The sequence below is a fragment of the Dipodomys spectabilis genome, unplaced genomic scaffold, assembly GCF_019054845.1.
Source record: "Dipodomys spectabilis isolate Male_0828 unplaced genomic scaffold, ASM1905484v1 ptg000174l, whole genome shotgun sequence".
NCBI classification, from domain to species: domain Eukaryota; kingdom Metazoa; phylum Chordata; class Mammalia; order Rodentia; family Heteromyidae; genus Dipodomys; species Dipodomys spectabilis.
In genome coordinates, this window is record NW_024870851.1 from 2609627 (window position 1) to 2753805 (window position 144179).

Sequence of the window (144179 nt, forward strand, 5' to 3'; positions counted from 1 at the left end):
TGTATCTTTTTATTTTTCAGATAATGGGTAGGAGAATCTTTAATAATGATTATTTAGGATTTATGTTGATTGGAGAAATTGACAGATGTGGGTTTGAATTGTCACTTATTAAAGTGACATGACCTCACTGAACCTGTTTCCTCATCTGTAAAATGAAATATATCGCTAATATTTATATCATAGGTTTCTGAGGATTAAATAAAATTAAAGATATTAACTACTTGGTCAATGGTAAAAGCTTAAAAAAAAAGTCACCTCTATCTTTAGTAGATTTAAAAAGATAGAGCTTCTTTCTTTTTTTTTTTTTTTGGGGTCTGGTCGTGGGGCCTGAACTCTGGGCCTGGGTGCTGTCCCTCAGCTCTTCAGCTCAAGGCTAGCAAAGATAGAGCTTCTGAAGTATGTTTTTGAGAAAATAGAGAAGATATAAAATATGAAGTGTAAGTATACCTCAAATTAAATGCTGAAATATGACAGTGATTATGTAACTACAAGGAACAAATTAAGATTCTTGAAACCAATGTGAACATGGTTAGAGATCTAGGCAAATGAAAGTAGGAAACCTGTAGCCTGGTGATTCTATCCTGTAATCCTAGATAGAGCAACAGAATTTCAAGCTAGCCTGGGCAGCAAAGTTTGTGAGACTCTTATCTCTAATAAAACTACCAAAAAGCCAGAAGTGGAGCTGTGGCTCAAGTGGTCGAGTGCCAGCCTCAAACAAAAAGCTCAAGGCCCTGAGTTCAAACCTAAGGATTGGTACAAAAGGAAAAATAAAGTAGTAGACCCATCCTAGCAACAAAAGTTATGTTCATGAGATACTGAATTAGGTTGAGCTATGCAAAACTGCCACCTTTTCGGCTACAAAGAAAGTTAATTTTAGCAACTTTATATGGTCAATTTAGATGTTCAAAACTGAAGAAATACAGAAGTAGAAACTGTACTGTGCCCTGAAGGGAATTGTCCCAGCTGTGGTCCAGTAAATCTGGATGGCCTGGTTTTTAATACACAGTGGGTAGGTAGGTCTTTTCAGATACAGATCAAGCAGGGTTAGTGAAATCATCTCTTTGTAAAGGAGAAAGCAGTTAAAGACTCCAAGTCAATGGGTGCTTAGATACCTTTGGAAACCTCCATTTTGTGACACTGAGGAATGAACCCAGGGCATCACACTTGGGAGAGCAGTGCTCTACCATCTGAGCTACACCTTAAGGTCACCTTTAGGGACCTTCCACTTTCATTACATTCCAAAGAATAAAAACAAACGAACAAACTTACATTAACACTTTAAGTAAGGAAGGTGATGATGATAAGGTAAAAAAATAAAGTGACACCCATATCTCTCTATGTGAGATTTCTCAAATCATCTTGGGAAGAGCATATAAATAATATCCAGCACTGTGCTTAAGTGATGTTGATTTCCTATTAGATATTGTATTAGGTCCTATTGAAAGGCAGCCTTTTACTAAGAAAATCTCTTTCAACAAAGTATACTTTTTTTTTTTTTGCTGGTCGTGGGGCCCAAACTCTTGGCCTGGGAGCTGTCCCTCAGCTCTTCAGCTCAAGGCTAGTGCTCGACCACTTTGAGCCACAGCACCACTTCCAGCCTTTTCTGCTTATGTGGTGCTGAGGAAATGAACCCAGGGCCTCATGCATGCAAGGCAAGCACTCTACCACTGAGCCACCTTCCAAGCCCACTTTGTTTCTTTTTAATATATGTGTACACAGTTTAGCAGTGCAATGATCAAACCTGGGCCCTGTGCATGTTAGACAGACACTCTATCTTGAGCTACATGCCCAGCTATACTTCAAGATCTGACTCCAATAGGTTTAGAAAACCTTCTTTCAAGAATCTATTTTCATATTCAGCCATCTTTAGATATTCCAAAGCAATTTTCTTTCTAGTGTGGTCTGAGGTTTTCGGAATCTGACTGTAGTGAGAGGTGCTTTCGCGATATATATATATGTATATATACACACACACACACACATATGTATATATATTATCGTCTATCTATCTAATCTTTTTTGGGAGGAGGGGGCAGTTTTGGGGCTTAAACTTAGGGCCTGGGCACTGCTCCTGAGCTGTTTTTGCTCAAGGTTAGCACGATAGCTCTTGAGCCACGGTGTCACTTCCAACTTTTTCTGTTTATGTGGTAGTGAGGAATTGAACTCATGGCTTCATGCATGCTAGGCAAGCACTCCACCTCTAAGCCACATTTCCAGCCCTCTATCTATATCTTAAGAGCCTTGCATCCAAAGCCCAATGGTTAATTCAGGGATGTTATTTTCTTTTGCTTTTGTATATCACAATGGTCTACAGACCAAAAAAGATGAAAGTAATTTCTTCCTGTCATTGGCAATTAGCATCAAAAAGAGATGAACTTAATTCCTATGACCAAGTTATTTGCTCACTATGGTGACTGGAATGACCCTTTGCAAAATGGACATGCAATATCCCTACTCTTGGAAAAACACATGAAAATTCCTGACATATCTCTTTCAAGGAATGAGCTACCCTCTGTCCAACATTAACCAGGCCAGAACAGAGTGACCATAGCAATATTAACTCCCTTTCTGTGGGCCCATTTACTTACATCTCTGTCCTGCCCTTTAATCCAGTCATTCTCTTTTCTACCCACCAGCTTAATCTATGACTTTCATTTTCCTTTAAACACTCAAGTGTAAAATGGTACTATTCAACTTTCAAAGTAAGTCTTCTAGTTAAATGAGGCCAATTTCTATTAAAAGTTAAGTTTTATTCTTGGACTTAGAATTTCCAGTCTTGTTTTGCATGTTGGTTGTATTTTTCTTTTTTTGCTTATGTGGTGCTGAGTAATCGAACCCAGAGCCTCAGGCATGCAAGGCAAGTGCTCTACCACTGAGCCACCTTCCCAGCCCATGGTTGTTATTTTTTTTTAGGTCAGTTCCATGGTCATTTATTAGGTAACCATACCTTCTCATCCACTGAGCCTAGGTGACAAATTTAAATGTTTTGGAACTGAGAAGCAAACTTTGCCTCTTAAGAATTTTTTACTTAGTACACACAAAGATCTAAAACCTCCTCCCACAGCCCAACTTCACTTATTACACAAAATAAAATCATCATAATAATGGAACACTAATTCTTGCTTGAGTCAAATTTCTAATGAAAGGGATATGAAAGGGACTGTTTCCACTGCTTAAATCTAACCTGTTTCTTGGCAATCTTATCTAAGGGTAATAGGCAGAGATGTCTCTTCTACTTGGCTGAACACAAAACCTGTGCATTTCCTCCCAGGATCACAGCAAGATTAGCAAGGATGCCAAAGAAGGAAAGAATGTTAAACCTAGTAAACGTTAAAAATAGCTAAAACTGTTCCAAAGGAGGGATACTTCAATGAGATTCACCATCTTAAAAAAATGTTGGCAATTGCTGATGGGCTTTTCCTGGGGATACTTATAATTCTCAAGATTAAGCAGCAAGGAATAATATGTGTGCAACAATATGAGTATGATTGATTAAAAAATGGATTCTGCCTCATTGGACGTATACACGCTACATAGAAAGTCTGCTTTAAATCTGCCCGGGCCAGAATGACAGCTCTCCTACCGGGTGTGAAGGGATTTGAGGTTTCTCCCTGGCTCTAAGTGCCAGCCTCCAGGGCACTCCGAAGTGTGTGCGGTGGGGGTAGGAAAGCTGGGGGGGGGATGGGAAAGAGATGGCTCCGACAGTGAATCAGAGCCGAACGTGTGAGAAAATCCTCCTCCGGCCTGGAAGGGGGTGTCTCCCCCCAATACCAGCGCCCTCCCTCCGGGCTCGTGGGGCGGGTCTGCTTCGCTCAGTAGCAGCGGCGGCAGCCCCGGGGCGGAGCGGCGGCGGCCTCCGGGCAGCACCGGGAAGTCGCAGCTCCGGGAGCGCGAGGCCCTGGGGACATTCTGCCGAGATGGAGGGGACGACGAGTGCGGCCCAAGCCACCGGGGAAGGATTTCCTCCCCAGATCAGCTCCCCGACAGCCTGGAGCGGCCTGCTCCGAAAACCAGGCAGGTGGAAGAGGCCTGCGCCCAGGCCTGGCCGCGGCAGCCGGCGACCGAGGCGGGCCCAGCGGGGTAACGCGCGAGCCGTAGCCGCTGACCGAGAACGTACTCCGCCTCGGCCGCTTATTGTTTCTCTCCTTCCACCCAGGGGGCAAACAGGAAGCGCGCTGCCTAGCGGATCGACGGACAAGCGTCCGGACCAATGAGCGCAACCGATGGAGAGCGTGGAAGCAAATAAGAGCGGAGAAGAGGGGCGGGACTTCCGGGCGGGCTGTCACCCTCTTCCCCCCTTTTGGGCTGGAGGCTCCACCTTTTGTGTTTCCCGCACAGTCAATCAAAATAGGAAAAAAAAAAAATCCCCGGACCGCTCCGGCCGTGTCCGCCGCCGCTTCCCGCATCCTCTCCCGTCGCTGCCGCCTTCGCTCCTCACCATGTGTAAGGCGGCGGGGAGCCCCGCCTGAGGTGCCCTAAACACACTATGACCGGTACGTAAAGCCGAGAGAGAGCAACCCTTGCTGCCTCCGCCGCCGACCACAGCCTGCTCGGGGCCGCCGCCGCTTCCTCCCGGCCCCAATGTGCGACCGAGTGTCCGAGAGGCAGAAAGCCGCACTCCCCTCCGCCTCCTTGCCCTCCCCGCCAGCCACGGCCCAGCCCTCAAGCCCGGCAGCGCTGTCCGCCCGCCAGGTGCGGGGCGGGCGGCGCGGTCCGCCGGGAGCGTGTCCCCCTGTGTGCGGGCGCGGGCGGCGGGCGGGCGTGTGTGAGTGACTGACGGTGCGAGAGGAGCGAGCGCCGCGGAGGGAAAGGGGAGGAGAGGAGCGGCGAGGAGAGGGGGCAGGGGCAGCGCGGGGAGGAGGGAGGAGGAGGAGGAGGGTTACAGCCGCGGCGGGCGGGGGCAGCAGCAGGAGGGGAGGAGGGAGCCGCCGCGCCGCCGCCGCCGCCGCCGGGGGCGGGAGGGGGAGGGAAGGGGCCTCGGCCCGGCGCGGAGGAATCGCGCCGCGGCCCGCGGGCCCCCCTCCCTCGCGCGCGCCCGCCTTCCTCCCAACCCCCTCCTCCCCCCCCCCCCCCCGCTGTGCCCGCAGCTCCCGAAAAGCCCGTGAAACAAGAGGAAATGGCTGCCTTGGACGTGGACAGCGGCAGCAGCGGCGGCGGCGGCGGCGGCCACGGCGAGTATCTGCAGCAGCAGCAGCAGCAGCAGCAGCAGCAGCAGCAGCAGCAGCAGCAACACGGAAACGGCGCGGCGGCGGCGGCGGCGGCCCAGGTGAGGAGCGGCGGAGCGCGGCCCGGCTCCCCCCTCGCGCCGCTTTCTCCTCCCCTCGCTTCTCCCCTCCCTCCTCCCCTCCTCCCCCTCCCTGCGCCTCCCTCCCCTCCCCCGCCCCGGGAGCTGCCCGCCCGAGGCGCCAACGCTCCGACCCCGCCCGCGCTCCCCCGCCCGCCGCCTTTTTGTGCGTGTGTGAGTGTGCGAGTGTGCGCGCCCTCCCGGGGTGGGTTCCGGGCGGAGGGGACCCGGCGCGCTTCTCGCCGCCGCCGCGGGCCGGGTGCGTGCGAGCCAGCGGGCGGGCCACCGGGCACCGGGGAGCGCGGGCCGAGAAGGTGCCGGAGCGGAGCGCGGGCGGGCTCGCCGGGGCGCCGCGGGCCAGGGAGGCGAGGCGAGGCGCGGCGAGGCCAGGCTCGGGCCGCACTTCCTGTGCGAGCGCGCCGGGCCCTAACCGCCACCCCCTCCCTGTCTCCCTCTCTGAACCCGCCCCTCGGGGGTAGGACACTCAGCCGTCACCGCTCGCTCTGCTGGCCGCTACCTGCAGCAAGATAGGGCCGCCATCGCCGGGCGACGACGACGAGGAGGCGGCCGCCGCCGCCGCCGCCGGGGCCCCCGCCGCTGCCGCCGCTGCCGCCGCCGGAGCGGTAAGTCCCGCGCGCGGCCTGCCCGCCTTCCCGCCCGCCCGCCATCCCGGGCCTGCGCTGCCCGCCCAAATGGGCGCCCGCGCGCGCCGCCGCCGCCACACGCGCCCTGCCTTCCCTGCCCTTGCCCGGCCCTGTTTGGATCCCGAGCCAAGCCCGGGCTTTCTCAGAATTGTCACGGTGGCCCTCGTTCCAAATTCCGGACAAAATGAAGTCTGGGAGGGAGGGGGCGAGCTCTCCAAAATGGATGTTTGAGCAATCGCTGAGCTGGGCTCCAGGACTCCTTCTTGGAGCCCTGCTGCTCAAGCACAACCTGCCGGCCACGGGCTGTAGCAGCCACGGAGCCAGGGCCTGCAGTTTCTGGAAGTTGCTAGATCGGAGTTTAGTCGGAGATCCTTAAGAAAAGGGTTTATTCTCTGGACTAGTCTTTTGTATGCGGGATTTCACTTTTTTACTGACCGTTCAAAATTGTTGAATTTCACTGTGCACACCACTGCAAATTTGCACCAGATTTCCTAAGTAAGATGAGACCTATAGAGACTATTAATGATAATACTTCAGCTTTTGAAAATGAATATTAGCATTGCAGACAAAGTACAAGAATTTTATTTACATGCATGTTAACGCTTTCAATACTTAAAATAGAGATAGGTCGTCAAAACTTATTTTTACTGTGACTGTTACTCTGTTAAGTATGGTGGGGTTCTTTTTGAACTGTTTCCATGGTGTAAGTGTAGGACGGGGAGGAGTGGCAAAGTTATAACAATACAAAATTAGTAAGATTATAGGTTTAATTGTGGATTTTACTTTGGGTCGTTTCTGCAGCTTTAGCAGTGTTAATCTATTAAAGTTGAAAACCTCAGTCAGACTTCTTGAGGTGTATTATAGGAATTGGTCTATGTAGTGATGTTTTGAATAGGCACTATAGTTGGTTTATAATTGATACAGATTTAATATTTGGTATAGTAGCAAATACTTTGATTAAACTACATTATTGGTAAATACACTTATAGTTGTAATTTCACACTATACTATGGATGATGTGAGTAGTTTCGATATCTGCCGTTGTAAACAGATTAAAATATAAAGCATAACATTGTTGAGAAGTATCATATTTTTAATCTAGAAATTAGTAAACCCCTCTGGTAAACTCTATTCCCCAAGTTTCAAAATAAATGTTTTGGTTATCTTAAATCATTGCACAAGTAAAGTTGAAAAACATTTCTTCTACCTTTATTTTTTACATTTCAAACAAAAAAATTTTGTAGCTCTTAATTTACTAGGTTTAGGTGTCAGCTTACAGATGGGGGAGGGGAGAAGTGAAGAAGGAACTTAAAGTTGAAAATGTTATGCATGTTAAGTCTCACTGCCAGGAGTAGAAATACTCTTCTCTTCAATTTTAGCCAACTATATTTGTAGCCAGATATATTTGTATAGCATTGTTTAAGTCTTTTCCTGAAGTATCAAATCCCTATTGGGAATACCTTTCTAACCAGATAAACATGAACTATAATCAATCTAGGAAATTGAGATTTATCAGACACCTTATAATTTGCCAATCAAAATAAATTTAAAATAAAGTTTTGCTACCAAAACTATAAAGTGTATATTTGAAATTCTTGTACCTGTGTATAGATATTCTCACTGTGAGTAAAGGTGGTAGGAGTAGTTTGTATGTTTCCCTGAACTCTGATGGGAAAAAGTTGTTTTCTGATTCACAAGTGAATTTCAAGACTTTTTTCATTGCATCTCCAAGTATAATGAGGCAAGTTTATTTTTTCCATTTAAAAACGGACTTAGAGAATACTTCATTACTCAAATCACTGGGAATCATGAGAGGGACATGAGGGTTTTTTGGTAATTGTGTTTTTAAAAATTATATTGTGGAATAATTTTAGGTCTACAGGGAAGTTGGAAACACAGTCGAATTACCTCACGCCCTTCATCCAGCTTCCCCAATGTTAACTAACATATTAGTGTTTGTCCAAACGAGGAAATTAACATTGATCAGCTATTACTAACTACAGAGTTTATTTGGAGTTTCCTAGTTGTTCCATTAATGTCCATTTTCTGTTTTCAAATTGAATTCAGGATACCTCATTGTATAAAGTGTATGTTTAAAATACACACATGCAGTTCAAATTTATGCTAGTTTAGTTTGGTATTTCAAGAGTAAGGAGGTCTTAAGCCAATCAGTGACATCGAAGATGGAGTTTAAATAATTTGAATATTGAATTTGTTATCGAAGTATCCCAACTAAGGGTATTTGTTTACCCTTAGTATAGTGCTTAAGAGGTCTAATCACAAAATGAACTTACCTACAATGTCCTGCAATACAGACTCCCAAAGATGATGTTACAGCAAGGTTTCTTAATACTTTATTACTAAAAGCTGTGTTTTGTGATAAACCAAGAAATAGAGAGTAGCAGCTCTTAAGTTGTCCAAATGTGAACTTATGGGTTAATTTCATTTGTATTTGAGTGAAATAAACTGAGCAAGAAAATATGAGAAGTATTGCTTAATGTTTGTTATAAATCTAGTGTTCACCAATTTAACAAGTAAATATGAACTAAAAAGTGAATATAATCCTATTTTTTTTTTAAAGACGTTTTTACAGTTACTTAAAATAAGACCTATGGGATTAGGATGTGGCTCAGTGGTTGAGTTGCTTGCCTTAGCATTCACAAGGCCCTGGGTTCCATCTCTAGTCTTGCCAAACAAAATAAAATAACAAAAAAGCCTACAGTCATTGTAACCAACTTATTGAAGTCTGTTTGAGTTCTTCCAATGTTTCTTGAAGATTTTACTTGAGTATTTGCTTAAGAATGGTTTTTAGTTCGAGTCTACTTTAGCTTCATACTTGTTTTTAGTTTCAGTTACATTCTTCCTTTGCATGTTTCTGTCTTTATAAAATCTATCTGTGGGGGCTGAAATTTATCTTTCCAAAATGCTATACAACTATTATGAATCTTCCCTTACTCTTCCCCCCCCCCCTCCCCTTTTCCATATGTACTAAGAAGATAGACTTTTTTTGGTCTGTTGTTGGGCTTGAACTGTGGGCCTGGGCACTGTCCCTAAGCTCTTCAGCTCAAGGCTAGCACTCTACTACTTGAGCCATAGTACCACTTCCAGTTTTCTAGTGGTTTATTGGAGATAAGAGTCTCATGGATTTTCTTGCCTGGGCTGGCTTTGAACTGTGATCCTCAGAGCTCATCCTCCTGAGTAAGTAGGATCACAGACGTGAGCCACTGGTGCCCGGCTACACTTTCTTTTTTTTTTTTTCAACCCCACACCCATCATTTTCACAACCAGTTGCATTGGATACTGCTCTTCTATATAATGAATTGTTATAGCAGCATCACTGGGTACTATCAACCACCCAGGGCTAATGTAGGTTCTGGTTCTTTGTACTTTGTTGGTTATGTTTTCAGAGAATTAGCATGCCTTGTTACAACTTTTTACAACAACATCAGCTTTCATGATAGCTGCTCTGATATTTACCCAATAAGAATGTGAGAGTTACTGAAAAATGCTTTTGCTTTTTGTTTTGTTTTGTTTATAAACTTTTATAGAAGGTTGTCTTGCTCTTAAGCCAATATATATATTTAAGTTTTTACCTGGATTGTGTGTTTTTAATGTCTCTTTTTATTTATGGTGTTTCCAAGTCAACTGTTTCATAACTTTGTCAGGTAATTTCCTATAATTATCCCTTTCTTTGGTATGTAGTGTACTTTGTTCCATTGGTATAAGGCTGAGAAAATTTTTATTACAAATGAGTGTGCTTAGACAGTTTTATAGTTTTGAAATATCTGGGGCTTATTCTTTATGGAATTATGGATGCAAATGGGTTTAATTTTTTTTATTTTGTTGTTAGGAGGCTCTAATAACCCCAAGGCAGTTTTATTGTATTTATTTCTATCCGCCATCTCTATTTTCTTTGTAATTTTAAAATGGCATATCTTCATTTAGTGTATATTGATTTTATGCTAGGCACAGTGTTTAGTAATTATAATGCAATCTTGGGGTTATGTAGTGCTTCATTACTTTTCTTTTTTGGAGGCAGTGTCATGTTCTGTAGCCTGGGATAGCTTAGAACCTGAGATTATCCTGCTTCAGCCTTCTAAGTGCTAAGATTACAGCTGTGTACCATTAAACCTGATATTAGGTGTGTTTTTTTTTTTTTGTAAGCCCTCCATCTTATATTTATTCACAGAAATTGAGAATACATAATTTTATCTTAGATTTATTTCTTTTTATTTAATGGCTGAAATGCTGGGAAAATGATACAACGGTTTAGATCTGAAGAGGGATGACTTGGGCAATATTTTACTGACACTTGTCAGTTAAATAGTTTATTTTTGAGCAGTTTATTGAGTAGACAGGTTCACTCATGACTAAATATCTACTTTATTACTGTTTTGTCAAAAAAATTCTTAGCTGACATAAGTTTAATTTTGTTCTTTAAAGGAAGAGAAGGAAAATGTAAGCATTGTCAAATTTATGTAGAAGATAATTGTATTTTTTCTATTAAAAGTTTTAAAATTTATTTTATTTTTTTAGTAAGTTTTTTTTTTATTGTGAAAATACTGTACAGAGGGGTTACAATTACATGGGCAAGGTAATGAGTACATTTCTTATCAAGCATTGTTGCCTCCTCCTTTGTTTTTCCCCTGCCATCCCTTCCCTCCCACCTCCATGAATACACTCCACGGCCTCCCCCCCAAAAAAATGTCTTAAAATTTAAAGCAGGCTAGAAAATATTTTGATAGTTGGTCTTGTTGAACTATACTTAACATAAGGATTGTATTTACATAAAGTATACTTTAAATCTTTTGTTTACTTAAAATGCCAAAAGAATGAAATAAAGTTTCCTTAAATTTTGTGAAATTAAAGACTTCCTGTTGTAATTTTAATACCAAACTGAAGTGGAATAATGACAAGTGACTTTAATGTCTGATGTTCCATTCTAAAATGTAAGATGAGTAAGTTTTAAGTGTTTGGATTTTAGTTTAGGTCTAGAGATTGATATAGGGTCCTGTTTCTCTTCTTTCAGTCTCTTACCTTCTTTTTTTTTTTCAGTCTTCACTGGGCCTTAGTTTATCTTTATAAAATACAGATGTGATGTGATTGCACCATTCACTTTTTTATAGCTTTCGTTCACTGTCTACAGGATAAAGTCTAAACAATTTAGTGGGATCTCCAAAGCCATTTACAAGTCTCGATAAAAATGTCTGGTGCTGTTCTCCATTACTTTTGTCTATGATATGAGCCTTTTCTGGATCTAATTGAACTTCAAACTGCATGTTCTAGGATTTTCTGTCACTATATTGTTTCTGTGCTTTTGTTAATACCTCTGTTTCTAATTGACCACAGTAAAGTATTTTATATTTTATTACTTCCAATATCTTTTTTATTTATTTTTTATTGTGAAAATACTGTACAGAGGGGTTACAATTACATGGGCAAGATAGTGAGTATATTTCTTATCAAGCATTGTAGCCTCCTCCTTTGTTTCTCCTTCCCATCTTCCCCCCCCACTCAATCCTCCCCGTCCCCCCCCACCAAAGTTGTAATGTTCGTTTTCGACATAACGACTTGTACATCTACTTCCAGTATCTTTTATGTCAAATTCCCCTCTCTCTTTCCAGTCTTCTATGTTCTCACATAGTGTTTTGATCATACAGCTAGAATATGCTACTTTTTACATTGCACTAGTATGTATGCTGTGTCTGCTTGGATAGAGTCTGGACTATTCAAGAATAGAGATTGTATTGTTTACTCATACTAATTTAGCCTTGACAAAGATAGTCAGTCTTTATCGAGTCAAGGATGAACTATGGTTCCTCTTCTCAACTACAAACTTCTCAATTACATGAAAATTAGGTAACGAATCTTTTAAGTGGTTTCATGAAAATTAGAGAGTTGTTAAAGAAATATAAGATCTTTTAGTTTAATATTTGCATTGCATTTTGTGGAGAGGTTAGGAAAATAGTACTTGTTTTAACAACTTTTATGGCCATAGACTCCTGGGAATAGGATGAAACCTTAGAATGTCTGTCTTCCTCAAATGGTAATTTCTCAAAAAAGCTAATATGCTATTTTAGAGGATGTAAAGATCCCATAAGCCTTTCTATAAAATCCTTGGTTGACATTGTTGGGTTAGATGTGCTTATATGTTTTCTTTTCTTTTTTTTTTTTTTTTTATTCTTTTTTTGTGCTTGTATGTTTTCTTTGTCTAGTGGGGTTACAGAAAATCACATACAGAACAGAAATCAGTTAATCAGATAGGGTCTCTTCCTGGGGTCTTTACCTCTAGTGTTAGTAAGAGACAAAAATAATAATTGTATTAGGATGACTTAGGTTTTTGTTTCCTGTGTGTTTTTATGTATTCCTGAGGGCCCTAAGAGAGAAAACACACACACACACACACACACACACACACACACACACACACACACACACGCACACACACACACACACACACACACACACACACACATACGCGCGCGCATACACGTACACACACTTTCAAACTCAGGGCCTGGGTATTGTCCCTGGACTTTTCTCCTCAAGGCACTAGCACTTGAGCTTCTGGCTTTTTTTGGTGGTTAATTGGAGTTAAGAGTCTCATGGACTTTCTTTCACAGTCTAGCTTTGAACCATGGTCCAGATCTCAGCCTCCTGAGTAGCTAGGATTACGAGTGTGAGCCACTGGTGCCTAGCAGCAGTCTTTTTGTTTTATTTTTGTTGCTGGTCCTGGTACTTGAACTAATGACCTGGGCATTGGCTTGAGGTTGTTTTGCTCTAGGGTAGTGTTCTACTACTTGAGCCACAGCTTCTACTTCTGGCTTTTTGGAAGTTAATTGGAGATAAGAGTTTTACAGACTTTCTGCCCAGGCTAACTTTGAATAGTGATCCTCAGATCTCAGCTTCCTCAGTAGCTGGGATTACAGGCAGGAGCCATGGTGCCAGTCTTATTAGTCTAAGTATTAAATCTTGTCTTGGCCATGTTATAACTATATGACTTTATCCCTCAATTTTCTTGTCTGTGAAAAAGGGGTGATAGTAACACCTGCCATATAGAGTTAATCTCTTAAGCCCTTTATCATGGTATTTAGCATGTAAAAGAACAACTTAAATGTTAGGCATTGCAATTATTCCTTAAAACTATTAATTTAATGTTGACTTGCAGGATTTATTTTCTGCTTTCCTGCATTGGCATTTTCCCAATCTTTTTTTTTTTGTTGGTCGTTGGGCTTGAACTCTGGGCCTGGGCGCTGTCCCTCAGCTCTTCAGCTCAAGATGAGCGCTGTACCACTTGAGCTACAGCACCACTTGCGGTTTTCTAGTGGTGTATTGGAGATAGGAGTCTCACGGTCTTTCCTGCCCTGGCTGGCTTTAAACCGTGATCCTCAGATCTCAGCCTCCTGAGTAGCTAGGATTACAGGCGTGAGCCACTGGTGCCTGGCTCATTTTCCCAGTCTTGTTTAGTCTGTAAACTATGGGATGACACCTAAGATTCTATCAGGTTACAGAATGCAAAAACATTTATGCCTAGCATTCTACTGCCATAAAATTCCTCAAGCTTTTAGAGACTAGGAAAAAAAAAATTTAAATGGAGCTCCTTTTTTTGTTTTTTTTTTTTGGGTCCGGTCATGGGGCCTGAAGTCTGGGCCTGGGCGCTGTCCCTCAGCTCTTCAGCTCAAGGCTAGCGCTCTACCACTTGAGCCACAGCACTACTTCTGGTTTTTTTCTTTTTGCTTACGTGGTGCTGAGGAATCGAACCCAGGGCCTCAGGCATGCAAGGCAAGCACTCTACCACTGAGCCACCTTCCCAGCCTAATGGAGCTCCTTTGTGTGATCATAGGACATAACCTTTTCTTACTAAGTTGTTTTTAAGGTTTCTGTCTCTTTGTAATAGTTGAGAAAAGTAAAAAGGGTGATGGCTTGCTAGTGGAATAGTTTGTACATTAATATACCATAAAAGGATAATTGAAGATTTATAGCAATAATATACAAGTCTTCCTTTCCTAACTCAGCAATAATATTACAGATCCTACTTTCCTAACTCCTAACACTATGCTAATGTTTCTTTTTTGTACAGAAATACAGTGTACCTAATTTAGTCATAGTTTTAGTGGGTTGTATACTTCTTGAACTCTCCAATAGTTGAGATATGTTTGATTTGAGCTGTTTGTAATTTTGTGTGGACACCTCCACCTTAAAAAAAACTGTACAGCAATAGCTGGCTGCGGATGGCGCACTTCTGTAATCCTAGCTACTCAGGAGGCTGAGATCTGAGGATCGAGGTTCAAAGCCAGCCCGGGCAGGAAACTCCATGAGACTTTTATTTCCAATAAACCACTAGAAAACCGGAAGTGGCACTGTGGCCCAAGTGATAGCGTTCACCTTGAGCTGAAGAGCACAGGGACAGCGCCACATCCAGAGTTAAGCCCCACGACCGACAAAACAACAACAACAACAAAAAAAAACTATACAGCAATAGAAAATATAGGTGGGTCAGAAGATAAGTTTGTGTAGCTAGACACAGTACACACTTATAGTGCCAGCTACTTGGGAGGCTAGGCAGGAGAATCTTTTCTGTGCATGAATTCAAGACCAGTCTGGGCAACAGTGATACTCTGTCAAACACTCCCCTCCCCCAATATTTTACAGTATTCCGATTAAGACAGTCCCTTCTCCTGTTTAAATAGAAAAGGCTGTCTTGGCAAAAAAAATTAACAACTGGAAGTGATAATTCTTACAGGTTGTATAGGTTTTCTTTTGTATTTGAACCCTATTATATTAAGATGATTTTCATTTGCAGTTAGCAAGGTTTATTATAGTTGAGTTTGAGGATTGTTTTAAATATGCCACAAACATCACATTTTTGTTTTCTTTATCCAGACAGGTGACTTGGCTTCTGCACAGTTAGGAGGAGCACCAAACCGATGGGAAGTTTTGTCAACCACACCTTCAGCTATAAAAGATGAAGCTGGTAATCTAGTACAGATTCCAAGTACTGCTACTTCAAGTGGGCAATATGTTCTTCCCCTTCAGAATTTGCAGAATCAACAGATATTTTCAGTCGCACCAGGATCAGATTCATCAAATGGTACAGTGTCCAATGTTCAATATCAAGTAATACCACAGATTCCGTCAACAGACGGTCAGCAGGTTCAGATTGGTTTCACAGGCGCTTCAGATAATGGAGGTATAAATCAAGAAAATAGTCAAATTCAGATCATTCCTGGCTCTAATCAAACCTTACTTGCCTCTGGAACACCTCCTGCTAATATTCAGAATCTCATACCACAAACTGGTCAAGTCCAGGTTCAGGGAGTTGCAATTGGTGGTTCATCTTTTCCTGGCCAAACCCAAGTAGTTGCTAATGTGCCTCTTGGTCTGCCAGGAAATATTACCTTTGTACCAATCAATAGTGTTGATCTAGATTCTTTGGGACTCTCTGGCAGTTCTCAGACAATGACTGCAGGCATTAATGCCGATGGACATTTGATAAACACAGGACAAGCTATGGATAGTTCAGACAATTCAGAAAGGACTGGTGAGCGAGTTTCTCCTGATATTAATGAAACTAATACTGATACAGATTTATTTGTGCCAACATCTTCTTCATCACAGTTGCCTGTTACAATAGATAGTACAGGTATATTACAACAAAACACAAATAGCTTGACTACTTCTAGTGGGCAAGTCCATTCTTCAGATCTTCAGGGAAATTATATCCAATCGCCTGTTTCTGAAGAGACACAGGCCCAGAATATTCAGGTTTCTACAGCACAGCCTGTTGTACAACATTTACAACTTCAAGAGTCTCAGCAGCCAACCAGTCAAGCCCAAATTGTGCAAGGTATTACACCACAGACAATCCATGGCGTGCAAGCCGGTGGTCAAAATATATCACAACAAGCTTTGCAAAATCTTCAGTTGCAGCTGAATCCTGGAACCTTTTTAATTCAGGCACAGACAGTGACCCCTTCTGGACAGATAACTTGGCAAACATTTCAAGTACAAGGGGTCCAGAACTTGCAGAATTTGCAAATACAGAACACTGCTGCCCAACAAATAACTTTGACGCCTGTTCAGACACTCACGCTTGGTCAAGTTGCAACAGGTGGATCCTTGACTTCAACTCCAGTTAGTCTAAGCACTGGTCAGTTGCCAAACCTACAGACAGTTACCGTAAACTCTATAGATTCTACTGGCATACAACTACATCCAGGAGAGAATGCTGACAGTCCTGCAGGTGAGTGTTAAGTGATGTCATGTCATAAAAATGTGATGAATAGAGAATTATTATCATTAAATAATTGTACAAAGGGGTTTCAGCTCAACTTGTCAATGTATGAGTACTATGAGTCTTAATATCACCAAATTGAGGTGTTTTTTTTTAAAGAATTAGTATCTGTCTAATTCAGGTGATACATAGTTACATGTTTATATAAAAGTAGACATCAGCTGTCTTCTAAGTTCTTTGAAATTTTGTAGTTTTTGAAGTTAAGAATTTATTTTTCTACCATGCCAGTTAGATTTCTTGTTTTTCCCTTACAGTAATTTTATTTTGACTGATTGATATTGTCAGGCAGTATAAAATTTTTATTTGTATAAAAAATAAGATGTCTTGGTTGGTTTTGCTATGATGATGTAAGTTAAACATTTTATGGTATTTGGTTTAGAAATCATGTTGGCATAGTGAAAATACAGCATTAGAAGTAAAGAGTAATTTTTTTTTTTTTTTTTTGTGGTGGTGGGGGCTAGGTTATTTCTCTCTTGCAAATTCACTTTCCTCATGAAATGAAGGTGTTGGACTAGGTAATTAGATGTAGAGTACCTTCTACTGAAGTTCTTTTATTTATTTTTTTTTGTGATAGTGGCTATTAAAACTTAGCTGTGCCAGAATGGTTATTATTAAGTATGGGTAGGTATTCAGAATCTAACTAGGTACTAGAGTCCCCTGCCTATAATCCAATAGGAGGCTAAGATCAGAGGGATTGCAGTTGCCCAGGCAGAAAAATTTGTTTGATACCTTTTTAACAGAGATCTGGATGTGATGTAGTTCACCTGTTATGTTGGCTACAGGGGGAATCCTAAAATAGGAGGATCACAGCCTAGGCAAAAGCCCAAGCAGGAAGTGAGACTGTTTTGTAAATAATCAGTGCTGAAAGGGTTGAAGGTGGGGCTCTGCTTTGGTGTGGCGGTTCAGCAAGCTTGAGGCCCTGGATTTAAATTCTACTTTGTATTTGTATTTCTGTGGAGATTGTACAATTACTATTAGGTAACAAAGTTGGACTGATTGAAATTACTCCCATTACCACTTAAAGATTATTTAATTTCACCCTCTGAATCTATCCTTTCTCTTCCTCTTCCTTGTCCTCTTCTTCCCTTTTCTCTCTTTCTATGATTCTCTAAGAAATTTTTTGTTAAAATGCTTTGATTGCATTTGAGTTTTGTGAAGCTGTGGTTTCAAATAGCAGTTCTCAAAGTGATTTGTGGATCTCTGGGGATCCTTGAGACCCTTCAAAGGTCCTTTGTGTCAAACTGCTATTCCTAAAAGTACTAAGAATTTTATTTGCTTTTTTCACTGTATTTACACTTTGAGTGATGGTGGATTACACCTCTAACTGTATTAGTAGTTGCTGTACTCTTTGTGACTGTACACCTAACAGTTAAATTCCAATTTCACTAAAAAAATGACCTGATGAACCAGTAAAATTAATTTTTACCAAATCTTAGGGTAGCATATCTTTTAAAAAATAAGAGTTATTAGGGTATAATCCACATACTATAAAAATCACACTTTAAAGTATACAACATAGTAGTTTTTAAATATAGTCATAGATTAGTAGAGTCATATTCATTATTTAATTTTAGAGTACTTTTATGCCCTCAAAAGCAAGCAACCCATACCAATTAGCAGGCATTCTTTTTTGTTGGTCGTGGGGTTGAACTCTAGACCTGGGTCTGTCCCTGAGCTCTTCTACCGCTTGAACCACAGTGCCACTTCCGGTTTTCTGGTGTTTAATTGGAGATAGGAGTCTCATTGACTTTCCTGCCCTGGCTGGTTTTGAACCTCAATCCTTAGATCTCAGCCTCCTGAGTAACTAGAATCACAGGTGCGAGCCGCCAGCAGTCATTCTTTATTCCCTCTTCCCCTTAGATCTTGACAACCAAAATCTACTTTTTTTTTTTGGGTCCAGTTGTGGGGCCTGAACTCTGGGCCTGGGCACTGTCCCTCAGCTCTTCAGCTCTAGGCTAGTGCTCTACCACTTGAGCCATAGTGCCACTTCCGGCTTTTTTCGTTTTGATTATGTGGTGCTGAGGAATCGAACCCAGGGCCTCATGCATGCAAGGCAAGCGCTCTACCACTGAGCCACCTTCCCAGCCCCACCAAAATCTACTTTGTACCTTTGGGTTTGCCTTTATTTCATATTAGTGGGATTCTACAATGCATGGCTTTTTGTTCCAGGCTAGATTTTTTTTTTTTTTTTTTAACATTTTCAAGATTCATCCATGTTGTAGGACCTTTTATGTCATTTATTTTTCTGACTATTATATTCCATTGTATAGGGATATGCTGCTTTTCTGTTGGTAGACATTAAGTTCTTTGCACTTTTCAGCTTTTATAAATAATACTTTTATGAACATTTATGTATAGTTAATTTGTTTTTGAGACATTTTCTTTTGAGTATATTCAGAGAGATGGAATGCTGGGATTTGTAGTTATTCTCTGTTTAACTTTTTGAGGAATTACCAAACTTTTTCCAGGGAGACAGATACCATTTTTGTTTTATCAGCAGTGTTAAGGATTGTGGTTCCCTGAATCACCACATATGTGTATTTTAACCATCTTTTTTGTTTTGACTATCTTAGTTGGGTATGAAATGATATCCATTTCCACTGTATATCTTTATAATTTTCTTTGTGACAAAATGGGAAATAGGATTAACAAAGAATTTCTGCTGCATACCAAAATAAGATAACCAGCTTTAGAAAAAGTGCTTTTTTTCCCCAGTTGCAGGAGTTACAAACTGAATTCTACTGTCATTTTTATAAAACATTGTCCCCCCCTTTGTCAGAACCACTGCCAAACTCTATGGTTTTTGATACCTCGTGCATTAATTACGTGATAGCTATTTTTGCAAAAAAAGGATGTGAGCTTGTCACTTGAACTTGACGGGCAACTATCTTGTCATTGATATATTTGGGCTTTCCATTGAAAAGTGAGAGTTTTGGATAGCTCTGAGATTGATAGCTTCTTAATAAATTTTTCTGATGAGATGGAGGGTAATATTAACATATAGGATTTTTTGCTATTATTATGAAATATGCCAGTACTTGGAAGATCTATATGAAAGCTCTTATGAACCAGGAGTTTTCAAATAATAACTCATTTTTGTTTTTTTGTCTTTTTTTTGTTGTTGTTGTAGTACTTGAACTCTGGGCCTGGGCACTGTCCCTGTGCTCTTCAGCTCAAGCTAGAGCTCTACCACTTGAGCCACAGTACCACTTCTGATTTTCTGGAAGTTAATTGGAGATAAGAGTTCTTGCCCAGGCTGGCTTTGAATCATGATCCTCAGATCTAAGTCTGCTGAGTAGCTAGGATTACAGGTGTGAGCCACCAGTGCCAGGCAACTCATTGTTTTATAGAATCATACATGAGTAAATTATTCAAAGCTCAAGATAGACCCCAATAGTATGGAAAGAATTTTATGATTTCACATTTAAACTGACTTTTTAAGAAATTGACTTAAAAGGCTATTATTCCTTCCTGTTCCAGCCACATATCTCCACAAGATTAGATAATATTAATGTGTTTGCGGCTATTCCACGAATTGAATGGTCAGACAGATCTGGGACTTTACCTTCATTTTACCCAGGCATTACCTTGATTTGTAAAAACATAAAGCATTTGTTCTTTTAATTAAGCTGTATTAGTTTTGGTCAGTAGTTTTCATAAAATGTTAATATATAATGTAATGGATTTATTATTTGGTGCTGGAGATTAAATCTAGGTCTTTACATATACTAGGCAAGTACTTTACTGGATTTATTTTTAAGTGAGTTTGAACACTGAGAATTTCTGTTTTTTCTTATAGGTGAAATACATATCTTTATATGTGTATCCTACATGACCAAAACTTTGGGGAACCCTCAGTTATACTCAAAATTTAGAGAATCCAGGATTGGGTGTGGCTTAATGCTTATTAGCATGTTAGAGAATTTTCAAGTTCATTTTCAAAGCACACATAGAGTAGATAATTCTTAATAGAAGAATGAAACAGTCTGAAACATTTAAAAATAGTTATTAGAAATCAGCGTTTGATGATTATGTTGTTGGGTATGGTAATGTTAGACAAACATTTGGAAGATTTACTTTGAATTTGTTGCTTATGAAATTAGGTTGGTATATAAAGCACTAAGTGCATATGTAGAGTTAATTTACTTTCAGATGTTAACAAAATGGAAATACTGTATGAATTAAATATAAAATGGACTTTTTTTCTTGTGCTAGAACTGGGATTTGAATTTAGGAGCTCAAACTCCCTTGCCTTTTTTGCTCATAGCAAATAACTCTGCTTGAGCTACCACCCCCATTTTGGCTTTTGTTGGTTAATTGATGGTAAAAATCTCTTGAATTTATCTGGAAGGCTAGCTTCAAGCCATGATTCTCTGATTTGCCCTGAATAGTTAGAAGTAGAGCTATTTGGCCTACCAGGGCTGGGCCAAGTTTTTTGGTGCTAGTCCTGGGACTTGAGCTCTGGGCCTAGCCTCTGTCTCTGAGCTTTTGTGTTCAAGGCTGGCACTCTACAATGTGAGCCATAGTTCTGCTTCTCTCTTTTTGGTGGTTGATTGAAGATAAAGAATCTTGTTTTAGCTGGGTGCCTGTGGCTCACGCCTGTAATCCTAGCTACTCAGGAGGCTGACATCTAGGATCACAGTTCAAAGCCAGCCCTGGGCAGGAAAGGCAATGAGACTCTTATCTCCAATAAAAACACTAGAAAACCGGAAGTGGTGCTGTGGCTCAAGCAGTGGAGTGCTCGCCTTGAGCTGAAGAGCGCTAGGACAGCACCCAAGCCCAGAGTTCAAGCCCCATGACCGACAAAAAAAAAAAAAAAAAAAAAAAATCTCGTTTTAAACTGTAATCCTCAGATCTCAGCCTCCTGAATAGCTAGGATTGCAGGTGTGAGCCACTGGTGCCTAATCAAAATGTAATTTTTAAGGTGTTAATTTAGTTTATGGAACAGTAGTCTGAAAGGGTAACATGAAACACAAGAAGGCCAATACATTTGAATTTTGTTCCAATTTTATAGGAATGATGAAAGAATTTGGAAAAGTAACGTTGAAATCAAATGATAGAGCTTGTGCTTAGTTTACACCAGGCCCTCCTATGTTCAATCTCTAGCACCAAAATTTTTTTTAAGATGTCTTTTTTTAGAATTAAAAAAAAATCTCAGGTGGACCCATTGCAACAATGAGATGTATAAGACGTTATGTCGAAAAACGAACTTTACAACTTTGGTGGTGTGGGGAGGTGGGAAGGGATGGGAAGGGGAAACAAAGGAGGAGGCAACAATGCTTGATAAGAAATGTACTCATTACTTTGCCCATGTAATCGTAACCCCTCTGTACAGTATTTTCACAATATAAAAAAAATTTATATGGAATTAAAATTTCTCTGTGTGTATTCTTTTTAGCTTTTATTGAATTGGAATATAATATAATATAAAAACAGTTTAGGTTGGTCAGAAGATAAAATAAGCACTGTCTCTACCTTTAGATAGTTTATTAGTTTGGCTTAAGAGTACTATCTCCTGGAGGCTTATTTTCCTTTTTGCTTCCTTCTCTATTTTCTACCCTTTAAATATTGTCAGTATCCTAGGATTCAACCACCAAGATTTTCTTCAGTTTTGAAGGTTTTAAAATTTCAGTTTTCTGGGGGTTACAAATGGGGCTGAAGTGATAGAGGGCTTGCCTAACAAGCAGAAGACTAACTTCAAGTCCTGTCATGCATAAATAGATAATTTAGTTCCTGAGTTTTACAAATCTGCAATGTATTTTTGTTATAGTTTCCAACTTGGTGAGAAAAAAGTGTTTAAACTTACTAGCTTTTATCTCCTAGACACTAAGAAAGAGTTGTTTGAGTCCACAGATTATGAAATATTTTTACTATCTGGAGTTCCAAGTCTGATCTATTTCTATTGTTTTGACTGGTTTTAGTTATGATGTCCCATGTTCTCATATGCCTAGTTAACTTTGCTTCCATGCTAGACACTATTTAAAAAGTATTGAAACAATTTCAAACTCAGTACTATTTTTCCCAACCCTTTTCTTTTCGATTCCTTCTCTATACTAAATAAATCAGAAATCATCGTATTTCAAAGTTCTAGAGGGAGTTTCTTTCTAAATTAAATTGGGAGGAGTGTGAACACTGTAGACTTAAGTTCCTATGAGACTCTTTACCATGCAACAAAAGATTAAAAAGTTATGGGTTGGCCAGGTGCTGATGGTTTATGTCTGTAATTCTAACTACTTGGGAGGCTGAGACAGAATTGTAGTTTCAGACAGTCTGGGAAGCCAAGTTTTCAAGACCCCTTCAATCCATATTTGGGTATTTACCTGTCATCTGAAACTGTATAACACAGTGCCATGCCAGCATAAGCTAAAAAGTCCAAGAAATTTCAACTCTATGGAAGGGAAGTTGTATACTGTGGGTCAGGCCTGTGATCCTAGCTCCAACAGTCCAAAGCAGGTGGACTACAGCTCAGGTGGGCACATAGGTGGAATGTAAGATGACCCTGTCCTACATAGCAATCTGAGCTAGTTGTTTAATGATTGCCAACACCTTTGAATACATTTGGGTAAACAAGTATAGAGCACTGAATCTTAGTGAGGATTTTAGTTGGCTTAAGAAGAGGAGAAAGTTTTTTGGTTTTTGTCAGTCATGGAGCTTGAACTGAACTCTGGGCCTGGGCACTGTCCCTGAGCTCTTTAGCTCAAGGCCAGCACTCTACCACTTGAGCCACAGCACCACTTCCGGGTCTCATTGCCTTTACTGCCTGGGCTGGCTTTGAACTGTGATTCTCAGCTATCAGTCTTCTGAGTGAGATAGGATTACAGGTGTGAGCCAGTGGTGCCCAGCCCTTTATTTGCTTTTTCTTTTTCTTTTTTTTCTTATGTGGTTCTGAGTAATCGAACCCAGGGCCTCATGCATGCAAGGCAAGCACTCTACCCCTGAGCCACCTTCCCAGCCCCTTTTATTTGCTTTTTAAAGCATATTTATATGTGGAGGAAAGAAGGAAAAATAAAAGGATGAAATTCCATGAAAACATAGTTTGAATAAAAATTGTGATTGGGGAGGGGCCAGTACTGGGGTCCAGACCTAGAATCTGCTTCATATTTTTGGTTCTCTTTCTAGGTATACTTAAGTTGGATAGAACTATGTAGTTTGCTTTTGCCACAATGACAGCTTTATTACCATTGGTTTGTAAGTGAGGAAAGCATGGAATATTTTTTAGCCTTTGTGATTTCAGGGGTTATGGTAACTGTTGCTGTTAAGCATTTTATCTGTGGTTAGGCTGAACAAATATAGGTTTTAAATAAAAAGAAACCAAGTTTTAATATTTTATATAAAAATAGAATGTAAATTAGCTGTTTAGTAATTTCATATCAATTACAGGTTAAATGAACTGTAATAAATTAAGTTCACTGTTATTTTTACCTTTTATTTGGTTTCTAGGAAATGTGAAATTATGACTTGTATATATTTAAAAAAATATTAGGAAAATACTGTACAGAGGGTTACAGTTACATGAGCAAGGTAATAAGTACATTTCTTTTTTTTGTTTTGCTGGTCCTGGGGCTTGGACTCAGGACCTGGGCGCTGTCCCTGAGCTTCTTCTACTCAAGGCTAGCGCTCTACCACTTGAGCCACAGCGCCACTTCTGGCTTTTTCTGCTTATGTGGTGCTGAGGAATTGAACCCAGGGCCTCATGCATGCTAGGAGAGCACTCTACCACTAGGCCGTATTCTCAGCCCATGAGTACATTTCTTATCAAGCATTGTTGCTCCTCCTTTGTTTTCCCCTACCATCCCTTCCTTCTCACCTCAACTACACATTCCTCCCCCCATGACTAAATTGTAAAGTTCGTTTTTTGAACAGAAGTGTCTTATACATCTCGTTATTACAATGGGTTAGCCTGTATCCCTATTTAAACATTTTGCTTTTTCCCTTTTCCTCCCCAAATTATACTGACATCAAATACAGTAAAACCAGGGATTATACCATGGGGAAAGAACATACAAAGCAACAAAAAAAAATCACATGGTAACTTATAAATACATTAGAAACAATAGCAAGAAAGATACTTGTGTTCCTATCTTGGGGTTCATTTTGCTTAACTTCATCTTATCTGGTCATATGTACATAGCTTTTGACCTTTTCTGCTTGTCTTTGACTTATACTAGATATTGCAAATAAGGAAAACCATGGAACCTATGATTCTTTGGGCCTGGCTTACTTCACTTAATATAATTTTTTCCAAGTCTTTCCATTTCCTAACAAATGGGGCAATGTCATTCTTTCTGATGGAGGCATAGAATTCGTGTGTGTGTGTGTGTGTGTGTGTGTGTGTGTGTGTGTGTGTGTGTGTGTGTGTGTGTGTGTGTGTGTGTGTGTGTGTGTGTGTGTGTGTGTGTGTGTATGTGATCTGTTCATCTACTGAGGGGCATCTGGGTTGGTTCCATATCTTAGCTATGGTAAATAATGTTGCAGTAAACACAGTTGTGCTAGTAGCTTTAGTACGGTCTTGTTTGTGATCATTTGGGTAAATGCCCAAAAGTGGGATTGCTGGGTCATAGGGGAGCTCTATGTGGAGTCTTTTCAGGAACCTCCATACTGCTTTCCAAAGTGGTTGAACAAGTTTACACTCCCACCAACAATGCAGTAGGGTTCCCTTCTGTCCATATCCCCTCTAGCATCTGTTGTTATTCTTGATTATAGCCATTCTAACTAGGGTGAGGTGGAATCTCAATGTTGTTTTGATTTGTATTTCTTTTATGGCTAGAGAGGTCGAGCATTTCTTCATATGTCTATTGACCATCCTTCTTTCCTCTTCAGAGAAGTTTCTCTTTAAATCTTTAGCCCACTCATTTATGGGGCAGTTGTTTCTTTTGAGGATTTGTTGTTGGGGGATTTAATTTTTTGAGTTCCAAGTATATTTTATTTTATATATATATATATATATATATACATATATATATATATTTATTTTTTTGGTCAGTTGTGGGGCTTGAACTCTGGGCTTGGGTGTTGTCCCTGCACTCTTCAGTTCAAGGTGAGCGCTCTACCATTTGAGCTACAGCGCCGCTTCTGGTTTTCTAGTGGTTTATTGAAGATAGGAATCTCACAGTCTTTCCTGCCCGGGCTGGCTTTGAACCGAGATCCTCAGATCTCGCCTCCTGAGTAGCTAGGATTACAGGAGTAAGCCACTGGTGCCCGGCTTCCAAGTGTATTTTAGATATGAAACCCTTATCCTTTGTATGGGTAGTGAAGATCTTCTCCCAGTCTGTGAGCTTGCTATTGATTTTGCTTTGCCATACAGAAGCTCTGAAGTTTCATGCAATCACATCTGTCTAATCTTTCTTTGATTTGTTGTGTTTCTGGGTCACTATTAAGAAAATTTTGGGGGCTGGGAAGGTGGCTCAGTGGTAGAGCACTTGCCTTGCATGCCTGAGGCCCTGGGTTTGATTCCTCAGCACCACATAAGCAAAAAAGAAAAAAGCCGGAAGTGGTGCTATGGCTCAAGTGGTAGAGTGCTAGCCTTGAGCTGAAGAGCTGAGGGACAGCACCCAGGCCCAGAGTTCAGGCCCCATGACCGGATCCAAAAAGAAAAAAAAGAAAATTTTGGGGTGCTGGGAAGGTGGCTCAGTGGTAGAGTGCATGTCTTGCATGCATGAGGCCCTGGGTTCGATTCCTCAGCACCACATAAGCAAAAAGAAAAAAAGCCAGAAGTAGTGCTGTGGCTCAAGTGGTAGAGCGCTAGCCTTGAGCTGAAGAGCTGAGGGACAGTGCCCAGGCTCAGAGGTCAGGCCCCACAACCGGACCCCAAAAAAAAAGAAAAAGAAAAAAAAATTTGGCCTGTGCCAAGGAGACCTAGGGTTTCTTCTATGCCTTCCTGTAATGTTTTCAGGGTGTTTGCTTTGACTTCAAGGTCCATTTGGAGTTGATTCTGGTGCAGGGTGCTATATAAGGATCTAGCTTTAGTTTTCTACAGGTGATTAACCAATTTTGCCAGTACCATTTGCTGAAGAGGCTATCTTTCTTCCATTCTATTGTTTTAACTCCCTTACCGAAGATTAGGTGGCAGTAGGTCTGTGGGTTCATTTTTGGGTTTTCAGTTCTTTTTTTTTTTTCTGGTCGTGGGGCTTGAACTCTGGGCCTGGACACTGTCCCTCAGCTCTTCAGCTCAAGGCTAGTGCTCTACCACTTGAGCCTCAGTCCCACTTCTGGCTTTTTCTGCTTATGTGGTACTGAGGAATCGCGAACCCAGGGCCTCATGCATGCAAGGCAAGCACTCTACCACTGAGCCACCTTCTCAGACCCTGGGTTTTCAATTCTATTCCATTGGTCCTGAGGTCTCTTCTTGTGCCAGTACCAAGCTGTTTTGATTGCTATGTCTTTGTAGTAGAGTTTGAAATTTGGTATTGATACTCCTCCAGCATTATTCTTTCTGTTAAGCATAATTTTTGCTATGAATTTTTGGATTGCCTCTTCTATTTCCTTGAAGAATGAGGTTGGAATATTGATAGGTATCACATTGAATTTGTAGATAGACTTAGGAAGTATTGCCATTTTCACGAAGTTGATCCTTCCAATCCAGGAGCATGGGAGGTTTTCCCACTGTCTTAAATTCTGCTTTGATTTTCTTTTTCAGGTTTTTAAAGTTTTCATCGTAGAGGTCCTTCATTTCTTTAGTTAAGTTAATTCCTAGGTATTTTATTTTTTGTGGGGCTATTACAAAAGGAGTTGCTTTCCTGATTTCAGCCGTGCTCTTCTCATTGTTGGCGTATAGAAAAGCCATTGATTTTTGAGGGTTAATTTCATACCCTGCTACTTTGCCAAAGTTTTGAGTCAGCTCAAGTAATTTGGGAATGGAGTCTGTGGGATTCTTTAAATACAAGATCATGTCATCTGCAAAGAGGGAGAGTTTTACTTCATCTTTCCCTATTTGTATCCCCTTTATGTTTGCATCTTTTCTTATTGCTGTAGCTAGGCATTCTAACACTAAATTGAAGAGAAGTGGAGAGTGGACATCCTTGTCTTGTTTGACTTGTATTAGCACCTGTAATTTATCCTATTCTAACTAAAACAAAAATTTATAGTAGGAATATATCTTGTGACATAAAACCTTTAACTATAACACTGGCTCAAGAATCAGGCAGTACAGAAACTGTTATTAGAGGGCAGGAAGATAGGCTTCAGAGAAGCATTTGGTAAAAATTGCAAAAACTTAGAAGGCAAGTACTTTACTGTAGCTTTATGGAATTGGATTGGAAAACAAATTGTATTTTAGCTGTTGTAGGCTCTAATCAATAAGGAGATATTATACAAAAAGATGAGCTAGAAACTAATTGGCTGGTTCACATGTAGGAATGAGAAGTTTTAGAATCAGATATTTGGGAATTTATAGGATTAGAAGGAACTACTTCTCAGCTAGTTACTAAGACATGAAATCGAGAAGGCATTTTAGCAAATAATTTTTTTTTTTTTTGTCAGTCGTGGGGCTTGAACTCTGGGCCTGGGCGCTGTCCCTCAGCTCTTCAGCTCAAGGCGAGCGCTCTACCACTTGAGCTACAGCGCCACTTCTGGTTTTCTGGTGGTTTATTGGAGATAGGAGTCTCATGGTTTTTCTTGCCCGGGCTGACTTTGAACCGCGATCCTCAGATCTCAGCCTCCTGAGTAGCTAGGATTACAGGCGTGAGCCACCAGCGCCCGGCTTTAGCAAATAATTAAAAGTCAAGGTTTTGGCAAGAGTCCATTATTACCACTCTCGGTTATTAAGACTTAGGAAAAATTTAAGGCCACTCAGAGTAAAGGAATAGTTAGTGTCTTTAGTTGGGGTAGGAAAAGAGACTGAAAGCATCCATTGGCTGTCAAAACTAGATAAACACAAGTAGAGAAAAATAGTCTGGGGGCGTGAAGATAGAAAAATAAGAGGAGGGGTAACAAGTTTGACAAGAAATGTATTTATTATCTTATGTAACTGCAACCCCTCTGTGCATCACTTTGACAATAAAAAAAAGAAATGTGGTAAACATGCAGGGGGTTCTAGATATTGGCATTTAGAACTGACTAAAACAGATAAGATGTCCTAAGTTTTTAATACTTGTACAGCCATAGAAACCACAAATATATATGAAAGTTTGAAAGAAAAAGTGTATTTTTGAGAGTTAATGATCTAGCTTCTACTCGCAGGCTGAGAATTCTGCTCCGCTGTAGAGGCACTATGTGATGCGTACTTCATTAGTGGAGGAAGAGGATAATAGGTAAGAAAAACCTGGAGGAGGCACAGAGAAACAGTGTACCAAAGAATCAGTTTTAACTGTTTCTCTGTGTATGGGATTTGGGAGTCATGAGTCTTCCTAAACACTTGATAGAATTGCCTTTTCCAGTAATCCTTAAAGTTGGGCATAGCATAGCAAATCTTTTTGTGAGCTTTAAATCTGATTGATAGGTTAAGTGTAGGTTGTGATTTACCACATACCCTTTTTACCTTTCATGTAATCTTGGAAAGGTTCTCATGTGTTGCCTCAGTACCTGAGGGGCTGCTAGGACTAGATCTTCTGCCAACCAGAATTGTAAAATTAATGGGAAATAGACTTGTATTGAGCAATAGAGAAATAGAGATTTGTGTGTTTGGTGCTGGGGATTGAACTCAGGGCCTTGACTCTGTCCCTGAGCTTTTTTGCTCAAGGCTAGCACTACCACTTGAGCCGCTTCCAGCCTTTTTGGTAGTTAATTGGAGGTAAAAGTTTCATAGACTTTCCTGCCCAGAGTGGTTTCCAACTGAGATCCTCAGATTTTAGCCCTCCGAGTAGCTCGGATAACAAGGGTGAGTCCTTGGTGCCCAGCTTGAAATTATTTCCCCCCAAACTGTTGGTTGATATATTAGGATATAATTTTGGGTTCTGAATAAATGTGTAGATATTTGGGGGCGAAGGAGAAATGGACAAGATGCAGCCTTTTGGCTTATATCTTTTTTTTTTTTTTTTTTTTTGTCGGTCATGGGGCTTGAACTCTGGGCCTGGGCGCTGTCCCTCAGCTCTTCAGCTCAAGGCGAGCGCTCTACCACTTGAGCTACAGCGCTACTTCCGGTTTTCTAGTGGTTTTATTGGAGATAGGAAGCTCACGGTCTTTTCTGCCCGGGCTGGCTTTGAACCTCGATTCTCAGATCTCAGCCTCCTGAGTAGCTAGGATTACAGGTGTGAGCCACCGGCGCCCGGCTGGCTTATATCTTTTAATAGCCAGCTCACAGGTTGACTGAATGTCCATTTATATAGATAATATAGCAAAGAGATGTCTTTGATAAAAGACAAAGGGGAGGAAAATAGTGAAGCAGCTAGGTGCCATTTGTTCGTGCCTATAATCCTAGTTACTTAGGAGGCTGAGATGTGAGGATATTGATTGGAAGCCAAGCAAAAAGCTTGAATTAGAGGCAGAGCTCAAGTGGTCAAACACCAACTCTGGGCGGAAAGGTCAAATATGCAACATTGTGTTTAAGCCTTTGCGACTGCATACTTCACCTTCCCTCCCAAAATAGGGATGTATTAGAAGAAATAATTCAGAGTGATACTAGATAATGTTTAATGGATTATTTAAAGCATTTTCTATTTCTGGTTAAATGGCACAAATTAAGCTTGTTTTCAGTCTACAGCAACTGTTGGAAATAATCCCTATGGGGAAAAAATAACACTCCTTTCTAACCCAGGTTTGAGAAAAGGGAATCTTTGTCTAATAGCACAATATACTTTTTTTTTTTTTTTAATGATAGGAGGGGAGAACCCATACACGGTGATTTCTTTTAAGTTGTAGCAGTAGCAACCACACAGTTTTTGTCTATTGCTACAGTAGAACCCTTTCCTCAGATGAAGACTAAGGGTAGATTTTCAGTGTATTAAACTAATTTCAGTTGGCTTCCCTTATTTTTATGAGAACTTGGACCTGATGTATTCTTGTTCTCTGATGGTATTATTACATGAAATCTCCTTTAACAGTTTGAAAGTCTGTGTGCTGGAGCTAATGTTAGTCACTCTGACCATCTTCATTTTAAGGGCATTCAGTTTCTTGGACCTAGTCAATCCACTGTTTATATATGATTTTAACAATGCTGGTTGATTTCTAAGTGTAAAACTGATTTGGAATATGTAGATTAAAAGGAGTAATATGACCAGGTATTGTGACCTGGAAACTGGAATTAGAGTTCAGACAAAGCAGAAAATCAAGTAATTAAAATAAATTAGAAAGTATTGGATCAATGTTCCATGGCTTTGTCTAATCCTTGTATGTTACTTTTAATAATAAATGGGGCTTACTAGACAAAGATTAAAAATAATCTGAGCCTGTCCTGGCAACCTGACTCATGCCTATAATCTCAGGTCATAATCCCGGGCAAAAATTAGTGAGACCCCATCTTAACCAGCTCGCTGGACATTGTGGTACACTTCAGTCAACCTAGCTACATAAGAGATGTTAAATAGGAAGATCGAGGACCAAGGCTAGCATAGGCAAAAACTTGAGACTATTGGAAAAATAACAAAAGCCAAAAGAGCTGAGGATGTTCAGCTCTAAAAAGTCTTAACTAAAAAACCTGGAACCTTTTTTTGTTGTTGTTCTGTTTTTTGAGAGATGATTTCAGATCCAGGTTGGCCTTGAACTTTATTAGATTGATCCTTCTACCTTAGACTGCTGAGTGCTGGGATTGTGGCTGGCTATGCGTTGCCATTCCCTACTAAAATATGCTATTTTTTGGAATATTTTAAGGGAGGGTTACCATCTGATAGAGTAGAGTAGAATATTGTTATCTTAACTTATCTAGTAGTTCAGAGTAAATAAGATGAAGCTAATGTTTCATTATCCATAGTGTATTAGGTGGAGACTACATAGTCTTTTTTTGTACATATTTGTGATAAGACTGCAAAATAAGATTTCTAGGGCATTTTAGAAAACTAGTTATTTCAAGGTATGTGTCTAAGTTTGTGTTCATATACTGAAAAGGTTGTATTGTTTAGACTTATTAGGAAGAATATTTCTGATAATTTTGTCTCCACATTAATAGAAAAAAAGGAGATTAATAAAGGATTAGTAATAATCCAGGAAAGGAAGCTGTCATAGATGAGTAATAATTTTGTCTAAGGAGATGGTGTTTTGGGAAAAGGTTATTTAATGTTAAAGCAGAGAGAGAGAGTATGTGTGTGTGTGTGTGTGTGTCAGAGAGATAGTAAAGAAATAAAAATAACTGCGTAACTATGCATAACTGCAAAAGTAGTAAGGAAAAAGAAATAATAAGGAAATAAATTTTAGTTTAAAGCTTGTTCCCTAAAGTATTAGCTTTTTTCTCTTTTTAGCATCAAGTGATGTTGTATTTTTAGGAACCCTTATCTATAATTTAGAAGTATTTCCCTAAAAGTTGGGAAAAATATTTCTTGGTGGCCCTGAAATGCCCAAAGGAATCTAAATAGATATGAAAATCTAATTAAGCAATTTGTGAGATTTTATAGGATTACCTTGTAATTCTATTTAGGTGTTTATGACAGGTGAAATGTACTAAAGAAAGGTAAATAAGATAAACTTTCAGAATCAAGTAAAGTGATTTAATTTGCTTAAAAATTTGAAGGCAGAGAATATGAAAGACTTTGATAAGAACAAAGTCTTAATGATATATTATTGATAAAGGAGAATATCTTATCAACAATGCTGTTATTCATATTTATCCAGTATTAGCTATTTAAATTAAGTATGCTTATTCTAGATTTCATAAGTCAGTTAAGAGTTTACCTAAAATACTCTGTTAACTCTGGATCATTTGTAGCTAATTTTGGAAAGAGGTTTTTAGGATATTGTCTTTTCTTTTTTTGTTTTTTTGGGGTCCGGTCGTGGGGCCTGAAGTCTGGGCCTGGGTGCTGCTCTCAGCTCTTCAGCCCAAGGCTAGCACTCTAACACTTGAGCCACAGCACCACTTCCGGCCTTTTCTTTTTGCTTATGTGGTGCTGAGGAATCGAACCCAGGGCCTCAGGCATGTAAGGCATGCGCTCTGCCACTGAGCTACCTTCCCAGCCCCGTCTTCCGGCTTTTTTCCCCCCTCCTTAGGTGGTGCTGAGGAATCAAACCCAGGGCCTCAGGCATGCAAGGCAAGCGCTCTTCTGGTAACATTTTTAATAGAAATCAAGCCACATCTGAGTTATTAGTTCTTAATATTGAAAATATCACGTGTATTCTTTTGTATGTGTGTATTATCACTTAAATTTTATTTTCCTTTAATTTTAGCTTTCAGGTGTGCAGGAATTTTTTTCTTGTGGAATTAGTGTTTCAATCTGCACTTGGTAAGCTTCTATTAATAGATTTTTTAGGGGGGGGGGCTTGAACTCAGCCTGGGCACTGTCCTTGAGCCTTTTGGGCTCAAGGCTAGTGCTCTACTACTTGAGCCACAGCACCACTTCCATCTTTTTCTGAGTTTATTGGAGACAAGAGTCTCGTGGACTTTCCTGCCAGGACTGGCTTTAAACCCTGATCCTCAGGTCTCAGCCTCCTGAGTAGCTAGGATTACAGGTGTGAGCCACTGGTACTGGCTGTTTTTTAGATCTTAATGATAGAAAACAGACATAATGGGCTGGGAAGGTGCTAGAGCGCTTGCATTGCATGCATGAAGCCCTGGGTTCGATTCCTCAGCACCCTATAAACAGAAAAAGCCAGAAGTGGTAGAGCACTAGTCTTGAGCTGAAGAGCTGAGGGACAGCACCCACACCCAGAGTTCAGGCCCCACAACCAGAAAAAAAGAAAGGAAAATAGATATAATACAATAAGACAATACTTGTGTTTTATAAGTTGTGTTTTGGGGGGGTCAGGGGGAAGCAGTTTGGGGCTTTATAAGGTTTTAAAATGTGGTATGCAGTTATTTTTTACTTTATTTTTTTGGGTCCGGTCGTGGGGCCTGAACTCTGGGCCTGGGCACTGTCCCTCACCTCTTCAGCTCAAGGCTAGCGCTCTACCACTTGAGCCACAGCGCCACTTCCGGGTTTTTCTCTTTGCTTATGTGGTGCTGAGGAATTGAACCCAGGGCCTCATGCATTCAAGGCAAGCACTCTACCACTGAGCTATCTTCCCAGCCCTTATTTTTTTACTTTCTATTTCTTTCTTTCTTTTTTTTTTACTTTGAAATAATTTTACCTCAAAGGTGAAATCAGATTTTAAACTACTTTATTAGCATATACAAATAGCATAAAAAACATACCCCTCCTACAATTTTGTAGATGTGTACAGTATATTTTGAACAAGTTCAGTCTATTATATTCCTTTAACCCTTTTGGTGGGTTTCATAATGTTGTCTTCATAAGTGTATATGTAACATATGTAATACTCGCCCATTCCCTGCTCTACTGATCTCTATCCCCACAAAGCCTATCCTTTTCTTCCTCCTTTTGTCTATATTCCACAGGAGTGAAAATATGTAATACTTGGCATCTTGAGTTTAGTTTATTTTGCTTAACATGATAATCACCAGTTCCATATATTTTCCTACATGTGACATAGTTTCATTCTCCTTTGTGGCTGAATAATATTTCATGGTATTACATATACTATATTTTTATCAGTTGTTGGGCACCTCTGCTGATTGTATAGTTTGGCTATTGTGAATAGACCTTGAATAAACATGAGTATGCACATCTCTGTTTTGTATACTGATTTGATTTCCTTTCAATGGCTGTATGCCCAAGAGTGGTATATCTGAGTGATGAGGTGAGTTTATTTTTAGTTGTTCTCCCTCCCCACCCCCAATATCAGAGTTTGAATTCAGAGTCTTGAGCTTCCTTTGTGCTCTACCATTTGAGCCATGACTCTAGCCCTGCTTTTTGGTGAGCTGGACTCAAACTGTGATCCTCTTGGCTCTCAGTCTCCTGAGTTAGCATTGTAGAGATGAACTGGCATACTTTTACTTTCCTGATAAACCACCATATTGATTTCCATAAGGGTTGTACTAGTTTTCATTCCTGCTAACAGTGTGTGAGAGGGCCTTTCCCATGGCCTCCTTGCTAGCATTTGTTCTATGATTGTCATTTTGACTGGTGTAAGGTAGAACGTCAGTGTGTCTATTGATTTGTACTTCCTTTACGGCCAAGATGTTAAATATTTCCTTATGTATTTATTAGCCATTGTGCTACAGATAACTGTACAGTTCATTTGCCCATTTATTACTTGGATTATCCTTCTGCTAGTTAACTTTTTGATTTCTTTGTATATTTGGAAATTAATAGTTTATCTGTTTAGTAGATTGGGGAAAAGTGTCTCCTATTCTGTGGACTGTCTCTTTATTCTGGAAATTTTGTAGAAACTTTGATTGGATGCAGTTCCATTTGTCAATTCTATTTCCTGGGCAGTGGAGTCCTATTCAAAATGATTGCCTATGCCTATATATGAACCAGTGTTTTCTGTAGTTTCAAATCTTATGTTAAGATCTTTGATCTATTCTGAACTTGACTAACTTCACTCATCTCCAGTTAGCTAACCAGTTTATTTGTTAAAGATGTGAGAAAAACACTTTACTATCAAAGTAGATTCTTCCTTTATGTCAGTCTTGTAAGAATTGTCTGAAAAGTTCCTGCCTTGGCATTACATTTTAAAGTCCTTTTCTCTAAGAATCCCGTTAAAAGCTCTTTGACTTTTAGTTATATCCTGTTAATATAGCCACATCCTTTTGTGGACTGTCAACCTGAACTCAGCCAATCTGAGCAGAGGGGCAGGGCCTGCTGGATTAGGGATAAAAAGGAAGCAAACAGTTTGCATACTCTATGTGCTTGCTTGCCAGATTTTTGGCTGATGGCACACTCTTCTGCAGAAGTAAACTTTGCCTTGTTAGTGTCTTTGTTCAGAGCCATTTCTAACAAAGAGGCTCTCTTCTCCAACACATGTTTTCGGCTCCTTTGTCAAACATGAGATGTGGGTTTATTTACAGGTCTTCTATTATGTTCCATTGGGTTTTGTGTCTTTTGTGCCAGTATCAAGCTGTATTTGTTACTGTGGCTCTGAATTTTAGGATTGATTCTTTTCTATGATGAATAACATTGGAGTTTTGGTTGGAGTTGCGTTGAATTTTTTTTTCAGGAATATAGCCATTTTCACAATATTCTGCCAACCTATGAACTTGAGAAGTCCTGCCATCTTCTGGTGTCTTCAGTTTCTTTCTTCAGGTCAGGAATTTATTATTTTTATTTAAGTTTATTTAATTAAGTTTCTTCCTATATGTATTTTTGAGGCTACTATGAATAGAATTGTTTTCTTGATTTCTTTCCTAGCTACTGATTTTTTTGGGGTGGGTTATGGGGGATTGAACTCAGGGACCAGGCACTTTGAGCCACAGGTGCATTTTTTTTGTTTTCTGGTGGTTAATTGGAGATGAGTCTTACAGATTTCCTGCCTGGGCTAGCTTTTGAACCCTGATTTTCAGATCTCAGCCTCCTGAGTATATAGGATTGCAGGTGTGAGTCACTAGCATCCAGCTTCTGGTTTTTGTTTTTGTTAGTCTTTTAGCCTCCTGTTAAATGTAGAAGTTTTTTTTTAAAATTTTAATTACTTGTTTTATGTGTGTGTGTGTGTGTGTAAAAGTTTTAGGGCTTAAGTATAGGCGTGTATCATATGTAAGTAGGGATAATTTGACTTTTTCCTTCTTTTGGAGACCTTTTGTTTTGCCTCATTTCTGTGGCTACAAGTTTCAGTACTGTATTGCTTAAGGGGGCGAAGAGTAGATAACCTTGTCTCTTGTTCTTGACTTTAGAGGAAATAATTGCAGTTTTTCCACTCTTAATATGATGTTGTTTTTATGTTTGTCATATATAGCTTTTGTTATGAAGTTCCCTCTTCCAAGTTTCTTCAGAGCTTTTTTTTTTTTTTTTTGAATTGCAGATAGTTTATTGGCAAGTAAATGGTTTCAGCTGCAGTATAAATTCACTTGAACAGGAGACAATAATCAAGTTAAAAGAATCTGTCAGTATTTGGGCTGTCATATAGAAATCAAAAATCACTCTGGCCAGATCTTAAAGAAAATTTGTCCTCTTATTAGTCCACATGGAATGGGTCCATAGTACCTGGAATCTGTAGAATTCTGTAGATTGTCTCCTTCTAGCCAAACATGACCCATTGGCACCTAGCAAGCATGGGGTCCTGAGTTCAAACCCTAGTAATAACTATGGTTTTTAAAGAAATCTGATAGACTAGTGGTGAGACCAATTACTTGTTTACAAATATTTGACTTTGAATCACTTGGACTTTTTGCGCTCACAATGTCACCTCTTTGGATACCATAAAAATGCCAACTAAGATTTTCTGCAAAGACAATATCTGAATTATGAATTGTAGGCTTCATTAATAGTCCAGAACACATTACAACACCACCAACGAATTCAAAAGCACAATGGGCTATACAGCCATACTGAATAGTATAGCCAGCAGGTCGAAAGGTTAGTTCTCGAAGCATAGTTCTATGTTGAGTCTGCTACCATTGGCCATAGGTATGCTCTACAAATGCAGATGATCCATAGTTTTAGGATATCTGAGCCCCTCAGCAGTTCTCCGGGTTTACGTCCTTCAGAGCTTTTAAATGGTTTATATTCTCTTGAATCAGTTTTTGTAGGTCAGATCAGTAAGAAATGTGTCTCTTTCTTCCAGATTCTTCAGTTTATTCATGCACAAATTTTCTAAGTATTCTCTAATTAGCTTCTGAATTATATTGTTATATCTTGTGATGATTCCTTTTTTACCTGCAACATAATTAATTGAGACTTTTTCTTTTGGTCAGTTTGACTATGAGTTTATTGACTAAGGATTATTATTATTTTTATTTTTGGTCGGTTGTGGGGCTTGAATTCTGGGCTTGGGCGCTGTCCCTGCGCTCTTCAGCTCAAGGTCAGTGCTCTACCACTTGAGCCACAGCACCACTTCTGGTTTTCTAGTGGTTTATTGGAGATAAGAGTCTCATGGAGTTTCCTGCCTGGGCTGACTTTGAACCGTGATCCTCAGATCTTAGCCTTCTGAGTAGCTAGGATTACAGGCGTGAGCCACCAGTGCCCGGCTGACTAAGGATTATTTTACCTTTATAAAGCACCAACTTATTTCATCGATTCATTATATTGTTTTAATCTCCATTTTCTTAATTTCTGTCTTGTTTTTTCCTCTAGGGGCTAAAGGTCCATCCTTTATATGAGAGTTCTCTTTTTTGATACAGCTATAAACATCTTAGCAATGGCGTTGCTATATCCTAGCAGTTGTATTTTTATTATAAAGATTCTATGATACCCCATCTCCCAACCCTAGTATGTGTTTCTTCAATAGCCTACTATCATTCAAACAGTATATTTTTTTAGTTTCTAGGTACTTGAATGTTTTTTCTAGCTTCTTTCTTGATTTCTGATTTATTCCATTGTGATCTGGTAAAATATGGGAAGAAGTTTCAATTTTATTTTTACTAAGACTTGGTTTATATCCTAAAATGCGATTATCCTGGACAAAGTTCCATGGGCTTCTGAAAAGAGTGTATATCGTGCAGCTGCTGGATGAAATATTCAGTAGGTGTTTGTTAGGCCATAGTATCAATTTTGAAGGTTTTTTTTTTTTTTTTGGGTGGATTGTTTCATTTGATATTATGGTCTCCCACTGTTACTGTGTTGTGCAAGTCTGTATGCTTGTAAGTCCAATAGTAATGAAAGTAAGTGTGCCAACATTTTATGTGTATGTGTTAACAGTTGTTTTCCTTCTTTTGATGGATTATTCGATTTATTATGAGTAGTGTGGTTTTGAAGTTTGTTTTGTCAGATACGAGTGTAGCTACTCTTTTTTTTTTCAAACTCTTTATTGTGATTAAGTGATTACATAGTTTCCAAATTTCATAGTATTGTGGAACAGTGATGCTTAGTTAAAGTCACAAACACATTCTAACTTTCATGGGGCAAATTGTCTCTATAATATTTATGAGTTATATGAACTTTGCAATACAGTTATTTCTTCCACATTGGGTGATGTGTACATTTCTTTTGTTTTGCATAGCATCAGCTGTTCCCTCCCTCCCATTGCTGCCATTGAGTTGCTTAGTTCATTTTGATCAATGTCCAGTCCAGTCCAGTCCAGCTGATGGGTCCCGCTGTTTTATGTTTTTCCCTGATTCCCTCTGGTTCTGTGTCTTTGTCCTGGTTTCCCTCCAGTTTGCACATATATATCATATATGTGGTCAGCAGCATGGGGTTATTTAGTAGTGATTCAACCAGATGAGTGGAAGTCCTTTATTTTTTTTTGTTTTTTTGTCTCCTCCCCCCCCCCCCCCCCCCCCCCCATCATGGGTTCTGAACTCTGGGCCTGGGCACTGTCCCTTAGCTCTTTAACTGAAGGCTAGTGCTCTACCACTTGAGCCTCAGCTCCACTTTGGCTTTTTCTGCATATGTGGTGCTGAGGAATCGAACCCAGGGCCTCATGCATGCAAGCCCTTAAAAGTCTTGTTAATTTTGCCAGGCGCTGGTGGCTCACGCCTGTAATCCTAGCTACTCAGGAGGCTGAGATCTGAGGATCGCGGTTCAAAGCCAGCCCGGGCAGGAGAGACCGTGAGACTCCTATCTCCAATAAACCACCAGAAAACCAGAAGTGGCGCTGTAGCTCAAGTGGTAGAGCGCTCGCCTTGAGCTGAAGAGCTGAGGGACAGCGCCCAGGCCCAGAGTTCAAGCCCCACGACCGACCAAAAAAAAAAAAAAAGTCTTGTTAATTTTGTCATATCACCTTACATTTTGGATTTAACATCCACTTATCAGGGAGATCATGTGCCATTTGTCTCTTTGCTCTTGGCTTACCTCACTCAACATGATTTCTTCTAGCTCCATTTCCCTGTAAATGCCATTATTTTGTCCTTTCTAATGGCTGCATACTATTCCATTGTATATAGATACCACAATTTTTGGATTCATTCATCTGTGGTGGGACATCTGGGTTTTTTTTCCATATCCTGGCTATTATGAACAGTGTGAGTGTAGCTACTCTTGAGGCTTCTCTATAGCCTGCTCTTAAGATGCCTTTATTTGGAAAATCTTTTGTATCTTATTGCCCTTTCCTTACCTTATGTCTTTTACCCTAAGATGAGCATTATCTTGTCATTGTCAGTGAGATGTTTACTTGTAGGGAACAAATAGTCAGGTCTTGTTTTTTAACCCAACACTGCTGTTCTTGTCTTTGTTTGGTGCCAGTCTTGTGGTTTGAACTAAGCCTGGGCACTGTCTGAGCCTTTTTGCTCAGGGCAAATGTACTACCATTTGAACCAGACTACTACTCCTGACTTTTTCAGTGGTTAATTGGAGATCAGAGTCTCATAGACTTTGCTTCCTCAGGCTGGCTTTGAATTTGAACCTTAATTTTCAGACCTCAGCCTCTCAGGATTACAGGCATAAGCCACTAGCATCTGACCTGTTCTTGTCTTTTGATTGGAGAATTGAGGCCATTTAAAATTTGTTATTAATCTTGAGTGGCATATTTCTGTTACTTTGTGTGATGTCTGCTTTTTTCCCTAACCCTATTTGCTAATCTAGTCACCTAATGGCATTTATTATTTTCTGGTTCTGTTTCTTCCTCTTCTGTGTGTAGAATTTCGTTATGTTCTGCAGTGCTAGTTAAGACAGTTATGAATTTCTTTTTAGTTTTGGTTTGTCTTGGAAGGATTTTATTCTCCTTCAAATTATGAAGGATAGTTTTTCTAAATATATATATCTAGCTTGATAGTTGTGTAAGGGCTTGGATTATGTCCTTAATTCTTACCTTGCATCTATCTAGTCTGTGCTAAGAAATGTTACTTCAGTAGGCTTGCTTTTTGTATGTGACTTCTCACTTCTGCTTTGTAGCTTTCAATATTTGTATTATGTATGTATATTTAATACTTTAACTATAATATGTGTAGGGATTTTTAAAAATCTTTCCTGTTTGTGGGTTTTTCTTTTTCTTCTTTTTTCTTTTTCTTTCTTTTTTTGGTTGGTTGTGGGGCTAGAAGTCTGGGCCTTTCTGTCAAGGCTAGCATTCTTAACACTTGAGCCAGTGTCATTTCTGGTTTTCTGGTGATTAATTGGAGATAGTCTCACAGTTTTTCCTGCCCCTGCGATTCAGATCTCAGCTTCACGAGCAGCTAGGATTATAGGTGTTCGGCCCTGGCTTTCAGCTCCTGTTTGTGTTTTGTAAGCCTCCTTTACCCTAGTAACCCAATCTCAAGATGGGGATGATTTTTTTTTTTGCCCTTATTTTGTTAAGTACATTTTCTTTCTTTTCTTTTCTTTTCTTTTCTTTTCTTTTCTTTTCTTTTCTTTTCTTTTCTTTTCTTTTCCTCCCTCCCTCCCTCCCTCCCTCCCTCCCTCCCTCCCTCCCTCCCTCCCTCCCTCCCTCCCTCCCTCCCCCTCTCTCCCTCCCTTCCTCTCTCCCTCCTTTCCTCCCTTCCTTCCTTCCTTTCCTTTCTTTCTTTTTTTTTGGGTCTGGTCGTGGGGCTTGAACTCTGGGCCTGGGCGCTGTCCTTCAGCTCTTCAGCTCAAAGCGAGCGCTCTACCACTTGAGCTACAGCGCCACTTCCGGTTTTCTGGTGGTTTATTGGAGATAGGAGTCTCACGGTCTCTCCTGCCCTGGCTGGCTTTGAACCGCGATCCTCAGATCTCAGCCTCCTGAGTAGCTAGGATTACAGGTGCGAGCCACCAGCGCCTGGCTTTTTCTTTTTTCTTATGTGGTGCTGAGGAATCGAACCCAGGGCCTCAGGCATGCAAGGCAAGCACTCTACCACTGAGCTACCTTCCCAGCCCCTGTTAAGTATATTTTCCATGCCTTTAAGCTTGTATATCTTCTCCTAATATCCATGATTTATGTATTTTTGTTTTTGTTTTTTGGTCAGATGTGGGCCTTGACCTCTGGGCTTAGTCGCTGTCCCTGTACTCTTCAGCCCAAGGCGAATGCTCTACTGCTTGAACCACAGCACCATTTCTGGTTTTCTAGTGTTTTTATTGGAGATAAGAGTCTGATGGACTTTTCCTGCCTGGGCTGGCTTTGAACCGTGATCCTCAGATCTCAGCCTCCTAAGTAGCTAGGATTACAGGCATGAGCCACCACCGCCTGGCTGGGTTTGGTGTTTTGATGTTGCAAAAGGAGAGGAGAGGATTATTATTAGCTTTTTTTTTCTTTGATTGAATTCCTCTACTTTTATCTTTGATCCATGATATCATATTATTATTATTATTTTTTTTTTTTTGGTCGGTCATGGGGCTTGAACTGTTGGCCTTGGTGCTGTCCCTGAGCTCTTCAGCGCTACTTCCAGCTTTATCTGTTTATGTGTTGCTGAGGAATTGAACCCAGGGCCTCATGCATGCAAGGCAAGCACTCTACCGCTGATCCACCTTCCCAGCCCTCATATTATTTCTTTTTTAAATACAAATGTTTATTTTGGAATGCTTTTATATTTACAGAAAAGTTATAAAAGGAATCCTCTATATTCCTTATTCAACTTCCCTGATGCTATCATTGTGTTACAATCATACTACATTTGTGTGATGCTATATTATCCACTTGTTCCATTCTTTTGGTAAGGCTGAGTTTTTACTTTGGTAATTGAGCCTTTCAGTTCTGAGGTTTCTGCTTGGATTCTTTCCTGTCCGCCCCCCCCAAGGATTTCTAGATTTATTTATTTATTTATTTTTGGTCAGTTATGGGGATTGAACTCTGAGCCTGGGCGCTGTCCCTCAGCTCTTCAGCTCAAGGCGAGTGCTCTACCACTTGAGCTATAGCACCACTTCCGGTTTTTTGGTGGTTTATTGGAGATAGGAGTCTCACCGTCTTTCCTGCCGGGGCTGGCTTTGAACTGCCATCCTCAGATCTCAGCCTCCTGAGTAGCTAGGATTACAGGTGTGAGCCACCGGCACCCGGCGATTTCTAGATTTTTATTTAGTTCTTCTTACATATCCTGCATTGTCTTCCTATAGCATTTAGGTGTTTATTTATATTTTCTCTGAATTCATTCACATGCTTATAAACATCCTCTAATTTTATTGATCATTCTTACATCATTGTTCTTTTGAGTTCATGGTTCAAAGTTTCATGTGCTTCACTATTGTTCAAATTCTTTGTTTAAGTGAAATCACCGAATTTTGGAGGAAATATGTTACCTGTTTTCATACATCTTATGTTTGTACATTGAGATTTATGTGTATGAAGCCCATATTATTGGTTGGGAGTTTTAATCACCTGTAGTCTTTCAGTTGAAATAGTTCCAGTGTTCTAGCAGGAAAGTTTAGTGACTGGGCTAAGGTTATTTCTAGCTACTGGACTAAGGAGTATGGCTCAGTAGATAAGCATTTGCCCAGGGGGCAGGACAGTAGGCCTGATCCTTATATCACAGTTGAAATTGAGGTAAACTTGACATTCTTTTTTAGAAAGTAGATTGTCTGCTTCTGTACTGCTTGCCATTAAGGTGTTGGCTGCAGAGAGTTTTACAGTTTGTGAGCTTGCCTGGCAGGTTCCCACTTGCTCATAGTTTTCTCCCTGCACCCCCTTTCTGCCCTCAGGAGAAACAAATGTCCAAGGCTAACCCCTAAATACATCAGCATGGTGGGGGGAACTGAGCACTGAATTCTGTACAGACTGGGGGATGTCTGAAGGATTGTGTTCATTCTGCCTACTTGTCTCAATGCTTACAAACCCCATGTAGCATTTCACTTCTGTTTTTCCAGGAAGAGGTAATAGAAGTGTCATGATTCAGGTCTGGACTCAGTCCTGGCTTTCAGCAAATACGTGCTACAATGTTGTTTCCAGGCATGGGTCCCAGTATGTTTAGGGCCTGTTCTTCACCTCTTTGTGTGGGGAGGAGACTGTGGGTATCACTTCAGGCAATGGGGAGACTGGTTCTAGAGACCAGATTTTAAGCCAGCCACAGGCTTGATACTTTGTTTCCATTCTAGAATCAGATATTTATTCACTGTTGACCACGGAGCATCCTTGTTGTACCCTATGCTGCTGGTGAAATTCCTGTAGCTTGAAATTGTCTGTGGGATCAGGTCAGCCTTTCCCTTTCCTTTCACACTGAATCTAGCAGATGTCCTAAGACTACTTGAGCCATGAGGGTTCCTTGTTTTCATGCCCATATTAGTATCTCCATTCTAAACTAATAGGCACACTCAAGATGATACCTTGGCATTACCTTCTGAGACTAGGAAAGTGGCAGAATATCCTTATGCACTGAGGTTACTTAAGCCTTCCACATTGAAGCACTGGATTTAAGGCTTTTGAGAGGCATGAGATTATCTTGCATTTTTAGCCAGCAGTCTGTCACCCAAGCTGTCTGTTTTGCCTTGTGATGATGTCTTCAGCATTCCTGGGGATGGGTTTGGAACTGTTTGCTGACCTTGGTTTTTTGGTGGGTTTCTGTTGTACTACTGTATTTATTGTGATTCCTGATGCTCTTTCTCTTCTCAGAGCGTAGTCTCTCCTGCGTTACCTGACTTTATTCATGGAGTCAAAAAAGTGAATGCTTTTGATCTACCATCTTGCCCTGCCTCTTCCCAAAAGTCAGATTTAAATAAGCGTATTCATTTTTTAATACTACTAGTATGCATAATACGGACTGCTACTCAATATAAAGGTTAGTTTACAATGTTTCTGATAGTCTTTATATGTGAAATCTACTTTTGTGGGCTAACTTAGGAAATTTGTGCGAGTTTATTATGCTTGCTTTGTTGGTCAATTTTTGCTCCCTGTAAACACTTTATTTTGGAGATTTTTGGGTTAGAGGTTTCAGTCCTGTGACCACAGTCCTGTTGTTTGCACATCAAGTACATAGTAGAACGTAACATCATGGACTGGAACGTGAAAAGAGAGAGAAAGAAGTGTCTGCGTGCCCCACAGTGTTTTTTCAGAGGAGTGCCTCAGTGACCTAAAAATGTCCAACTTAGATCCCACTAAAGGGTTTGCCTACCTCCCAATAGTGTCACCCAAGGGAGAAACTTTAATCACTTTGCCTTTTGGGGGGCATTTAAGGCCCAAACTATGTACCACAGCAAAACTCTTGGAACCAAGCTGATTATTCACAAGAGTGAGATTGCCTTCTTACATTCAATTTTAATGAAGTATGGTTTCAAAAAATAAGCTGGAGCCAGGCAACAGTGGCTCACGCCTATAATCCTAGTTACTCAGGAGGCTGACATACGATGATCAATGATCGCAGTTCAAAGCCAGCCTGGGCAGGAAAGTCCCTGAGACTCTTTCCTCCAATAAACCACTCAGAAAACCGGAAGTGGCGCTGTGGCTCAAGTGGTAGAGTTCTAGCCTTGAGCTGAAGAGCCGAGGGACAGCACCCAGGCCCAGAGTTCAAGCCCCATGACTGACCAAAGAAAAAAATAAATAAACTGGGCACCAGTGGTACATGGCTGTATTTGTAGCTACTTAGTGAGGATCACCATTTGAAGCCAGCCTGGCCAAAGAAAGTAAGATTCTTACCTCCAATTAACCACCACAAAGCTTATTTTCAGCTCCTATTTTGAGCTGTGGCTTAAGTGGTAGTACTAGCCTTCAGCAAAAAACTCAGGGATAGCATCCAGACCCTAAGTTCAAGCCCCAGGACTGGCGCAAATAAATATTAAAAATAAATGTGAAAATATTCCTGAACATGCATTCATTACACAGCTCAGTTAACATGGAGAAGTTCTCAATCCTGTGATAATTGTCAGTTGTGTTTTTAAGTCATTGTGTGATCTGCTGACTGTTTCCCTACTCTTTTTTTTCTATTTTAAAAGTTACTTTTATCATAAAGGTGATGTTCAGAGGAGTTAGTTATGTAAGTCAGTTGATGAGTACATTTCTTTTTGGACAGTGTTCCCCCTTCCCTTGCTCCCAGTTTTTCCCTCTCCACCTACAGATTGTATAGTTTATTTTCAACATGGTGTCTACTGAGTACCACTGAATAAACAAGACAGAAAGGAAAATAAAAACAACGATGAAAAATTCTTGTTTTCATCTCTTGGAGTTCATTTCAATCAATATTGTTTTATGTGCTCAGAAACACATAGGCATTTACCTTTGTGCTTGTTCTTTTTTTTTTTTTTTTTTTTTTTGGGTCCGGTCGTGGGACCTGAACTCTGGGCCTGGGCGCTGTCCCTCAGCTCTTCAGCTCAAGGCCAGCGCTCTACCACTTGAGCCACAGTGCCACTTCCAGCTTTTTTGTTTTTTCTTATGTGGTGCTGAGGAATTGAACCCAGGGCCTCAGGCATGCAAGGCAAGCGCTCTACCACTGAGCCATCTTCCCAGCCCCATGTGCTTGTTCTTAATGTTGTAAATCTTCCTCTCCAAAAGCAAATGATGCCCCAAAAGTAGTGTAAAAGTGAATGTACTTGAGTGATGAAGTGAAAATTTGTGATTTGTTGAAATGCATGTCTTTTGCAAAAGTTGGTGTTACATGAAAACTGTGCAGCCCTGAACCCTATGAATCCTGGTTTTCCCTAGGTGCTTCCCTCAAGAATCATTACCTGTGGATATCAAAAATCTACTGTTACTTGTCTTTTCAGTCTCTTGAATCTCTCTAGATAGTTTTCTCCTGATTTCATAGAAATAGCTCTTACCTGGTTAAGATTGCCATTAATTACCACATTGTTACATCCAAGGGTCATTTCTTATTCCTCATTTTATTTACCAAGTATTTGACATGTTTATATTCTAGAAGTGATACTCCTTCATTTGCTTTTGTACACCACTTTTCTCCCTCACTAGCTATTATTAATTTTCTTGTTAACTTTGAAATGCCCCAGAGTTTCCTTGTGTTTCATGTGCATTTCAGTACCAACTAGATATGTTGATGACAGTCAAATTTATTAGTACTCCAGTCTTCAGCTTTGACTGTAGACCCATGAACTACATCAGCATCTTTGTATATTTAACAGGCATTCCAAAAAAAGTGCTGTTTGGCATCCCTGCCCCAAATCATTTGCTTCTGCCTTCAAAATATTTTCTGACTGGTTCTACAACTTTTCATTAGTACCCTAGTTTAAGCCACTATTATTTTTTAGTAGCCTTTTAATTTACTATGTTGTTCTTTCTTTTGCTTCCTCCCAACAGACTGTACAGCATCCATGGTGATCCTGGATTTATTTTAATAAAATGCAACACAGATTATATTATTCCTCAGTGCATCCTCTCCTGGTTTCCTACAGAATAAAATAAAGTTTTTAGCTAGGTTCTGGTAGCTCATGCCTATAATCCTAGCTACTCCAGAGGTTGAGATCTGAGGATCATGGTTTCAAACCAGGCCAGGCAGGAAAAAAGTCCATGAGATGCTCATTTCCAATTAACTACCAAAAAACCAGAAGTGTAGCTGCAGCTCAAGTTGTAGTGTGCTAACCTTGAGCAAAAAAGCCCTGGGACTGGCACAAAATCATTATCATCATCATCATCATCATCATCATCCTTGGAATAGACTTAAGTAACAGTACATAATGACTGATTATATCATGCATGATCCTTTCCCTGCCCTGGCCCCCATTAAAAAATTTGTTTTAAAATTGTACAGAGGAATTACTGTTATAATAAGTTAGGTAATTTATTTCTATTTGGGCAGTGTCACCCCTTCCTTCACTTTCTCCCAGTTCCCCCCTCCTGTTCCCACCCACAAGTAATTTTAGTTTAGTTTACTGCATTTGTTCACTCTTTCTCTCTCCATTTCTGAGCCCCTTTTCCCCGCAAAAGGCAGAAAACATAAACAAGACAAAAAAAAATTGAAGAAACAAAACAAAAACCTTGTTTCCATTTCCTGGAATTTATTTCGATAAATATTATTTTAAATGTTCAGAGGCATTGTGCCCCTAAGAATCTCCTCCTTTAGTCTCACTGTTTGAATGCCTAGAGTCCTGATATCATGTAGTTTAGATCTGGCCTCCACGTATGAGAGAAAACATGCACCGTTTGTCTCTTTCAGCTTCATTTACCTCACTTAACATGATTTCACAACAGATGGCATAATATTTCTAGTGACTGTAAAATTCCATTGTGTGTAAGTACCACTCATTATTGTAGGGCACCTGGGCTGTTTTCATAACTTGGCTATTGTGGGTAGGGCAGCAGTGAACATGGATGTTCAATTGTCTTTATGGTATCCTTGCTTGTGATGGTCTGGGTAGATGCCCAAAAGTGCTATGACTAGGTTCTGGGGAAGATGTTTAGGGTGGTTGAACTAGTTTCCATTTCCACTAGCAACAGTACAGTAGGGTTCCTTTTCCCCCCAGATCCCCAACAGCATTGGTTGTTCTAATTCTTGATGTTGGCCAATATAACTGACTGGGGTGAGATGGCATCTCAAAGTTGTTTTGATTTACATTTCCATTATGGCCACAGATGTTATTTCCTCATGTGTTTCTTGCCATTCTCGCCTCTTCTGAGTCATAAGTCTTTCCATAGCTCCTTTGCCCATTCAGTAATTGGTTTATTAGTTTTGAGAGAAATTAATTTCTTTAGCTCCTTGTATGTTTTGAATATTAGGCCTTTGTTGGGTGTATTACTGGTAAAGATCTTCTCCCAGTCTGTTTGCTGTCTAGCTTACGTAATTACGTTTTTTGTTTTGTAGAAACTTTATTTTGATGTAATCCCATTTGTCAAGTTTTTCTCCTATCTACTATGTTCCTAGGACTCTTCAAAAAGTTTCTGCCTAAGTCTGCAAGTTCTGATGTTTTTTCTACCCTTTGGCAGTAATTTCAAAGTTTTAGGTCTGAAGTAGAGGTTTTTGATCACTTTGAGTTGATACTTGTGCATGGTGACAAACAGGGAACAACTTTCTGGTTTTCTGCATATGAATACCAAGTTTTCCCAGCACCAGTTATTGAAGAGTCTATCTTTTTCCGCCATCATATATTTTGCTCCTTTATCAAATATCAGATAACAAAATATATGATTTTATTTCTGGGACTAAAAAGACCCAGAAATTCCATTGATCTTTAGGTCTATTTTTACCATGCTGTGTTTGTTACTGTAGCTCTTATAGTAGTGCTTGAGGTCTGGGATTATGATAACCACCAGCATTGCTTTTTTTGGCTAGAATTGCTTTAGCTATTTGAGGTCTTTTGTCATTCCATATGAAGTTTTGGATTGTTTTCTCTCTAAAGAATGTCATTGGAGCCGGACGCCGGTGGCTCACACCTGTAATCCTAGTTACTCAGGAGGCTGAGATCTGAGGATTGAGGTTCAGAGCCAGCCTGGGTAGGAAAGTCCGTGAAAACAGGAAGTGGCGCTGTGGCTCAAGTTACTGGTAGAGTGCTTGCCTTGAGCTTAAGAGCCCAGGCCCAGAGTTCAAGCCCCACGACCAACCAAAAAGAAAATGTCATTGGGATTTTGATGGGGAATGCATTAAATTTGTAGGTCACTTTTGGCAGTATGGCCATTTTCAAAATATTTTACCTATCCATGAACGTGGAACGTCTTAACATTTCTTGATGTCATACTCAATTTCTTCAGATTTTTGTAGTTTTTACTATAAAGGTCTTTTGCTTCCTTGGTTTGGTTTTTGTTGTTGTTGAGGCTATTGCAAATGGAATTGTTTTCCTGATTTCCCTCTCTCTCTACTTGTACATTGTTGGTATACAAAAGGCTATTGATTTTTGTGGGTTAATTTTGTATCCTACTGCTTTGCCAAAATTATTGATCAGGTCCAGGGTTTTGGGGATAGAGGTTTTTTTTTGGGTCCTTTAGACATAAGATTATGTTGTCTGCAAATGTGAATCCCTTTTATGTCTTTTTTCTTGCCTTATTGCTCTGCCTAGGACTTCCAAAATTATATTGAAAAATTTTCACGGTTTAGTATGATGTTCCTAGCCTGCACTCCACCCCCTTTTTTGTGTGTGTCTTTGATCTTAATACTCTTCTTTTTTTTACAGTCATTCTACTCTTGTTACCCAGGCCTCCTTACTTTTTCCCTGAACATGACAAGCATGCATCCAGCTTGTTTTTCCTTTCTGTTTTGACCATATTTTCTCCTTTAGGTTAAATGTCACCACATTGGCAAAAACTATCTCTGCATACTCTAGAAAAAATAGTAACAAGTTCTTTTATTCCCCAAACACTTCAAATGCTGTGTAATTACTTGTCTCCTCCCAATTAAAAAGTAAGCCAAATAAAGGCATGACCTTTACTCTTTAACTGCTTTCTTTGTAGAGTTTAGGATAATGACTGACACATGACACCTACTTACATGTTTGTTTAGAATATAAAATTATATTCTAAACTTTGAATTACAGACTTTCTGACTAGATTTATGTTTTTGGTGTCTTGTCCCTGTATAAAAAGGAACTACAGATGAAGTCATAATAAAATAAATTGGCCATAACAATTTGTGAGTTATCTGTAGAGTATCTGAAGATTATTTAGAATAACTTCTCCTTACACTGAAGCATAATATTCAGGAAATGAATGCAGCATGTGTATAGCAGAAAAACAAAACTACTTTCCAAATCAAGAAGTATTCCCAGGAACCCAGAACTCTTTCTGTACCTTAGCATTACCCTTCTCAGAGTTAGGTCTTCAGTACTCTTCTGTCAACATAGAGTGGTCCTCTAGTTCCTCCATTTAAACACTTAATTTAATAGAATGGAATGGAAGGTAGAGCAATGCCTCATTTATCCCCTCCTACATGCATAGCCTCCCCTATTATCATATCAATTTGTTACACTTGATGAACCTATACTGACACATCATTATCTTCCAAAGCTCATACTCTTAAGGTTCCCTCTTGGTGATCCCCTCCCTCCTTTTCCTTCCTTCCCTTCTTCCTTCTGCCTTCCCTCCCTCACTCCCTCTTGGCCGAACAAGGGGAGTTGAACTTAGGGATTCTACTGCTTATTTCATGCCTCTCTAGTCCATCTATTGAATAATGTCACCATCCTTCTGCCTAGGCAAGAATCCCATGTCGTTCCCCCCCCCCCCCCCCCCCCCCATGTAGTTATTCTGATAAAAACCAAAGGTAATTTTAAAATGTTTGAGAAAATTTGGGCTTATTTTTTATGCTTTTTGAAGAGTCTATTTATTTGGGCAGCCAACCTGCACTGCTGTCTCCTAGTTATGCTTTCCATGGGGTTGGAATGATAGGTAGTTAACACTATGTTAGGCCTTTTATTTGTTGAGATGGGGGAAGGGGGCATCTCGTGAATATCTTTTGCCTAGGCTGGCATGGAACTGTTATCCTTCCACTCTCTACCTCTAATAGCTAGGATCACAAGTGTTAGCCACTTGGCAATTTATATCTTCTAGTTTTATTTATTGTAAATTGTGGCGTTATTAAGTGCACTTTATTTTTCATAGTGCTGGGGATTGAATCCAGGGTCTCACATACCTTCTACCACCGAACTATACCTCAGGAATGTATATTAGGTTCCATAAAGAAAAAATTGCAGGAATTGGTGTTTTACCATAAAGGGTTATATTCAGTGTTCTAAATTGTTTTTTTTTTTTTTTTTAAGGTTTCTAGGGTGAGAAAACCCTCAGTTGATTGGTTCTTAGTTTCATTTAGGAAATGATGTAGTATTGATTTGTAAATAAAAATGTTTGTGGAGAAATTGGTATAACTTGCTATATTCATACTTGCCATATCTATATTCATTTTTTAATTTCTGAGTCTGGTTTACAATAAAACTCAAATTATTAAGTGTCTTACATGTCTATGTATCCTTTAGTAATGTGGCCATTATAAATATTTTAATAAAAATTGACAAAGCTTCCATTTGTAACAGTTTTAAGTTACTTCCCTTTTCCTTTAGTTTCCTTTAGTACAACAGATAGAATAGATGTAATTGTGAGAGACTAAAGGCCTTAGAGTTTCGTCCAGTCTGAATTGGTTATTGTACTTGAGTAATTGAACATCTATTATTGAAGTTTCACTTACTGAGTCCTTTAAAATGTAAGCTTTCTTGCTTAGCCAAAAGAGGGTTTAATTCCTTCTTTTGCTTAATCTTTTATTTAGAATAAAACCTAAATATTGTTTTCGGAAGGAGTGAAACCATAATGATATGCCCTACAATAGGTGATAGTATGACTTTTTTACATAATAAGAACTTGAGATTCAGATTTATGTTATCTCTCAGAACCATTGGGCTGCTTCTCATCTGTTTTGTTCTGTTTTTTTTTTTCTTTAGACATAAGGATCAAGGAAGAAGAACCTGATCCTGAAGAGTGGCAGCTCAGTGGTGATTCTACATTGAATACCAATGATCTTACACACTTAAGAGTACAAGTGGTAGATGAAGAAGGGGACCAACAACATCAAGAAGGAAAAAGACTTCGGAGGGTAGCTTGTACCTGTCCCAACTGTAAAGAAGGTGGTGGGAGGTATGTACACATAAACCATACTTTTAATTTTTTTTGAAGAGGTAATATTCTAATGGTTTAAAGTACTGCATGGCACGTTACTAATTATGGGAAATTATTACATGATCCCTTTGTATGTGTGTATGAGTGTGGCAGAAGTTAGAAGACAAAATATTTGCAATTCTATTTTCTGATCTAAATGCCTTTTAAAACTAAAATTGGGTGTTTTATTTAAAAAAAAAACAAAATCATAAAACATATGGAATTATACAGGCCCACTTCAAAAATCAGCCTGTTTTGCAAATTAGCAATGGGTTTTGTCTAAATAGAGATAAAAACTTTGACTTGAGAATAGCAGTTACTTAAAAGTATAGTTTATGGGAGAAATGGGAGGAAATCTTTAAGGATAGAGCAAAAAAAATTGGCATTATAGTATTGCAACTTGTTTTTGAAAGTAAGTACAGAGAAATAATGTGACAGGAATAAATTAAAAATGATCAGTAAGTATGTTAAATGTGGACAAATTAAGCTTACAAGACTCTCCTGAGATTATATATTTTTTTTTTAAACTTCAAAATCTATCCCAGTGTTGATGAGAAAGAACTCAAATAATTTTGCATAGTAATGTTGGCAATGAGAAGTGACAAAAAATTATTAGGCAACTGTTGATAAAACTTGAATGGCAGCAGTGTTAATATCAGGCAAGGTAGGTCTATAGTGAAAAGCATCAAATGAACAAATAGGAAAATATTGTTGACAATACGAAATTTCCATCAAGACAGTTTAATAGTTATATAACTCACCTTTCTGAAACACCTTTGAATAAAATGAGAACTCTAAAGCCAGATTAACCAAATCTCTGGTCACAGTGGAAGGCATTCTCATACACTAAATATGATAAAAAATATAAGCATTATATGCAAATATACAGTTGATAAGCATGATTATCTTACTGCTTTTAAGTTTGTCTTATTCACTGATTTTCACATTGGCTAGACAATTTGCAGTAATAGCTAATAACTGTTAACATTAAGAATTTCCTGTTTGCACAGTAACACCTAGACACATAGATTGAATCACTTAGAAGAGCATACACTACTGAGATTTGGATTCAATTATGGAAGAGTTTTAACCAGAAATACTGTACTAATTGCCAGTAAACCTGCTTTTGCCATCTATCTGATCCTTAAGATTATTTGTAATTATTATCATCAGCTGTTTAAATTTGGAACTTGACTAGGCAGCAACTCTTCTGAAACTTATTCTCATTTTAGAGGAGTTGTTAAGATAAATTAGTTATGTAGGTCAAATCTAATTGAAAGCCAGAGACTGGCCTTTGTTTTACTTCTTGTTTAAAATAAAAACATTAATATTTGTTTGAAATCTAATACCTCTAGAAATACAGTGATTATAGAAGAATGACTTTTAAACACACCAAATTCCTACCCCACCTCATGGTCACTACTATAACATTTTTATATGTATCTTTCCAGGCATTACATGTATTTTAAAGTAGAAGAGTCATCTTATTGTCACTGTGAACATTTCTTTCCTTGGTTTGAAAATTTATGTGATCATATTTCCAAGTCTAGTCTGTCATTTCTTTTGGCAGTGTAATTTTTATTGTGTATGGAGACGTAATTATCTCTTTGGTGGAGACTTACTAGAATTATTGTATATCCTTGCACATTTGTCTGCTTATCTCGTCAGTATCATTTGGCAGACATGGAGTTGCTAAGGATTTGTCTGCAGAAAGGTTATATTGCTTTCTGTTCTCACCAACAGTGTATCAGAGTATCTGCTTTCCCATATGCTGATCATCTATGGATTTTCATCATTTTTTCTTTTAACATTTTAAGTTTGATAGGCAAAAAAGGTGTGAGGAGGTCATAACTCAATGTTTTGTTTAGTGTATGGTTATTTTTACACTGTCCCTGTGTGTTTAAGAGTGGCATGTTACCACTTTATTCGAGCCACAGCTCCTCTTCTGGTTTTGAGGGTTAATTGGAGATAAGAGTCTTACAGACTTTGCTGCCTGGGCTAGCTTTGAACTGCAATCCTCAGATCTCAGCCCCCTGAGTAGCTAGATTACAGGGGTCAGCCACCAGCACCCTACTGTTTAGTGTATTTTAAAATTACTTGGTAAGGTTCAACGTAATTTTGGTATACTGTTTTATCATTTAAATTTTTATTTATTTGTCTTTTGTGAATATGTTAATTTCTTTGTTAATGTCTTATGTGCAGATTTTTTCCCAGTTTTATATTGTCTTCAAGTTTATGTCAGTGATAAGAAAAAATGTGTTTTTATATCAGTAAAAGAATTCTATCACTTCAGAGTTTACAAACATTTTTAACATAACATTTTCAAGTTGGTCAATTTTCCTTTTATTGTATGCCTTATTACCATACTATTAAAAGTAATTTCTCTTGGGAACATACCTCAGTGATAGATTTGAGTCTCAGAAAGGAAAACCTAAAAACAAACATTAGATTCCCTGGGTATGTTGGCACAGATGTGTTAATTTTAACACTTGAGAGGTAGAGGCAGTAGGATCTTGAGTTCAAGACCCATCTAAGTCACAGAAGGATCTATGTTTTAAAAAAAATTATCTCTATCCTAAGAATTAGAAAAAATATCGTTTTTTCTTTCGAACTTTCTTTTAAAAATAGCTTATTCTAATAAAGTTAGAATAAAAATATTCTATGTAATAAAGGAAATAAGTTTTGGGGGCATGGTAATGGGATTTGAAGTCTGAGTCTGCTTGGTACACAAGTATTCTTCTACTTGTGCCATGTCTCCAACCCTTTTAGCTTTCATTAATTTTTTTTAATACCTTATCTTTTTTGCCTGGGCCAGCCTGAACTATAAGCCTCCTTTTTATACTTTCTAGGTGTCTGGGATGACAGACAAATGCCATTGTTGGTTGACAAAAGGTCTCTCAGATTTTTTTCCCCCAGACTGGCTTAAAACCATGATCCTCCTAATCTCAGCCTTCCAGGTAGCTAGCATTACAGGTGTCAGTCACCTTGCCTGGGTAAAAGTAAGGATCTTAATAAAATATAATATTGTTTCTTAGAGCTCATTTGAGCAGCTGGTTTGTACAGGAGGGAAGGGACACTGATATAAATCACAGTTTTTGCAACTAATTTAGAAGCATTGACATATATAGGAAATCATACTATTAAAAGTACTATTTAATGGTATTAGGCAAAGATGGAGAGAGATGACATTTAGATTTTTAAAAAATATAATCTTGGCCTGCTTACTTTTGGCCTTTTTACTTTAACCACGTTCTTAACACACATAGGAATGATACCATTTTCAGGGAACTAATTTTATTCATGTCTATAATACTCTTTCTGCCTTTTAGGGAAGATGTTAAAGAAAATATTAACTGTGTTCATTTAAGTCAGTATTTACTGAGGAGAAACAACCTTCAGACTATACTGTAGCAGTAGAAATGATAGAAAGTAAAATAAATCTAAAGGCATTAGCTTTTGTAGGGCTTATGTGGATTAATCCATATTTTGTAAACTACTATGTAAAATCTGTTTTGTCAGAATTTTATTTTATATCTTGCTCCTTCCATTTTAAGCAAGAGTCTGGATTTGATTATCTTTTCTTCTCTACCCAGAATTTAGTTTTATTTATTCTTTGTCACTTATTTTGTCATTCCTAAATTATTGGGACCCGGTTAGGAACTCAGAAATAGAAAGTTAAAATGATTAGTTTTTTTTTTTTTTTTTTTTTTTAGTTTATATAATAGGCATTAGTGGTGTGATTATTTGTTAAATCAAGAAGAAAACATGATTAAATCTTTTGCCTGAAGTTTTTTGAGAAATTGACTTCAATTCTTAGCATGTCTAGATCTTATCTTGAATTGGATTTCCTTTTTAAGTAGGTTTTCTTTATATAGTATTTGTGTACAACCCTATTTTTTTCTTTGATGTACATCCCATTTTCAATGAATATTTCTCACTGCTATTACCTTCCTTTTTGTTTACATGATTAAATTGAAAATACCTTTCTCTAGAAGTTTCTTGGTCCTTTGAGGACACAGGTTTGTGATCTGTTGCTGTTAATTTGTTATAGTCTTATACTTGAGCTAATTTTTGCTAGGGTTTGTTGTGCAAGAGCACTTTTGAGGTTAAGAAAGCATATTGATTCACCTGTTGGTGGTAACCTTAGAGGTGAGGCAAGAAGTTATTGAGCCTATGAGTGAACTGAATTGGGTTTCTTGTGAAATTGCTATGGTGAACGCAATATGTAAAATTGATTTGTACACTTGTAGCCACAAATATTGCTCTTTTCTTGAGACTACTCAAGACTAAAGCAAAGTTTTAGAAGCTAAATTAAGTGAAAACAAGACTTTGGCATTACATGTGCGCCAGAAATACCTGTTTTACTCACCTTAGCTCTTTGAAGAGACTTATGGAAATTGGGGGTGGACTGGAGCAGAAATTAGTGAATTGTGTTAGATTATGACATCCTTGCCCTTGAGACAACAGCATGACTCCTCCTTGTCTTTACTTATGCTATTCCTCTGCCTGGAATGCCTTCCCTCCTTTCTATCTAAATTCTACCCACCTCCTCCACGAAGCCTTCTCTAACTACTGGAGTCCACATTGATGTCTCCCTGTTCAGAACACCTATGGCATCTAACAGCCAGCACTGCACCGTTTAGCACTGTTTGTCCTATGGCAATTTCACATGCTACTGAGTGTGAGTACATTGAAATATAATGTGGGGGAATATGCATTTTTTTGAGTAAAATTTGGAAAACAGGTGTATTATATACAGAAAGATTTAGAAGCTGTGGAAGGTTTATAGGCTCCATCTTGACTGAGAGATTGGGGGTGGAAGGCATTTGGGGCGGGGGTTAGATGTAAGAAACACTGTAAATTTATGCAATGTGATTTTGTAGTTGTGTTCAAAATGCCATGTTTTTAGAAACCTTTAAGTAACCTAATTTTTATTTTTTAAAGAAGCAGTGCTTTTTTGGGAAAAAAATATAGAAGCTGACTGAAAAATAGTGTTTTTTTTTAAAGTATATAATTTTCAAATATCACCTTGGGAATAAAAAACATTTTCTTCTTGCTTAGGCTAAGATGCCTCTGTTCACCCATCTAAGCATGTCTCAAATTCTCTGTATCAAATACTTAAATGCAATGTCAAATTTTGCCATGTGGAAAAAATGGTATTTGTTATATCTGTTTGTGCAAAATTCTGGATATATTTGTAAGATTTTCAGGTGTATTTTAACTGTAAAGATAATATCAAAATCATTATGATTTATATTTGTTTGTGGAATGCTAAAGATTAAGACCATCTAATTAGATTGAAAAAATAAAAATCTTCCAAGTCAGTATATATTCAGTAGATAATTATTTAAATATTTGAGTGAATATGCTTCCATCATGTTAAAGTCTGTTTAAGCTGCTGGGCCTACCTTTTAATTGTACCTGCAGACAGCTATGTATATATATGTATACGTATATGAATATATGCATATATATATCCTCTTTGCGTTATAAATTTTACAATTATCTGACACGACTTTGAATAAAGACTTGTCCTACTATTAATTTAAGTTGAATTGGTTCTTTACATAGTATTTGTGAATGGTTCTGATGGAAAAGTAAATAACTTTTTGTTTCAAATGTCCTTTTAATTATATAATTCTTAAGCATATAAAGCTGGACAACAATCACTAATTCTGGGGTAAAATTAATTCTGGGGTAAAACTTACATGCTTGAAATAAATTTTCTTATAAATAGACTTAAAATGACCTTGATTTCTGATGGACGTCATGGTGATATCTTTTTTTGAATATATAAGCAATGTCCATTTGAATACTTTTATGTAAGTGTATATTCTTTGTGTGTTTTTTAGAGGTACCAATCTTGGGAAAAAGAAGCAACACATTTGTCACATACCAGGATGTGGTAAAGTGTATGGAAAAACCTCACATCTGAGAGCGCATCTGCGTTGGCATTCTGGAGAGCGCCCTTTTATATGCAACTGGATGTTCTGTGGTAAAAGATTTACTCGAAGTGATGAATTGCAGAGGCACCGAAGAACCCATACAGGTTACTAACACTTTTATGTTGATTTGTTTTCTTGTATTTATTTTTGGTGGGTTCTAGAGATTGAGTTTGGGGCCTTGTGTGTACATGTGTGTGGTCATTTGTGACTCTGTCCATCTGTTTATTTTGCTTACATTTTAAATTGCTTTTACTTTGATCCATCCTATTTTTTTCTACCATAACACAAAGCATAATCCTGATAAATTTTGGTATTTCATCTTTTCTACTTGTAGTATCTATAAAGGAAAGACATTTCATGGAAGCATTGTTGTTGTCAACATTACACTTTTCATTATTTTTACCCAGTGTTACATAACCAAACTGAATCTAACCTAATATAATTTGATGATAGTTTTCTCCTTTTAACATGTAAAATGAAGTGATCAAAGCGCTCATACGTTTATGTTCAACATGGAAAAAAAGCATGATGAAATAGAGAACAACATGGATTTTGAGGTCTCCCATATCTGTATTTCAGTTCAAGTTCTTAATTAGATTAACCAAATAAACTGTATCTGATACTGTTTCATGCCTCTTAGTTTGACTTTAAATATTGCACAACTATTTTGTAGAGTATGGAACAGTACTAGACACTCTACTAGTTTAGTTCTTTCCATTTCATCAGGTAGCTAGACAGATGAGATTAACTTCTTGGAAACTACAACCAACAATAAGAAACTGGATAATAAAAAGATATTGTGTTACAAATTATGTTGTACAAAATGTACTTTTATTTAGATCTAGGAGATAATATTGCTTGGAATAATAAGGCATCTTGGGTAGTGAACTGGAAGGTAAGGCCTTCTAACAGAATTCTCCTCAGTACAGTTTGATCAGTAGAGTATAAAAAAGAATAATATGCTGATCTCCTGTAATACTATCTACTCGGGGCTGAGATTAGAGATCACAATTTGAAGCCACCCTGGGCAGACAAAGAGATTCTTATCTAATTAATTAGCAAAAAGCCAGAAGTGGAGGCATAGTTCTAGTGGTAGAGTGTCAGCTGTGAGTGGAAAAGGCATGGAGTTCAAACCTAGGCCCAGGCTCTCCCTCTACTCCCCAAGGGAATATGTAAGAGGGAGGGGGGAGAGAGACTCCAGTCAGGTAAGTGTGAGTTACTCTATAAACCCAAATGAGTACTGGATTAAAGGAGGTGTCTGTAAACAGCATTTTTTAGGGCTTTCACACATTACATGCATACATCTTTATAAGTCTAGAATATAAGATTTCCCAATCTTATTTGATCATGGTCATTTTTTTTAAATTGAGCATTGTTTAAAACTGATGTTCCAAAAGAATGTTGGGAATGGTGGTATGTTGATAGAAATGGGAGACCATTTTGTGATGACAGTGACATGAACATAGCCCTGGTAAATAGGACTCAGGCATATTATGGAGATAATTTGTAAATTAGGCCCAGGAACCTCTAAGCTATTGGTAATCTGTAAGTTAGCCTTAGAGTCTCATATCATTTGGTACAAAGGTAAAATTCTGTAATGTAATAAAATTGTGTTTTAGAAAAATGATTCTGACATTGATTGATTGGCGATGGTAAAACTAGGATGTCAGTGGGTCAGGTAGGAGGGCTTACTCAAACCTTCCTAAAATAGAGTAAACTTCCTGAGGTAAAAAAATGTTCCTTAGGATTCTTGATAGTTCTCTGGATTTAAGTTGGCCTTTTGCCTTCACTTGAATAGTGCAATTGCATAGTAGGTCTTAGACATAGTAAGTTCAGTTTCCTTTCCTTTCCTTCCCTTCCCTTCCCTTCCCTTCCCTTCCCTTCCCTTCCCTTCCCTTTCCCTTTCCCTTTCCCTTTCCCTTTCCCTTTCCCTTTCCCTTTCCCTTTCCCTTTCCCTTTCCCTTTCCCTTTCCCTTTCCCTTTCCCTTTCCTTTTTTTTTTTGCCAGTCCTGGGTCTTGAACTCCAGGCCTGAGTACTATCTTTGAGCTTCTTTTGCTCAAGGCTAGTGCTCTACCACTTGAGCCACATGCCATTTGCAGCCTTTGTTGTTTATGTGGTACCGAGGAATCAAATCCAGGGCTTCATGCATTGTAGGCAAGCACTCTATACCATTAAGCCACATTCCCAGCCCTCAATCTCATTTTTAAAAATGTGAGATAGGCTGTGGCTCAGGAGGAAGAGCATTTGCCTACCAGAAAGGTTGGTACCATACTTGCAGTTTTTTAGACTGTGAATTCAGGTAGTAATGAAAGAATATCTATAGGTGAAAACAAAGACATATGCTCAGGAGGTTTAATAAGATTAGTTCCAAGAATAATGAAGATGACTTGGCATCTTGATTTCAACTAAATAACCAAGTCCAGTACTCATTTGGGTTATTAAAACATCAACATGCCTAAGTTTACATTGTTGGAACTAATCTTACAGAACCTCTGTAGTTTGTCTTTATTTCAATCTGTAATTACTCTGTCATTACTTGAATTTATATTTGAAGAGTTAAAAGTTTAGTATTATGAATATGACATATTTATATTGCTTAAAGAATGTACTTTAATTTAGACTTTAAAGAGGTGTTACAAACAGGGTGATGACGTCTTATGCCTATAATTCTAGCTACTCAGGAGACTGAGATCTGCGGATCATGGTTCAAAGCCAGCCTAGACAGAAATCTCTGTGAGACTCTTATCTCCAATTAGCCACCCCAAAAAGCTGAAAGTGGAGCTGTGACTCAAGTGCTAGAGCCCTAGCTTTGAGTGGAAAACCTAAGAGACAGTACCAGCACCCAGGCCCTGAGTTAAAACCCAGTAACTGAAGGGAAGGAGGGAGGGAGGCCAGGAGATAGAGACAGACAGACAAATGGATGTATGTTACAGATAGGTTTTAATCTCATATCTTTTTTTTAAGCAGATAAAACAAGTTTCTTTGAAAGTGAAATTGTTTGGAATGGGGCCTTCTTTGAGGGAGAAGTCTTTTCTGAGGGTAGTTTTTTTTTTTTTTTTTTAATAGTACAGGCTTCCTCCCATGTCTCCTTCCTTGAGTTTTGTGTGATTGCTTGATGGTTTGTGCTGCTCCACTCTAGATCTTCATTGGGCATTATGGGAAGAAGTGTTTGAGCAGGGGTCCAAACTGATACCCCCTCCCCCCGCTTCTCTCTGTCTCTGTTGGGGCTTGAATGCGGGTCTGGGCACTGTAACTGAGCTCTTGAGCTCAAGGCTATCACTTGAGCCACAGCACCCCTTCTGGTTTTCTGGTGGCTAATTGGAGATAAGAATCTCACAGACTTTCCTGCCCCAGCTGGCTTTGAACTTGATCCCCAGATCTCAGCTTCCTGAGTAGCTAGGATTACAGGTGTGAGCCACCGGCAACTGGCTCTGTTATCTTTTTTTTTTTTTTAAATATATTTTTATTGTGAAATTACTGTACAGAGGGGTTACAATTAAGTGGATAAGATAATGAGCACATTTCTTATCAAGCATTGTGGACTCCTGCTTTGTTTCCCCTTCCCGTCCCTTTGTATCCCCCCCCCCTCCCATCCCCCCCCACCAAAGTTGTAAAGTTCGTTTTTCAACATGACTTGTACATCTCATTGTTGCAATGGGTCCTCCTGTATCCCTGTTTTAACAATTTGTTTTTTCCCTTCCCCTCCACATATACCAACATCATATATAGTGAAAGCAGGGGTTGTACCATGGGGGAGGGACATACAAGGCAACAAAGAGATAATCTTATAAATATGTTAGAATCAATCACATGAAAGATCTCTCTCTCTCTCTCTCTTTTTTTTTTGTCAGTCGTGGGGCTTGAGTTCTAGGCCTGGGAGCTGTCCCTGAACAATTCAGCTCAAGGCTCATGCTCTACCACTTGAGCCATCAAGCCACTTCTAGTTTTCTGGTGCCTTTTTTTTTTTTTCATTGTGATTACGTGATTACATAATTTCCCAAATTTCACAGTATTGTGGAATAATGATGCTCATTTAAAGTCACAAGCTCATTCTAACTTTCCTAGAGCAAATTGTCTATAACATATAACGGTGTACACGTATACACCATACATGTGATCAGCAGCATGGGGATATTTAGTAATGGTTCGACCAGATGAGTGGAAGTTCTTTGTTTCTTAAGTCCTATTAATTTGGTCGTATCACCTAACATTTTGGATTTAACATCCACTTATCAGGGAGACCATGTACCGTTTGTCTCTTTGCTCTTGGCTTACCTCGCTCAACATGATTTCTTCTAGCTCCATCCATTTCCCTGCAAATGCCATTATTTTGTCCTTTCTAATGGCTGCATAATATTCCATTGTGTATAGATACCACAATTTTTGGATCCATTCATCTGTGGTGGGGCGGGCATCTGGGTTGTTTCCATATCCTAGCTATTGTGAACAGTGCTGCAATAAACATGGAGGTGCATGTGTCCTTGTATATTGGTTTTTGTTGTTCAGGGTAGATGCCTAGAAGTGGTATGACTGGGTTGTAAGGGAGGTCAATCTTTAGCTTTCTGAGGACCCTCCAGACTGCTTTCCAAAGTGGTTGTGTAAGTGTACATTCCTACCAGCAGTGTAATAGGGTTCCTCTTTCTCCACATCCCCTCCAGTATTTGTCGTTGCCTGATTTGTGGATGTGGGACATTCTGACTGGGGTAAGGTGGTATCTCAGGGTTGTCTTTATTTGTATTTCCTTCACCACCAGGGATGATGAACATTTCCTCATGTGTTTCTTGCCATTTTTATTTCTTCATCTGAGAAGTCCCTCTTTAGTTCCCTTGCCCATTTAGTAATTGGTTTGTTAGGTTTGGGAGGGATTAGTTTCTTGAGTTCCCTGTATATACTGGATGTTAACCCCTTGTCTGATATATTGCTGGTAAATATTTTTTCCCAATTAGTTGGTTGTCTTTCTAGCTTGGTTGCGATAGATTTAGCTGTGCAGAAGCTTTTTATTTTAAGGTAGTCCCATTTGTCGAGTCTCTCTCCAATTTGTTGTGACCCTGGGACTCTGTTCAGGAAGTTCCTTCCTGTGCCTATTTAACTGGTATCTTTTAATGGAAGTTTCAAACCAAACTTAGCATGAAATAGTAAAGTCTTATTTGGAAATTAGTATGTCATAGTATATATGTAAGGATTTTTTTTTTTCATCAAAAAGTAAAAATGAGATATTTTGAAGAAAACTATTTTGTTAGAGAAAACTTGAAGGGAGCAGCTAATGAAACATGCGGTTTGGGGGCTGGGAAGGTGGCTCAGTGGTAGAATGCTTGCCTTGCATGCCTGAGGCCCTGGGTTCGATTCCTCAGCACCACATAAGCAAAAAGAAAAAAGCCAGAAGTGGCGCTGTGGCTCAGGTGGTAGAGCACTAGCCTTGAGCTGAAGAGCTGAGGGACAGTGCCCAGGCCCAGAGTTCAGGCCCCACGACTGGACCCTCCCCCCCCCCAAAAAAAAATTAAAAAAAAAAAACATGCAGTTTTAATTGTAGGTCTCTGCTCCTCAGTTGTTAATGTTGGCTTGTTTTCTGTTTTTTAACAGGTGAGAAGAAATTTGTATGTCCAGAATGTTCAAAACGCTTTATGAGAAGTGACCACCTTGCCAAACATATTAAAACACATCAGAATAAAAAAGTTATTCATTCTAGCAGTACAGTGCTGGCATCTGTGGAAGCTGGAAGAGATGATACTTTGATTACTGCAGGAGGAACAACACTTATCCTTGCAAATATTCAACAAGGTTCTGTTTCAGGGATAGGAACTGTTAATACTTCTGCCACCAGCAATCAAGATATCCTTACCAACACTGAAATACCTTTACAACTTGTCACAGTTTCTGGAAATGAGACAATGGAGTAAATATTACACAAATACTTATTCATTGTGGTTATTTTTATACAGTAGTGAGAAGAATATTGTTCCTAAGTTCTTAGATATCTTTTTATTGATGTGCAAAAATTTTTGGATTGACAGTAACTTGGTTATACATGACACTGAAATGCCTTACTTTGTATGATATTCCATAGTATATTAAAAATGGTAAAATTGCATGGGTTTTGTAGGTACTTTTGGAATCTAGAAGAAATGAAATTTTACCAAGTTATATAAAGAGAAAATTGAATTTAACAATGCGAATGGTAGTCTAACCAAATGCATCAATCCTGTGTGGTTTAGTGTAAAAATGAGAACATGTTGGTATTTATCTATTGTAAGATAAAAAGTTGATGGGTGAAAGAAATCATGTTATGATAAAAAAATTTTGTAATTTTCTTGATGACTGGAATTTTTATTATGCATAACTGACAAATCAAGTTTCCAAGCAAATGTTACATAGTGTAGGCTTTACTTAGCTTATCAATTTGTCATTTTGAAGCTAATTATTTTAATTAGGTTAACTATGTACAATATTTTAAGCATTACTCTTGTAAGATTTTGAAAACTACATTTTAACATGGAACTCTAGGGATAGTCACCTTTTAAATCCTGTTGAAAAGCCATGTTTAAGATTTAATTTGCCAAAATAATGTCTTGTTTAATATTCTTTCAATAATGAAGTTGGGCAATATAACCAATGTTTAAAAAACTTTCAAATGTATAGGTTGAGGCATTTGGGTGGTAAGGAAATGTTAAGTGAATTATCCCTTTTCTTGAATATTGGAGGACCAAAAATGAGGTGTATTGCGTCTTAGCAGTGATTTTTTTTTTTTTTTTTTAAGTCCAATCTTGTTTCCAAAAACCATGTCTGCCAGGGCCTTAAAAGCCATCATGTAAATTACCAGTGAAGTATAACATATGCAACACATAACAAAATCACTTCCATAGTGACGATACTCCAAACATATGGATATTAGTCATAGAAAACTAGAGGTTTTATGATATTTTTTAAGCCTTTTTTTTGTCTAGGTAGTCAGTCTGCACTTAAATATCAACCATTTTCCTTTTTTTTTGCTTGTTCCCTTAAAATTTATATGTATCCAATACATTAATTGAGAAAGGTATGTTTTTTATTACGCTATATTTTCTTTTTATTTTTTAATTATTGTTTATATTTTCAATTAAAAGTGTACAAAATAAAGTTACATTGCTGGTCTTGTAAGAGCTATACAATTTTCCTAAATGTATACCTACCTATAACTGCAGCAGTTCACCTATTTCAGAAATTTGGAATTCTGTTCATTTGTTATCTTTAAGACCACCTCAAATTTAAAGGCTACCTTATTGTACGTTTAAAGTGTATTATAACAGTGTGGTAGTTAATAAAACACTATTTTTTTTTCTTTTGAGTTTGTTGTATTCCTATGTATTCACAGTATTTCAATGATACGGGCAAGAAAATCGGGTTTCTTTTTCTTAAAGCCTTTTCAGATTCTTGATTTCAGACACTAAAATTTTAAGCAAGTCTACTTAAAATGAGATATGTAGAGGTACTGGCAATTTTACTTTTCATTTAAAAATGAATTTATTCATAACAATTTTATCAATAGTATCTAGCAGACATCAATACTTTTTCTTTTAAAGTACCATAAAGCATTTTGATTGATCATAAACCTGAATTTATGTAAGTACTTCTAACAGTCTTAAAATAAGCTTTGATAAACATGGCAGGCAGGAATATATATGGTATTTGTCTAATGATAAAGGCAGTGTAAGAAGGAAAGAGAAAAATAGCAAGTTACTCTTTTTCCACACATGTAGTGGTGGTATATTGTCTGTTACTAGTCCCAGCGTAGTACATGTATATGTCCACTCCATGTGTTCCTATAGACAGGAAGTTTTCTAAGTGTAAGACTTAGGTTTGTTGTATGGAAGTGGATGCATTTCTTGGAATTAAAGAAATGGATTAATGGAATGTATGATTTTGAAGTTATCAGGATTAGGATTTGAATCTTAAAATTCCCTTAGGTAATTCTTAATTTTTTTTTTAAATTTAAGATTGCAGAAAGAGAATTGCATGAAGTTGTTCACTTGTAGCAGAAGATAATCCTTTTAGAGTAATAGATTGTTTTGAGTAATACTGAAAAGTTACACTGTTTATAGCATACTTTTGATCCCAGGAATTTATTATCGTAGTTTAGAGAATGCAATGAACTATATAGTCATGAAATTAACTTTTTAGATTTTGTGAATATATTAGAGAATAGAATATATTGTACTAGGAACATGTTAGTGAATGTTAGATCGCTTACTTAAGTTGAAGCATTAAACCTTAAGTCTAGGCTGTTTTAAATATTTCTATTTCTATGTTTTTAAAAGGTTGAATAATATTTGAATAATTACTCTGAAGTCAGTTTTTTCCTAGAAATGAAATCTGTGTAGGTGTATATGAATTAGTATTTTTCATTGTACACCATTTAATAGTTTTGTCTGTTTTTGTGATGGCTAGAGTTACTGCATTGCCAGTAATATTCATAAGCAGGTAATTACTGTTTCATCAAGTAGAGGCCATCCTCTATGCCTCAAGGAAAATGTCACTTAAGAAAAATTCATCTGAGGGCTGGGAAGGTGGCTCAGTGGTAGAGCACTTGCCTTGCATGCATGAGGCCCTGGGTTCGATTCCTCAGCACCACATAAGCAAAAAGAAAAAAGCCTGAAGTGGCACTATGGCTCAAGTGGTAGAGCGCTAGCCTTGAGCTGAAGAGCTGAGGGACAGCGCCCAGGCCCAGAGTTCAGGCCCCATGACCGGACCCTCCCCCCAAAAAAAAAGAAAAAAAGAAAAATTCATCTGAGCCAGGCAGATGGCTGGTCACTCACCTGTAATCCTAGCTTCTTTGGAGGCTGAGATCTGAGAATTGAGGGCTAGAGCCAGACTAGGCAGGAAAATCTGTGATACTCATCTCAACTTAGTCATCAGAAAATCAGAAGTGGCACTGTGGATCGAAGTGGTAGAGCTCTAGTCTTGAGCAAAAAGAGTTGAGGGGCAAGGCCCAGGTCCAGAGTTGAATACTCAAAGAACAGTTCGTCTTATGTAGATGTATACTTAATGATTTTAAAAAGTGATTAAGTTGCCAAAAAACACAAACTTTTTTAAAAAAAGATACATCTATTGCATAGTTGCCGTCTAAATAACTGACCTGGATGATAGTGAAAATACTTAATGCATTTTAAAATGCAGGTATGATAACAATGAATGACATACTGTGAAAATCCAATGTTGTTGGGAAAATGCTGGGAAGCACTTTGAAAGCCCAGGTATGTGGCACACACTTGCAATCTCAGCCATAGCTGAGCACTGAAATACATGGGTGGGTCCAGCTAGGTAGGAAGCAAAAAAGGGTTCCAGTCCAGCCTGGACCAAGCCAAAGACCAGAGAGACCTTATTCAAAAATAATGAAAATAAAAAGGACTGGGGGATGTGGTGAAGTGACACTTAAAAAAGTCCAAACATACCTAATCACATTTTTTCCTTCTGTAGAATTTGTGTGTGTGTGTGTGTGTGTGTGTGTGTGTGTGTGTGTGTGTGTCTTCAGTGTCTGATAAACCCACCTCTAACCTCACCATTCTGAGTACTAAGTCTTGTGTGTCTGAGCACAAAACAAATCAGTTTATTTGGAACAGAATTTGATGCTTTTAGTGAACTTTATTGTTGAAGATGATTCTTGCCTTGTTTATAAAAGTTTGCATGTAATCAAATATGTGATAAGTAATAATCACAGATACCAACTGCTGGAGAAAGAAGGGAAGAGTTCTGTGTGGGATGTCTGAGAAAATTAGGCATTAGAAATAGTATTGGTAGACAATAAGGGATTTGTGAGGGTTGTGTGGAAGAAGGTAATTTTATCAGATTCCTTGTCTTGGTGTCATGGGGCTTCACAGAAAAGCTCAGTTTCTTCAAGTCCAGAGTTTTTGAATATTGGGAATCTGAACTAAGGACTAAACATAGGAAACAATTACACTTCAGGAACTGTTGGCATCATAATGGCAGGGAGACTCAAAAGTGTCAAGGTAGTGACAAAACTCATTTTTGCTTGATGTTATACAATAGTCCCTCATGACACAAATGTATTTTAAAACACTTGTTTTGAGGTATTGGATATGATGCACAGGGCCTTGTGCATACTAGACAAGCACTGTACCATAGAGCTACATTGCTGGCCCTTAAAGCATAGTATTTAAAACTTCAAAGTGCTGGAGAAGAGATTCAAGCAGTAGATTAATGCTTACCAAGTACAATGCCCTGAGTTTAAACAGCATAAAAAAAATAAGCCCCCAAAACAACCTGCATTATATGCTGTAATTAACACTATATCATTTGTTATTACTTGTTTGAGATACGGTTTTGGTTTTTAAAATGGTGTTGAGATTTTTATACTCTTTCCAACCCAACTTTTCACTTCTAAATTCCATGCTAAACTATATGTCATATAGGTGATACCAGGGCCTCTCACTTAGCTTTGGTAGACTAGTACTCTGCCATTTGAGTCATACCTTTGTTTCAGCTTTTTGCTGCTTATTTTGGAGACCAGTCTCAAATTTGCTGCCGACGTTGGCTTTGAACTGATGATACTCTAGATCTCAGCTTTTTGAGCAGGTAGGGTTAAAGGATGAACTGCAGGTACCTGGCTGATGTTGAGTGCCTTCTTAAAACCCAATTCTTATCCATATGAAAGATTACTGTAGTGTTCATACAGGAGGATTAAAATGCACTAAGCAAAGTGCTGGGTTTACAGTAGCTACTCGGTAAATAGTATCTACTGCTGCCACTACTTTTTCCTTCCCTTCCTTCCTTTCCTTCCCTTACTCTCTTGTCCCTACTCAACATTCTTCCTAAACTGGAGATACTTTTTTTTTTCCTGTAGTGGAAGAACCAATGTTTTTATTTTCATTTTTTGATCAGTGTTAATGCATTATTTTTTTCTCCTTCAAAATGAGGTCTTGTTTTCAATGCAGAATATAGAAAGATGATATTTGCAATCTTAAGTTGGTGCTTCTGAAGTTGACTATTCCATCAGAAAGGTTGGGGGAAAGGGAAGGTCATCGAATCATCCCTATATAGAGTGCTGTTTTAGCATTTCTAAAGTCAGCCCAAGAATCTAGGCCTGTTTTGGAAAGGTAAAATTTAGTGTTTGGTGGTTGAAGATTAGAAAAGGCTGTTAAAGGCCACTTATTCTCCAATGTCTTAAGACCCCAACTATACAAGTGTGTGGGGAGATATAGAAGTGGTGGAAATACTGCTTAGGCTGCTTTCCCTTCAGAGAGGAGCTTGTCAAATTATTGGACAAGGAGGGGACATTTGGCTGAAATCATTTGTTCCTCCAGAACTGGTGTCTGTCTGAATTTCCTACCTGTGGGGTTCTATAAGATAACCTTACAGACTGAGAATATAGCTTAGTGGTAGAGTGCTTGCCTAGCTAGCGTACATGAAGCCCTGGGTTTGATGCCTCAGTACCACATAAAAGAAGCAGCCAGAAGTGGCCCTGTGGCTCAAATGGTAGAGTGCTAGCCTTGACCAAAAGAAGCTCAAAGACAGTGCCCAGGTCCTGATTTCAAGCCCCAGGACTGACAAAACAAAAAACAACAACAACAAAAACAAAAAAACAAAAGCACAGAGAGACTCTCCTACATTTTCTCTAAAGAAAGTTTAGCAGGCTGCCAAATAATGCCAACTAAAACATCAACATATTAGACATAGTTTGTTCAAAACACAGTAAGTTGAAATAGTGATTTGCTCTGGTTGAAAATACCAACAAAAAGTCATGGTTAGGGCCATCTGATTCAAGTTTTATAGAGGGACAACTTAGTATAAGGCTTGGATGAATTACAGCGGGTCTTGAAAGAACAATAGGATGTGCCAAAGAAAACTTAGGGCTTAGAAATCCCTCTACAATTTTAGGACATCCTGTTTTCATAGGCCTGTGCTTTGCTCTTATTTAGCAAGGGTGAAGCATTTTGCAGAATAACAGTGAGTAAATAGAATAACAATAACAGTAAATAGAGCTTTGGGTTTACACATCTGGACTTGAATTCTAGCTCTGTTCCTACATATGTGACCTTGGGCTCTGTCTTCACTCTGAGCCTCAGTTCTCTAATTTAATGGAGCTGACAGCACCACTTTCTTTTTCTTTTTTCTTTTTTCCCTCCCTCCTTCCCTCCCTCCCTCCCTCTTCCTCCCTCTTCCTCCCTTCCTCCCTTCCTACCTCCCTCCCTCCCTCCCTCCCTCTCCCTTCCTTCCTTCCTTCCTTTCTTCCTTCCTTCCTTCCTTCCTTCCTTCCTTCTCTCCCCTCTTTTTCTTTCTTTTCTGTGTGTGAGTATGAGTCTTTAATTTAGGGCTTGGGTGCTATCCCTTAGCTTTTGCACACAAGGCTAGTGCTCTACCACTTGAACCATAACTTTGCTTCCAGCTTTTTGGTGATTAATTGAAGAGATCAAAGAGTCTTATGGACTTTCCTGCCCAGGCTGTCTTTGAACTGTGATTTCATTTGGAAGCTGGGACCATATAGCTACTGCACATGATGAGTGAAATGATAGTTGATTTTTAACTTTCATATGATTTTAACTCTTGTGATTTTAATTCTGTGGGTGAGATTGAGTTTATCTTCATAAATTTACAATTCATGTCTTCCATGAAGGGAATGGCCTATTTGGATCATTGACTATAAAAGATGTTAATATCTTCCCAGTTTGAACCTCATCGTTCAATTTTTGGTTGTTTTTGTTTGTTTTTGCAGACATTTTACTGTATCTGTGAGCCGTGGCTTGTCTTTCTGGAGTTTTTGTTTTTCCAGTGCTGGAGATTGAATCTAGGGCTTCATATATATGCTAGACAAGCACTCTACAACTTGGCTATATCTTCAATCTTGCCTTTGTCTTTCTGAAGAAATTCTCTGCCTGATGTCATAATAGTATTTTTTCTCAAAAGCTTTAGTGATTTTGCTTTTCTATTTACCATCCAGTTTAAGAGCAATTTTGTGATGTCTGTTATTTTACAGTGTATATTCAGTTGTCAGCATACTATTAACTGATTATATGATGCCATTTGCTATTTATCAAGACCCCATTTGTGTTCCTTCCTCCTGTTCTGAAAACTTGTTTTTAAAGTCTTGTTACCTGGTAAGGAAATCTCCATTGCTCACCTATTCTTGTCCTTCACAATTGTTTTGGCTTCCTCTTTCTTGAATTTTAGGATTAAAAATTTAAATCCACTTAAGCAATTATGTTAAAAATTTTCTTTAATTCAGGCCCTGAGCTCTTGATCAGCTCAAATTTTTTTTATTGTTATTAAATAGGTGTTGTACAGGGAGGTCACTGTTTCATAAGTCAGGTAATGAGTTCATTTCTTTTTTTGGACAATGTCACCTCTTCCTTTACTTTCCCCCAGTTTCCACCTTCTGTCTCTATCCACAAGTTACATAGGTAACTTTCCACATGGTGTATACTGAATACATGATTGCATTTGTTTAACCCTTCCTTCCTCCCTCACTCCGCCCTTCCCCAAAGCCTCTCCCCCAAACTAAAAACAAAGCAAAAACACCACCACCACTAACAACAACAAAGAATCCCATATTTGATGAGCTTTATTGCTCATGGCTACCACTTGAGTCATTCCTTTAGCTCCAGCTGTTTGTTGGATAGTTGAAAAGAAGAGTCTTGGATTTGTTACCTGGACTGGCTTCAAACTAAGATTCTCAGCGATCTCTTCCTTTTGAGTGGCTAGTAATAGGCATGAGTCCCAGGCTCATGAAAGTACATTGAATTTCTAATTAATCAAAAGATATATCTTCCTACCCATTCTGTATTTCTCCATTTATTCAAATCTTTACTTGCCATGCAGGGGCTCTACCACGTAAGCCATGTTGTCAGCCTATTTTTTGTTCATTATTTCTTTTTTAATAAGGTCTCAAATTCATGCCCAGGCCAGTCTGAAAGTCACCATGCCCAGCACTTTATTGGTTGAAATGGTGTCTCGTGAATTTTTTGCCCAGGCTTTCCTTAAACTTCAGTCCTCCCCATCTCCTCAGTCCTCCTGATAAGCAGGTAGGAACCATCGTGGTTGACTTTGTAAATTATTCTTTTTTGTTATTGCTGTAGGAAAGAGACTTTTTAAAAATTATACTTAAGTTGATCAATGTGATGTGTATAAATGCTTGTGATGGTTTCTAAGTTATGTCTAAACATCATAATTCTCTTCTGAAGATTTTGCCTGTAGGTTCAGTATGATTTTCCATGTAGACAGTTACATTGTCTTCAACTAAAAGGTTTATGTATGTCAGCCTGGCACAGTGGTCCACTGCTGTATCCCAGCAGTCCGGAGGCTGAGGCAGGAAGACTGGGAGTTCGAAGCCATCCTGGGCTACACAATGAGACCCTTTCTAAGAAGAAGGAGGATGGAGAAGTATTTGTTTCATCATTTCTAACTCTTACCTGCTACTTTGGAAATACTTGGTGGCACCAGCAGTTTTCTGTTAAATAGAAGTGGTTGTGGTAGGCTCTGTTCTGACATTCATTTACTTTTCTTGCCCACATGTAATCTTACCAGAGCCTCATGACTCTAGAGATAGGTAGAATAGGCATTATCTCCATTTATTCAGACACAGGTAAAGTATCACACCCAAGTGTCTTCATAGAGTTTATGGGACTGATGCTCTTTACTCCTTCAACAAACATTTGAAAGCAGGCTATATGCTCAGCACTTGGGATAAAATGATGATCATTTTGTGATTTCTGTCCCAAAGGTTATTATCAGAGAAGTGAATGACATTATGACTCTAGTTACCTTTCTAATTAGAAAAATATGTATAATATATAATATTTATTTTTCCCATTATAATAACATATACCCTTTATTCAAAAGTCAGGGAAACACTAGCTTTTTGTCTTTCCTCCTAGCTAAACATGGTCCTTTAAGAGCTCTACAGTAGAACCCTGCTAACTGTCTTCAGATGTGACATCTGCAACATCATACCCCCAAGCATTCTAGAGCCCAAGCCAAGGCCTTGTGGCCCTGGCATGGTTACATTCATAAGGACATTTTATGACACTGGAAGAAAGAACACAGGTCTTTCCTTGCTTGCACTCCAGTATTAAACTTGAGGCTCACTTGACAGACCAAATTCATGGCAGGAAAAAAGGAAGGACAAAAAGTTGCTTATGGGGTTTAACACGAGACAGTTAACCCTGAAATGGAAATTACAAAGTCAAAACATGCACAAAGCCTCACTATCTAAGCACAGTTGGTAAAGAGGGAAGAGTAATCTACCCTGCAAGTTATTTATGTGATGATGCACACAGCAGAAGAGGCAGGTATAAGTACTGTCCAAACCCAGAACTTCCTGTGTTTTGGGCTTTGCTAGGATGATTTTTTTTTCAGTTGGGAAAGGATAAAGGGAGAGTTTTGGAGACATTTTTCATGTGCCAGAACTTATTTAAGACAGGGAGCAGAGGCTGGGAGGAAAGAAGTAAGCTGTTAGCACTGTTGGCAGAGAGGAGGCGAATTGCATGGAATGTGCTGGAGGATCATGGAGGTGGGCTGAAACCTGTTGGAATTATATTAGTAAGTGGGTGAGAACTAAGGGAGAGAATGGGGGAAGATTGATTGCAATATATTATGTACATATGTGGAAATGGCACAATGAAACCCTCTCTTGTATGTAACTAATATATGCTTAAAAAGAAACAAACAACAGCCCCAAGCCAAGTGCTAGTGGCTCTTGTCTAATACTAGTTATACAGGAGGCTGAGATCTGAGGATTGAGGTTCAATGACAGCTAGAGCAGGAAAGTTCCTGAGTCTCTTATCTCCAATTAACCACCAAAAAGCAGAAGTGGAGTTGTGTGGTAGAGTACTAGCATTGAGAACAAAACAAAACAAAACAAAACGGACAACACTCAGGCCCTGAGTTCAAGCCCCAAGACAGACACACACACACACAAACATGCACACATGCATACACACACACACACACACACACACACACACACACACACACACACACAACACCAGGTTGCTAGCACCTTTGTTTGGGGCCTAATTTTTTCTGCCTTAATCTCTGTTAATCCATGAGCAGCTTAGATGAGCCAAATCGGTCTGCCTGCTCTCACCTACTCCTTCACAGTCACTTCTTTAAAGAGCTGCCCCCACTTTTTCCACTTCTTGTCTACCACACCCCTCAGTTTCTTCCCATGCGGTTTCTGCTCATCACTCCACTAAAAATGTTTTTGAAAAGTTGCCTCTTTGTCACCAGACTGCATACTACTGACACAATTACATCCTGACTGATTTCAGGGTGCTCAGGTCGGGTGGCAAAGAATACCAAATTGCCCGTTGGCCCTTTATTGGAAGTTTCACAGGTATCTTGAACTTTGTGTTCCACACTCAGTTCCTGGGCAGAGGGTGTAGCACAGTGGTGGAGCGCTTGGTGGTAGTGTGGCACTCACTTCAATCCCAGCACTACACAAACACACAAATCAAAACCCTGTAGAATCCCTCAAAACACTTGATTTCTGAAAGTCTGCTCCTAAACATGGGCTTTCAGCATTTATCTCAATGAATGGCATTATCGTGTTCCGTTGGATGCCATGTCAGAAATGTGAACCTGCAGATATTTCAAGTGTCCCAAAGCTACACACCATTACCTCTCCTCTGCCAACATCCTAGCCAGAATCTAGCATAATTTGCCCAGATTACAGGCATGTCCTTTTATTTGATCCCACCAGAAGAACTTACCTTGATCCCAAAGAAAATCTATTCTCCACCTAGCAGCCTAGTATCATCTTTAAAAATAGTAGTCTGCCTGAAACACTTGATTAGCTCCTTACGTAACATCCAAGTCTTAGCCTGGCTGTGCCTTTGTGGACTAACAGAACTCTTGAGCCAGTGTGCCCTCATTTGCTGGGCCAGCCAGCTGCCTCCTTCCTGCCTCAGCTCTGATCCTCACAGAGCACATGTTCCACGTGTTCCATGCTGTTGGCCAGGGCTGCAGAGTATAGCTTTTTTGAGTTCCACATGGTTTTGCCTATGGACTCTTTAATATATTTTTTCTCTTTTTAAGGTGGCACTGGAGCTTGAACTCAGAGCCTCTTGGTCTCGCTTGTCTTTTTCACTCAAGGCTAGTGCTCTACCACGTGAGTATACCTCACTTCTGGCCTTTTATTGGTTAATTGGAGATAAGAGTCTGGGATTCTTCTGCCTTGGCTGACTTTTCATTGGCAATCCTCAGATCTCAGCTTCCTGAATAGCTAGGATTATAGGCATGAGCTACTTGTACCTGGCTCTGCTTCATAAATTAAAAAAAAATTTTTTTAAAGCTGGGCACTGGTGGCTCACACTTGTAATCCTAGCTACTCAGAAGGCTGAGATCTAAGGATCACAGTTCAAAGCTAGCCTGGTCAGGAAAGTCTGGGAGACTCTTACCTCCAACTAACCACTAGAAAACCGGAAGTGGTGCCGTGGCTCAAAGTGGAAGAGTGCTAGCCTTGAGCAAAAGAGCTCAGGGACAGTATTCAAGCCCTGAGTTCAAGCCACATGACTGGCCTCCACCCTCCAAAAAATATATTATGACTATATTGGTACAGCTGAATATAATCTGAGTTGAATTAATTTCTTTTCTAAATTTTTATTTTTTACTTTTTAATTGTTATTATAAAGGGGATATATGGAATGGTTACAGTTACATAAGTAGGTAATGAGTACATTTCTTTTTGGACAATGTCATCCCTTCCCCCATTTTTATCTTTTTTATTGAGATAAAATTCACAACATAAAATGGCCATTTAAAATATTTTTTAAAAATTGTAAGGTCATTTACAATACAGTATTTTGTTTTTTAAACAGTTAATATTTACTGTATATTATTCACTGTATATATATTTCTGAAACTACCATGAATTATGAAAATTCTATGTGATGTTTTAAAATATGTATAAATTGTATAAGGACTAAATCAAGTCATTATACATGCATAATCTCACTTATTTTTTGTGGTAAGGATAGTCAGAGATTCTTAGCAGTTTTCAAGTATTCAGTACGTTGTTATTAGCAATAGTCAGCATGCAGTATCATTAAATACCTTAAAGTGTACAATTTAGTGGCATTTATAATATATGCAACCATTACTATAACTTGAAAAGAAACCCCTGTACCCATTAAGCAGACACCTCCTATCAGCCTCTCCTTCTAGCCCCTAAGATCCACTAACCAGCTTTCTTTCTTTTCCATTGGATTTCCCTTTGGGGGATGTTTTATATAAATGAAATAATAAACTTTGTGCACTTTTGTGCCTGGCTTCTTTCATTTCATGAGATGCTTTTTAGAATCAGACATGTTGTAGAATGTAACAGTGCTTCCTTCATTTTTATGGCTTGATAATATTCCACAAAATGTACCTCTACATTTTGCTTATTTATTCATTGGTTGGTAGACATTTGGATTGTTTTCTCTTTTTATTGTGAATAGTGTTACCATAAACATTTGTATATAAGTACTTACTTGAATGCCTGTTTTAAATTGTTTTGGGTATATACTCAGAGGTAGAATTGTTTGATTTAGGGGCTGGGAAGTGGCTCAGTGGTAGAGCGCTTGCCTTGCATGCCTGAAGCCCTGGGTTCAATTCCTCAGCACCAATAAGCAAAAAGAAAAAAGCCAGAAGTGGCGCTGTGGCTCAAGTGGTAGAGCGCTAGCCTTGAGCTGAAGAGCTGAGGGACAGCGCCCAGGCCCAGTTCAGGCCCCACGACCGGACCTTCTCCCCCCCCCCAAAAAAAAGGATTGTTTGATTTATTATTATTATTACTTATTTTTATTTTTTTTGTCGGTTGTGGGCTTAAACTCTTTCAGAATAGAACTGCTTCTACTGTGCTTTTGCTGCACCAGGAGAGGCAGCCCCAGTCAGCAAAATGTCTACTGGGGAGCTCTACTGTGTGTCATAGAGCATAGCACAGAGTAGATCCATTCTCAGTTCTCACCCCAGGGCAAAGCATCTATGGATTGAATTACCAGTCTGATCTCAAAGCAAAGAACTTTTCTGCCAAGTTTACATCATCAGCCCACTCTCTCACTCCTTTAGCTGGAACAGGAGGCATGGAGCCTCTGCCATGTCTCCAGCTCTTGGATAGCATGTAGGCAGCCAGCGTGCTCTTGCTTCTCATATGCTTTCCATCTTTCCTTGGTTACCTCCCCTTGGATAGCCTGACCGCAAGTTAAGAGAGAAAAATAACCAGTCCCTCCAGTACAGCACTGGTGGGATCTGACAGTTAAATAGAACCAAGTTATGCTGACCTACTTCTTTTCAAGAAGTGAACTAGAAAGTCTCAAATTTTGACCTTTATGAAGAAGTGGAATTAATTATAATAAAAAGCATGGGAATTTCTCTAGCATTTTATTATTCATTATATATATGATATATATAATTATCTCATATATCAATATATATCTCTTTTGCTATTTCTGCTGTAAACAAACCAGTAGTCGCAGGAAAGAAAAAGGAGCTCTGTGGTTTGTTAGAAGTCACAGTTCTTTCTCTTTTTGTGTTAATAGTAAGTTTATTTGCCTTCTGTTTCTTGCATGTTCATTCAGCTAGAAAAGTAAAAGGGAGCTGGGGCTCACTCCTGTAATCCTGGTTACTTAGGATTACTGAGATCTGAGTATTGTAGTTCAAAGCCAGCCCCTAGGCAGTATGTTCTTGAGCCTCTTATCTGCAACTTGTTACCAAAAAACAAAACAACAACAACAACAAAACAAAACAAACCAACAACAACAAAAATCTACCAGAAGTGGAGCTGTGGCTCAAATAATAGAATCTCTGCCCTGAGGGTAAAAGCTAAGGGACAGCTCCCAACAGTGGGAGAGAGGAGGGGGCGGGGAGAGCAAAAGGGCATTTTTATCAAAGGGCACCAGGTGAGATTAGGTCTGCTAGTGTTCTGCTCTAGGCTTCCTCTAACTTCCTCACTACCAGTAGCTAAAAGCAATGATCTAGATAGAGCTGCCGCCTCCTCCTTCAAATCCATGCTTCTCTATGCTGACATTTGTAAGAAGAGATTAGAGTCAGGAATAGTCCTTATGCTGTCCCCCAACACCCCCACCCCCACCCCCCGCTTGTTTTGTGAAACCCACAATGTTTTCCATTCTCTCTTTTAATTAAGATTTCTCTGTGGTTTGAGTAAGGAGAGACTACACTGGTTACTGCCTGAATTATTTTCCAACTACCAGGTTGTTATGGCTCTGACAATATTCCACATCATCTTCTGCATGCTTTTAGGCCAGTTGTCTTTTATGACATTCTATGATAATATGTTGTAGTAGCAATGCCTATATACCTTTTTTAAACAGATATATACTAATCCTACTCCAAGATTATTAAACTAGTTCTTAAATATAAAAAGATTATCAACCGAGTAAGTATTGAATGAGACAGAGATACAGAGAAAGCAGTTTCTGTAAATTAACCCTCTAACATTGTACTTGCCAGGAGCCCTCTTAATTTTTTTAAATTATTTATTTATTGTCAATACTGGGGCTTGAACTCTGGGCCTGGGCACTGTCTCTCAGATTTTCAGCTCAAGGCTTGTGTTCTACCACTTGAGCCATAGCACCACTTCTGGTTTTCTGGTGGTTTATTGGAGATTAGTGTCTCAAGGTCTGCCTGGGCTGGTTTTGAATGGCTATCCTCAGATCTCAGCCTCCTGAGTAGCTAGGATTACAGGCGTGAGCCACTGGTACTCCGCCCTCTTAATATTTTTGACAGCTAACAGTTGGTAGATTTAACTACTTACCTTTGAATTATTCATTGAGTTAAATGGGTACTTAGAAGATCTAGATACTCAGTACTTTATTTTATTGTTAAAATTGGCTCCCATTAGATATGTCATTATCTACTGAATGTTGCACCATTGTGGGGAATTATCGCTTTCTTTTTATAAAGAGCACAAAATAATGAGAAATTCCATAATAATTCAGAATAGATCATGAGTTTGGGAAGTCTGAGGAATATAGCAAGACTATCAGAATTTAAAACACACACACAAATCAGAGAATAGAAAAAGTAAGAAAGGTTTTCTGAAGATATGATTTCTTCAAAACCTCCCATTTTATTAAAGAAATTAGACAAGAAAGGGTTTTTTAAAAGGTCTTTTTGATAGTTTTTCTCTCGTTTAGTTTTGATTTGACTTTCTCTCTTTTACTATGATTCATAAGTCTGATTTTAATTTCAAATTTCCCACATGGGACTGGAGCTGTTAAAAGTTTTAATTGTCAGTGACAAGGTCTGCTTACTGAGTCATTTTACCTAGTGGCCCAGGAACGTGTAGGAAGAAACTCCAGCATAAAACCTGGCTTATGGGTCTGGTGGCAGGAAGGATTGAGGCCGTTGCCCATCTGTACTGGAGAGCTGCTGAGGGTGGTGTATGTCTCAGGGACTGCATTCAGGATTTACCTAATTAAGATAATAAAGCAGAGCTTATCAAGGCTTTGCCAGAGTTAATTGCTTTCCCCATTATCTTCTGTTCTTATTACCTTCTAAAGTTTCTTAAGGAAAGTCTCGCAAGAGGTGTTTTATGAACATGTTATAACTATTTTTATGGATTTTAGTGATTTAGACCAGATTCATGGCCCACAACTGCATTCGCCATTAAGGATGATATAGACTTTATTTTTTGCAGACCTTGTGCACTGAATCTCAATTTTCCTCTCCTTTGAGTAGAGCTTAAGAATGATATTCACAGAGTTATTTCATCTGGTCTTTTACAACTGAATGACAATGACAGGAGACTTGAGCTTTGTGAGCAAACCATGCTTCCTGCGAAATCCTGGGCTTTTGTTGTTCCCTTTTAGTGCAAAGCACCATGGGAGTATGTGCAGAATGTTACAGCAGAATAGCAAAGGGCCCTTTAAACCTAAGCTGGAGTTCATGGAAGGCTACCTGGAGAAATAACAAAAGATCAAGATGAAAAAGAATTGGATAGAGAGATAGGTATGGTGGTACACATCTGCAACACCAGCACTCAGGAGGTAGAGACAGGAGGATCAAGAGTATAAGGACAGCCTGAGATAATTCTTTGTTGAAGGAAGGAAGAGTAGGATAGAAAAGAATGCCAAATTTAGTAAGGAAATTCAGCATGATATTCTGCGTAGTACTATTTCTTTAGGCTGGATCGAGAATTGTTTGAGGTATGAGCTTTATACAACCTGACATTCAGAAGCCAGAGGCAGGGAGATCTTGAGTTCAGTGCCAGCTTGAGTAAGATCTTATCTCAAAAAACCAAGCACTTGGGCTGCAAACTCAGTGGTCCAGAGTTGGCGTAGTATGCAAAAATGCCCTGGGTTCACCCCCCCAACACTTGAAAAAAAAATAGCAAAAAACACCTATTGTATGTCAGGAAAGGACTAACAATCTTTCCAAAGAAACATGCTTCCATTGTACCATTTGGAAACTTATGCAAATATTTAAATATTTTGGGCAACAGCACAGTATTGGGAAGAAGTGCTTAAGGGTAGATAGCATCAGGTTGAAAAGGAGTGTCCTTTTGTCTTCACACTTGCATTCTGTCATTGACTAGGAATACTGAAAGAAACAACACCAAGGAGGGAAGTGCTTGTAATTGCTTGGGCAGTTTGGTTTGATTTAAAAAAAAAAATACCAAGCCGGGCGCTGGTGGCTCACGCCTGTAATCCTAGCTACTCAGGAGGCTGAGATCTGAGGATTGCGGTTCAAAGCCAGCCCTGGCAGGAGAGACCGTGAGACTCCTATCTCCAATAAACCACCAGAAAACCGGAAGTGGCGCTGTAGCTCAAGTGGTAGAGTGCTCACTTTGAGCTGAAGAGCTGAGGGACAGCGCCCAGGCCCAGAGTTCAAGCCCCACAACTGACAAAAAAAAAAAAAAAAAAAAATGATACTATTCCAATATTTTGTAGAAGGTAATTCATGTTTTTCTTGCTGAAACTTTTTTCTCTTCCTTTTTCTCAATAGCCGGTGAATTCACTCATCTTTTCTGCATTTATGATATTGTTTGGTATTGTGAATTTAGTGGGATCCTTACATAGGAATGATCAAAAATCCCAAATAAATGAGCATCGAACCTAGTTAGTTCCTGCAGCTCCTATATCATCAAGCAGAAGGGTCTTAAGTTATCTCTTTTCCCTCCTCTTCTTTTTTTATTTTTATCTAAACTTTCTCTTTTTCACTGTTATTATAAAGGTGATGTAATTATATAAGTCAGGTAATGAGTACATTTCTTTTTGGACAATGTCTCCCTTCCCTCATTCCCAGGTTTTTTTCTCTCCCATTTCTACCCACAAGTTGTTCAGTTCATTTTCAACATTGTCTCCTCCTCTTCAGTGAGCCTGTACTCACCCAAAACTGTTCCATGACAATAATACAACAAAGAAAACTAAGAAATTAAAACTGGTACAAACTACTAAACCAAAGATCACATTTAGATTACACCAGTTTTTCCAGTAAAGCCTGTTCCAGGACCCAATCCACGAGTTCCACTCACAGTTAATTGTCATGTCTCCATAGTCTCCCCAGTTCTGTGACATTTCCCTTAAGTTTTTTTTGTTTTTGTTTTTTAGTCTTTCATGCCTTGAACTCTTTCAAAGAACCCTGGTTTACCTAACATTTATAAGGCCCTGGATTTCATTCCTAGCACCAGGAAGAAAGAAATGTATAAGAAGTTGTCCTGAATGGGCTGGGAAGGTGGCTCAGCGGTAGAGCACTTGCCTTGCATGCTCGAGGCCCTGGGTTCGATTCCTCAGCACCACATAAGCAAAAAGAAAAAAAGCCGGAAGTGGTGCTGTGGCTCAAGTGGTAGAGCGCTAGCCTTGAGCTGAAGAGCTGAGGGACAGCGCCCAGGCCCAGAGTTCAGGCCCCACAACCGGACCAAAAAAAAAAAAAAAGAAGTTGTCCTGAAAAAGAACATTGCTCTGTTTTCACAAGAATTATTGCTAGGTTTTCTAGCTTGACAAGTTAAGGGGAAATAACTTCAATAACTTGAAGGCTTTCAGTCCACATTCATAATAAAGCACTATGACATACTCCTGGACACTGTTTAGTTCCAACAGATCACTGTGCCCACTTTGAGCACCTTCCTGCCAGGCCTGCCCATGGCAGAGGAGGGGCCTGCTGGGCCATCTTGAATTGCTGCCAACAGGTCACCCAGCATCACCTTTTCCTATTTCTAATCAAATAACTCTAGCTTAATGGTTAGAAAAAAAACTTAGAAATTCAATCAGTTTTGCAAAGTTTGAAAGCCATGGAATAGGGACATGTAGTCTCAGCTGCTTGGGATGCTAGGGAAGGAAGCTCACTTGAACCCAGGTGTTTGAGACTGGCCTGAGGAACACAGCAAGACCCTCTTAAAAAGAAAAAAAAAAAAGCTGGGCACTGGAGGCTCATAACCTATAGGCCTATAACCCTAGCTACTCAGGAAGCTAAGATCTGAGGATCCTGGTTCAAAGCCAGCCCCTGAAGACAAATCTGAGTGACTTTTATTGCCAATTAACTTGCACAAAGATAGAGGTGGAGGTATGGCTCAAGGGGTGCAGTGCCAGCCTTGTAGGGGAAAAGCTAAGCAAGAGCATGAGCTCCTGAGTTCAAACCCATTACCGGTATGAGAAAAAGCTTTGAGATGATGTATAGTGAGTATAAGTATATAGATTTTTTGGTGTTTTTGTTTTATTTTGAGACAGAGTAAGTCAGCACTTTGTGGTCTTAGACTGTGGCTATATTCTAAATCTGAAGCCAATGTCTTTTTGAGGTGTGATTTTTTTTCTTGCTTTGATCTCCAGTCCCTAAGAAGAAAGCAGCAGTGTTTTTAGTTGGCGTGTCCTGAGTTCAAGAGTTCCAGGACAACCGTGGGTCTGTGAGTCTCGTTCTTCTGAGGAGTACTGTTTTCTTTGGCAGGCTCAGTAGCCTTGCTACTGATGGTCACTCTCTCTTACTTGATATTTTATTTAGATACAAGGAAATTTCTTTAAATATTGCATTTCATTAATCTAAACGTCTGCCAAAGATCGTATTTTAACAAGGCTGCAATTCCTAGCCTCTTTTGAAAGTCGTGGCATCTTTGAGAAGAGCTGGTTCCTTCTCCTCTGAGCTGAGAGGGAATGGTAGTAAAATACAAGACTTTCTATGCAGTTACCCGGTGGTTTAATCACAATGCAGAACAACATCGCTAATCTGAACAACCCACAAGCATGACAACTCATTGAAATAACTATCAATTAACAGCATAATTGTCAGTTCCAAGTTGCCAACATTATAACAGGCAATTGTTACTTCTATGAGGCTTTTGTTTGTCTCCTTTCCTTTCTGTAGGGTGTGGGGATAGGGCAGGGGACTGAGTTGAAAAGTCTAAGCTGATGACCCAGTTAATTGTCTTAATCATTTGATCAATCTATCGTCCAGGTCATTCTGAAGTGAAAACAGTAGTACTAGTCATATAATTCCTTCCCCAGGCTCCATAGGTCAACAAGCCTGCCTCGGTTTTGAAATTGCCAGTGTGCCGAATACAAATGCATCCTCTTTAATCAGGGTGTTGTAGACAGAGCATGGCATGGAGTGCTCTTTGATTTTGTTTGGTCAGGATCAGGTCAAAGAAAACCCAGCCTCTGTATGAAGCATGAAGATGTCTTCATGCTTTTGCTAAAGCAATTCAGTGGGATAATGGTCTCTGTGTGTTCTCTTTATATAACCAGGATCCCTGTGCCCCCCCCCCGCCCCCCCTCCCCGCCCCAATACTATAGGAGTGGGCAGAAAGGGATGGAGAAGAATCTGTGGTGGGAGAAGAGCAAGGTGGAAATCAAAAGTGCCTTGGCCAGCTTTTGGGTTTGCCTGTCACTTGGCTGGTAGAGGCATCAGGTAGAGTCAAATACCTGGTCAAACAAGATGACAGGAACACTTCTGGATTCCAGCTTGTACATGGCTACAAATGTCATGGTGTTTACAAAATCATGGTCCACTAAAATAGGAAGCATGACTTCATGTGACATAAATACAACTGGTCCTTTTGTGGGGTAGGGTGGCCGGGGGGCGGGGGGGGTACACTGGTTGTAGGGCTTCAACTCTTGCCTGGGTTCTGTCTCTGAGCTTTTGCATTCAAGGCCAGTGTTCTATCACTTGAGCCACAGCTCCACTTTCAGAGTTTTCATGGTTAATTGCAGAAAAGAGTTACAGGGACTTTTCTTGCTGGAGCTGGCTTTGAACTGAGATCTCAGTTCTCAGCCTCCTGAATAGCTAGGATTATAGGCATGAGCCACTGCTGTGTGGCCACAACTGAGCCTTTTATATTAAGCAAGCACCATTGGAAGACAAAGCTTGACTTGGAACTTGGAGCAAATAACCACCTTTCTCCTTGGGAGCATTATAATGGAGTGGGAAGTAAACAGATTGTGGACTCAGACCCCTGGCCTGGGAATAGCTATGCGGGTGATTGACAGAATGTAGTCTGATTTCTTTTTGCCTTCAGAATAATGGGAATACTACTACTGCTACTACTAATTATTATTAGTAGTAGTAATATTGGTCATGGGGCTTGAACTTTGGGCCTGGGCACTATCCCACAGCTCTTCAGCTCAAAGTGAGTGCTCTACCACTTGAGTCACAGCACCTATTCCAGTTTTCTGGTGGTTTATTGGAAATAAGAGTCTCATGGAGTTTCCTGCCCAGGCTGGCTTTGAACTGTGATCCTCAGATCTCAGCTGCCTGAGAAGCTAGGATTATAGGCGTGAGCCACTGAGCCTGTCTGGAATAATTATTTTTATAATTACATCCTGCAGGATTCTTCTTAGTGATTGAGTTGAAACAGAAAAATGTCTGGTACATTGGTGATCACAGGAAAGTCATTATAATTAAGTGATCACAGGAAGTCATTATAATTAAAGAACTAGCAACAAAAATGTTTTTATTGATCTACTATATATGTATACACAAACACACACACACACACACACACACACACACACACACACACACACACACACACACCCTTCTCACTATTGAGGCTCAAACTCAAGGCCTTGTCTTCTAGTTAGGTCCTCTACCACTGAACAAAGCCTTGCAGCCATTTTTTTCCACTGGTTATTTTGGGGATTATATCTTCCTTCCTGCCAAGTCCTGGACTTTGATCCTCCTTCTGGCTCTAACTAGGATGACAGGTGCAATGTATCATACCAATCAGTCTCTCAAGTATGTAGAATGTCAGATATACACTATTATGCCCAGCAATTGATTGTGAGGTGGTCTTGCAAACTTTTTTTCCTGGGCTGGTCTTGATCTTTGATCTTCCTGAACTCAGCCTCTCAAGTAGCTAGGATTGCAGGTATGAGGCACTGGCACCTAGCTAATCTAGAAATAATTTGAAGTTAATTAAATTGTGCTTCTTTGATTTTTTTTTTTTTTGGACACAGTATTGCTATGTGACCCCAGGATGGTCTGAAACTCATTATGTAGCTCAGGCTGGCCTTGAACTCATAATCCTGATCCTCCTGCCTCTGCCTCCTGCATGCTAGTATTAGAAGTGTGTGAATCACCACACCTGCCTGTGTGTCTTTGATCTTAAAAGAGAGCTTAAATTTAAAAAATTAATGTTTTCATTTTATAATTTGCTTCTAAATTCAATGACCTACTATTGCCATTACTATGTACAATAGCTTTATTAATCATCAACTCTTGCATCAAACTTTTGCATGCAATGGGTTGGTGCGATGGACAGTGAACAAGTTTGGCCAATAGACCATGATACATGACACATACAGGTAGAAGTTAGTAATAGCATATAGCAAATATCCTTTATGTTCCCCCATGGCTCTAGATTTGACTTCATGTGGTATAATCAGTATGCCTAAGAGAGCAAGAGCTTTCTATTACCCTAATTGAAACAACCACATCATCTTTGGAAAAGGCAGGACTCATCTTTCTCTGCATATTGGGTTAGAGTGTGCAGGCGAGGTCTTTTTAGGTGTCAAAGGATAAATTCCCAGCTGTTTATAACATTTGCACATCTTTCTTTGAACATTTCCCCGAAGCCACACTCCTGTGCTTGTCTGCTTGTCACGTCTACGGTGGTATGTCTAGACATCTGTATGCTTCTTCAGCTGTATGGCGATGTACTTCACCTTGAGGCGCAGCCTTTCAAAGGTTACATTTGCTGCATGAAAGAACGGTTGACTTCGCAGATAGGGAATGTTTCATTGCACCCCCTTTTCCACACCATCTGTCTGACCTGGACCCATTCCAAACACTCTGGCTTTGCTGGCAGAATGGGCTTCCTGCTACAGAAGTTTTGTAATCTGCTAATTGACAGGGTAAGGAAAATTTATATTTGGGTTACAGCTGAAAAGTTGGATGTTTCTTTGATGGAGCTTTAAATGCTGACATATGCTGCATTGCTTTTTGATTTGGGGGCATCCCTGTTTGTGCACGATCAAGCGCTCCCCTGCAGTCTCTGCCTCATTGAGAATATGGAGAAGAACACCAATATGATCTTCTGGGGAATTATCCTCTACTTAGTTTACTCATTAAGCAATGATTTTATTATTATTATCTCTTTGTAGTAGGAGACAGATGGCAAAAGAAGGAGTTGGCTTTACTGAACAAGATGCAGTGTGGGGCAAGCACAGCTCACTGATTGGTTGATTTCTTCCATAGCCATTCTGTCTCATAATTATTTTTGCTTTTGTGCAGGACTTGATCCTCCACTCAGCTCTTCATTTAAGTGCAAAGCTGTTGTCAGTTGTTATTTTTTTTCCTGTCTGTGGGTGGAAGGCAGAAGAGTCCTAGATAAGGAAGTATTATGAAAATTGTGTTGTTCTAGTGGACATTTGTGGCTGTGCTTATCTTGAAATTAGACCTGACAACTCAGAACAAGCATCCCCAGGGTAGTGTGTGGTCACACCCGCTGATGCAGACCAGGGTCCTTAGAGCATGGTTTCCTTGGCACAGCAGCCAACAGACACATGCTACAAGTGGTGCCTGAGTGTGGTGGGATATTGTGCCTCAGCTTCATGGACCCCTTCTCAGTTGAAGCCTTCTGACTTGCACTTGAACAGCGAGCAGCAGAGGGAAAGATGAGAATGGAAGAGGATTTCTCCCGTACCTTTGAAAACTTCAAAGTTGTCCCCAATCTGGTTCTGATGATCCATGTCTCAGGGCAAAGCACACATCAAGGTCTGAAATCTGCACACAGATCGGAAATCATTTTTTGGAAAAGTCCGATTTAATCCCATGAACCAAATGATCACTACCAACAGTGATCAGGGAAAAACCAAATCCACAGCAAATTTTAATTTGGCAAATGCATAAAAAGGTTCAAAAGAGCAGGGGTCTCATTTACATTCCTCCCTCTTATATGGGATTTTCTCCTATATTAGTAATTAAAGGGTGCAGGCTATGGAGCGCAACTATATCACATAATAGCCATCGGGAACACACTAACAAGTTCCTTGAAGTAACGCACACTAGGGTGTTTATGGTTCAGTGTCACATAGACTCTCTTTGATCTAAATTAGGATTCATTGGCAAACTCACAATAGGCTCCACATGTACCCCTCTCAACCTCTTTCTTTTAATCATGGAAATTAGAGATGGAAAATATCCATTAAGCCACTTTAGTCCATTTCCCTGCCAGGGTGAAATTTTTTGCCTATGATACGTGGGTAGTGGCTTGGTCCAGCTTAAAGGTAAATATCTCAGAGGATCTGCAGGCTCCTGATTTTTATCATTTTCTTCTTTCCCTTAAAATTCAAAGGCGTGTGTGTGTGTGTGTGTGTGTGTGTGTGTGTGTGTGTGTGTGTGTGTGTGTTGGAATATAAAACAGAGGAAGCTGTTTGCTCATGTATGGTGGGTTGGGCACATGTGCTCCCATGGGCTCAGGGTTTTCGACACCATACCTCTTGTTATGGCCGTGCTAGTCCTTATAAAATACACAGAGAAAAGCCATCCTGGTTCCTACGACATTTCCCTCTATACCTCAATGGAACTGTCTAGATTCCTGCACTTTTCCTTGTCAACTTGAGGGAGCCAGCACTCCAGGCTTGGTGAGAGAGGATGAGGCTTGGGAGGGGAGCAGCTTGCCTATTTTAGGCTTCCTTGTTGACTTGTTATAAACTGTGCAGCCCTGATTGGAGTGTGAAGTCATTGATGTAGTGTAAGCTTGTGATTGGATCGCTGCCTATCTTATTCTGTGAGTGGCCTGTTGCAGTATTTTTATACTCTGAACAGTTGGCATCTGGAAGATAAGATTGTATGTCCTTGCACAATGAATTCCCTCCCTGACGCATGGTCAATGACAGAAGGAAGACAGCCACTAGGCATCTGTCCCATGCCCGGCTCCAAAGGTCACTTCTACAGGAAAGTCATAAAACCCAGCGAGATCTCTGCAAGAGAACACAGCAGTAGCTGAGATGAGATTTCTAAAGGCAAATAATAACCCATTATGAGATTTGCATTTTGAGTGTATTTTAGTCTGCAGAAACTCTGATTTCAAATTCTGATCCAGATGTAAAGTGTGGCTATTCGCATTAGAGCTGGAAGTCTTCCCTCCACCATTTACTGTGGGGCTCATTAAATAGCTGACTTCTTCCAGCATTTGAAGAAGGCCCATGTTTGCAAAACTGGGGTACACATTGAGGACACTTAACCATATAAAGCACGGCAGGCTTCCATGAGACAGAAAAGTTCTTTCAGTATGTCTGAACACATGGCTGACATTAATGAGGATAGTTCTCAGGGCTTCTGTGATGTACAAAGACAAAAAGTCAGAATCAGTTTGGACTTGATAGTCTAGAATTAGAATGTGCTAAATGAAGTTCCAGTATTGGAGCCTGCACTTTATTAGTGTTGCAGAGACTCCAGATTTTTAGAAGCTGCATTCTGTATTCTGCAACAGGATGCAGGGGAAGTGGTGTAGAATATTTCCATAGTGTGTCCCTTCAGGGCCACCATCCCTTCCCACGCCTCCTCTCTACTCCCCTGCTGGGGTTGGAGGCCTGGCTGCCATCTCAGATTACCGGTGAAGATCACGCCCCAGCAGTGTCTGCCAGGGGCCTGCATCCCAGGAAATTCATGTTACTGTGAGTTCCTCCCACACTTCAAGTCCTAGAAAATTAAAATTCTTAGCCACATATTCTTGAGACACCTAGCTCAGGCCTACCATTTGATATTTGTATGTGTGTCCTTTTTCAATTCTTTGAGAGGCTATGAATCTGGATCTTTACTTCCACAACCACACACTGCATTACCACACTGGTATTACATTCAGGCAAGTAAGAAAACAGCAAAGCTGGTACTTCTACTTAGACAAGCTCTTTGTATGCCTTACTAAATATGACACAAGGTCCCCGGTTTGATCTCCAACATGGTTAAATAAATAAGTAAACAAATAAATGTAAGCTGGTTTAATCAGATTGTGTTTGAAAGCTAAAACAATTCTTTCTTATTTTAAATTCTCTTTAGTTGTACAAAGGACTTTCTATTTAACAAATCAATGAACTTTCCTTCCATGGACATTTTGCTTTAAAATACCAGGTAATTAATAGAGGAGCATGAATATAATTAGTATATAAATAATGATTCATCTACTTGGAGGTTTTCTTAAAACTGGCCTTGTAGGCCCTTGTGAGATTAAAAAGAGACAAGGTTTAGCACCAGGCATGGTGGTTCAGGCCTGTAATCCTAGCAATCAAGAGGCTGAGGCAGGAAGATCTATGTCTCAGCCCCAAATAAAGGAGAAAGCTCCCTGCCAGGCCTTCTCTGTGCTATCGTAAGTCCCTCATTTGCTGGTTGTTTGGAAATTGTTAGGTCTGGTCTCAGGGGCTATGTCACTGCCACCTGCCGCCACCTGCTCTGAGGTCCTGGTGTGGGTGGTTAGAGATACTAGGCAAGCAGCTTGAGCTTTACAAGTTCCCCAGGTGACTTTAATATGCAGCAAGGCCTGGAAACTTATCACATCAAACTCAGCCTGGGAGTAGGAGATACTCCATAATTGTTTTCTGACTTAGGTGGGCAGAGCCCTGGTGAGTGGTGTTCAGTTGTACTAAAAACAGCCTTTGTTCTCTGCCTCTTTATCATTTCCTGAAGACCGTGGTTCTCCAGTCTTCGTGTATATCACTTAGCATGCTGGCGAGTTTCCCCTTCTGCCTCCCAGCCCCAGAATTCGATTTCAGGGGATGTAGGAGCTTGAGAAGGTGCATATCGTTGCTAGTTCCCTGGAGATGGTGATGTTTCTGACACAGGGACCACACAACAGAGAAGCACTGCCTCAAACCACTGTTGTTTCCTAGCACTCCTTTCTTACCCCCTTCTTACTTGCCTTGTTCAGGTCATAGATCTGGGTCTCAGCAAACTTGCTGAAGCATTCGCTCCAGGAGTGGAGCCTGGGCTGGTTTTAACAGGCATCTTCTCTTTGTTTTTATCCTTAGGGACATTGGAAACAGTATCTTAAAACAATATGTTGGAATAATAAATATTTGGGTTCAGAGTTGTGGAGTGGTGGATGGACGCTGTGTGGATCTGCTCCCTGCTGGTGCGCAGGTTGGGACTGTATAAGTACTGAGAGATATCTATGGAATTCCTTGGGCTCAGGGAGCACAGAGCCTGCTCTTTGGTGGTTGATCAGGGAGGGACACAATGTAGTTCTTGCTTTCTTGGACCGGGATTTGGGATGCTCCTCCATCTCTATCCCTATGCCAGACTATAGTTCTGTGTCATCCTTCAAGGTGTCCTGATTCACTCTATTTCCACATGTTGGTCTTAGGTTCTCCAGATTCGTGAGCTAGGTGGATGTAAGGTTACCCAACATTGTCACAGCAACATCTGCCATTTTTAGACTCAAGTCTGACATAGATCTCAGTTCAAACCTATATAGAAAGGCATTCTACTCACTCCTGCGTGTATGTATCAACGGAGCCTCTTGTGTAATGGCATGGTGCTAAGTACTGTGAATGGACACACAGACATATGTAAAAGTTCATTACAGGGCCAGGTGGCCTTTGCTTAAGGTCAAGGCTACAGTGGGTTAGAGAGGACTGCTGCGTATTGAAAAAAGGGGCTTCAGAGAAGATGAGTGTCTTGGGGCCAGGATCTGGGCTGAGTTGAAGTTCTAGGGTTGGACTGAACCTGACAACTCATGAGTTCCCCTCTTAAGACCCTGCATATCACAGGTGGTGGAGAGGGTGGTTATTGCTGTAGGGTAGCCCACATGTGTTCAGGGAAATGAAACTCAGTGCAGGTGAGTTCTGGTGAGTTGTCATGGTTACTTACAAACTACAGGAATGGATGCTGGGGGCAATACTACAGCTAAGGACAGGCACAAGGCTTCTGTGCCACCAGTTTGCACAATTTCATATTGGTTATCAAGAACAGGAGTGAGAGCCGGGCAGCTGGTGGCTCATACCTGCCATCCTGGCTATTCAGGAGGCTGAGATCTGAGGATCAAGGGCCAGTCTGGTAGACAAATGTGAGAGACCCTTATCTCCAATTAACCTGTGAAAAGGCAGAAGTAGGGCTATGGTTCAAGTAACAGAGTGCTAGCGGAGAGAGAGAGACAGATAGAGATAGAGAGTGAGAGAGAGAGAGAGAGAGAGAGAAAAGCCAAGTGAGAACACAAGGCTCTGAGTTCAAACCCAGCATCGCTCCTTACACTCCCAAAAAGAACAGGTGTCAGTGTGAGACCAATTGATTCCATGTAAAGCACTAAGTCTTAGAGCCACTGAACTCCTAGAGCTTTGCGCAGATGGGAAATCATAGCATGGATGGAGTCTGTGCACCACAGGTGTAGTAATCTTACTATGAAGTCTGTATTTCCTCCTATAAAACCGAAGGGTGAAATGTCTGAGGGAAGACAACACAGGGAGCATCTTGTAGAAATGGTAGTAAATTCAAGCCATTGGCTACACAGCTGGGTATGTTCACTGGCTTGACTCCAAAATGTGATAAAAGAAAAAAAAAAAAGGAATTGAAGCAAATGCAGCTTTTGCTCGTCAGACTTCATCAAAATCTAAGTCTTTTACAATTCTTTTTATATTGGCCCTAAAATATTATTCAGCTGAGATAATCTTCCTCTTGATAGCAAAGACTGTCTCGCCAGCTATAGATTAGTTGGTCAACTTGACATTGCGGGTTCCCTAGAAGCTAATACTGCCCCCGTCCCCACTTCCTAGAACACAGAACTTGTGGGTGATTTGTGTATGGGAATGATTTCCCCTCCTTTGAACAGCTCCTGTAGTGCCTCTTACTCACATTGTACAGCACTTTCCACCCACCTCCCTGTACCTCAAGGAATCTTTCCATCCTTGTGTGCTGACATCTTCCTCCACTTTGAGACTCACCTTGGAAGAAAAATAAACTTTTACTGGTGCTTCAAATATGGAGGACACCATATCACCCTTTGCCACAAGGTATCTGTGGAAAATCAGCAGCAGTTCTTTGAAAAGAGCATTCTTGATGTCTCCCCCACTTGCTTTTTCCTTTTACAGTGGGGAAGCCAAGGATTGGAGGAGGTGAATTAAGATGATGTAGTGGGGGCTGGGCCTCAATGATTTCCCCTCATTGTAGGAGGAGGCACTTAGCTACCATCAGGCCAATTGAGTCACTGCTTGGGGGATTTGCAACTGGAGGGAGGGAGAGGATCCTTCTCTTCTGGTTAGGCTGAGGAACAGGGACAAGTTCAGGGTTGCACAACATGGACAGTGGGAGGGTGTAAAACCACAGAACACATGTGTGTGTGTGTGTGTATGTGTGTGTGTGTGTGTGTGTGTGTGTGTGTGTGTATCTAAGACAGTGCACACAGCATGTTGTTAGGAAATGCGAGCCTCTGTCCCAGCCCTCTGCTATCCAGCAGCACCCCTGCTCTTTCCAGATGGGGATATGAGCTCTTCTTTTGGTTTGGTTTGATTTTAGACAGGATTTCACTATGTAGCTTGAGCTGGCCTGAAATTTATTTTTTTTTCTTTTCTGAGCACTAACAGGTTAAAACAAAAGCAGGGTGTTGTGGCTCATACCTGTTATTCTGGTTATTCAGGAAGCTGAGATCTCCTCTAAAAGAAAGAAAGAATGAAAGAAAGAAAGAAAGAAAGAAAGAAAGAAAGAAAGAAAGAAAGAAAGAAAGAAAGAGGGAGGGAGGGAGGGAGAGAGGGAGGGAGGGAGGGAGGAAGGGAGGAGGAAGGAAGGAAATGAAAGAAAAGATGGCACAAGGGGTTCCAATTTAATATGCCCATCGAAGTGTCCAGTGCTTCTTGATTAGAAGCACCTCTTCCATCATTCTTCCTAATCTTGTTTGTTCCTTTCCCCTAAGCTCATTCATGGGGTGATCTCAAATTTTTGATCCCTCTCCCTCAGCCTCTAGAGTACTGGGATCACAGGTATGTGCCAACCTCAACCTGAACTATGTGAATCTTTGAATCAGACTTTTTGATTGAGCTGGTTTGCACTGGGTTTCTGTCTTTTGTAATCAAGAGTCCTGATTTTCCTACTGAGCAGGACAAAATTTTGGGAACACTTGTTTTTCTGCCTGCCTTTTGATATTGATTTTGGCCTTACTTGGATTTCCTGGCTTCCTCTAATTGATAATTTCAAATCAATCCTTTTGGTCAAGCCTGCTCCAAAGCCACTTTCTTAGGTAGAAGAGACTAAGGACGTGGTGCACAGTACAAAATGGAGCTTCATGCCATGACTGCGAAGGATGCTAGATTTCATTCAGTGTGACTTACCTCAGAGCAGAGACCAGGAATTTGAATTGTTCTATGATTAAAGAGCATCTTAGCTGGGTGCCGGTGTTTCAGGCCTGTAATCCTAGCTACTCAGGAGGCCGAGATCTCATGATTTAGGTTCCAAGCCAACTTTGACAGAAATGTCCACGAGACTCCATCTCCAAAAACCAGCAAAAAGCCAGGCTGGAAGTGTGGCTCAAGTGATAGAGTGCCAGTTGTGAAAGCTAAGTGAGAGCACATGGCCCTGATTTCTGGTACCAGCAAAACAAAATTCACAGGGGGAGAGGGGGGGGGGGAGGAGAGAGAAAGAGAGCACACAAAGAAAAGGCAGAGGAGATTTGGTGAGCATGCTCCACGATCAGTTGGGTCTGATGGAGCCAGAGACATGTGAGTCCTATTATTTTCCATGACTGGCTTGTCTTTGTCATCTGCTTTTACTTAAAAAAGAAAAGGAAGGATTTTTTAAAATTTTGTTTTGTTTTGTTTCTTCTGTCCCCACCAACATTCCCAGTCTTGGCCTCTTCCAAGGCATAAAACCAAATCTAAAAATAAACAGGAGGGCAGGCTTCTACTGAGGGAAAGGAAACTGTGGAAAATCCGAAGTGGAGCTTGCAAGACTTTGAGCTGGAAGCGTGTGTTGAGGAACTGCAGATAGGACTGTGGGGTCTTTCCTGCCCTGCCAGCGTGGAGGCTTCAGCTCCCAGCTCCCAGCTCCTACCCAGCTCCCAGAGGACGGGGATGACCTCCTTCTGTGGTAGGAAACAGACAAAATGCAGAAGTGTGTTTTTACTTAAGAATGGTGGGTGAGACAGTGAGCAGCAAGTCTCTGCCTGATGGTTGGAGAAATGGGTGGTGAACTGAGATGAGCAGGGGACAGGATGGTCTCCTGGGGAGCTGGCACCGGACCCAGAGCATCTGGGGAGAAGGCTCTTGGCAGCTATCCTAACTGTAGAGGGCTTCCAAGATGCCCGGCAGGTGTGTGGAAGGAGGGGTGCTGGACAGCGCTGGACGTGGTGTTTTCTGGCACCCTGGGGTGTGCCCTCTGGAGAATGCAGAAAGCTTTGGGGGAAATACCTGGTGATCTCAGCTGGGTTTTTCTGCTTCCTCAGAAATGACATTACCTCCCTTTCTGGCAGGTCCACCTTCAGTGCATGCTGTAACTTGTGTGAGTTCTTCCCCAGCCGTGCTGGACGAAGATGAGCTAAAGGACAGTTGCACCATGCAGGAGAGATGGTAAGCAACAGAAACTACACTTTGAAGTATAGCACAGCTGTCCCAGAAGCAGACTCAGGTCCCACCCACACTGGCTGTTTAGCAGGGGTGTGTCAGGGGTATGTGAAAAGACTGGCAGGATTCCTATGCCACTGTCTTATGAATACCCCTGGAAACCCATAGGAAAGATTTGTGGGGTAATTTGTGGGGTATCAGAGTACTTGTCCCCATGCAAGGGTGTGTGTGTGTGTGTGTGTGTGTGTGTGTGTGTGTGTGTGTGTGTGTGTGTGTGTGTGTGTGTGTGTATACATGCTTAGTCAATGTCAAAATAATGACAGCCTGTTTCTTGTGAAGAGAATACTGTTGGAGTTATTTGAGGTTGACCTGGATTCAGATCCATATGAAGTCAGACATGGTTCTGTCCCATACTTTACCCCTTAAAAGGATGTAGAGGACAGGTTGCTGGTGGCTCACACTTGTAATCCTAGCTATTCAGGAGGCTGAGATCTGAGGATCAAGGTTCAAAGCCGGCCAGGGTAGAGAAGTCCATCAGACTTTTATCTTCAATCAACCATCAAAAAAGCTGGACGGGGGGGAGTTCTCAAGATGGCGACGGGGCAGTAGGGAAACGCCACAGCTCTCTCCAACCAAAAAGAGAGTTCGAGTTCCAACCTTTAATCTCCCCAAGAGACCGACAACAACAAAAAGACGAACACTCAGAGAAAAACCAGAGGTGGAAAATAACAAAAAAAGAAAGAGAGGAAAAGAAGAATATCAGAACAGAGAAGAGCGAAGACCCCTCCCCCAACCTTTACTGGCCGCGCGGCAGTGCGCCAAGCCGCCGGCCAGCCGGCCCGGCGGGGGCTGCCGGAGCCACAGAGACACAGGGGGCTGCTTGCAGATCACCAGGTACCGGATTGCAGAACAGCGGATCGCCAGGAACAGAGAAACCTACCAGCCGGGAGTCTCCAGGAGGATCCCACCCCACCCATCACTCTCCACCGGAGCGGAGAGGCTCCATCCCGCCAAAGCCGCCCGGCACCAGCAGCGCCACAAAGGGACCTGTCCGCAGACCACCCGCCCAATCGCGATCGCAACGACCCGGCGGGGGGCCGCCCAACCCAGCCCGCAACCACCCCAACTGAACTCGGACTGCAACAACAACTGACGGACTGCAACAACAACTGACGACCTACAGGGTGAGTACCCATCAGGGGACAGGGAATCCATCAAGGGAGACCAGAGCTGGAGGGAATCCCCAGACCCTGACCTAGACTCCCTACCCCAACACCCGGACCACAGGACCCACTAAAACTGGGAACTGTTCGAGAGCCCCACCAGCCGGTGGAGCACACTCTGCTGGCCAGGCCAGAGCAAGAGCGCCCCGGGAAGGGAGCTTAAATGCTCAAGCCAGGAACAGTGCCCCTGGGTCAAGACTACCAACAGTAGAAGAAATTTGACTGTGTCCTCCAGGCTGCATAACCAAGGTGGTATACACATTAGCACAGGCCTAACGAGTGCGCTCCAGGCTGGGGCCGGAACCAGGCCAGGGGACCGGCGCCTGAACAAAGCAAAAAGGGTCAGAAGTGGGGCTGTGGCTCAAATGGTAGGGTGCCAGCCCTGAGCTGAAGAGCTGAGGGACAGCACCCAAACCTAGAGTTCAAGCCCACAACCAGCCCAAAACAAACAAACAAAAACACATCAGGAGCCCATAGCAGACTCCAGTATTTGGGAGAGTGCATCCAGAGCATCTGATCTTCCCAAGAGCACCCGCAGGAGCAAACACAAGCAGTCTAGGCTGCTCAACCCTTCCAAAGGCGGGAATTGCTACAGCAGAGAGCTGAGAATCCTAAGTGAATAGCAGCTGGAAATAGGCTCCCAACAGAATCCAGATCAGGCACAGACTCTCTCTACCAATAGAGAATCAGCAACCAAGCAAAGACAGACACACCAAAACAAGATTGAAGAGCAGTCTCCTGAACCCCCATGCGAAAATCACAGAGAAAAATCACAAGGTTTACCACTACCCAGGACAGCAAGCTCACCTCAAAAGCCAGCAGCCACGCAGGGGAGAGCCCCAGTGGGAGCAAAGCAGGAATGGAAGACAAAAACTACATCCAAGGGTTGCTGGAGGCAATGACTCAAGAAATAAAGCGAGAAATGGATCAGAAATTGAAAGAGCACAAGGATGAACTATCAAAAGATATACAGGATATCAAACAAAAATTGGATGCAAAAATAGAAGCTGCACAAACCTCAGTAAGAAGTGAGATAAACGCCAAATTAGAGGTAATGCATACTGATATCACCTCATTGAGAGGTGAGATCAGTACTCTGAGAACCAACATTGAATCCATAAAGGGATCCATTTCCACCATGCAAACCACAATAGAAGCCACGGTCAACAGAGTGAATGAAATGGAAGGTAGAGTGTCAGATACAGAAGACAGAATACACCAACTGGACCAAAAAGTGACAGATATGGAAAAATCACTCAAATTAAACCAAAGGGAAATTCAAGAGCAAGCAGATAATGCTAAAAAATTTAACCTTCGCATAATCGGAGTGGACGAAGGTGAGGAATTCCAGAGCAAGGGAATGCAACACCTATTTAACAAGATAGTCAATGAAAATTTTCCCCACCTCAAAAACGACCATCTTAACTACATCACAAAAGCTTATCGAACACCCAACAAGCAAGATCCCAGGAGAAACACTTCTAGGCACATAATAGTAACAATGATGGATCTGAATAATAAGGAAACAATCCTGCATGCAGCAAAAATGAAGAAGGAGCTATACTACAACGGGAAAAAAATTAGAATCACTGCAGATCTCTCCACACAAACAATGAATGCAAGAAAAGCCTGGGAAAGCACCATACGAGCCCTGAGAGCCAATAACTGCCAACCCAGACTGATATACCCGGCAAAGCTAGCATTCACATTCGATGGAGAACTGAAAACTTTTAATAGCAAAGAAAAACTAAATGAATACATAAACATTAAGCCAGCATTACAAAGAATTCTAAGAGGGGGGACACAACCTGAAGAAAGCAACCAGGAACTGGGACCTGCCCCAAACAGGCATTACTCAAAGTCTAACTGAGCAAGCACAGGAGGAAAGGAAAGAAGAAAAACTTAGGAAAACGGAATGGCAGGGACAACAATGCATCTCTCTATACTTTCTCTTAATATAAATGGGCTGAATTCGCCAATTAAAAGAAAACGAACTGAGGACTGGATCAGAAAACAAGACCCATCCATCTGTTGCCTTCAGGAGACCCACCTCTCAGCCAAACATACAAACAAACTCAGAGTGAAGGGGTGGAAAAGGATCTACCAATCAAATTCCCCCAATAAGAAAGCAGGTGTAGCTATCCTGATATCTGACAAAATAAACTTTTCATTAAAATCAGTACAGAAAGACAAGGACGGACACTACATATTAATAAAGGGAACAATCCAAGAGGAGGATATAACCATCATCAACTTATATGCCCCAAATATCGGTGCACCCAGATATGTTAAACAAATGCTCTCAAACTTACAGAATAAAATAGATCCCAATACGATAATACTAGGAGACTTTAACACGCCACTCTCACCAAAGGACAGGTCTACCAACCAGAGGATTGGCAAAGAAGCTACCGAATTAAGTGAGGCCATACTTCAAGCGGAATTAACTGACATCTACCGAGTATTTCACCCTAAAACAACACAGTACACATTCTTCTCAGCAGCTCATGGAACTTTCTCCAAAATAGACCATATCATAGTTCATTCAAGGAACTTAAGCAAATACAAAGGGATCGACATAATCCCCTGTATCCTATCTGACCACAGTGGAATCAAGCTAGCTCTCAATAACAAAGCATACCGCAGAAATTTCTCTAATACATGGAAATTGAACAGCACACTCCTTAACAAGGCCTGGGTAACAGAAGAGATCAGAGAAGAAATAAAGCATTTCCTAGAACTCAATGAAAATGAAAACACCTCACAAAGAAACTTGTGGGACACAGCAAAAGCAGTCCTGAGGGGCAAATTTATTGCCCTCAGTGCCCACATCAAGAGAATGGAGACAGACCAAGTAAATAATCTCATGTTGCAACTAAAACAGCTAGAAAAACAAGAAAAAATGGGACCTAAAGCTACTAGACGAAGCCAGATAACCAAATTGAGAGCAGAGATTAACCAATTAGAAAATCAGAAAACCATAACCAAAATAAACCAAACAAAAAGCTGGTTCTTTGAAAAAATAAACAAAATTGATGGCCCGTTGGCAAGATTAATTAAAAAAAGAAGAGAGGAAACCCATATTAATAGGATTAGGGATGCCACGGGAAACATCACAACACGTACCCAAGATATCCAAACAATTCTAACAGACTACTTTCAAAAGCTATACTCTCTAAAGGAAGAAAATCTGGCGGAAATGGATGCATTTTTAGAGAAATACAAGTTACCCAAACTGAGCAAAGAAGAAGTTAACCAATTAAATAAGCCAATATCCTATAATGAGATACAGGAAGCTATCAAAAGTCTTCCAACAAAAAAAAGCCCAGGACCAGATGGATTCACAGCAGAATTCTATAAGACCTTTAAAGAAGAACTAATACCCATACTCCTCAAGCTCTTCAGAGAAACAGAGAAGGAGGGAGCTATCCCAAACTCATTCTACGAAGCCAATATCACACTCATCCCCAAACCAGGCAAAGACCCAACCAAAAAGGAGAATTACAGGCCAATCTCCTTGATGAACACAGATGCAAAGATCCTTAACAAGATTCTAGCTAACAGAATCCAGAAACACATAAAAAAAAAATACACTATGATCAGGTAGGCTTCATCCCAGAGACACAGGGATGGTTTAACATACGTAAGTCAATAAATGTAATCCAGCATATCAACAGAGCCAAGGTCAAGAATCACATGATTATCGCCACAGATGCAGAAAAGGCCTTTGATAAAATTCAACATTCATTCATGCTAAAAGCTCTGGAGAAAATAGGAATAGAAGGAACATTTCTAAAAACAATAAAAGCCATTTATGACAGACCAATAGCCAATATTATACTTAATGGGGAAAAGCTACAACCAATCCTCCTAAAAACAGGAACAAGGCAAGGATGTCCACTGTCTCCACTCCTCTTCAACATAGTCCTAGAACCCTTAGCCAGGGCAATAAGGCAAGAAAAAGACATTAAAGGGATCCGCATAGGGAAAGAAGAAGTGAAACTATCCCTTTTTGCAGACGACATGATACTATACCTCCACGATCCCAAAAACTCCATCCCCAAACTTTTAGAAATCATAAGTCACTTCGGCAAAATAGCAGGATACAAAATAAACCCACAAAAATCAGTTGCCTTCCTATACACTGATAACGCACAGGAAGAGAGGGAAATAAAGGGAGCAACCCCATTCACAATAACCTCCCAAAAAATAAAATATTTAGGAATTAACCTAACCAAAGATGTAAAAGAACTATTTAATGAGAACTATAAAAAGTTAAAGAAAGAAATTGCAGAAGACACTAGGAAATGGAAAGACCTCCCATGCTCCTGGATAGGCCGACTTAATATAGTAAAGATGGTGATACTTCCAAAATTAATATACAAATTCAATGCAATTCCTATTAAAATCCCAATGACGTACATCACTGAAATACAGAAAACAGTCCAAAAATTTATATGGAACAACAAAAGACCTAGAATAGCCAAAACAATTCTAGGGGATAAAGACAATATGGGAGGGCTATCCATGCCGAACTTCAAACTCTACTACAGAGCTATAATCACAAAGACAGCATGGTACTGGCACAAAAACAGACCCGAAGACCAATGGAACAGAATAGAAGATCCAGATATAAATCCACAGGCCTACAGCCAGCTGATATTCGACAAAGGAGCCAAAGACATACAATGGAAGAAACACAGCCTCTTCAACCGCTGGTGCTGGGAAAACTGGGCAGCCACATGCAGAAAACTAAAAGTGGACCCCAGCCTATCACCATGCACCAACATCAACTCAAAATGGATTAAAGACCTTAACATTAAACCTGAATCTCTGAAACTACTGCAGGACAGAGTAGGAGAGACACTTGAACTAATAGGCACAGGAAGGAACTTCCTGAACAGAGTCCCAGGGTCACAACAAGTTGGAGAGAGACTCGACAAATGGGACTACCTTAAAATAAAAAGCTTCTGCACAGCTAAATCTATCGCAACTAAGCTAGAAAGACAACCAACTAATTGGGAAAAAATATTTACCAGCAATATATCAGACAAGGGGTTAACATCCTGTATATACAGGGAACTCAAGAAACTAATCCCTCCCAAACCTAACAAACCAATTACTAAATGGGCAAGGGAACTAAAGAGGGACTTCTCAAATGAAGAAATAAAAATGGCAAAGAAACACATGAGGAAATGTTCATCATCCCTGGTGGTGAAGGAAATGCAAATAAAGACAACCCTGAGATACCACCTTACCCCAGTCAGAATGTCCCACATCCACAAATCAGCCAACGACAAATGCTGGAGGGGATGTGGAGAAAGAGGAACCCTATTACACTGCTGGTGGGAATGTACACTTATACAACCACTTTGGAAAGCAGTCTGGAGGGTCCTTAGAAAGCTAAAGATTGACCTCCCTTACGACCCAGTCATACCACTTCTAGGCATCTACCCTGAACAACAGGAACCAATATACAAGGACACGTGCACCTCCATGTTTATTGCAGCACTGTTCGCAATAGCTAGGATATGGAAACAACCTAGGTGCCCCACCACAGATGAATGGATCCAAAAATTGTGGTATCTATACACAATGGAATATTATGCAGCCATTAGAAATGACAAAATAATGGCATTTGCAGGGAAATGGATGGAGCTAGAAGGAATCATGTTGAGCGAGGTAAGCCAAGAACGAAGAGACAAACGGTACATGGTCTCCCTCATAAGTGGATGCTAAATCCAAAAGGATAGTGATACGACAAAACTAACAGGACTTAAGAAACAAAGAACTCCCGCTCATCTGGTTGAACCACTACTAAATATCCTCATGCTGCTGATCACAAATATGGTATATAACATGTGAACACTGTTATATATTACAGACTGTGGTAGACAATTTGCTCCAGGGAAGTTAGAATTAACTTGTGACTTTGAAATTATGTAATCATTTAATCACAATCAAAAAAAAAAAAAAAAAGAACCTCGGGGAAGGGAGGGAGGGAGGGGATGGTAGGGGGAAAACAATGGAGGGGGTAACAATGTTCAAGAGGAAGTGTACTCATAACCTCACTCATGTAACTGTAACCCTCTGTATAGTAGCTTTACAATAAAAAAATAAAATAAAATAAAAAAAAAAAAAAAAAAAAAAAAAGCTGGACGTAGAGCTATGGCTCAAATGGTATAGCACCAAAGCTTAGGGACAGTGCCCAAGCCCTGAGCTCAAGAAAAAAAAAAAGTAGAAGAGAACTTAAATGTAAGAGCACATCAGAGATTAAACTTTCTACTAACTCTTTAAATAAATATTCTGCATATAATTGAAATCCTCATAAATGTAGAAGTTTAAACCTATCTCATTTGGGGGTGCATTTTTCCAGGCAGAAGGCTTTGTCATTTTTCAATGTACTTTCATCATCTGTGGAAAGAGAAAACCAGTAGTGGATGAAAGCATTTGCTATCACACTATACTGTTCTTAAGGCAACCTGCTGGATTCAGTCAAATTGAGGCTGTTTTTAGAAAAGATAATCATTTAACAAAGATTTGCTTTTTGTCTGTGTGTGTCAGTTGTAGGGTTTGAACTAAAGGTCTAAAGGTCTGGGTGCTATCTCTAAACTCTTTTGCTCAAGTCAAAGTGTTCTACCAATTTGAGCCACAATGCCATTTCTGGTTTTTTGGTGGTTAATTGGAGATAAGAGTCTCATGGACTCTCCTGCCTGGGCAGGCTTTGAACTGCAATCCTCAAATCTCAGCCTCCTGAGTAGCTAGGATTATAGGTGTTAGCCATTGTCACATGACTTTTTTTCTGAATGAGCCTAACTCTCCCCCACCCCACAAATTCACACCTAGTTATAGCTGAGAGTGAGTGGGCTCACTTTGTCGTAAGGACCAGATTGTATGTGTCTAATATGTCCTTCCTGCCAGTTACTCATGCACATCTTCTTCCTAAGAAAATGTTTAGAAATTGCCTCTAGAAGGCTTTAAAAGAATGGAGTTAGGGGTGAAGAAAGACTTTGAAAGATCAGGCAGACATTTCAGATCTTTGGAGTAACTTGAGCTTTGATCAGGAGAAAAGCATTCTCAGGTATTAAGATTGTCCTCTCCTCATGGAACCCCAGAACATCTGGTGGTGTCACTGAGAGCCTGATGCCCAGTGCTCTCCTTGCCAGATCAATCTCTCTTTGCCAGTCAATTTCCAATGGCATTGAAGTGGAAGCCAGCTGGTCCAAGCTGAATCTTAGCCTCACTGTCCAAGAAGCAGGCAAGATGGTCAGGGGATGGTGGGAAGGGTTGCAAAGTGAGGGGTTCGAACAATGCTTCATTTTAAGACTTTTATACAATGCAATGGAATCTAATGGGAAGGTCTCCAGCCTTCCTCAATGCTGGTCCATTTCAGGAGTACCAGGAACATAGCATTTTTCCATAAAAAGCTGTATAAATCCTGATTGAGCATAATCTCTATTGTCTGTATTGCAAAAGGCTCAAAGCCATCATTAAAAAAAGTTTATATTAGTTATAAAAGGGGATCTCATTGATATCTTTCTACACATATTTACCATCTATTCTAGTTAGTCCCACCCTCTATCGCTCTCCCTTCCTTCCCTAAACTATTTCACCAGGTTTCTTTGAATTTCATAGTCACAAACCATCTATTTCAGCTGACTTCATCCTCCTTGTGAGTCCCACCCCTCCTGCTGGTCCCCCCCCTCACAGGGTCTCTTTCTTCACCCCTCCCCCACCCCGCTTGATGGAGAGCTCTTATGGTGGTGCTTTGTGCTGTTTCTATGTATGCTTGCATTGTATTACAAAATCATTCACTCCCTTTTCACTCCCCCTTCCCTTTCCCCTTCTAAGTAGTTCCTCACTTAGACTCATGTTTATCTATGTAAATAACCATGTATGTTTATTATGTACACATGTCTATATGATGAAATGTATGTCATCTACATCTGACTCCCTCATATCAGTGAAAATATACATAGTTCTATCTCTTGAGCTTGTCTTGTTTCAATTTGATGTCCTCCAATTGCATTCATTTCCTACAAATGACATGATTTTATTTTTCTGTCTAAAATCCCATAGTATACATATACCACATCTTATTTGTCCATTCATCTGTTGTGTGCAACTTGACTTATTCTATTGTATATACATTTATCATTTTTTTTTAAAAGAGAAAATGACCAGAATTTACCTTCAAGTGAAAGAACTTGTTATCCATGTTAACTTTCACCAAGGTTAAGGTCTTTGTCTTCAGACTCTTGATCATTTACAAAGAACAGAGGTTTATTGAGCATGGAGGTTTATTGGCTATGGAGGCTAGGAAGTCCTGGAACTGGGCACCTGGTATTGGTTGTACAGCGAGTGAGGAGGGCCTCATGCTGTATCACAACATGGCAGGAGTGGGGTGGGTGAGCGTGCCTGAGAGAGCAATGCTTTAGTCCATAAACCCTCAAGTAGATGAAGCCATCCATGCCGGCCGAGCCCTCGTGACTCATTCATCTCCCATTATGCCTTTGGGGGTTAAGTTTTGAGTGCATGCAATATGGCGGGCACACTGCAAGCACAATGGGTAGATTAAGGCGTCTCACATTGAGTCAGTGGTGTCTTTTTAAATTTTTAAAAAAAACCTTTTCATTTTTTAAAATTGTTATTATATAGGGGTTATACACAGGGGTTACAGTTCTATAAGTCACCTAACATTTCTTTTCTTTTTTTTTGGGGGGGGGGTGGGGGCTGAACTCTGGGCCTGGGCGCTGTCCCTCAGCTCTTCAGCTCAAGGCTAGCGCTCTACCACTTGAGCCACAGCACCACTTCTGGCTTTTTTTCTTTTTTGCTTATGTGGTGCTGAGGAATCGAACCCAGGGCCTCTCGCATGCAAGGCAAGCGCTCTACCACTGAGCCACCTTCCCAGCCCTCACCTAACGTTTCTTTTTGGACAATGTCACCCTTTCCCTCGCTCTCTCCCAGTGTTTTTCTCTCCCATCCCCACCCACAAGTTGCGTAATTCATTTTCAATGTAGTATCTAGTGAGAACCACTGCTGCATTTGTTTACCCTTTGTTCCTCCATTTTCTGTGGCTCCTGTTATTCCCCCTCAAGACGGATAAATGAGCAAACAAGACAAAAAGAAAAGAAAACAATAACAAAGAAAAAAAAACAACCTCCTGTTTCCATTTCTCGGAGTTCATTTCGATAAGCATCGTTTGTATGAGCACAGGCACATAGGCACTGCGCCTTCATATTGCCAGGGAGGTAGGTCTTTATTCAAGGGCTAGTCAGGCCCTGTGGGGTGGGGCTGGATCTCTTCTGGCTGTGTTGGTGATGCTATAGGCAGCCAGGGGCTCTTCTTGGCTGCACCAAGTGGCACCAAAGAGCCACCGAGTGGCTCCTCCTGTGATCCTCGGAGCCACGGTGCTGCCACAGAAGCTCTGAGATGCCCTCAGTTTTCACCAAGGTGAGCCGTGTGCTGGCCTGATGAGCAGCCGGAATGTGTGGGGTACCAGGTCTTTCTCAGGGTCTGGCAGCCCAGCTTTGGTGATGCTGTAAGGTAGGGAAGGCAGGGCTGCTGTCCTCTGCTGGCACAACATGTGGAGTGAAAATATGACACAGGGTTTTCCTGCCGGGCTTTGCAACATTCTCCCTGTGCAGCTGGGGCCTGCCCTGCCCACCACTCCCCTGCCCAGAGGTGATGAGGCTGACCTCCCTCCCGGGACCCCAGCAAATCCTTTTGGATCTATCTTCCTGCTGGCATCCAGCATCCTTGCCCTCCCCCCACCACTCCACCACTCCAGGGGGTCCTGCTAGTTCTGCTGGCTTTGAGTGCCTCCAGCTGCTCTGCCTGTTCTGCTCCTCCCAGACATGGACACCAGAGTAGGCCTATCCCAACAGTGCCACACCAAGTCCCTTCTGCTCAGAACTCTTTTGCTCTTTGCTTGCTATTTGCCCCACAGGAAAAGCAAAACTTCTCACGGTGGTCTTTGCGGCTCAGCAGAATCTGTACTAACTCTCCAGTCAGAGGTCAGTCCTCTCCAGCAGATAGGCCTCCTGATTCCTCAAGTAAGCTGGGCATACTGCTGCCCCAGGGCCTTTGTACTGGCTTTTTAAAACTCTGCTGGTAACACTTGACCTTCCACATAGCGATGTAGCTCACCTCCTTACTTCCTTTGGGTCTTGATGTAGCATCACCTTCTCAGCCGTCTGCAAGTGCAAACTATCACTGTCAGTTCCTGCTGGACGCTCTTCGATGCTAATGATGCCATCTTGCATTGTGTGTGCTTCTGTTCACTTATCTCTATTCTAATGTATTGGAATGGAAGCCAATGGGAGCCAGGGATTGGCACTTGTTTGGTTTGCTGGGATACCACAACAGATGGGGTAGAGGAGGTGTTCATCTTGACTGTGAGGGGGGAGGGGCACACAATCAGGACAGGAGGGCTTGCTAGCATCAGGCTGCACAGCCAGAATGGCTTTCTGATCCTTTTGGACAATGAGAAGGAAATGTTCCAGTCTCTCTTTCATATGGAATTAAAATTTTTTTTAATGAATTTACTTTATTGTTATTGTACAGGTGATGTACAGAGGGATTGAAATTACATGAGGGCTGCGAATGTGGCTCAGTGGTAGAACGCTTACCTTGCATGCATGAAGCCCGGGTTTGATTCCTCAGTACCACATAAGCAGAAAAAGCCAGAAGTGGTGCTGTGGCCCAAGTGGTAGAGTGCTAGCCTTGAGCAAAAGAAGCTCAGGGACAGTGCCCAGGCCCTGAGTTCAAGCCCCAGGACTGGCCAAAAAGAAAAAAGGAAAAAAAATTACATGAGTCAGGTAATGAGTACATTTCCTTTTGTACAGTGTCTTCTGTTCTATTCTTTTGTTTGTTTTGTGTCAGTTCTGGGGATTGAACTCAGGGCTTGAGTGCTATCTCTGAGTTTTTGTGCTCCAGGCTGGTGCTCTCCTGATTAAGCCACAGTTCAACTTCCTACTTTTTGGTGGTTAACTGGAGTTAAAGAGTTTCACAGACCTCCATGCCCCAGCTGGCTTCAAACTCTGATGCTCGACCTCAGCCTACTGAGTAGCTAGGTAAGTGTGAGCCACTGGTACATGGCTGGAATTTTTTTTTTTTTTGGTTGGAGGGGGGTGTGTGGTTAGTACTGGGATTTGAACTCAGGGTCTTGCGTTTGCTAGCCTGGTGCCCAGCCACCACATCTCCAGCCCCCTTTACTTTGGTTTGTTTGTTCGTTTGCTTGTTTTTAGTTTGTTTAGTTTTGTTTTTTAGATAGGGTCTTGTGCTTTCTCTCCACAGACTGAAGTCTTGAAGAGGACAGTGGTGAGCAGACTGCAGCCCCCTAGATGACTCGGGGGTCTTATGAAGATGCAGACTGGACACCGAGCCTATCACAGTGGGCTTGGAGTTCTGCCTGGATCAGCTCCCTGCTGGCTGGTGCCACCGCCAGGAAACCAGGCCACCGCACACACCCAGTCATCTGGTGGGAATGATACCAGCAGTGAATGGCACCAGCAGTTCCAAGGCCAGAGCCCTGGATAGAGCCTGGGCCTGGGGGAAGATGAAGGCCATCTTGACTTGCTACAGCCTCGGGCCTGGGAAGTCTCTGGTGGACAAGGTTGGCACCCACCCCTGTCCTCCTCCCAGCCTTCTAAGGCCTCATCCCTTCCAGGAAGCCCTGGGACTTGAGCTTCCCCAAGGGCCCCTGCAGATCCCTGCATTAAAGGTTTGCTTGTCAGCCTGTGGAGTGTGTGAGCAGGAGGTGGCAGAGCTGTTAGGAAATGGGGCCTAGTGATGGAGGTTGCCTCCTGTCAGTTTCCTGGGACAGGGTCCTTCCTTCTTGGTTCCCAGGCCACCTCCAGACAGAGCTTAGCTCTGCGCAGCTCCTCACTATCATGACTCCTTATAGGGACCCAGAAGTTTCCAGGCCAAGGGACCACGGACTCACCTCAGAAGCCAGGAGCCCAAGTAGACCTTTCCTGCTTTACGTTGCTTGTTTCAGCCATTTTGTTACAGCAAGGACAGCAGACTAATACCCTCCTCCAGCTCTGAAGCGTCTAGTCTCCATTTCCTCCTGGTCGTAGGGGAAGGGGTCTGCCCCCACCCCCCTCCATCCTTATCTGTAAAATGGGGTTGATGAAAGAGTCTGATCCTGGGATTTGTGATTAAAGAATCAATACAGGAAAGTGTTTCTATGGAAATGTGACCTTCTGTTCAATGATTGCTTCCATGGTAGCTAGAGTCTCAGGCGGGAAGAACACTTGAGCAGGGGGAGGCTTAGCTTTTTTGTCCTGCGAGTGGAGAGTCCTTTTTGTTGTTGTTGCTGTTCCCTCCTTTTCTTCCCTCCTTCCTCCCTCCCTCCTTTCTTTCTCTTTCTTCCTTTCTTCCTTTTTTGTTAGTACTGGACTTTGAACACATAGCTTCATTTTTGCTGTTTGCTCTACCGCTTGAGCTAGGCTCCCTGTCTTTTTTTTTCTTTAATAGAGTCTTGTGTTTTTTCACATAGGGTCTTGTGTTTTGCCTGAGGCTAGCCCCAGACATAATCTACCTATGTCTTCTCCAGTAGCTAGGGTCACAGAAGCTTGTCACACATCCAGCTATTGACTAAATAGGTCTCATCATTAACTTTTGGCTCAGGCTGGCCTCACACCATGATCTTCCTTACCTCAGCCACTGAAGTAACTGGAATTGCAGGCATGACTCACCATACCTGGGTCTTCTGTTTTTGTTTTTTGTTGGTCAGTCATGGGTCTTGAACTCTGGGCCTGGGCACTGTCCCTGCGCTCTTCAGCTCAAGGCGAGTGCTCTACTGCTTGAGCCACAGCACCACTTCCAGTTTTCTAGTGGTTTATTGGAGATAAGAGTCTCACAGATTTTCCTGCCCGGGCTGGCTTTGAACCGCGATCCTCAGATCTCCTCCTGAGTAGCTAGGATTACAGGCGTGAGCCACCAGCGCCACGCTTCTGTTTTTGTTTTTGCTTTTTCTTTTAACACTAGCTTTATCTATGGAGTTCAGGTTGGCATTGAACTTAATACCTTCCTGCCTTCACCTCATTCTGATCACTAGGAGAGAATCCTCACAGCAAGGTCTGTCTGAAGCCTTTTCTTGGGATCTGTTCCCAAGGTCACTTAATGTCAGCTCAAGTCCTTCCTGTCTCTTAAGCCCAGTGGATTCACTGAGGCCTCCTCCCTGGCCTCTTCTGCTGGGTTGTTGCCAGGCCTTGACTTGTTTTCTGCTCTTTCTACTCCTGGCTACTCAGGCTTCTCTCTGGGCCCTCTGATCCCCACGCTGCTGGACCTCTTGTTTGCAGAGGGGGGCTGGCAGGCCAGCTTGCCCCTGTGCTCCTCAAGGAGGTTTTATATAACAGAGATGTTATGTGAAAAATGAACTATGGGACTTGAGGGTAGGGACGGGAGGGGAAAATGGATGACATTGAATAAGAAACAATGTACTAATAACCTGACTTATGGAATTGTACAACTCCTTAATAACAGTAACAAATGCAAAAAAAACCCCCTAACAAAACCCAACAAAGATGATTTCTATTTGCTGAGTACTTCTATGTCTCCTGTGGCTTAAATACATTGTTGCCTGTGGTTCATATTGCAAATCTGTGAAGTTTGATCCTAGTTTTGGAAGTGAGAACAGTAAGACAGTAAGGCTTTTTGCTGCCCCAAACTATTCCATTGGCCCAAGGGCTGTTTTTTTGTTTTGTTTTGTTTTGGTTTGGTTTTGGTGCTAGTCCTGGGGCTTGAACTCTGGCATGGGCGCTGTCCCTGAGCTTTCTTGCTCAAGGCTGGCACTCTACCACTTTGAGCCACAGTTCTACTTCCAACATTTTTGGTGCTTACTTGGAAATAAAGGGTCTAAATGAACTTTCCTGCCAGGCTGGCTTTGAATTGTGATCCTCAGGTCTCAGCCTCCTAAGTAGCTAGGATTACAGGTGTGAGCCACTACAGCCTGGCTCCTTTTTTTTAGAATTTTTCTAGACTGACTAGTGAGGAGACTTGCTGAAAGCAGGAGCACTAGTGGGGAAGATAAGGAAGCCAGCTTCCAGCTCCTCTAGGGCACAGTCCTGTGGTCAGTTTGCTGTGATGCTCCTGTGGTTTGAGCAACTCCAAGGGCCTAGGTGTGGTCCCCAGGGTGGCATGGGGAAGTAGTGGAGACTTTAAGAGGTGGGGCCTGATGGCAAGTCCTGAGCTCCATTAGAAACTCTGTGAGACAAAGATTAAGACTTGAGAGAACTGTTAAGGATTAGAGCCTGCTCCACATCCCCTGCCTCCCACTTCCTGGTTAAGGGACACCATCCACTACCAGAACCCGAGACCAAATCCGTAGTGTCATGTGACCTTTAACTTTGAACCTCCAACACTGAGAGCTAAGTAACGCTTTTTCTTCATAAATGAACTGCCTCAGGTATTTCCTTCTACTTCTGCAAAGCTGACTGACACAGATGGCCAACACCATACTCTCCAGATAGTGCTAGTTTGAGTATGCTGGTGTGATGAAGGAAAAGTGGTTCCTTTAATTAGTCCTTCTGGGTCTTTACTTAGCTTCCCAGGCACTGTGGACATTGCAGAAGTAGAACAGCGGGTCATTAATGCTCTCTAAAATTGTTTGTGTGGCCTCCCGTAAACAAGGAGAGAGTTCGTTTTACATTCAAAGAACAACTTGAATGTCAGAGAATGCTAAAAATGGGGGGAATTAGTGTTTGCCTGAGGTCACTGTAGCTCAGTTCCTTTTCGTGTTGCATCATTATGAATGATTCATACAATTAGTTTCATTTGGGGGAAACAAGGCTTTGATTTAAAGTACTGAAACTTGTTTTTAGTATCGGACCTGGTGAACACTAGAGTTGTGATTGTCCTGTAAGTGAGGTAAACCCTTATTGTTTGCTAAGCAATCTACTTCCTGAAACTAGGGTTGGGGAAACAACTGATCTAATATGCAAAGGGAGTTTTGACAGGTGTGGTAGTACACACCTGTAGTCCCAGAATTTGGGAGGGTAAGGCATTAGGATGGAGAGTTTGACACCAGCGTGGACTACATAGTGAGACTTTGTCTTAACAGAACAAACCAAACCAAACCGAGTTGCTTTGTTATTTTTATTTATTTTTGGTGGTGGTGGTTGTGCTGGTGGTATTGACATCTTACACTTGGCTCAATTGGTGTTCTACCACTTGAGCTACGCCTCCAGCCAGTTTTCTTTTTTCTGGTTAATTGGCTATTGAATCTAGAAGGCTTTTCTGCCTGGGTTGGTTTTAAACCACAGTCCTCTGGATCTCATTTCCTGAGTAGCTAAGGTTACAAGGCGCGAGGCACTGGCACTTGGTAGAATTGTACTTTTACACTTTGGACTCAAATTCCCAAGCATGGTTCTTTATGTCAGGCTGAGAGAAGGCCTCGTGGAGTAGTGCTGGTACTGTGTTTCCTGGCAATTGTGGTTTTGGTCTGAGAATTGGCATGCGTACTAAACTAAACCATGCAGAATCTTCCCTAGGCACTTTCAAAATCAGGAAAGAAGTCTGGCTTTCTTGTTTTGACTCTAGGAAACTGTAGCTAATCTGTGAGAAGCTCTGCCTCCAGTGGTGGATGAAGGCATTACAAGAAAGAGGCCACCAGGAAGACTTCTTGAAGACACAGCAATGCTGTTTCCTCCTGAGGTCCTGAGGCTCCGTGGTGTGTGTGTGTGTGTGTGTGTGTGTGTGTGTGTGTGTGTGTGTGTGTGTATGTGTGTGTGTGTGTGTATGTGTGTGTGTGTATGTGTGTGTGTGTATGTGTGTGTGTGTGTGTGTGTGTATGTGTGTGTGTGTGTGTGTGTGTGTGTATGTGTGTGTGTGTGTTTGAATCTTTGCAAGTAACTACTGAAGATTTGTAACGCATGAAGATGTGCAGTGTGTGTGTGTGTGTGTGTGTGTGTGGTTTTGCATTTTTGCAAATAACCACTGAAGATTTGTAACACATGAAGATGTGTGTGTGTGTGTGTGTGTGTGTGTGTGTGCATGTGTGTGTGCATGTGTGTATGCTAGTGCTGAGCTTGAACTCAGGACCTGGATTCTGTCTCGTATCTTTTTTTTTTTCTCTAGACTAACACTTGAGCCACAGTTCTACTTTCAACTTTCTGGTGGTTAATTGAAGATAAGAGTCTCATAGACTTTCCTGCCAGAGCTGGCTTTGAATTGTGATCCTCAGATCTCAGCCCTCTGAGTGGCATGAGCCACTGCCATCCGGCTTTAGGTAAAGGTTAAGTTACATTATTGGCTTCCTAAGGAAAGAAATATTATTTAATTGATGAAAATCAAGAGTCTTTTGAAATGAAAAGTTATTGTAAAATAGACTCATATGAGGTCAGATGACTGTACTGTGTGCATATGTATGAATATATATATATTTCCTGGAAATGTATTTTTTTTCTGCTAGTACTGCTTTTTGTTAATGCTAGTACCAAAGCCTCACACACGCTCTCTTGGCTTGCTTGCTTATGGCTGATGCTTTATCATTTGAGCCTTACCTCTAGCCCTGCTTTTTGCTGGTTATTTTGAGATAGAATCTAGTGCTGGAGCTTAAACTTAAGCTCTTGTATTCTCACTTGGCTTTTTCCCCTCAAGGCTGGCACTCTACCACTTGAACCATAGCTCCATTTCTGGCTTTTTGCTGCTTAGTTGGAGATAAGAGTCTCATGGATTTTCCTACCTGGGCTGGCTTTGAACCTCTATTTTAGCCTCCTGAGTAGGTAGGATTACAGATGTGAGCCACACCACGAGACTTCTTTCTTTGAGAAAAATATAGAAATATTAGTCCAATATGAGTCCTAGGCTGGCACACAATGACTTCTTTTATTCTATATCCCTGTAGAGAAAAGGCATTACTAGACAGCCACTCTCCTTATTTTCATGGCGAGGCAGGCAAAGCTCCCAAGAAACTTCCCCTCTCCCCTGTGCTGTCCCAGATCAGAGCTTGTCTATTTGATGAGTACCCCAAAAACCTTGCTCAGGCTTCAAACAATAAACAGCTTGGCCTTCTCTATTCTGGTTGTATACTGTCCTTATAACCAAGCCACATAAAATCCTTCCCCATGTAGGTGCAGTTGGCAGGCCCAATGTGGAAAAGAGTTCCTTGTGCCAGCTGGGGCGAAAGGCCTGGGCCACAGCCACTGATGACTCACCGGGCCATTTTCATTGGCTCTGTACCACCAGCCTGAGCTGGCAGCCTGCAACAAGGCCTATGAAGCTGTCATAGGCTGTGGTGTCAAAGTCACTCAAGCACCTTTGGGCTGGGACCATTGACATGATGGACGGTTACTGTCTTTCCTCCCAACGCCTGTTTAATGCCTATTCAGGGAGCACTTCATTTCCAGTTCATTTGCATACCAGACTGCTGGCAATTTGGGGATGAAAATACAGTACTGGGCTGGCCTAAGAGACATGCTTATATTATTATACTAGAAGTGCAGCCTGCACTCTCACTTCTGAATTAGTCACAGTATAACTTATCATGGAACTTTTTGTGTATGAGTTCCTGTGCTGGGCCTTGAACTCTGGGCCTGGGTGCTGTCACTGAGCTTTTTCACTCAAGTCTGGCACTCTACCCACTTGAGCCCCATCTCCACTTCTTACTTTTTTTCTTGTTAATTGGAGGTGCAAGTCTCATGGACTTTGCTGCCCAGACTGGCTTTGGATTTTGAGCCTCAGATTCTAGCCCTTTAAGTAGCTAGGATTATAGGCGTGAGCCACCAGCACCTGGCTTCACATGGACTTGTGTCACAATTGTTAATGAAAATAATGTTCAGGTTTGAAAGGAAGAAAAATAGGCTGAAACAATTTTCTTATTTTGCTTATGGTAATTGAGAAAAATTAGAGTCGTGTACAATAAGCTGTTTATTTATTTATTCTTATTTTAATTTTACTTTCATGCCTGTCCTGGGCCTTGTACTCAGCGCCTGAGCTTTTTTGCTCAAGGCCAGAGATCTACCACTTGAACCACAGCTCTATTCCTGGCCTTTTTGGTAGTTAATTGGAGATAAGAGTCTCATGGACTTCCTTGTCCAAACTGTCTTTGACTCACACTCCTCAAATCTCTGCCTCCTAAATAGCTAGGACTGCAGGTATGAGTCACCAGTACCTGGCTGTCCATGAGCTTAGACTAGAGGTTACTGTATATGTATGTGTCTTAGGTTTGATTATAGGACTATCAATGTCAATATAAACACATCCTAGAGCAGTCAGGTCAAATCATGCTCTGTATTTCTTGGGAAATTTCAGAGACTATCTGTAAGGACTGTTTTTGATTTCTGTGCTATTGTCTTAAAAAGGACAAAAGGTGGCTTCATTATGCCCAGGAAGAATCTGAATTTAAGATAAATATGGCCTCATCATATTCAGATGCTAAAACAGAAAAAGAAATCTCATTCAAGTTCAAGTTGTGCTATGTTGAAGGAATAACGGGAGAGTGATTAGGGCTCTTTCCTTGGAAGTTATGTGGATACAAATATATCTACTTACCTGTGATGATGGCAAATAGTAAGAATAAGAATTTTAAAATCAATGCCACAGGATAATGCCATTTATTTCTATGCGTGTGTGTGTCCACGTGTGCACATGAGTGCATGTGTGAACAATACTAGAGATTGAATTCGGAGTTTCTGTCTTGACAGGGAGGCATTTGTGTTCTAGACCTTTAAGGCTGCTTTAGTTATTTTTGAGATAGAATCTTGTTTTTTATTTATCCTGGACTAGCCTTGGATTCCATTCTACTACCTAGGCCTCTGCATAGGTACCTTTAAATCAATCCCTACCTATAATACCTGCAGATCTGAAATTATTGATGTATACTACTATGCTAAATTTACTTGTTGACAAAGAAATAAAACTAACTTTTTGCCTAGGCTGACCTCAAACTTTAGTCCTCCGAATCTGCCTCCTGAGTAGCTGGGATTACAGGCATGCACCACTACCCCAACCCCATTTCTATTTTTTTATTTTTGGGGTCCAGTCGTGAGGCCTGGACTCTGGGCCTGGGCGCTGACCCTCAGCTCTTTAGCTCAAGGTTAGTGCTCTACTGCTTGAGCCACAGCGCCACTTCCAGCTTTTTCTGTTTATGTGGTGCTGAGGAATCGAACCCAGGGCCTCATGCATGCAAGGCAAGCACTCTATCACTGAGCCACCTTCCCAGCCCCCCATTTCTATTTTTTTTAATGAACATGGAAAGCAACAGAACATGCAAATCTTATGGCGTTCCTTTAATTAAATTTGGAAATGAAAGAGTCATTTGGGATGGGGAGATGTTCCTTTGAAGGAAGGATGCTGATGATTTTAGTTGAATTCAGAACTGAGTTTCTGAATTGAGTTTCTCATAAAATTGGATGGAATGCGGGGATTTCTCTCTTACTACATGGATGGTCTTAGAAGACTAATGAGATCATGTCAACAGTTAGAAGGATGCTAAACAGCTTTTGATGGGGGTGGATGAATTGCCATGTTTCCGCTTTGCAAGCCTGCTCTGCTGTGCTCTGAGATTCAGGGAACAAGCCTGGCTGGAGTGTGAAGTCTGGGTTGTGTTACTAATGTATGATGGAGGCGTAGTTTGCAGTGTTTCCCCCTGCGTTGGAGGACCTCCACCACATACTATCCACGCTTCCACACCTCTGGTTTTGAAATGTGTCTCCCCTCAGTAATTACAGAGTTGGAGATGACTCTTTGCACCTGGTCCCCAGTTCTTTTTCCCTTTCACAGTCCTCAGTGAATGGAACACCCTGGAGTTTGGATGAGTTGGGTGAGTGCTTTATTTCTGGTCCACACATCTTGAGAAGGTTGTGCCTGAATGGGTCTCCATTTTACAAAGATGCCTGAAGCACTGTGAAGGGATTTGTGGTCCCTGTAGAAAAGGTATTATAAAGCAGCAGCAGAAAAATGGAAAAGAACAAAAGACTATTCCCCAAACAGCACACAGAAAAGATTTTTCTGTAGCCACAGAGAGCCTTCCAGTACCCCCAAATCCCTCCTAAATGGCGGGTCCCACTTCCTGAACAGCAAGTACAGAGCTGGCTGGAGATAAAATGAGCCAAAGTCTCTGATCTGTCTTTTGCTTGTTTCACTTCCCAGGTCTGCACTGCTGTCCTCCCCCCACACCCCCTCCGCCATCCCACCCAGTGAGTTTGCCTCCCTCTCCTCCATGCAGGCCCAGCCTCCTGTCTGTTGTTTCAGCCTAGTTGTTTCAGTTTAGGTGGTGCCTGGGCCTCCCACATCCCAGGTCAGAGCCCAGAGGATTCTGCTGGGCAGGGGACGCAGCACCCTCTGCACAAGCTCAACAGACTGGGTGAAGACGCCAGATTCACTCCCAAACTTGGCCCATTTAGGCTGTAATTTCAAACACACCGGTTCAGCTCACACAGAGCAAAAGACAGGGTGATTGGAGGTTGGAAATGGAAGACTCAGGCTGCGAGGAAGAAAGCAGAGAGTAAACCATCTGTGCCTTCCTGCTCCCTTCTCCCTCCCTCCCTCCTTCCCTCCCTCCCTCCCTCCCTTCCTTCCTTCCTTCCTTCCTTCCTTCCTTCCTTCCTTCCTTCCTTCCTTCCTTCCTTTTCCTTTCTTTCTCTTCTTTCTTTCCTTCTTTCTCTTTTTTCTTCTTTCTTTCTTTCTTTCTTTCTTTCTTTCTTTCTTTCTTTCTTTCTTTCTTTCTTTCTTTCTTTCTTTCTTTCTTTCTTTCTTTCTTTCTTTCTTGTCTTTTCCCTCTCTCCCCCTCTTCCTTCCTTCTTTCTTTTCTTTTCTCTTTCCTTTTTCTTCAAATCTGCCTCATAGTTTATTTCACTCTCATCAGGGAAGCAACAATGGGCTTCACTGATTTTCTCTATTTTAGTTTTGTTTTTTCATCACCTTTATTTGTGTGTGTGTGTGTGTGTGTGTGTGTGTGTGTGTGTGTGTGTGTGTGTTGAACTCAGGTCATGGGCACAGTGCTTGAGTTTTAATGCTCAAAGCTAGTACTCTATCTACCATTTGAACCACAGCCCCACTTCTGGCTCTTTGCTGGTTCATTAGAGATAAGAGCCTCATGGACTTTCCTATCCAGGAAGCTTAGAGCAACAATCTTTAGATCTTAAGCCCCTAAGTAGCTAGGATTATAGGCATGAGCTACTGGCACTCGGCTACCTTTTTTGCTTTATACCCAGTGTTGTAGATTAGATGCCTAGCTCATTAACTTTTAACAGATATAACACTTCTTTTTAGTACTATTTTTGTTACGACCACAAGGTTTAATTCCTTCCCCCCCACCCCCAGTTATTAGAAATTAACTCTTGGATAAATGGACAGGGAAAGAGAAGGTGTATATAGTCAAATTTTTTAATATGCATGAGTGAAAATGGATCAAGGAAACTTGTAGAACTGGTTTGGGGAGAGAATGACAGAGAGGGTGCCTCACATCAAGATCCAATATATAGGCAGGTGCTGTTAGTTTATGCCTGTAATCCTAGCTACTCTGGAGATTGGGGTCTGAGGATCACAGTCCAAAGCCAGCCCAGGCAGGAAAGTCCATGAGACTCTTATCTCCAATAAATTACTCAGAAAAAGCTGGAGGTAGCACAGTGGCTCAAGTGGTAGAGCATTAGCCTTGAGCACAAAGAAGCTTAGGGAGAGCACCAGGTCCTGGGTTCAAGCCCCAGGACTGGCAAAAAAAAAAAAAAAAAAGAAAAAAGAAGTAAAGAAAAAGAAAAAGATCCAATGTGTACATAAACTGACATGTTAAAGTGAAGCCCTCTTCTACAACTAATTGATGTTAATTAAAAAAAAAAAGTTTATTCTCTTTCTGTTTTCCTGAGTTCTTACTTGACTTCTTTGTTCAAGGCTAGTTCTCTGCCACTTGACCCACAGTTCCACTTCTGGCTTTTAGCTGGTTAATTGGAGCTAAATGTCTTTTTGATTTGTCTACCCAGGCTGGTTTCAAATCTCCATCCTCAGATCTCAGCCTCCTGAGTAGTTAGGATTAGGATTCCTGTTTGTTAGGCACAAGCCATTGAACTACTACACTAGGATTTCTACTGAAGTTTCCAAGTCCCTGAGATTCTCCTTGCCTGGCCTTTTGTCACTGGGGCTACATCACTGCAGGTTCTACTACTCAGGAAGCTGAGATCTGAGGATCAAAATTTGAAGCCAGCCCAGACAGGAAAGTCTGTGAGACTCTTATCTTTAATCAGACACCTACATTTTTGTTAATGTTCCCTGAGTGTGTTTTGGAGGAATGTGGATTCCTTATAGGATCCAAGATTCCACTCTCATCCAGTAAATGCATCATCCACATCTGTGCTGGCGCTTCTCCCTTTGTCCTGAGTTGTTCTCTGTGTTATGTCTCCCTGTTGAGGCTGACTATGGACATTAGCAGGGTCTCCTGGCCCAGCTAGCTTGCCAGCAAGAGATCAGGGCAGGAAGGTTGGAAGTGTTAGAGAGAATGGTTAGGGTTCCCTTTTTCCTTCTTCCTTTTCCTGTTTCCTTTCTTCTACTGGAGTTTTAAACCTAAGGTTTTGTTCTTGAGCCATACTACCGGTCCTGTTGGTTATTTTCAAGATGGGTTCTCACTGCATGCGTAGCTAGTTCTTTTGCTCCTCTGCTCCATACTGAGATTTAAACTCAAGTCTTCATGCTAGGCTGGTGCTCAGACCCTACTGTCTTGTAAATTCACAAGGGCAGAGGCGTTGCACTGGGTGTGTGCTCTGTGTTCCCGGATGGCTGGATGTGATACATCTCAGGATTTGTGTTTTGGTCCTCTCAGTTCAAGTTTTTATCTGGCAACCTGTTTGTATATGTTCTCAATGACTGCAAAAATGCAGTCCACACATTGATCAAACTTTGTGACACCTCTACCAGGGTTCAAGTTTCACCAGAGAAGAAAGGTTCACACAGGAAAGAAAGGGTGGGATACAGGAAGTTGCCCTGGGAATGGCCTTGCAGTTTCAGGCCCTGGCTCATTGACTTTGGGGGGAGCATCATGAACTCCTTTGGAACATATCCTGCTCTGTGTCAGGAGCTATAGCGGAGGCTTGGTGTCAGCTCTCTGCCACTCCTTACCTGTTCAGTGGGGCTTCAAATGAATGTGTTCAATTCAGGATCTAGCAGCTGGACTGTAATGATCAGTGTCTCCTCGGTGCTCCTGGCACAGTCACTATTTTCAGGTCACAGCTCAAAGAAAGGGCCACCAGGAATCTGAGTACCTGTCTCTCCTTGTCCCCAGCACACCCAACCCCAGTGACTCTATTGGCCTCTTCATAGTAGTATGGCAAGTAAGGGTCATGATTTTTGTAAGTACTCCTCCGTGGGGCTGAAATTTTAGCCTCAAGTAGGATAGGGCAAGGAGGTGGGTGGGCTGGAGAAGAAATGACCATTGATTCTTGCCTGTTGATTTATTTATGGATGTAGTAAAACCCATATTGCAGCCCCCTGTGAAATAATCTCTGGGTAATAGTGTTAAAGGCTTGCTTCCCCTTCTGTGGCACTCCTAGGAGATGGAAAAGCCTTAAAGAGGTAGTTGGAAATCATCTAGCCATATGGGGGTGCACCCCTGAAGGGGTATTGAGACAGTTCCCTTTCTCTTGTTTCCAAGTTGCCACAAAGTGAGCTGTTCCATCCACCCTGTGCCCCCAGGATGGGATGGCTCTCCACAGGTCTAGAAGCCACAGCATCAACCCACCATGGACCATAATCCCCCCAAACTGCCAGCCAAAGAAAGTTTTTCCTCCTCCTCCTCTTCCTCCTCCCCCTCCTCTCCTTTCTCCTGTTCCTTCGCCCCTCCTCTCCTTTCTCTCTCTTCTCTTCTTCCTTTTTACCTCCTCCTTTTCCTTCTCCTCTTCCTCTCCCCCTTCTTCTCTTCCTCTTTTTCCTCCTCCTTTTTTTCCTCCCTATTCTTATTCTAGAATGTGAACCCAGGGCCTTGCACTTGTTAGACAGGAATTCTACTATGTGAACCATGAATGCCCCACCCTTTTTTACTTTTAATTATATATATAGATAGATATATATGTATGTATGTATTTTTTTCCAATGTGGGTCTTGTGTTTATGGCAGGCTGGCTTGTAGTGTGGTCATCTTATTTATGCTTCCTGTGTGGTTGGAATGATAGGCATTACCACCACGCTTAGATTTTATTGATTAAGATAAAAGTCTCAAGAACTTTTTGTCCCGGATGGCCTCAAATGTCAATCTTCCTGATCTTTGCCTCCTGAGTTAGGAGTCACTGTGCCCACATAAATGTTCTTCATTGATCTGATATATTTTGTTACAGTAATAGAAAGCTGATCAATGCACTCTAGACTCATTCCCAGACTCACGTGTACATACATAAGGCATGAGCTCTATTTTGTTGTTTATTACTTTGAAACAGGGTCTTGCTATGTACCACAAGCTGGCCTGGAACTTGTTATAGTTCAGGCTGGCCTCGAATTTGAGATCCTATAGCTTTCACTTCCTCAGTGCTGGGATTAGAGGTATGTGCTACCACCCACAGCAAAGTACAATCTCTTTAAAGGATATAATTTAGAAAATAAGAACACATACCAAAGATTGGGCCCCAAGATTGGGACCAATATTCCTTTTCCTCAGAAGAATAAACAACAACAACAACAACAAAATTAAAAACAAAAACTACTCCTACCTCTCCATTCCTCAGGAAACAAGGTCACGGTCAAAGCATCTGGCAGGTTCATAGACTTGCTATGCAGTGAATGATGCAAGTACCAACAGAATGTAATGGACACTCATTCCCTCCCCCAGGGATGCAGATCATGACAGACATGAAAGTCCAAATAGGCACCAAATTATTTGGAGAGGAAATGAGCCAATGCCCAACCAAACATCTATCTATCTATCTATCTATCTATCTATCTATCTATCTATCTATCTATCTATCTCTCTATCGATAGACACATACACACACACACAGAGGGAAAAGAAATGGGCAAATTCATTGAGTTACATAAGAATGTGATAAGAATTCATAGGGTTTCTGGAAGCACAATTTCATCAACAGCTGAAGGGAAATGAAAAGGAAGACAGCAGGCGTAATTGCTGTGAGCAGTAGCTTCCCGCTGAGACAGAAGAGTTTTAGCTTTGGCTCGGTAAGAATACATCCAGGCAAATACAGAAAACATGGAAATAAATACTTCTCATAAAATCAGAACGGAAGGACAAAAGGGCACCCAGAGACATGCCATGTGTAGCAGAAAAGACAGCGAGCAAAGGCCAAATAAGGTGGTAATAGAAAAAGAGAAGCGAGAAAATTACATCTCTGTGGGCATGATTAGGGTGAAGGAAAGCAGGCAAATGGAAGATACTTAAAATGTAACAGAACAAAGCATCCAGAACACCGCAGGTCAAATCCTGTTAGAGCAAATAGTGCCACAAAGAGAATCTCTTTATCACAACAACAAAAAGGCATCAGGTGGAAGTGACAGGGAGAAGTAGGAAAATTGGGTCATAATGCTGGCTACCAACACCACTGGCTCTATTTCCTGGAGCAGTCCATGTAACCTTCTGGCCAGAGCTTTTGGGTCTGTGACATCAGAGTTAGTCCAGAATAGCTATCTCTAATATTTAGGCAGCGTGACCCCTCTAAGCTTCTGACCAGTTGATAAATCCTCTTCCCAGAAAAGTTTACATAGTCTCACATGAGATCTTTTATACCATTTCCAGAGTTAACAGAGTTTGAAAGGGGACATTGAACTTGAGGGTTGAAATCGTCCCTTTTCTTAGTTTCTTACATTCTTCCAGCTTGGGGGGAAAAAACCCCACAAAACAAATCTCTGGTTCTAGAACTTCCAGGTGTTTGGGTGTCTATGTCTTTCAAAGGCTGTAACACAACTGCCGTACAGGCCATCTGGAGGCTATGGTGGAGGCTGTGTCCAGGGATTTGACTATTTAGTCATGAGATGCATATGAGGAAGGAAGAGAGGATTGCTAAAATGGGTGACAATGCTTGCTCTTTTTCTTCTCTATGTGTGTGTGTGTGTGCATGCGTGCGTGCGTGCGTACGTGCCTGCCTGCCTGCCTGTACCGAGGCTTGAATTCAAGGCTTCACACTGTCTTTTATCTTTTTTCTCTCAAGGCTGGTGCTTTCCCACTTGAGCCATACATCCATTTCTGGCTTTTTGGTGGTTTATTGGAGATTAGAGTCTCGTGGACTAGCCTTAAGCCTCGATCCTCAGATCTCAGCCTCCTGTGTAGCTAGGATTACAGGTGTGAGTCAGCACTGCCCCATTGCTCTTTTAGTAACACTTTTAATAACAATATTTCATTAAAATTTGACTTAACATCTTGTTTTTGTTCAATTCCTTGGTTTTGTTTTTAGATTTTTTTTATTGTAAAGGTGATATACAAAGGAGTTACAGTTATATAAGTAAGGAAATGAGTACAACTCTTGTCCAACGTTGTTACCCCATCTCTCATTTTCTCCTGTTATCCCTCCCCCCTCAACTACTTCTTTTCCCCCAACTTGTAAAGCTCATTTCCAACACAGTGTCTTGTGAATATCACTTTGATTTATCCCATATTCTTCTCCATTCCTTTCTCTGACCTCCTCTTCTCATCCTCCACCCTCCTTTTTAAATGAAGTGATGAAATGGTTTAGGGGCTAGAACTTGGAGGTGGATAACTTTAACAAGAATGTTCCATATCTAATCATATAAAATGATATTTATCAAAATGAACTCCAAGAAATGAAAACAAGAGGAGTTCCTTCGTTGTCCTTTATGTTTTCTTTTCTTTTTGTCTTGTTTGTTCATTTATCTGTCTTTGGGAGCGTGAGAGACAAGGTGAACAAATGCAGCAGTGGTACTCACTGGATCCTATATTGGAAATGAGCTACAGAACCTGTGGGCGAGGACAGAAGGGGAAACTGAGATAGAGCAAGGGAAGGAAAAACACTTTCCAAAAAGAAATGCGCTCAGTATCTGGCTTATGTGACTGTAACCCCTCTGTGCATTATCTTTATAAAATAAAAAAAAATTGTTAAAGCAAAAAAAAAATAAAAGAATCTTCCATGTGTCTGAGGTGCCAAGACAGAGAGAAAAACAGAAAAATACAAAACACAATCTCAGTGCATTAAAAAATTCATTCTACAAAATTAAAACATATTTAAAAATGCATTCTACAAAATTTAAGAAAAGTGAGGGATGGGATGCATTGGGAGGGATGGATGAGAATGTTGAAAAGGGTGACTACTGATTAAGACACTTTGTATTTATGAACTGCTTTGTTGAATGGCGACTCCTTTGTACTACTTAAAGTTAATGTTAAAAAAAAAAACTACCCCACAATCTCTGCTAAGGTAGAACTTACAGTGAGGCTGAGGAGATAGGACACAAACAGAAGAAAAGCCAAGTCATCATGAAGGATGCAAGCAAGCGGCTCTTCAGAGGGCAGGGTGTGTCAGGGGCAGGAGCCTGGGCAGGGTGTGTCAGGGGGAGGAGCCTGAGCAGGGTGTGTCAGGGGCAGGAGCCTGGGGAGAGTGTGTCAGGGGGAGGAGCCTCTCTGACCTGGCATGCTAGAGGTTCACAGGAGGATGAGTTGTGGGCATGGAGAATGTTTCACAAAATTGATGCTTGGCTGCTTGGGGCTGAGCCATGCCAGAACTGGAAGGAGATGGGAGGTGTGGATGACTGGAAAGGTTCCAAGGAGAACTTATGAGAGGATATTCTTTTTCTCTCCCTCCCTCCTCCCACCCACCTTCCCTCCCTCCCTCCTTTCTTTCCTTCTTCCCTTCCTTCCTTCCTTCCTTCCTTCCTTCGTTCCTTCCTTCCTTCCTTCCTTCATTCGTTCATTCGTTCGTTCGTTCGTTCCTTCCTCCCTCCCTCCCGCCCTCCCTCCCTCCCTTCTTCTTTCCTTCCTTCCTTCCTTGCTTCCTTGCTTCTTTCCTTCCTTCCTTCCTCCCTCCCTTCCTTCCTTTCTGCTGGTCCTGGGGCTTGAGTGAGGCCTGGGTGCTGTCCCTGAGCTTCTTTTGCTTAAGGCTAGCATTCTACCACTTGAGCCTCAGTGCAACTTCCAGCTTTTTGTGAGTAGTTTATTGGAGATAAGAGTCTCATGGACTTTACTGCCTGAGCTGGCTTGAAACTGTGGTATTCAGCTCTCAGCCTCTTGAGTAGCTAGGATTACAGGTGTGAGCCACCAGTGCTAGGCTTATAAGAGGATATTCTTATTCATCTTGGATTTCCTTCTCTCTTTGGAAGCCTTGACTACCAATCTCTAACTGAATGTGACATTTAGTCAACAGCCAACAGGAAAGGGAGCCAAGAGTAACAACTCTGTAACTACCAGTAAATCAAAGAAAGATGGAGTACCTATCTTTTTTTGGGGGGGGGGGAATCTATGAATTCATTCAATAATTATTTATTGAACACCTACTATGTGCCAGACACTATGACCACAGTGGGGATACAGTAGTGAACAAGACCTAGATAGGCCTCATCCTGTGAGATCAGAGAAGGAATGTCAGATGTTAATTTGTGCAGTGTCTTGGGGGCTCCATCTCGAGGATAGGAGACCATAACTCTCCTATCTTGAGTAGGCTTGGAAATGTGGTTCAACCCCCACATTCCACCAAGACCTGTTCTCAGTGGTTGGCTAGTGGGGAATTAGTTTGAGTAGCCACTTGCCTGGAAATAAAATCTGAGATTTTGGAAAATGCTATATGTGCTAAAAGAACATTGAATTCACCACAGTAAGTGATATTTTAGCATTCGGCCCCAGGTTAGTGAAGCTAGCAAGATTGCAGAACACAACCCAGAGAAATGTTGTTGAAGGTTTGGAGAGGTATGTCACAATGATTGGTGGTGTTGTCAAGAATACAAATGGAGAGAATAAGTAAGGCTTTAGAAAAAAAAAGTCCCAAACAGAGATAAATAAAATACACAGTAAAGAGGCAAAATAATAAAAAGACTGTAATTTGCCCTCCCAGCATGAAGAAGAAATCTGAGACTAGAAGAATAGATTAGAATTCATGAGCTGTTGCTTCGGTTTTGAGTTGGCGGAATTCTGGCTTGTTGGAGAAGCTGAAGCTAGCCCATGGTTCTTCCTTCCAACTCTACCTGCACAATGGGTCTGTTGTCTTGCTCATACTCAGGCTAAGCATGTTTGTGTATGTGTCCGTGCATGCATGTTCGTGTGTGTGCAAAGTCTGGGGCCTGGACCCTGGGTGCTGTCCCTGAACCTTTGTGCTCAATGTAGCACTCTATCATTTGAGCCACAGCTCCACTTGTGGCTTTTTGCTGGCTCATTGGTTCATTGGAGATAAGCATCATGGACTTTCCTGTCCAATCCGGCTTCAACCTGAAATCCTCACTCTTAACCTCCAGAGTAGCAAGGATTACAGTTCTGAGTTACCAGTGTCTAGCCATTTGTTTTGTTTTGTTTTTTAGTGCCAGTCCCTGGGCCTTGAACTCAGGGCCTATGCACTGACCTTGAGCTTTTCTGCTCAAGGCTGATGCTCTACCACTTGAGTGTTAGCTCCATTTCTAGCTTTTTGGTGGATAATTGGAGATAAGATTCTCACAAACATTTCTGTCTGGGCTGGCCACAAACTGATTCAAAGCTCTCAGCCTCCTAAGTAGCTAGGATTACAGGCATGAGCCACTGGCTCCCAGCAAAGATGATTTTTTAAAAAACTTTTTTTTATTTGTTTTGGTATTGGTCCTAGGTCTTGAACTCAGGGCCTAGACACTGGCTTTTGTATGCAAGGCTAATTCTCTACCACTTTGAGCCACAGCTTCATTTCTAGTTTTTTGGAAGTTAATTAGAGGCAAGAGTCTCACTTTCCTATCTAGGCTGGCTTTGAACTCACAATCCTCAGCTCTCAGCCTCCTGAGTAGTAGGTAGGAGGCTCCTGGCACGAGGATGAAGTTTTAATGTCCGATGTGCACAGCAATGTTGTCCACTGTAATGCTTCTCATTGCAACTCCAGTCCTGTTCTTCCCCTTCCTCGAGCTCATACTCATTGCTGCCCAGGCTTGGGAAAGGGCCAGACTGGGAGGGGGACTCAGAGCAATCTCAGAAGTCAGACTGAGATGGAAAACAAGGGCTGGTTTATGTGTTCTGGGGAATATTTTCAGTCACCTTTCTCCTGGCATAATGAAGATCTGGCCATCTCCCCATTCCACAAATGTTTACGAGCCACTGTGTGATGTAATCACGCATACCCCAGTTGGGGGAAAAAGGAAGCAGAGCCAGAGAAGTAGGAGTCGGAGTCGGAGGTCCTGTTTCGGCCAGCTAATTAGGAAAGCTTGATAGTAAAGTGGAGTCAACCATGCAGGGGTCCAGACAAAGGAACAGGCAGAAACATCTGGAAGCTGGCTTGCTTCTGGGAAACAGGGAGGAAGCAAGCAGGGCTGAGGCTTTGTATGGTAGTCTCAGGGGAAAAGCATCTCTGTGTGCTAATAAAAATGATAATCACAATAGTTACTTATTATACATTTGCTACAGTCTCCTATTGGAGACATTTTTTTTTAAAGAAAGAGGCATTCTATTATTATTTCATGGCTAGAATATAATCTGCTTTTCTGCATATTTAAAAAAATCTTCTGTCAGATGCTGGTAGTTTATGTATGTAATCCTTGCTACTCAGGAATCTGAGATCTGAGGATGAGGATCAAAGTTCGAAGCCACCTTGGGCAGACAAATCTGAGAGATTCTTATTTCTATTTAGCCAGAAAAATTCTGGAAGTAAAACTGTGGTTCAAGTACTAGAGCACCAGCCTTGAGTGAAAAAGTCAAGGGAGAATGCAAGACCCTTTCCCCCCTTCTTGAGGTAATGGGGATTGAACTCAAGGCTTTGAATTTACTAGGCAGTGTTTTATCACCCGGGCCACATTCTAGTTCTACTTTTAGTTTGTTTTCCAGATAAGGTCTCATTTCTTTTGCCCAGGTGGGCTTTGATTCATATACTTCTCTCTGATTCTGGAGTAGCTGGGACCACAGATGTATATACCATCATACTCTGTATGGACCACCATAGTCAGCTAGTTTTTGAGATAGCATCTTGCTAACTTTTACTTGGGCTGGCCTCAAACTTTGATCTCATCTCTTACTTGGAGATCAAAGTCTCACAGATTTCACTGCTCAGACTGGCTTTGAACTGCAATCTTCAGATCTCAGCCTCCTGAACCACTGGTGCCAGGTTTTCTTTTCTTTTCTTTTTTTCATCTTTCACAGTATTGTGGACTAGTAATACTTAGTTAAAGCCACAAACACATTTTAACATTCACAAGGGAAATTGTCATTATCATCAGCTTTGTTTTTCTTTAAATGCTTTTTCAAGGTGTCCTAGTGGCTATCTCTCTGGCTTTTGCTTGTGCTGTTTATTCTGTATCGTATACTTCTGGATCTTATTCTTCTGAGGAGTATGGGATACAAAATACAAGAGAAGAAATAAAGGAGTTTCACCTATTCATTTCTCTTAAACAAGCACTCAATCCAATATATCTGAGGCCATACATTTGTGGTTTTCACTACACAACAAGGGTTCTTGAGTGAACATGAATTGGGTGTCCTCTAATTCCATGCAATCCACACAATGTTTTTCTGGATCCACAGAGTTCATCAGATATCACAGGCTGAAGATTTAGTCCCACAGATTACCTTCCAATACCAGTCAAAGATAGTAGATTGTAATTTGTACTTCTGACTGAAGGGCTATAAATCAAGGTGCTCATGGTCCACTTTTAGGGCTCAATTAATTTGCTATAGTAGCTTACAGAAATAAAGGAAATTCTTTAATTTCTCAAGGTTCTAGGTAAATGTCTAGATAAAGAGAGGCCTAGGGGCCGGGCGCTGGTGGCTCATGCCTGTAATCCTAGCTACTCAGGAGGCTGAGATCTGAGGATCGTGGTTCAAAGCCAGCCCGGGCAGGAGAGATCGTGAGACTCCTATCTCCAATAAACCACCAGAAAACCGGAAGTGATGCTGTAGCTCAAGTGGTAGAGCGCTTGCCTTGAGCTGAAGAGCTGAGGGACAGCGCCCAGGTCCAGAGTTCAAGCCCCATGGCCGACCAAAAAAAGAAAAAGAGAGGCCTAGGGGCAGAGTTAGGGAGAAGGGGCTCTGGTGGGCCTTTCTCCAGAAGACCCCAAGAACTGTTATCTATCTGAAGCTCCCTGACCCCATGCTTTGGGGTTCTTATGATGCCTTCATTAGTAAAACCTGAATGGTTCCATCTTTCAACATTGATGATCAAGTCAACTCCAGCTCTTCTGTCCTTTCCAGAGGTAGAAAATGGGGCTGAAAAATTCTAATGCTTTAATCACTTTAATTGATTCCTCTAGCAATCAGCCCTCATCCTGACATCCAGTCCTCTCATTTGTATGCAGAAGACACTCTGAAGAGTTCAAGGATTTTTGGAATTGTCTGTGGGAGCTGGGAAGAAAAAAAAATACATTTCATAATATCCTTGTGCTGAACCAAACTTCTTAGGTTCTAGGTACTTTTAAGTTAGTGTTTCTTCCAGGATTACTAGTCATTCGTGAAATACTATTAAAACTTCCTGCAGAAGGTGTTTCCTATGGATTCCTACTTCCTGTCACTTCCTTCAGGGCATCTTGCCTGGCGCTGGCATCCCTTCTTGATGTTGCTTAGTGGTCCCTTTGGCTCCATAATCTGGACATCCTTCCCTGTCCGCTGCTCTTCTTTTCTGTTACCAGCTTGGTTAGTGCCTAACAGTGCTCAGGTATGTTTAAAATTCATGCATGGGGATCCTGCTTCCTCAGTGTTGGAAAGGTGGGGCTGATTGAGAGGTATTGGCTTCATGAAGCCCTCATGAATGGATGAATGCTTGTCTTTCAGGAATGCTTTTCTTTTTCTTTCACTTGGCATCCACTGCCCTCAGGTTTTGGCTACATTACAGTGATAGGTTACATATGGCCCTCATGAGATACACTGTCCAATTTTGGTCTTCCTGGCCTACAGAAGCATGAGCTTAAATGTATATATTTCCTTTATTAGTTATTCAGTCTTAAATATGCTTATATGACAACAGAAAATGGCCAAAGACACTATCAGAGGCTAGATATTCATACCTGTTTCAACCGTAGATGAATAAGACCTCCTTTGCTGTTATGCTACTTTGTTTTGGAAGTCCAGAGGATCTTATGAATGATCATTATTGTATAACTCCAAAAGGTAGGGAAGCACCTAGCTTGGTCTCTAAGTTCTAACAGTTAGAACTGGCTTGTACAAGATACCTGATCAATTTCAACTAGATTGTCTTTACTTTAGAGGTGGAGCAACTGAAGCCTAGAGAAGTCCAGCTATCTACTCAGGGCTATCCAATTGCAATGTAGAATAGGCATATTGCAAACTCAAGTCAGGCTAGCTCAGACTTCTTTCTTGGTGCAGTACTAACTGATGGCCAGCTCCATCATCTCCCATGAGGCCAACCTGAGTCAGTCCTTTCCCTCCAGACCTTCTATCTTTTTTTTCCTGCCCTCTGGCTCTCTTACCAGGGTGCTGATTATGCTTAGGGACACTGGTGTCCAGTTTGTTGCTGTTACCATTCAGTACCCATGACCAATACGGTCCCTCGGGCTGATCACTGCTTCCTTTGTTCTCACTAACCCATCCCTCAGGTACCTCTCTGGCCCTAGGGGTAGTACTGTTTAATAATACCCCAAAGTTTACAGCTCACAGAACAATAACCCCCACTATTTCATAGACAGAAGGGTGGCTCCCTTTTACAGGTGTGGACAAACCAGTTCAGGAGCAAAAAAAAAAAAATCACTTGGGCTTTCTTCCAAAATGCGTACCAAACACACAGGCACTAATTTATTTTTAGGTGTTGAATTGTTCAGAAACAACGTTTCAGTTTTTCTATACTTGACTGTTCAGGTTTTGTCCAGGTTCATGAGGAAATGTTTGGAAATACCACAGGAAAGTTTGGGTGGGAGGGAGGAGAAGGCTAAGAGGAAGGAGCACAGGAGGGGGAACTTTCCTTTCTCATGGCAAGCAGGAAGGCAGAAGATCTTGGAAGAAAGCCATGCCTTGTCCTGTTTTCTAGCTAAACATCAGAATGCAGGGGTGTTTCTTTGAATTGAGCCTTAATGCATAAGGAACATATAGGAGAAACTCCATTCTGGTGAATTTTGAAAGGATTATTTCTTTTTCTTTTGGACTGAAGAGTTCTGGTGTTTTGCTTGAAAGGCAAGATAAAACAAGCAAGGTATTGACTTGGATACTGAATGCCTGGATACTGAGCAGAGCCTGACTCCTGCGTCTGAGGCTTTGGCTCTTTCAATCCATGTGTGTGGTCTGAGGATATCATCTAGTCACTGGGCAGTGTCAGGTAAATTCAATAAATTAAGTTCCTCATGGATGGCTCCCAGGGGGAATCTGTTCAGGAAAGGAACTGGCCCTTCTCCATTTCAGGCACCAAGTTTTAATTAAATGAACTTGATGAGACTACAATTGTGCCTTTTGTTTTTAAAAATAGATTTTTAAATTTTTTTAAAAAGGTGTTGTTAAGAAGCCCAGGCTAGCTGACTGCAGTGGCTCACGCCTATAATCCTAGCTACTTAGGAGGCTGAGATCTGAGGATCATGGTTCAAAGCCAGCCCAGGCAGGAAAGTCCATGAGACTCTTGTCTCCAATTAAGCACCAGAAAACCAGAAGGGGCACTGTGTTCAAGTGGTAGAGCACTCACCTTGAGCTGAATAACTCAGGGACAGTACCCAGGCCCAGAGTTCAAGCCAACAACAGGACCCAGGCCCACAGTTCAAGCCAACAACAACAATAACAACAACAACAACAAAGAAGCCCAGGCTAGCCTCAAACTCATGATTCTTCAGCCTTAGATACCTGAGTGCCAGGATTACATCATGCTCAGCTACTTTGATTTCTAAAATGGGAGTCTGTTACTATATAGAATAAAAGAAGCTGGGCCTCAGTGGGTCACGTCTGTAATCCCTAGTTTTTCAGAAGGTTGAGATCTGAGGATTGCAGTTTGAAGCCAACCTGGGCAAAAAAATCTATGAGACTCTTATCTACAATAAACTACTCAGAAAAAACCAGAAGTGACACTGTGGCTCAAGTGGTAGAGCACTTGAGCACCAAGTAGCCTTGAGCATCAAGAGGCTCAGGGTCAGTGCCCAGGCCCTGAGTTCAAGCCTTGAGGTCAGCAAAAAAAAAAAAAAAAAAGAGAGAGATAGAAAAAGAAGATGATGGAAGGAAGGAAAAAAGAAAGAAAGAATAAAAATATACAATGTATCAAGTTTGTGTGTTTGTTTGTACCAGTCTTGAGAGCTTGGGTAGAGTGCCTAAGCTTTTTGGCTCATGGCTAGTACTTTCAAAAGAAAGTCACTTCTGGCTTTTTGGTGGTTCATTGGAGGGGTAAGAGTTATGGACTTTCCTACTTGGGCTGGCTCTGAGCCACACTGGGTTCAAAGCTGTGTTCAAGTGGCTCACACCTGTAATCCTAGTTATTCAGGAGGCTGAGATCTGAAGATCATAGTTTGAAGCCAGCTCCAGCAGACAAACTCATGAGACTCTTATCTCTAGTTAACTAACCAAGAGAGGTGTAAAGCCTTGAGTTCAAGCCCTAGCAAAGCAGAAATTAGGAGAAAACATATTGCAGTATTATGTTTCATCTCTAAAAAGTCCTTGTTATGGGGATTTCAGGCATCTATACAGGAATAGAATAGGAAAGAAGCCCTATGTACCAATTCCAACAACTATAAACTCTTGGTCTATCTTTTTTCTTTAATTCTTTCTCACACTTCTGCCTTTCATATCATTTTGAAGCAAATCCCAGCCAATGTAGAATTTTATCCATAAGTATTTCAATCTGTATCTCTAAGAGATAATGATCCTTTCTCTCCCAGCATTTCATTAGGAAAAATTGGAAGCATGCCCCCAAATTGAAAGCTGTATGCCATGTGCATCTGCAGGTCCTTCCATCCATCAAACCATTCTGGTTTGAAAATGCATTTCAAAGTAACTTGTAGGCATCTATATACTTCCCCATAAACATTGGAACGTGCATATCATAAGCTAGAATTCAATTTAATTTAATCTCCCCCATTAGATATAACATTAACACCAATGAATTTAACTTCCCCTGTACCCTGAAATTCAAATGCAATTAGACTGACTGTCACTTACTGGGAGGTACTGCCACTGCTCCTGACCACATTTCTGGAAATGGTTTGTTTTCCTTATTCTCTGGTTTGAGCCTTGTGTCTCCTGAACTAGTCAGTGCTCATGTGTTATATTTTGACAAATGTAACACAAACATCTATCAAATTACCATCACCTCAGAAGTTCCCTTTTGCTTCTTTCTAGCCAATTTCAACTTCCACTCATTCTCATCTTCATTTTTCCACCATATGATTAGTCAAAGTACTACTTCTTTTTGCATGTATCTGCTGGTACTCAGGGCCTTACACTCTCACTTGACTTTTTTGTTCAAGGCTGGATCTCTACCATTGGAGCCAGGCCTCTACTTTAGACATTTTGTTGTTGTTGTTAGTCGTGGGGCTTAGACTGTCCCTGAGCTTTTTAGCTCAAGGTTAGTGCTCTACCACTTTGAGCCACAGCTCTATTTCTGGTTTTCTGATGGCTAATTGGAGATAAGAGTCTCCCAGCTTTTCCTGTCTGGACTGGCTTCAAACTTCGAACCTCAGACCTCAGCCTCCTGAGCAGCTAGGATTTCAGGCATGAACCAGCAGCGCCTGGCTACTGCAAACATTTTGCTGATTAACCAGGGATGAGTCTCTTGGATTTGTTTGCTGGAGCTGGCTCCAAATCATGATCCTCAGATCTCAGCCTCCTGAGTAGTTTAGGATTATAGTCATGAACTACCAGTGCCAGCTCTGATACTCTTCTTATTCCTGTCTCTGGTCAATAAAACTCCAAGTTGAACATCTTCCCCTGTGGCCTGAGCCGCTGTCTGCTGAACTCTTCAATGTTTTGATCACCTTACTCCTCCAGGCATGTGCCCCTTCAGGTTCCTCATCTACCTTGAAGTGAAACTTCCTTTCATTGCTGGTAAAACAAGAATTTGGGGGTATATAGCAATAAGCAGATATTTCTAAAGGCTTAGGAATTTGGACGTTTATATTAGAGGCATGTGAAACATCTCTAGAATTAAAAATTGTAGAGATGTTTCAGAATTTATGCAGAATTTATTATACATTAATAAACATATAAATAATATATTTATGATTAAATAAGTAATTTTTATCATAAATTTACAATAAAGTGTGCAGTACATATGAAAATATTTATTTATATGTAGATCTATACATAAAGTATATATATACACACAAATTATATAGTACTAGGGTTAATATTATGTATATATAAAGACTACACAGATACACACACACATATATCCTTTGTGAAAATCACATGTACATGTGAAGGCATTTTATAAATGAAAAAGTGTTGTGAAAGCAACCCAAATATCCACAAACAGCTGAATACATTACAGGAGATAAGAAAGGGTGAGTATAGCCAGACACTGGTGGCTCATGCCTGTAATCCTGAGAAGCTGAGATCTGAGTATCGAGGTTCAAAGTCAGCCCAGGCAGGAAAGTCTGTGAGACTCTTATCTCCAATTAACCACTAAAAAACTGGAAGTGAAGTGGAGGCTCAAAGAAGTAGAGTTCTAACCTTGAGCAAAAGAGCTCAGGGACAAGATCCCAGGCCCTGAGTTCAAGCTCTATGACTGACCAGAAAAAGAAAAAAAAAGGTGGATATATGTATGTGTGTATACATATGAACATTACTTAGCCATAAAGGGAAATGTGCTTTACTAACCAATACCTTAAAATATGCCTAGTAGAAGGCAGATACCAGTTATTATCTTTGCTTAATAGATTGATAATCTATTAGATTTATTATTCAAATTTGATATTCTCCATATGACTAGAACAATTTAAATTAGAAAATGGTAGGATATAACTTTGTTATAAGCAAAAATGACAATAGTAACAGCAACTACTTTTTTTTTGTAGCTACCATCTCTGGAATGTTTACAAGCTGCCTCATAAAAGTCTAATCTTTCAAGCATATCATCTAATTTTTATGTGTGTTACCATAGTTCTACATAAGGACTATAATTTTGCCTATTTTATAGATGAAGAAATTGCAGTTCAGAGCAGTTAAAAAGTACTGAAGACCATACAAACAGAGCTAAAGTAGAACCAAGCTGGAAGCCTACCACCTTATATCAACCATTTGGGGTGGCATTAGCTTTCCTTGTTTATGCTTCTATAATGAACTATCATGGTTAGGCAGTTTATAAAGAACACATTTATTTCTCACACTTGTGGAAACTGGAAAACTAAAGATCATGGTGCCCCCGAGTGATATGTTCCAACCTCATCACCATACCCTCAACTCATCACTGAACCTGTTTTGCTTTAAGTCTGCTTAGCGTATAGAGTGGGGCATGTGTTTTACAACAGGCGTACTACTTGGCCTCTAGCAAGCATGTGGATCCTCCCGATTGCATAGAGAGGCTGCACTAGGAACTGGAGCTTGGATCCAGGGAGGCTAGTCTATGAAGGCTGAAGGCAGGAGATTAGGTAGATGGTGATTGCTAGATGACTAGGCTGGAAGGAGGCCTTAGTGGAGGAAAGTAAGTGCAAAGATGTCAGAAACCCCTAGCCCAGGAGGTGTGGCCAGATGCACCTCCCTCTCGGGTCTCTTGCTTCTCTGGCCCTAAATCCATGAACAAGATGAACCATGGGATGACCAGCAACATGATGAGTATTGCAGTTCATTTTCCAGTATGGGCTGAACTTCTCTGTTGGAATCCTAGCTCCAGCTCTCCCCAACTCCCATACCTCAGATAGGACTTTATTTGGAGGTCAAGTCCTTTCAGAGCTAAGTAGGTGAATAGGATGGTCCTGAGTCCACCATAACTTGTGTTTTTATACAACAGGGAGATGTTTACAGGGAGAATGCCATGAGAATATGAAGATGGATACTCATAAGCCAAGGGAAAATGCCTGCAATAAATGCTTCCTTCAGAAGGAACCTTGAATTTGGAAGCAAAAACTCCTAGTGTTTAAGCACCTGATCTTCACCATGGCAGTCCTAGTGAATGGAGTACCTATCCACCGATGGGTCCATGTGTGAAAATTTATGTAGAAAGCAGAAGTTCTGGCTTTAGAAGTCTGAAAAGCATTTGGGCCCCTTCATTTTGTCTCTATTTTGGAGGCAGCTTCCCAGCAGGAGTTTTGTAGTTCTAGCTGCACTTGATTTCTAATATGTATCATCTGGGAAGATGAGCATGCATCATTCTTCAGTACAAAGTTAATAGTACTCACCCCATGAGGGTGATTACAAGGATTTTATGTTGTAAAATGATCCTTCAGATGCCCAAACTTATTTAATGGGAAGTTGTATGTCATGTGACCTAATTTCCTCTTCCCCCAAAAGAAATCAACTAGAGCAAGAGTGATTGCTGATCTAAAGCAATGATCCACGGGCCTGAGAGGCTACCTATGAGTAGCCTTGGGAATTTGGATGGAAGAACATTGAGAAAAGTTGCTAGTGGGATCTTTCCCCTGAAGAGTCATGAAGTAGTCAGGACCTAAGAGAATATGTGAGAGCTAAAGTTCTGAGGGCAAAGCCATGGCTAGTGTCCCCAGAGTTGAGCTTCAGCCCAAGGAAAAGTGAAGATGGCGGGGAAGGACTGTTTCCGACACTCGAAAATGGTTGGTTGCCTGCCATGATGAGGGGAGATATATTCTGAGTCTCAGTTAGCTCCTCTTGCTAACTAGATGATTCTAGATGAAGCAAAGGAGACTCATTGGTACTAAAGAACAGGCACAAAGGAGACTCTGTGGCAAGTCCTCAGTAATATTAGTTTCATTTTTCTTTTTTTCTGGTTTTCTTTGACTCCTATCTGTCATGACACAGCTGGAGCCAAATAGGTACAATGGGAAACTAAGAAAACAAAGCACAGCTGATTGCTAGAAAGGGGCTAAGGATTGGAAAAATTATATTAAATGAAGTAAGCCAGGCCCAAAGAAACATAGGACCCGTGGTTTCCCTTATTTGCAATAGCTAGTATATGTCTGAGTCAAGCAGAAAAGGTCAGATAAGGTGATGTTAGGGAAATGAACCCTAAGATATGTATTCAAATGTTTTTTTTCTTTCATGTGATTGTTTCTAACATATTTATAAGATGATTTATTTGTTGCTTTGTATGTCCCTCCCACACAGTATAACCCCTGCTTTCACTGTATTTGATGTCGGTATAATTTGTGGAGGGGAAGGGGAAAAACAAATCGTTTAACTAGGGATACAGGTTGACCCATTGCAACAATGAGATGTACAAGTCGTTATGTCGAAAACGAACTTTACAACTTTGGTGGGGGGGGGGGGGGGAAGTGGGAGGATTGGGTGGGGCGGCTGGGGAGGATGGGAAGGGATGGGAAGGGGAAACAAAGGAGGAGGCTACAATGCTTGATAAGAAATGTACTCATTATCTTGCCCATGTAATTGTAACCCCTCTGTACAGTATTTTCACAATAAAAAATATTAAAAAAAAAAAAAAAGAAAAGGGCTAAGGATGGACTATAGGTGATGGTCCTTCCTGTCCCTTTCCCTCCTGCTTGCGTCCCACCAGTGCCATCTTGGTCCTCTTCCTTCTGCAAATTGCATACTTGCTTTGTGCTCAACAAATGCTGGCAGTGCATTGTTAAATAAAAGATGAGACCTACAGTGCTCATATTCTTTTGTTTGTTTGTTTGTTTGTTTGTTCCAGTACTCGAGCTTGAATTCAGGGCCTCTTGCTTGACTTTTTTGTGACATTCTACTACTTGAATGACATCTCTAGTCAGCATTTTGCTGGTTAGTTGGAGAGAGTCTCTCAGACTTTTATATTTAGGCTAGCTTCAAATTCTTATCCTCCTGTTCTCAGCTGCCTGAGTATCTAGGATCATAGGTGTGAACCACTGGTGTCCAGCGGTCTCCACATTCTAATGAGGAGGACAGTGAAAATAAGTAGACAGTGTCATGCCTTGAAGAAACACAAAAAGAGCTATATACATGAGCCAAAGTGGACTTCCAAGTGTCTAAACCATCATAGTCTTCCCCAGGCCAGTTTCTCAAGGTTGCTCTCTACTTACTGGCCCTGGGTCATCATCTTGAGAACTCCCTTCCCCCTTCATGCTCCTCCTCCTCTTCTCCTTAACAAAGGCCTTTGCATTTTCATTTTGCACTCTCCGTAGTCATGCCTAAAAGCAGAGGGGAAATGGGGCAGAAGGCAGCACAGGCCTCATCTTGCTGAAGCACAAATCATCCAGGAGGTAGAATAATTCTGTAATGCAGCCAGTTGATAAACCATGAACAGGGAGGAGGTGGTGGAATTCTCTCTCTGAAGAGCTTAAAAATAGCACAAAGCCTCACTCTCCTGCTCTGTTTAAACGTGTGGTTTTGCCTGAAGGCAGGGACGTAGGCATCATTCCTGAGTTACTTGCCTGTCTGTCCACAAATCCTTTGTGAGCGTGGAGAACTTCAAGGAGGGTCAAGATGTTCATGTGGCATTGAATTTTGCCTTTTCTAGTTGTCACATATAAGTATTATAAAGAAACCATTTTTTTTTCTCTTTTTAAAGAGTACATTGATCTTCACAAAAACTTGTCAGTGAGAACCTGAAATGTTCTCGTGAGATACAAAGGAGGCTCCTGGCCCTGGCACACGTGGTCTTTTTGCTTAGGGCACACTGAGCTCTTGTTAGGTCTGTGTGGAATAGTCCAGAAAGGCCAGAAGCTTTTCTGAAGATGGTTCTATACTGCTTATTTTAAAGGAATTCACAATGAGGTTGGGTGTACCTAGTACAAAGTGTCCAGATTAACAAAATATTGGATTTGTAAAATCTACCTGAATATGGTTGTTTGCCTGCCAGGATGAGGGGAGATACAATATATTCCTTCTAGAAACAGGTCATAGCTTAGTCTGCAGATGACTCTCAAGCAGCTGATTCCATAGTAATGGCTCTGCCTTTATGATGTTAACTTTAATCTAGAGAAAGGTAGATATAATGGTAGATATATCTTAGTATATTGCTGCTGAGTTTTTTTTTTGGAGGGAGGACTGAGGCTTGAACTCAGGACCTTGTGCCTTGTTCGGCCTTTTCACTCAAGTCTGGCATTTTAGCACTTAAGCCACAGCTCCACTTGCCTTTCAGGACTTTTGAAGTTTCCTCTATATGTTGAAAAGTTGTGGGAAATGCAGAAGAGCCAAGAGACTCTGGGAATTCTACTCATTTTAGGCTAAGGTGTTTTAAATGCACATTTCTTATCTGTAGAGAGATTTTTTGTAGAGATGTCACATTATTGGCTGTGTATTTTCCAACCAGGTCCAGAAAAAAACCAAGTTTTTTTCTTGTATTAGTTCTTTAGTTTGGAGGATGCTAATTTTATTTTCCTTCATCTGGGGAGATTTGAAGTCTATACCATGCAGGAAGAAAAATTACTAGACAAGAGATGTAAGGGACAATTATGGAAATCATAGGAAATAAACGGTGTCTTCAAGAAACTCTACCTCTTCTCTAGGTGGTGACACAATTAGAGAAAAATATAAGACAGTGTATAATCAAGTGCTAAATTGTGTGTGGCGGATAATGAGTGCTATAGGAATTCACAGGAGGAGAGTAAAACTATAGAGCAATCCTCAGTGTTTGGTGCCAACAATCCCCTTCCCAGAGATTCATGTCTGCATTGTCTTTGAGCTTTGATTGGAAGCTCATCTGGCCCATTTTATGAATCTGTCATTAACGGGAAGGATCCTGTCTTTTGTAGGTTCAATTGCTTCTGGGTTAGCCTGGCTGGGTAAATGGGAAGTAGAAAGCAATCACCCACAGCAAAGTCCTCCCGGTATTTGAGTGAACAAGTGACAAAGTGGCCACTGCATGACAACCTCTTGTTTCAGTCTCCCTGACAACCATTTCTGCACCGAGGGGAAAGCTGCGAAGACATGGATGTCTACGGTGAAAGTCTGCCTGTTTCATGGTATTAAATCTTTTCCACCATGGAGGTTAGCAGCTGCAGTTCAGCTCCCCTGGCTAGCCTCCTTCACACTTTTCACAGAGCAGCTCAACGGCTAGCAAGGCTGACGAGGATGGTAAATATTTCTCATAGAGTGTGAGACGGTGGGTGGAAATCTCTCCCGATTTATAATGAGACATCTTCTCAGTGGGAAGGGTTAAAATCAGTCAAGCTGTGGATGTGGGTAGCTCTCAGCTGTTCCCCAGGAAGTGCAGTGCCTACAAATCTTGAAGGATCCTGACATATCCAAAGTTTTGACACATTTGCATCCTGAAAGAGATATTCTCCACAAGGTGAATTTGGACTATTTTCTCTGACAGATGTGGTGAGAATGGAAAGCTGTAGAGAAGCTGAACCAGCTTGAACATTTAGTGGAATCTCTATTCAGGTTCCAGTCAAACAATGTTGGTGGATCAAGACCCAGTTAGCCTGTGTTCCAGTAGGACTAGTGAGCTCTGCCTAATTGCCTGTTGCTTGTTGTAGCTACCAGTTTGGTGGAACACATGCTATTCATGGTTTAGAATGGTCATGACCTCAGAAAAGCACCCTTTCTATGTATTTTGGTTTTTAGCTTTGATTTTTTTTCTTAACTAAGTGAGAAGCCAGGAATGAACACATGGGTTATTACTGTAATCAGGCTTATAAAATATTATTAAGTAGTTGTGCAAAGAGGTTCCAATTCCATAGGTCAGGCTATGAAAATAATGCTTCTTGAGCAATGTCACCCCTTCTATCATTCTTCTCTTATTATTCTCTCTCCCATCCCTACCCTCAAGTTACATGGTTCAATTTTTACAAAATGTGCATTGAATATAATAACTACATTTGTTTACCCTTCCTCCTACTATTCACATATCCCTCCCCACTGCCCCCTTTTTTGATTTTGATTTTAATGTGCTTCCCCCCCCCCCTTTCAGTATTGAGGTTTGAGCTCAGAGCCTTGTACTGCTAAGCAGATGCTCTACCACTTAAGCCACGCCCCTTGCCCTGAATGTCCTTTTAAAGAAATGAAATTCTGGGCTGCGGGTGATGTGATAAGAGTACCTGCCTAGCAAATACAAGCAAAAATTAAATTTGGCTTATACGGAGTAATTTTCTGTTTCAATGGATAAACAAAGAGAAATCATAACAAAACTTTATGTTTATTGTCCACAAAACACCTCTGTTTTATTATTATAGCTAGAAGTTAATCACTAGTAGAATTAGGCTGTGGAAGAGCATCTTGAGGTTGAGACCCCTCCTCCCCACCAGTCCCATTCACTTTGGTAACTGAGGCCTGGTAACATTAATTGACACAATAATAATAAGGATAGCTAATACTTCCTGAACATTTTTCCACTCTGTAGGCACTCAGATAAGCTAACTAGAAGCTATTTACTTATAATTCTCATAACCATAAGGCTTTTTTTTTTTTTTTTACAGATAAGGAAGTAAGACACACAAGGTACAAACTTGCCCCAAGTTATAACAGTGATAGGGTAGCAGAACTAAGCTCATCTCATGCAATTTAAAGCCAAATCTATGTACTTGACAGTTGAGCTTTTCCTCATAACAAAGGGTCATCTGGCAGGTTTTCATGCACTGTGGAGATGTCACCTGTAAACATGGACAAAGTTCAAAGCTGAACAACCGGCCCCAGAAATCTAAGAGCAATTAGAATTGTTTTGTGGAGAGCCATGTTGGTTGAGCAATGATGGAGTTTTCTTGAGACTGTCTGTTTGCCTTCATGGTAAAGAATGCAGGGTCTGCATTCTCTGATAGCCAAGAATTTGAGCAGTCTTCAGATGGTTTAGATGATAGTCCCTTTAAGTCCTGTTCTTACTGCTGCAAGGACAGAACTTAGATCTAGGAACCCTCTGTGAGAGAGGAAAAACAGAGATTCTTCCAAAGATATTGTTTGAACCCAAGTGTGGGTTGGATAACCACTTCTAATCCCTCATTTGGGGCTAGGGAAGTGACTGGTTCCGCCTTGTTTACATAGTCCGGGAAGGTTATCTATGGGTCAACCAATCAAGGCTGGCTACTTGTTCAAACAACACGGACATTATGGCCATTACGGTAAGCCAGGCTGGCCCACTTAATATCTGGCATGCTAAATTTGCACTGGGCCTTCCCACATGTGCCCATGATGGCTTATTGCTCCTGTAAACCTGAGCAATGGCTGCATGTACTTTTCCTACTTGCTTAGCAAAACCTATTAAGTATGGATTTTCCTTCCATGAATGTGCCATCGAAGTTTCCCATAAGGGTTCAAGTGATAACTGTAGAAGTATGATTCAATGTACCATATTTATGGAAAGGTTACTGCTGATTCTTATTAAACACCAGGTTGATTTCTTTTAAGCACACCTCTCTTTTACAAGATTGAATCCTTTCATGTTTACTTTCACAATCATTCTAGGACTTGCACAGCCTGGCACGGAAAGGGTGGGAAAGTCATACACAAAGAATTTGTTTTATCGCCTGTGCAGTCTTAACCCCACCCAGGATTTAAGATTATCTGTCTGGTCTAGGCAGAGCCTTGTAACAGCTAAAGTCAAAAACTGAAGCAAAAAAAGGAAACCCGAAGCTTCTTTGCAAACGAAGAGGCCAATTAGCTGAGATGAAAAGGAAATCTTTCTAAGTGCTCTTTTCTACCAAGTTATCATTTTCAAGTCATTATCAAGCAAGCACAACTTAACTTGAGTTTCATTTGATGAATAGGAGTTGTCATTGCAATTACTTGATTTCGCATGGGTTGTCCAGGATGTTTTAGGGTTCATAACAGTATCACTTAGAACCAGCTTCTGATGGAAGACATCAAGACCATCTCTAAATGCATCGGTTTTTCTGGGACCCAACTCCTCCCGAATGACAATGAGATGACTTTCCAAACTTGTCGGAACTATGTTGTCAATAAAGTATCACAGTCAGGAGCCAACATCTCATCAAGGCCTCATTTGTGAGGGGAGTTGCTAGATGCCTTAGAAAAGACACTTGTCAGATACTGCTTTGCTTTCAACAAGTGAGAGTTCTTCCTGGGGCATTTTCCAAACTGCCTCTTACCTCCTCCATCTAAGACTTGTCAAAGAATTTCTACTTAGACAATAACTCACTCTTGCCTGACTTTGTTTTTCTGTCTCTTGGAGTAAAGGGCTTAATCAACTTGACTGTTGGAGAAATTCCCAGTTAATATAAAAGAGTCATCAATGGATTCAAACTGTTGGTGAAGTATAAGAAACAAGCAAGAATTCTAGTCACTTTCTTCCTTTATGCTTGAGAACACACTCCACTTTCATTTTCCTAGTGTAGAAACATATCCTGTGCCTAGAATCTGTGTACTCATTTTTAAACTCTCCCTTTATTCCCTATCACTTCCAATTATGTTACTTTTCCTGTTTGCTTAGGGCTTATTTCCTGCTCTTTATAAAGCCTGAAGTTGTCAGTGGGAGTAAAGGAGCATGTGTGGTGAGGAAAGGAAATCTTCTGTGAGCCATGCATGACTCAGGAGTCCTGGGCCCATTTCACTGTGGTTCCACAATATGAGGAGGCCTACTTGGCATTCTCTATTGACTCTTTGCACTCTGTTGGCTGATAACTAATGTGAGAGCAAGAAGGATGGCGTGGCATATGATGACCAGGCCTGAAAATGCAGGACACCTTGCTACACTTCATATCCCATTGATTAGATTCGCATGGCTCCCATCCAACTTCATGGAAGTGAAAATAAACTCAGAGTATCTACCAAGTGCTAGCCACATATCCTACACTGATTTACAGTGGGGGGAGGATTTAATGATAAGAGTATGTGTGAAGATACTTTATCAAACTCTTATACATTCAAATTTATATTCCTCATGTTTATAAATTTCAGGAAGTCATTTTTGAATTCCACCTTCTTTCCTGTCAGAATGAAGTAGATGAAGGTTACCCCTGTGTTCTCACATTTCACTGTGCTATTTGTGCATGTTTTCAGTGTCTTGTATGTATAGCTTACAACTTTCAAATAAAAAGAGCTATCAGAAAGATTTCAACACTCTAGGATTAATGGAAATACTTTTCCCAAACATCCTCAAGTCTCATTACTTTTTTTCTCCTCAACTTGCTTTTAAGGATGATGTAATGTTGAATGGAAACAAAAGGTTCACCGATTACACACAAACATTAGTGAGTTTGCCATGTATCTATCCAAGAAAGAAATAGGTGTAGAAGGCAATGACCTCTCATTTGGCTCTGTTTTCCTGACAGTGTTGGCATCCTGGCTCCTGTGGGCGAGGGAAGGCCTTAGTTGTGCACATTAAAGGTAGCACAGCGGTCTTTGGAAATGGTGGCCACAGGGTTCTTGGCCTACTTAGAGCTCTTGAGGTGGGGAGGAGACAATGCTGCAGGAGGAAATCCTTCACTTTTTCTAACTATTGCTGTTGGTGTGTTGGTGGTTCATGAGCACTAATGATGAAAAATCCATTTTCCCCTTACACAGAGACTTGGCACACGTGTTTCTGGTCTTAAGAAAGCCAACATAGGTTCTGATGAATTCATGTTATTCTATTTCCATGTGAATGATAAATTAAGTAGGCAAAATGTTTCCCTTTCCAAAATAATTCTCTAGGTTGCCAAATGATTCACAATATATTCATTTAAATAACAAGACCTTCTCTTGTACTTGCGGTATGATTTTTTTTTTCTTTTTTGCAAAAATCTGGTTAACATACAGTATTTTGAAAGTTCTTGTGCAATGTAACTCTTGCACTTAATGGGATATGGACTAGACTTTAGAAGGCTGCAAATCTGACAAGTAGCCTACCTCTAATTTTCCTGGTTTTAAGTGACATCATTGGTCTCATTACTTTTTAGTTTTTTTCTTTCAATGGTACTGGGGCTTGAACTCAGGGTCTCATGTTCTCATTTAGCTTTTTCTGTTCATGGCTAGCACTCTACCACTTGAGCCATGCCTCCAGTTCTGGCTTTTTTTTCTGGTTAATTAGATAAGGATTTGTCTTTTGGGGATGGTATTAGACATCTGTCCTCAAATCTCAGCCTTCTGAGTAACTAAAACGTTATAGGCATGGGCCACCTGCACCCAGTCTGTACTTTTTTTTTTCCAATTTCATTTTCCCATTAAGAAAGAGCATAGCTCAGATGGATGTGCTAGCAAAATGCACCAGGAAAGCCCAAGCAGGGAGCGATCAGTCACCATTAAAGCTCACCAGGATCAAAGGTACTTGAAGAAATACAGCTACTTATTGGATGGACGATAAAATTGAATTCACGAAGCAGTTCCTTCTCCATGGGTGATTTTTTGGTACTGGAGCTTTAGAATCACATGCTGACTGTGAGTGGCAGGACTCCACATAGTTCTCACACTTAAAGAACAGATATCAAATTGTAGCTGAGTCTAGCATCATCTTTTTAAGCTTTTACTTTGGAAAGATTTTTTTTCCTTTTAAGATCAACATCTATGAAATGTTATATAAAGAAGTTGGTAACCTGAGAAAATCAGGAGATATTTAAGGGCTAACTTCAATTTGTTATTACATTTTTTCAAAATCAGTGATAAATGTTATAA

General features: G+C 40.8%; 1 protein-coding gene across 2 annotated transcripts; it reads left to right on the forward strand.

Moving 5' to 3' along the window:
- Nucleotides 1–4406: 4406 nt before the first annotated feature.
- On the forward strand, nt 4407–64823 carry Sp3 (Sp3 transcription factor). Of its 2 annotated transcripts, none has more exons than XM_042694040.1 (7): nt 4407–4493; nt 5088–5266; nt 5764–5907; nt 14812–16171; nt 51343–51535; nt 57409–57605; nt 63083–64823. In XM_042694040.1, exons 1-7 carry the CDS (start codon nt 4487–4489, stop codon nt 63397–63399), a joined length of 2397 nt encoding a protein of 798 aa, XP_042549974.1. In that variant the 5' UTR covers nt 4407–4486; the 3' UTR covers nt 63400–64823. The 2 variants fall into 2 exon arrangements, with proteins under 2 accessions (XP_042549974.1, XP_042549975.1); XM_042694041.1 differs by having other exon boundaries at nt 5773–5907.
- Nucleotides 64824–144179: the final 79356 nt, after the last annotated feature.

What these genes read in the sequence shown, in the direction of transcription:
- Sp3 (XM_042694040.1), top strand. An exon ending in GAATGCTGACAGTCCTGCAG is followed by an intron (nt 16,172 to 51,342) that starts GTGAGTGTTAAG and finishes TTTTTTCTTTAG; the next exon opens with ACATAAGGATCAAGGAAGAA. An exon ending in GCACCGAAGAACCCATACAG is followed by an intron (nt 57,606 to 63,082) that starts GTTACTAACACT and finishes GTTTTTTAACAG; the next exon opens with GTGAGAAGAAATTTGTATGT.